Genomic DNA, 110,000 nt, shown 5'->3' with positions numbered 1-110,000 from the left:
CCACATACGTTTCAGCTTTCCTGGCCCAGTGGTTCTTGAGAAGAAGATTTTTAAAGATTTGTTCTATATATTTCTATGTAAAACTTGGATTCCCTATTGTGGCCCCGCCCTACCCACGGGGGTCATGATTTTTACAATTTAATATCTACACTTCCCAAGGATGCTTCCAAATAAGTTTCAGCTTTCCTGGCCCAGTGGTTCTTGAGAAGAAGATTTTTTAGTGACTCCACCCTATTTTTGTCTTTTCTTGATTATCTCCCCTTGTAAGGGGACTTGGCCCTTCATTTTAACGATTTAAACTCCCCTTCACCCAAGGATGCTTTGTACCAAGTTTGGTTAAAATTGGCCCATTGGTTCTTGAGAAGAAGTCGAAAATGTGAAAAGTTTACAGACGGACGGAACAGACGGACAGCTAGACAGACAGACGGATGACGGACAAAATGTGATCAGAAAAGCTCACTTGAGCCTTCGGCTCAGGTGAGCTAAAAACTGATACTGGTAAATAAAATTATATATTAGTGTAATCTTAGCTGCAATAATGTAATGTTGGTTGAAATACTTGGAAGGCCCAAGATGCATCAAATAGTTAAAGTAAGAGTTATAATTCTAAGTCTCTTATTAACTGAAATATTTAGATACTGCCATTAAATATCAAAAGTAAATCACTACCGGGGGTATTACCTACATTTTGGCAACACAATCGGAAGATATATGATACACCAACTGAGAAAGTTTGATGATTCTAAGCCACTTTGAATCCCAATAAACATAGCCATCATATTCTAAAAGCATATCAGTGTGAGTAACTTTTTGACTGATATATTTCAAAGGCTTAGGGTGCCTCAACTGACAAGGTTGGATTACCATAGACTTCACAGTGTTCAAAATACATGTACATGCATCACATACCTACAAAATTCAAACAATAGGCCAATTGGGCATAAAACTGATCCGAGTCACTTTGGCCCTATTGTTCTTCATCAGATTAATCCCAATGTAACACTTTTATTCCCTATTGTGGCCCCACCCTACCCCTAAGGATAAGCCTTAATAATCCATCATAAGGATAAGCTTCCACATAAAGTTTCATCTTTTCTGGTCTAGTGGTTCTTGAGTAAAAGATTGTGAAAGATTTGTCTTATTCATGTATATAATGTACGTATTTCAAATGTAAAAACCAGAGTCCTTATTGAGATCCCAGGGGGACATGATTTGGACAATTTGAAATCTACACTACATCAGGAATCTTTCAAGTTTTAGCTTTTCTGGCCCAGTGGTTATTGAGATCTTTAATGATCCCACCCTATTTTAGCCTTTTCTTCATTATCTCCCCTTTGAAAGAGGCTTGGCACTTCATTTCAACAATTTAAACTCTTAATTAACAGGGATACTTTTTGTAAGCTTAAAATTGGCCTAGTGGTTCTCGAGAAGAAGCTAAAAATGTGAAAAGTTTACAAAAGGCTGGACATATGAATGATAGACAATTTTTGATCAGAAAAGCTCACTTAAAAGCTCAGGTGAGCTAAAACAAATGATTTTAATTAAGCTCTTGAAAATAAGATAGATGCAAAATCTGGAAAATTATTAAATACTTGGGTGAAAGGCAAATAATTCTATTAAAATCATTGGTGGATTAACCCCTAGTTATCAAGCCTCCTGCCTTATCCTTACCCTAACTTGTACTCTTCATACTTCATAGGATTTATTTCAGTTTCCAGCAGGCATGTACACACCTTAATTTTTTGTCTTTGTGTAGACACTAATCAAAAACATCCAGATATCAACACACTGAGCACTAATTGGTTCTTCAGACTATCAATTTAGAGTAAACATAAAATCTGAAAATATCTCTACTAAAATCTTCACCGTCTACAAGAGAGCTAAAATAATGTACACTTGAATATAAAACCTATTTACAACAAATAATGTTCATTGGTTTAATCATAATCATACAAGTATTTTAATTACAGGATGTTCAAAAAATTAATGATCGAAAACACTGAACTTCAATCAGAAGTATGAAATATACATGTAATTAAAGACAGAATCAAAAACTAAAAAAAGAACCTTATCAAAAAATAATCACCCAGATCATTTTGGTCTCCGAAACAAATGAATCTAAAAGCACCAGAAAAAGTATTTGATCAGTTGCCCTTATAATTAATTGATTTTTATCAATAAATGTTTGAACCAACCTAACTGGTTAAAAAATCTGAAAAAGTTTTAGAAGACAATATTCATGGCCAGACACACTTTCATTTTTTTTCAACAGCAATATTGGCCCAAAAATTTTATATTATTCTCTTCATGCAATAGTTTTATAGGAGATTTTTTTTTTCAATGAAATAATGACAAAAGGTTCTCAGGACAACATTAAACCCTAGAATTACTTCTGAGTTCACTATCTTGTTCTTATTTTGATATAAAATGACTTTAAAATAGCTGTGTAGTGAACTGTTTACATGATAAACTTTTCTATAATTTTTTTAATTATCTTAGTGTACAGGAGAGGACTATATGCTAGCCCCCTCTCTAAAGTACATATACAAATACCTCTTTTGCTAAGTATAAGTGTCTTTCAGTACAAGTTAAGCTAAATAAAACCTTGTTCTTGAGATCTTAAGGACTCTCTCTACACCAGTGCAAAATGTGTTTGGAACTTTCAGAAAATTATATAGAATAAAGGTGTAAATATTGAGCTTATCTAATTAATTTTCTATATATATTGTAAGTGACATTTACCCCTCAGGAAAAATGCTTAAACACAACACAGTACCAGTGAACAGAAATCACTGTTATTTACTTCTTTGGAGAAAATACATGTAAATAACATGTTCAATCAATTTATCTTGGCCTTTTAAAATGTTAAAAATACTTGAATTGACTACAAATTGAGTAATATACAGTTCTATTTTTTATAATTATATAATATATTTTTTTTTTAGAATTAATATCTAAGGGCAGATCACTCTAACTGCAGAAAAATACCATAGAACTAGTGCTAATTGTAACGGGGACCGTTACAGATGTTCCCCAAACGCTCCCCAAGTCCCTTTTGGTGCCATATTCCCTGTAAGCTTCATTAAATAGGACAAAATCTATGAATTTGAGACTTTAACAACGCCAAGTTCATTCAAATTTTAGCATTGCAAGCGTGCGCATGTGAATGCATGTGCGTAATGACCATGTCATCTTGTCTACACAATCTTAATATTTTTTATATACTAAATATTAAAGTATTTTATCCAAAAGTATTGAAAAATACGCTCATTCAAGTGTATTTTTGATTTATCTCATTTCATGTGCACGCACGTGCATACATGAGCATGGTGACAATATCTTCTTGTAGAAGTCCTTTGCATCTATATATGTTCTAAATCCCGGCCATCCCGTTTGGTTGAAAACCAAGGGAAATATAGCTGTTTAAAGTTTCAGCCAATCAGATTACAGCGCACGTATACGCACGTGTATGCATGTGCATGGTGATCATACCGTCTTGCAGAAGTGCATTATATCTATCTATGTTCCAAATTCCATCCTGTTTGGTTGAAAACCAAGGGAGTTATAGCTATTTAAAGTTTAAGCCAATCAGATTGCAGCACACGTGCATGCACGTGTTTGCATGATAATTGCTATATATCATATTGTAGGATATCCTAATGCATGGCAATGTTCAAAATTTCATAGGATTTTGTCGAAAAACAAGAAAGATATAGAGACTTTAGTTTCAGCCAATCAGAGCGAAGCGCACGTGCATGCGCGTGAGATCTTGCTTTTTTGATCATGTCATCTTGTCTACGCTATTAATATATCCTTACATTATAAATTTCAAAAGATTTCATCAAAAAATATAAAAGTTACGGCTATATCCATTATATCGGTCATTTCACGTGTTGCACGTGCGCGCTGTTGCAAGCACGTGCGCCATACATGTTAACTCTCCCGATTTAGGCGGGAGTCTACCGCTTTTTCACTCCATCTCCCGCCTGCCGATTTAATTCAGAAATCTACCGCTTTTCTACAAAAGCTGCGTCTAAAGTATTTTTGGTTCGCTTGGGTTTCCATTTTTGAAGCCACTCTCATAACATCTCGCTAGATATCGCGTGATTTGACTCGGAATCATACAAACGCTTTTTTTGTACATAGATTTCAAGCACGGATTTGACAACGACAACAACACAAGACTACCAGTGATTACATTGGTTACAATAAAATTAATCAACATCCCTGCCATGAAAAAGGAGATACAGCTTTAAAGAATTAGATGAAAAAATTTGACATCGTCTTTAAAAGCACAGAAGCTCACAACTTTATCTATAAAGTCAACAGAAATCACTCGATTGACCAAGCCATGTGGCACATTTCTACTTTCGTTTTCGATCATCGCAGGAAATCTGATTTATAGAACGAAAGATACGAACTTGTTTTAGATCTAGATTAAACCATGCCATCATTTGTTTTGTTTAAAAACTGAATGAACATTCAGAATTATTGCTTCTAGGCTATTTCAGCAAAGATCACTCTTCAAAAGGCTTTTAAGTAGACCAAGCAAAATGATGAGCATGAAAAATATTTGAATTTGTACAATTTATGTCAAACCTAAGTTGTTTCTGCCTTCTTCTTTGCTGTTGATATTTAAGATTAATTAGTGTAGGTACCTGATTTCATATAATATACATGTATATTACAAGAAAGATATCGATAATCCAAGCGTTAAACAACACGCGCGCAATGCTACCGCTTTTGAGATCTGAATCTCCCTCTTTTTCATCACAGTAGGTTAACATGTATGACGTGCGCGCAAAATGGCATGTTGACAATGTCATCTTATCTACATTTATAATATGTCTATTTATTCTAAATATCAAAGCATTACGTCAAAAAATGTAAAAGTTACGGCAATTTCAAGTATATTGGTCATTTCACGTGTTGCACGTGCGCGCTCTTGCAAGCACGTACGCGCAAAATGACCTTCGTTCCGCAAATCTACATAACATGCCTACTTATCCTAAAAAGGTTTCCCCTTAATCGGATGTGTACTTTACAAGATCATTCGCGGACAAAATTTTCCCAAGAAGAAAAATAATAATAACTAGAAAGAAACTCGTTGCGAGCAACGAGAGGTCTTCCGTCTGATTCTGAAAAAAAACTCCGCAAAATCGAGCTGAAAAAAAGTGATCAAACTTCTTATGGAAACAAATGGGATTAAACCCGAATTGCCAGCGTGGAAATGCAATGCGCTTACTTTTACGCTATTGGGACCACAGCTCTAAATGTAATTGTATATGTATACTTCTGCAACAGTACATATGTCTTAGAATAATGAAAGGCGAATCACTGTTCTTAATTTTGCGTCAAACGCCATGAGTAAATCTTTGCACCTTTTCTTTGAAATGTTCCATTTAATAGGTGGGATAGCTTCAATGGAAAGAAAAAAAAGAACGTTCTTATATCTAAAATATCAAGGTGAAGACAGTATAATTAACACATTTTACAAAGAACTATATGCGGTATTAACCAACATTTGCCCCCCAAAATCAAACTTTGATGGAGTAATATTTAATTAAGTCCTTAAACAGGGGAGTATATGCTGACTTCAAAGCACAGAATAATTTCATAAATAATGACGTCATATGTACGTAATGACGTAAATTTAAGTTTTTTTTTATGAATTTTGCAGAAAAATGTACATATTTCGTCGATATTTTAAATAAAAGTCACCGAGCACATGTGTGTTCAGGATAAATATTTTGATATAATGTGTAGAATGATAATATCAATGAAATATGTCAATATTGTTCCTGAACACACATGCACTCTATAAATTTTAAAGCTTAAATTGTTGAAATTTTGTCCATTTTGTCCTCTTTCTGGAAAAGGATATAAAATCGGACTAGTTTGTGACGTCATAAAAACAGAAATTGTGAATACACTGTTTTGGAACTATAATATTTTCTGTTGACTTATATTTCTGATACAATTTATTGAATTCAGCACATTTCAGGAAGTTTTCAAAATTTGACTTTTGTGGGGGCAAACATATGCAATATACCGCATATAGTTCTTTCATGTTATTGCAAGTAACACTAAAGCAGTGAAACAGTATATGCATTTTTAACTTTTTAAAATTTCCTGTTTTTCCCCTATATGAACTATCCCGATTAGCTAAGCTTTCATGAAAAGGTTGTAATGCTTTGCCGAAAAACGTGTGTCGCCCGAAGACAGTCAATGAATCGGATACCATTTATGCTCAATAACTTGAATCAGATCTTTGAGACAAGAATGTTAATATAAACTTCATTTAGCGATCTTTTTAAAAAACTGTTATCTTATTTTGTCTTTTTTATTATTGTCATATGACACAAGTGTGCATGGGAAAAACAGATTGTAATTTTTATACATACTATATTCATTGATATTGTTTCTAGAAAAACTATCACTCATAACTATGATTTAAGATCTGTTTTTACGTGTTGCAAATCGGAAGGTACCGGTATTAGGTATCGAATTTCATTTTCACATTTAGTCTTTTCTTTTTCTACTTTGAGAACCAGCCAAAACCAATTATAGAAGACATTTAAGAAGAACTTAATAGCAACGTAAATACGACGTGACAATCCAAGTATTCCTTTACATTTTATTTTTCCTTGTCTTACTTTCGTTCAAGCAAACGCTCGTCTGACTCCGTATACCCCTATTGCGAAATGTCGGAGTTGACAGAGAAAGCCGCCATCTTGGACCCGCTTCAAATTTTTAAATGCTAATATCTAGAGATTCGATTTATCAATATTCAAACAAATTATATAGTGATTATTATAAGAAAGATTTCTATTAACATACCAAAAATGAATGAAAAATATGGAAAAACAAAAAAGTTAGAAAATACGATTTTTTAAATTTGCATATTGTAACGAGCGGAAGTATTGAAGACGCACGAAAAGGTGATTCTGTAAACCAGAAAGTCACAAACTATCGTCTCCAATAAGTCTCCACTTCATATCTTTAGTCATTTTCGATAAAAAGGGGCGACAAAATTGCATTTTAAAATCAGGAAATTGTCCATAACTTGGCACCCGAAGCGAATTTTCCAAAAAGCGGAATTTTATATAAAATTCATATAATGACGCATAATTCCTGAAAATTTCATTGAAAACGGCTGAATAGTTCTCGAGAAATCGCCTGCACAAAATTTTGGTCAAAAAAAGAATAATAATAAGAAACAGTAGAATCACTATAAGGTCTTCCGTGAAGATGGAAGACCTTAATAAGAAACAGAGTAAAAACAATATGTTCCCCAACTTCGTTTGGGGAACATAATTAGAACTCTTTAGTGTGCAGTGTAGAGAGGGTTCTTAAGGAATATACACTTTCAGCAATTTCTACTTTCCTCATGAAGACCTTATGTGTCACTTTCCTTTCAACCAAAAAAATAAAAAATAAAATTGGCAATCTTGTTTTCTCCATGAAAACAGATTCTGTCAATAAAGTACATCTAATATTAAAACTTTTTTTATGTATATATTAAAACTGATGTCTATATCTGTCTACAAATGATCCATCATCCATTTAATACTTGTACAAAACACCAATTAATTCTAATGGCATTAACCCCCACACATCCACCTACATCCCTTTGCTGGATGGAAATGAATCTCAGTCTTCTAGCATTCTATTCTTGACAAAATACAAAAAAGAATGAATTATTTCAAACAGCTTGTCATCATTTTAATCATTTTAATGAGGTTTTTAATGAATGGATGCAGTGGATGAATACATGAAATTTTTTTTAGGTTTATGATTTTTTGATATACAACATCAAGAAGTGTCTATGTACAGAACTCAGCATAAACATGATTCAAATACGAATACAGTTCTAAACAAAGCTCCCAGTATCTATCTGGTTATGTCTCTGTACTCCATGATTTACAATCAAAAAGATAACATGTATATAATACATATCTCAGGGTTTTTCTACAAACTGCAATCACACAAACATTTTTTTTTTAAATTCTACATTATTCAAACCACACATTCACTATTTTGTTCAACATGATACACTAAACAAAGCAAATAAAATACTGACAGTTCCTTGTCAGATAAGTTCCAATGTACTGCCCATTACAATTAATTTTGGTCGCTCATTTGATGAAATTCTACCAGCTGATGAAAACAAATATAGAAACCAACACAGCACATTAGATTCAAGCCCATAGCTGCCATAAATTTAGATCTGGATGAAAAAATGCCACATACAAAGGGAGAAATGTAGGAAAATACAACTAAAATAAACTGACTTTAACATTGATGACAAAAATTTAACATAATTTCTGCATCAAATATCTTATCATGAATGCATGCAGATGGCACCTCATATATTACACAAACTTTCTATGCTTTCTTAAGACAAATATCTTTAAAACAGAAGAAAAGATCTCATCATACTCTATAAAATGAACTTTTTATATAAAATGAACTAATAATGATTATTACTCAACAGAAGTATCTAATTAAAAGTTTACTACACAACTTTGTAAAACTGTCTAAAACATCACTGTATCTGTGGCGAGATCACATGGTCCCCCTCGGCGCGTTAACGTCCAGTAAAATGATGTGAATCTCAGTGTAATGACATTGGTAGTGATTAAGTTTCTTCATAGAAGAATAAATTTTTTGCACTTTTCACCTATTCTCAATACTGTTATTGGTGCGTCTAGAGGTTTAATCACCAGGGTCATTGCACAGTTAAGTCACACGTGTTACAGTCATGCCCAGCGAATCACTTTCACAAGTCTCTCTCTCTCTACACTCAGTTACTGGAGGCGCGGTAAACAGCAGAAATATCACTCTCCCCATACCCAAGTCTTCGAGCCTTCTTGTATAGCTGAAGAATACAAGAAAATTCATGAAAATAAAATTATTCATAAACTAATGCACTATGCAGTAAAACAGAGTTACACTGAAGTCCTGGGAACCTGTGAAATTATATTTTGCAGAATTCATAACTTTTTACATTCATATAATGAATTTGTTAAAGTATATACATGTATATTAAATCGGCTTTCAACCATTGTCGTTTAAGTATAATAACTAATAAAAATGTTCAGAAAAGTATTAAAAACAAAATCTTAATTTGGAGAAATAAAGTTTCTTATGATCAAAAATTTCCAATATAATAAGAACAAGAATCCCATGCACCATATTGCTCACCTGAGTATATTGAGCATTACAGTTCTTCACCAGATTTTCCTGATTTTTGTGGCCACCCCCTACTCACAGGAGTCAAGATTTCAACAATTTAGAATCTATACTACCCCATGATGCTTTCATACAAGTTTCATTTTAAAAGTGACGTTTTACAAATAAAAGTTTCAACAAAATAAAATCTTGAGGCGAGGGATCGTGTCGAAATCGGAAGTGCTATTGATAAAGCATCTACCCGTTGATAAAGCATAAGTTTATCCAACGGCCTGTATCACCAACACGTATGAGATAAATAAAGTTTCTTATGATCAAAAATTTCAAATATAATAAGAACAAGAATCCCATGCGCCATATTCCTCACATGAATACATTGAGCATTACAGTTCTTCATCAGATTTTTCTGATTTTTGTGGCCACCCCCTTCTCGCGGGATTCAAGATTTCAACAATTTAGAATCTATACTACCCCACGATGCTTTCATACAAGTTTTATACTTTCTGGCTCAGTGGTTCTTGAGAAGATTTTTTAATAACACCACCATATTTTTGCATTTTCTGGATTATCTCCCCCTTGGAAGGGAGCTTGGCCTTCTTAAACAATTTCATCTCCCCTTCACCCAAGAATGCTTTGTACCAATTTTGGTTAAAATTGTCCAAGTGGTTCTTAAGAAGTTGATAATGTCAAAAGTTTAGAGACAGACGCTAGACAACAGGTGATCAGAAAAGTTCACTTTAGCTTTCAGCTCAGGTGAGCTAAACATGTCAGTTCATTAATAACTGACATTTTCTTATAGTATTTGAAATTTTTAGATCTTAAAAATTTTGTCATGAAAGTTGTAAATGTTGTCAATTTTTAGCGTTTTACTGAACATGAAATCAATTTGCTTTTAGTGTTTTACTGAACACGAAATCAATTTGCTATCTCTTTATTATTTTACCTCGTTAGCTGAGGAAGCCACATACAGTGGCTGTTCTACTTTATCTCCTAACAGCAGTGCTAGTCTCAGATCTTTCTGTTGGTGTTGTAGTGGGAAATGAGGATCATATCGTTGGCTAAGGATGGCTGAAAACAGAGAAATCAACAAATTTTTAAACACTCATATGCCTCCATTTAGCAATTTTAACAAGAGGCTCATGAACCACAATGCTAAAATGTACATTGTTTAAGTGATCAATCATGCAACATATAATCTGTGTGAGAATCAACTTCTTGGGCTTAAAAAATACACATAACATTTCATAAAGTATCCCTTTAGATACATGAATAAACGGGCAAATATTTTAGTAGAATAGCCATTTTAAATATCAATGAAGAATCATCCCAATCCCTATTATATAACAGTTTTTTACTGATGACTGGGTATTGCTGACCTTGACTTTTGTGAATGACGGTGGGACAGGACAGGGCCCCCACAGACAGGACCTCCGCCACGTCCTCCTGATCCAGACCCACTTTCTCCGCCATCGCCATCGCCTCCGCTAGTCCCGCTACCACCGTCCCCATCACCATGTTAACAATCAGCTTCATCCTGGTGGCAGCTCCAATGTCCGCCCCTGTTTACAGACAATACCAAATTCAAAACATCAGGGATAACACACAAAGAAAGATAACTCTTATTTCTTTGTATAAGAAAACATTTATTTGGTGAATGAATGGAAAGAAAGGTAACTCTTACTTTATTTATATCTTTATAGATTTCTAACATTTTATCAGATGCATGACATTTTTTAACAGACCTAAATAAAGAGATTTCTTTCCAATGGCTTCAAAACAGGAGTAGCATTCATCGTATAGCTTTCTTTCTCCCGCTGCTAAGATTATGAGCTGTCCCTCTAAAGCAGGAACTCGACTTCCAACTACAGGGGACTCCAAAAACACTCCACCTCGTGCTGTTATTGCCTAAAATATGTCATAATATTAATTACAGGTGATTCTAAAATCACATTACCTTGCGCTGTTATTGCCTACAATACATCATTTGCCTACGTTTGTCATTATTACTAGTAACCATAAAGTCATAACATAATGAAGATGCATAACATTGGTGACCATGTCTTATAAATTCTGTTGATTAACCAGCTTCCCTTTTTGTTATGTCATCAGATGCCGAAGGCAGAGGGTGGCATACATGTAACACTCCAGGGCTTTCCTGTCACTGAGGGGCAAATATTCTGGTATAGTTGCCGAGAAGCCATGTGGTATATGTTATATAACATTTTTGGAATTAATTTTTTTTTTTTTACATCATTTAAAATTGTTAAAATTTACACAAATAATCCAAAAAATGCTTTCTTGATTCTTTTGCTTAATAAAATCTCGAACCCGAACTAAAATGTGTACAGTAACATGTGAATGTGAAAATCATAAAATTTTTGATGCAACAGAACATAACACTCCAGGGCTTTCCTGTCACCGAGGGGCAAATACTGCTGCCCGAAAGTTATATATATATAACATTTTTAAACATTGAACTATTTCTTTATCAACATTGTACACATGTACGTTGATCAAAATGTAGTGTTTTCATATGTTGTGTTGATAACCTTTGTTGTATTTGAGAATTTTTTCTCCTCAATTAAATATCTAATTCCTCTGAATTCAAATAAACAAATCGCAGACATTGTCCCGACTTTTCAATTTTTGCGGAACTGTTTAACGTTTGCTTAGCAACTGTATGTTCCCCGACGTTTTAATATGCATGATTGCACGGGAGGGAACATAACTGTATAACTGTTTCCGGTAAAATATAACAGGTAGTGGATAAAAATATTATATTTGTGATATAATGGGTAACCTTTTTCAAAAATGTTATATAACTGTTTCAGGTGTGATTAAGCATTTCAGGGTTTATAGCGAAACTTATTACATTTGTGACATAATAGGAAACTTATCTAAAAATGTTATATAAATAAATATTAATTACAGGTGATTCTAAGAACACATCACCATGTGCTGTTATTGCCTATGTTTAACATTATAAACCATAAAATCAAGAGTTAAAACATAATGGCAATGTGACCAGCTGTTAATATAATTTCCATTTTTATTTATCACATTCACTTCATCAATGCAATGTCATGTTTACATAATTCCCATAAAATACCCCTATCTCTATTCAAAGGTTCATCAAATTATTCCTTACATGTAAACTCATGGTAAGTTTAACAACAGGTAACTTGTTCTTGCACTACATTAAAATGACCATGACAACAAATGCTAAGTCTGATAAAATATGCACTTCTAAATCATTGGAGCATTCCCATATCCTGCTAAAAATAATTAGAAATGTGAAGGCAACGTAAGCAATATAATTTCCACTTTTATTACAAAGAAATGACGTATGATCATAAATTACTTTTCACTGTCTCAGTTTCTCATTATTTTCTGGTCTGAAATAATAGATACACAAGACAATAAGATGATACAATATATAAAGGAAAGTTGATATACGATATTAAGAAAATGGATACCAGCAAAATTGGATTGGTATAAGCGAAAATTTATTTAGTATATACAGTTGAACTTCTGAATCTTGAATATTGATATATCAAACAGAGGTATACCATGGATGTATAGAAGAAAATTTTTCATCTCAATGTAAATACAGCTCTGCACCAGGAAATATGAGATAATGAGGTTGAACTGAACATGTTAAAGGAACATCGCTTATTGAGTGTGTAGAAGATAATGCTTAGTCTACAGTAATTATCTTTGCTGTTCATTGAAATTATCAAATTTTTCTAAGGACATTATATCATAAAAGAAGAAAAAATTGGCATTCATTCCCAACATAAACCCTTTTTGTATGATATGTGTAAGGGAGGTAAAGGTTATGTGTCTGATTAACGTAAAGCTCGGTATAACTTACCTCTGCCACGTCTTGCATGGTTTCCTCATCTATGGTTGAATCTTAATTTCCTTTGGACAATTACCAAACACCAACTAAAAAAAATATTACTCTAGAACATTAATTGGTATTCACTATAAATATACATAATACCGGTAGCTAAATATCATCATACATATTTTCTTCACATTCATATAAGAATATGCAACTATGCTTATTTCCTTTGATAAACTAACAAGAGATGTTTGTAAAACACTTATGCCCCCCTCTCATCAAATTGGAATTTTTACAAGTCCAAAGGGCATAACTCTGTCAAAAATACGATCTTTATTTATCTGATAAATCTGTATACTAAATTTCATTTCAGTATGTGCAACCTCTGCAAAGAAAATGAAAGGAAACTGCAAATAATTTGAAATTTTTTCAAAGTCCAAGGGGCATAACTCTGTCAAAAATGGTGCACAAAACAGAACTTGACCAAAATATTTATCTGATACACTTGTATACCAAATTTCATTTCAGTATGTGCAACGGTGCATTGAAAATGAACAGAAACTGCAAATAACATTTTTCTAAGTCTAAGGAACATAACTCTTTTCTCAAAAAACAGAAGTTGATCTAGATTTTCATGTCATATATCTGTATATCAAATTTCATTTCAGTTTTTGTGACTGATATGCAAAAGGACAGCAGCAGAGCAATATGCCCTCCCTCCTTCAAAGGAGGGCAGTTATATGTGTAATAATTTAGTTTGAATCATACACTAAAACATCAATTTGTTTTAATTACACTACACCAGTTGAAAGATCTTTATCTGAACTATAGCCATCAAGAACTCTTAATTAACACATGCAACTATGAGGCCATTTCTTTTTACCCAACTCCCAAGAGATAAATTAAGATTAGATCTAGAGATGCTCTTGCTTTAGACTACCAATTAGCTCCTGACAATAAACTCATTAATTTCTCTCTAATTTGACCTGCAAATTTCTGCTATCAAAATTCTTCTTGACCAGTGCTTGATAATTATGCCCATGGGACAAACTGAATTCCTCTCAAAACATTAACATTTGTTACAGATTGCTGTAAAGTATATGAATATGAAAAAATAAGTTTTTACTTAATGTAACATTTTTTGAATAAGGATACAACTATATTTTTACATTTTTTAGGATTATGAAATTCAAAATTTAAAAGACTTAGTTTTTTTTTTAATTTAATTAAATGGACCAACAGACAGCAGCAAAGCACTATCCTACCTTCTTTGAAATTCATAAAAAGGCTGGTAAATACATGTAAATGTTTTGACAAGCAATAAATTACAATTAAGAGAATTACAGAGATCTTTCCTTCTGTTAACTAAACAAACACATAGAGATTACCAACTTCCCACACTTAATTGGTTAATTATCTTTAACTATATATGTCCACTCATATCTCCTAAGGACAAATGCTTAGATTATAATTGGATTTTTTCTAAGTCCAAAGGGCATAACTCTGTAAAAAATGGCATACATAACAGAACTTGGCCTTCTTCATCTGATAAATCTATATACCAAATTTCATTTCAGTATGTGCAACGGTTGTGAAGAAAATGCTTATTTCCTTTGATAAACTAAAAAGAATGTAGTGCACACTTCAGCTAAAGACCATACTATCAAATCTTTTTTATTCACCCCCCCCAATAAAATTAATGTCTATTGAACAAAAATTATATGGAGTACATGTATATACAATGTTCATTTTTTTTCTTGGACAGCCCTCAGGCCTGGTATTTTCCCTTCAAACACATGCACTTACACATATCACATGACATTACAAACTTTTGCTACACTGTAAGTTTATTTTTATTTTGTTGACAGATCTTAACTTTTGTGTGTTTTCCTGGTTTCAATTTCCCTGTTTATCATTCAAATGCAGCTCATATAGTGTAAACATTAGCAATGGACATGATACAAATGGTTCAAATTATGTATTAAAAATTCCTAATTTATTTTCTACAACATAACATCTCTCTCTCTCTCTCTCTCTCTCTCTATTAATCTTAAAGATGAAATCTGTTCGACAATTTTTGAGACAAAATAAAATGTTTCAACCATTCATGCTTGACTACAGTATTAAATGTACTCTTATCTAAAGAAAATCTTAACACTTCTATCAAATCCTCTTTAGGTACTCAGCTGATATGTAGTGTTTTGAAGCTGCTGGAGTGAAAATTAAACTTCTGGGAAATCTTACATCTTTGACAGCCGTGGAGTCGGCAACACAGGAGAAGGTGATGTCACATGACTGGACGACCTCAGCAGGATTATTCCCCTTGAATGCCCCCGACTTCACAAAATCTCTGCACTAAAAGAAAACAAATTTTTAACTATCCATATTTTTATATTTGAAGTGCAATTTCTCAAAGAGAAAGGACCCTGCATTTGCCGTCTTCCATTTGATTCTTTTCCTTAATAAAGTCACGGCTTAATAACCCCTGCATCCAGGTCCTGTAAAAGGACCCTGTCTAAATTGAGCCCCCCCTTAAAATTCAGGTAAATATTTCCAAATGACAATCAAATAAAATTTTCAGTGCTTTTTATATTAAGAAAAACTTGAATTTTGAGGTTTTAATGATTCACAGAGATGTGAATAGGGACAAAACCTCTAAAGTATCTCTTTTTCACAGTAATACTTCATATGGGACATTATTATGTACATGTTTTTCGCTCAAAAATTCCCCTTAAAAAGGACCCTGTACCATAAAGGGTCTATTGAGCTCTGTATATACAATGTCATGGAAAATTCATACCCCCTCCCCATATTTAAAGACTGATGATATCTTAAGCATAATATAAGTTGTTAAATTCAACATTAAGCATTTAGCATTAGATGAATTTTAAACAAATATATACCACAAAATTAAACAATATATTTTTTATTATAATGAAATATTTTTTAAATTTCCTGTTTGCATAAAAAGTGCATTCTCCAGTGAAAAAAAAATGTAAATGTCTTGTTTCTTAATTACAGCATTAGACAGATATTATGTACATATATCTAAGAAGTGTGATTTTGTCAGCTAAAAACAGAATATCCCCCTGGGGCTATAATCTGTCATTAGAAGGTACAACACAGATCACTGAATACAATCCTGTACCTCCCTCCGAGCTAAGTGGACTCATCCACTTCCCATCAGCAGCTGACAGCATGCAAGTGCAAGGTCGATGTTCTGTGGAGAGATGGCTGCTATAAATCAATAAGGAGTAAACTAGGAGTCCTTCATTAAGTTCATTTGTAAGTATGGGTACTGTTTGCTTCCCTGCAACTTTAAGTCAACAGTGGGTAACAGTTAGTAACTATTGTATTATTGGTAAGTGAGACATATGTTTACCCTAGTTCACCAGGAAATGAAACGTGAGAGCATATCACACACACTGGATTTTCATTGTAGGACAAACTACTGTGTATGAAAGGTAAGGAAATCATTAAAGCATTGTTCTGGAGAAATAAATGAATATTCAACAGCTTGTCTGGCTTGACAAGCTAGCCTGATTCCATATCATTTCAATGATGTTCTATAGGTCATGTGAACTAAGAAAGGTGATGTATATATTCGCTTTATCTACTCTATAAACAATGCACTGTCTGAATCATCAATGGTATTTATGGCAAGGATTAAAATCTACAAGGACCTCGTAAAAAAACAGTAAGTACAGATATTTCTCACTATTTTCCTCAAGGCAAGTCGTTAATGAGCAAGCCCTGTACAACCATGCAGCTCTTCATGGAAACCATATGTTTAAACAATTGACTATGGGGAGAGCTCAAAGACCATTATAGGTACAAAGGAAAGAAGCTCAATTACCTCAGCTCTCTAGCAGGCTTATTTTACATAAAACCTTGTAAATCACTGCCAAGTGATGATCTTGACATTACAAGGAGAATTGTTTCTGAAGCTTTAACTTATCCAAACAAGAGTATTGATTCTCTGTCAATAGTATTAGTCTATGAGCATTGCATCCTCATACATAATTGAAGCAGGCAAAATGGAAAAATTCCCTGACCATGATGAGCTTACATAATTAATGGTGGCTGTCTGCTCATAATTTTATCATGGAGAAACTTATATATTATTAGTATAATATGCTAAGGAGAATGAATGGTTGACATCAATGTCCACACAGATGTCAGTCTAAGCCACTGTGGACACTAACCGCATCCTCTTATGGTTATGAATAGCAAAAGGTCAACAGCTGCTCTCAAAACCACATCAAAATTTTATGGTTACTTCTTGCACAGATTAAAACTTTTATGAGAACTTACATCTGTAAGATGGAGGCCATTGTTATAAATATTTCAAGTATAAGAGCAGTGGGTTTACTGCGATGTATATCAGTTAATGGTAAATGGGTCATTAACTTGAGACTCAGATAAGTGTGTGTCTATCAGTGACAGTTAGAGATGAACACAATGCTTATACAAGGTCAAATTTCACTTTGTGATCAACTTCCTCCCTTTGTTTGCTTCTGTCCAACAAAGCAACCTCAGAAGGCACCCCTCCAGTTCATCCCTTAATTCCCACTACTACAAAGGGATCTTCTGGTGTTTCAAAATTACTGCATTGTCAAGTTAGTTTTGTCTCCATGGCATTTATATTATTTCATTAACACCAAATTTGTTTTCTTTTTGATATGTGATATTTTGTTGTTGTCAGACACTTATCAGTAAGTCCAACTGTGAACTTGTGTGTCACTCGGTATTGTTTATCTGTCAGTCAATATTGTACTGATAATTGGTTGATCAATGTACACTGGGTGTGTTATACAATTTATATGATGGTACATAAAAACAAAAAAATAACACTTTACCAACAAACTCATTGTAGATGTCACCAATAAGGATTTAACATTGTCCATTTCCTGTGGTTAGCAAGCATTTATAGCTCTGAGGTGCCAGAACTTCACTATTTTGTTCTTGTCAGACAAATTTTTTTCTTTTAAAACAGATTCATGGAAACCGATGTTTTTGTACTATTTTTATCAGGACATTGTAATTGACATTTTTTTTTGTATTTTTCAGATTTGAATCATGAAACTGATCACGCCAAAGGGATCGTAGAAATGTATTTTTCTGCTCTCCCGAGTATGAGAATTTAACCCCCCACCTTCCCCAAGGTGTCTACCAAGGATGGTAACAAGAAAATTCCTTATTTTGCTCACTATTGCCATTTTCCAAATTAGCGGCCAGGAGATTTGTCCAACCGTATGTGACTGTGATTATACATATCATGTAACAGTAAACTGTTCTAACAGGGGACTGTCAATAATACCACCGAATCTACCACATAATGTCTCGGTTCTACTTCTCCAAGGTAACGACCTCACTGACCTTAGAGGGTTGCCCCTGTTTCCAGGTCTACAAGTGCTGGATGTTAGTGACAATGACATCACAGACACTATCAGTGACTTCACTTCCCTGCCAAATCTACAACGGCTAAACTTACACAGCAACAAATTAACAAATTTTCCAGACTTCCGCAATTTGGTATTAACATGGCTGGATATCTCAGGAAATAGTATTCAGGATCTCAATGCTAGTCACTTTCATTTATCCAAATTAACTTACTTCAATGTGAGCAACAATCCTTTTCAAAATGTGTCAACTCAAGTTTTTGAAAATTTGACAGACTTGGAGATACTTGATTTGAGTAACACTTCGGCACCCTGGGACAGCCCACTCTCACTGGAAAGTCTCTCCAAGCTAAGAAAAATCTACCTTAAAAAGAACGTGTTTAAAAACTGTTACGACCTTAGGTTGTCTGTTAACTCTAGTCAGCTAGATATTATAGATCTCAGTGAAAATAATATTGCCTCTCTGGAAAACTGTACATTCCACATATTGCCAAATTTGAAAGAGCTTTACTTGGATGGAAATAACATAAGTGATCTATCTGAAAAAAGTTTTCAATCATTGCCAATGTTACACGTGCTTTCACTAGATAAAAACAACATAGCAACAATTCAAGACCCCGTCTTTCACTCCTTGCCTCACTTACATACATTATCCTTGAGCAATATGCCCCACTTGTACCATCTCAGTAGAAGGGCCTTCAGTGGACTTCAGGACCTACAGAATTTAGAGATGAAGAATAACCCACGCCTATCATACATCTCTGAAGAACTCTTCAGTGGCATGAAAAGCTTGGTGAACCTTGACCTGAGTCACAACAACATATCAACCCTCGCAGAACCTGCATTCCCGCCAAAGTCAAACATCCTAACTGTAGATATCTCCGGCAACTCACTCGTCTGCGACTGCCACATTGAATGGATCAGTAAAATACTTCAGGCCAATGACTCTTCTATCACTTTTACCAATTCAAGTGACTTGACATGTACTCTTAATGGATCAAGTGTCTCCAAGCCTCTCATACAACAGGATAGTCTCTATTGTCCAGAAACAAGTCTACAACATGTTAACTCGAGGGTGGACTCCCTTATTGGATCTTCAGCAAGGTTAGTCTGCCCGCATCAAGGAGATCCTCCCCCTAGAATAACCTGGATCACCCCAAGAAACGTTCAGCTCGTATTCTACAACTCCCACCCACTGGCCAAGTGGAATTATCCAACTCTAACTGATGTACAACAGAACGGGTCATTTCACAAGGACCACTACTGGCACTACACAAATGAATATTTTTCAGAACTTGAAGAACACCCTGACAGAGTTGTTGTCCTTGAGGATGGATCCCTGTACATTGACTATGTCTTGCGCATTGATTCAGGTCCCTATAAGTGCATTGTGGAGTCCCCCCAGAACAGAAGTACATCACAAATTCTACTGAGGCTGGACTATCAAGTGCTCATGGAAGTTAAAATATTTAGTTTATTTGTTGGACTAGGTTGTTCTGCCTCATTCTTCATGCTCAACTTAATTTATGTGTTTATTGCCGCTGCTGCAAGAAAATGCATCAGTCAACGCAGAAGGGAGGCCATAATGCAGTTTCTGGAGAATTTTGACCAATACAAGACAAACAAACTATCATCTCTCCGAGACAATTACTATGCTCAAGTCGCAAGGATAAGAGAAACATATCATAATCGCATGACTAAGCTTCGCGAAAATTACAATACTCAAATGACCAGATTTCGTGAAGGAGCATCTCACATCAGAGAGGGAACAACACATCGCGTGGACATTATACGAGACAAATATCAGATCAAGCAACGCAAACTCCGTGAATACAGCTCTCAACAACTGCATCAATTACGCGATACCTACAACACTCAGTTACTAAAGGTGAGAGAATACGGGTCTCTTCGACTAGGTAAACTGCATAAGAAGTACAAACTCAAACAAAAACACATGATCAACCTGCTGGACACACTGAACATTGATAACTGTCGAACAATCATCGACAGCGAGTGTGTGAGAACCGAGTCTATGCTGTTTGAGCCAGAAGATATTCTCTGCACGCCCGAGTCCAGGTCATTAAGCTCAGGCGAGTATGTCACTGCAAGTTCAAACAATACATCAACTCACGCTAGCCAAGAAAGCTTACACGGCTCTGACCCAAGTGAGCAGCATATGAACACAGACAACAGGGTCTTCATTGTCCATGATGCCATTGCCAATGATACTCCAGATGGGCTCTCCATAACAATATCTGTAACTGAGGAGGACCCTGAAGACAGCCTCTCAGTAACACTGCCAGACAGTAATTCAGGTGGAGGACTCTCCTTAATACGGCCCTCAGTTGATTCAGGTCAGACATTGAATCACACTCAAGATATAATTCAACTTGGTGCTGATATTGACAATGATGAAGAAAGTCAAGATTTAGCTCAAAGTTCAGTGTAAAGTCAATGACTGTTATATGTGTTTTTCTCTACAAAATATCAAAACATGTTTTTTTTCTCACTAATATCATTGAAATAGTTTTAATTGTCATTCATCTTGTTTATCATATGGGGAATTCCAAATCTTGTTCACATCCTTAAGAGTTCTGGAATCCAAATGATGGTGAAAATCTTCCTGATTATCAGAAAATATTTAAATATAAATAAAATATTATGTCAGGACAGTAGACTTTGAAACTTCGAGCTTAAGTTATACGAGCATATTTGAGTAACTATTGTATTTATTATAACCTATTGTTTTTATTACAAGTGTTCATACATGTACTGAGATTCTTCTAGTCGGGTCTGGAGTGTTTGTGGATCATAAATCACCCATTTTTGTTGTATTCAGAGAAATAAATATGTTACAAAAAATAATAAATCTTGTTATCAGTAAATACTCAGGTTTACTTCCACTGTTAATCATTTTAAATTTAGCATTATCCAGAGTATACCAGACCTCTTTTGATTTAGTTTACCCTTTAGGTTATTTCTCAGTATTTTAGATGACAACTGTTGGTAAACTTTATCTTTTACCTTAGGGTTTGTATTTTTGCCATTTTTCAATAAGACTTGACTTATGACAATTAATAGATTTACCATTGTCCATTAAAGTGAGAAAATCAAGATCATTTCATAAACCATCAACTGTCTCAGACCTCAGTATAACTTGGTTAGCCATTAAATTCATTCCTGAATTAAACAATCTCTCTTGTACTTTATAACTATAATCAAAATGATGAAGAAAATGAAGATTTTCATGTATTTCTATTTGAAATAATGTGCATAATTTCAATACCTATGTTCAGTTGAAGGGGACTCTACATTGTTGAGACATGGTGTACTTTAAAACACCATTCTGGTCCAAAATAATCAGATTCTGCCCTGGTTTTACCACTAATTATTCACCAGTATACCATAACATGAGAGATGTTTATTCTATTGAGAACAGAATGTAGTATTCCCTCAAAGCAACAAGTGTAGCCAAGGTACCTTTATCTATTTCACATGAATGTTTTGTTATTATATTTCCAAATATATAATTTATTTTTTAAAGTTTATTTATGTCCAGTAATACAGCAGGAATGAAGCTGGTCTGGTCAACATTTGTCAAATACCTTTAGCAGATTAACAACAGGATACTCATTTTCAAAGAATATTCTCTGCCTTCAAAATTTAACTCTTCATGAATACTAACTTGTTAGTTATTAGTTTCAAATTCAAGTCCAAGTCTCATTTAATTTTGATGACACTGGATTCAAATTTCCTTGATTTTGAACTCAGATTTATGCTCATTAAGCTGGATCTAACTTTTCTTAATTCTCATAAAACCAGTAATTGATTTGCTCACGTCAGACAAGTTTTGTTAATATTTTTTTTAAGAAAGCTAATACTAATTGTACATGTACTTTTGTTAGAAATAAACGTACTCTCAAGTCTTTAAATACAGCCTGAATTATATAAGAATTCTAGAAGGAATTACACATAATTTTTATTTAAATGATGGTTACTCTTTTTTATAAATCATATTTAAATTAAGCAGTTTATAAGCTTGCTGTACCAGTAGCTTACTTCCTATACAAGGTATCATTATAGAGATAGTTTCCTTCCTCCATCAAAATTATGCAAATGGATTAATAAATATCAGTTCTTCCCCATTATATAATTTCTTCACTGATTAAGATATATAGAGTTATATCCCTTACATATTGATGTTAAATTAAAATACATTTAACAGGTAGTATATGATATCAATGGCTAAATTCCTTTCTTCCAATTTGTTTTCTTAGCTGACTTAAACAGAATAAAAAGGGAATGAATCATAAAAGAATCACTATGATCACGGTTTAAAATAAAAATATAAGTTTTTTTTTCATTTTACCAGTACATGTACTTGTAATTCCATAACCCCCCCCCCCCCCCCCCCCAAATCATTAAAAAAAAAAATGATACCTACCTTAAGTGCTGTCCGATTCCACACTGTGACCTCATGACCTGACCTAAGAAGGTTCATGACCATGCCCTGACCCATGATTCCCAGTCCCAGAAATCCAATACGCATGGGCGTTGGTATGACTGAGGGTTTGGCGACTGGTTTGACCTTGAGGAGGGTTTCTTCGATCTGTGTGGAGGCTGTGGCGTTGCCTGGTGATAAGGAGGCCTGAATGTAACTGTTGCTCGGTGGTGACATTGGAAGATTGTGCTCAGGCTGATAAAAGAAGAAATCATGTCATTTTCAATCCATTTCGCCATCTATTGCACACAGAACAAAGATATTTGTACTATACAGAATGTAGATATTTTCCCCCATAGGTATGTGGGAGATTGATCATAATGATCAATATAATTATGGCACTATTGGCTTTAGTATATAAATGTATATAACTTGAATATGAAACAGTTTAATAAAGTCATAGAGAAATAGAATTCCGGGAACTGTTTTACAAAAGAACCCATTAATATGACTGTGACCAAAAATTTTTGTTGATTTTTGCAAAATTAATCATTCTGTTTTAGTTTAAAATTGCGAGCATTGAAATATCTTCCTAAATTCCGTTTAAAACGATTAAATCCATTTTCAATTTAACAAAAATTAGAAAGTAACAAGCAGAATTAATTTTTGGTTTTAGTCATGTTATTTTGTAAAACAAGCTCCAAGACTTAAAGTAAGTTGTTTTGACAGATTACTAATTCAACAGAAATGGTCCACCCCTGAAGTAACTGTTAGCCTTTTTTTATTTTCTTATGGACATGAAAAGATATGTCTACTTAAAGAAACAATAAGGGCAAGTGGAGAGTGTCACTTGTCTCTTGCAGACATGATTTTAAAGTCAAATGAAAAAAGCAGACTTATAGATAACCCAATTAGTCAGGAGCCTGAGGGCCCCCTAGGCCCCCAGAGGCTCTGAAGTAAATGGTGCAAAATACTGCATTCTGAGCATTTCATGGCAGTTAGTTTTCATTCTGAATTTTTTTTTATTTTAGGGAAAAAATAATGTTACTTATTACCAACATTTTATCATAATCTTTGAAATTTTCATTTATCAATTGATACAAGAAATTAAACATGATCAATTAAAATTCACAATTCATGGAAATGATTTTGCTACTTTACAAATATATGGTCCAACAAAACTCAGAAATTCCATGAGACATGTAAGTATGGGTGAACATAATAGAGCTGTAGCAAATTGATTTTCATGTTCTTAAGCATGCATAAAAAAATTTATTCAGATGAACTCTACAATGAAGCAAAAATTAAGTAAAAACTCCTACCCTTGGAGATGGTAGCTCTGCTCTGATTTTGGGTTTCAGTTTGTGATCGGGGGACAGGGTGATTTTGCTGGGGGAACCTGTCACTTTGGCGATGACTTTTGCTTTCTTTGGTTTAGGGTGTTCTTCTGACCCTGAGGCTCTCTTCCTCTTTGTCTGTGTCTCTGTAGACTATAAAATGAAATTTCTTCTTCAACCATGTGGAGGTCTCAATATTCAATTTGCCCATGGCCTAAGTAGCAGAAATCTAAACTCTTTCTACTTTGATATACTTAATTCCTTTTAAAAAACTGTAACATCACTTTTTTTTTAGTGAATATAGGTGCTTTTACATTTGTAGGAAAAAAATTCTGGAAACCTCAAAGCAAATGAGGTTTGCTTTCAAAAATTGAGAGAGTATATTGAATGTTAATGGCTCAATATCAAAATTGTGGTATCTATCATGAAAAGAATAAATGCTTTAAATTTATAAACTTGTTTCCTTTGTGATCCAAAACCCATGGGTTCACACTTTTTTGTTTAAAAGAAATGTATCTACGTTTTTGAAATTTTATTATACTTTAAACTTGAATACAGTCTCAGTAGTTTAATATATATAAATGATTTCTACCTACCTTATTGGTTTCTTTTCCCTCTTCTGTTTTCTTTTTCTAGTAAAATAAGAAATAATTAAATGAAAGAAAACATCCAACCTTTATACACCATTCAGCAGCTTCTGCCAGGGTATCCAAAAAAGTGTTAAGTGACCACTTGTCCAAGTCGATAAGCATTACATCATCCCCTCCTTCCCATAACAGTTTAACTCTACTTATGTAGGTAAGCCAAGTAATTTGAAATAAAAAGAGCAAAGCACATTTCTGATCATACTGTGTGTCGGGTACACATACAGTGCACATACAGTATTCATTAACTCTTTACCCCTTAATGCCACGATTTGATGCACTGGCCATATCCTTGAGTGTTTGCCTGGCTGCCCCTTAGAGCATTTTATATGAATTATAGTGCAGTTTAAAACTGAACTAATAAGGGTTAAAATATTTCATCTATGCTATGCATTAATATACAGTCAAACTTGTCATAGCGGTCACCTCCATCCAGCGGTCACTTGTCCTATGCAGTATTTTAAATTTTGTTGTTTTTATGGTCACCTGTTCAACCTAATTTCCAACGAAATCGCCACTTTTCCCTGTCTTTAGCGGCCATTTTGTCCAATCACGTGACCTGATCTGGAGTCAGCTGATTCCCAATTTTTGTTACTAATGTAAATAATCAGTCAAGTGTTGGGGAGGTAATAAAAATTAATAAATGGAGCAATTATTTTACTTGATAAGCATATTCAAGAATCATTTTACAAACTAGCAACTGCTTCTATATTTTACAAAACTCGAACTATGCTTATGACGAAAAAATTACATGAGAAAAACGAATACTAGTCATGCTAGTATTATCGATAACTGATTATCAGGGTCTTATAATTAAGTTTAAAAAAGAACAACATATGAACTACATTAATCTATTAATGACTATGATATTTTTGTTTACCATTTACAGTGTCGATATCGCGCCCAACTCTGCATGATCAGAAAGTTGTAAATGTAATACGCTTGATAGGCATTTTAAAATTTTCACACCTAGGAAATTTGCATCATTTGTTGAAGACATAATTGCAGTTTATATACACTTTGTGGCTTGGGTATGTTGTGAATTTCACAATTGAAACGATGGTCAGGGATTAGTGACAAAATGTTCAGGACACCTGTGCACCTGTTGATCCTTACGTCTGAGAGTTTATTATACAACAAATCATGTACAGTTGTGTACATGTATTTAAAAAAATACATATACAAGGTTAATTTTATGAATTAGATAAAATAATTTTTAACTAATTTTATTCATTCCTTACACAAAGAAAAAAAATTGTTTTGATGGGGGATAATTTATGCAACACCCTGTAAGTGTGAGATTCAGTATACAGGTATTTTATTATTAATTTTCTTGGATTCATTAAATTTAGTTTGAATTCATCCATAAAAGTAATGCATCTCCTAAATTAAAAAAAATAATAAACTAAGTGAGATCAATAATGTCCAATACCTAACTTTCTTGTATATTTTGAGGTGAAAAACATAATATAAACACAAAACTGACACATTAAATTTGTAAATAAATTCTTTTTTTAAAAAGATGAACCTATTTTCAAAGGTCACCTCTCTATAAAGGTCACTTTTGATGGATCCCGTAGGTGACTGCTTAATACAAGTTTCACTGTATATCACTGGATTCATAATAAATTAAATTTTTCAAATCTATTTACATAATTTCGATTGGAATTTTCTATAAAAAAATAATTCAGGTGAAAGCAGGTGTAAATAGCAAAACAGATATTTTCATAATGTAAACGGCTTTAATAAGCCAAAATTGTCTGTATAAATAATAAAAAATATGTCTGATGATATAATTGATGGTTAAATTATTATTTATTATCAATTTTATAAGTTCAATGTCAATCTCGCAGACAAATTTTCAGACTTGCGTGCTAAAACTTGATTCCTGGACGTTTTTAGATACTTTAATGATCCAATTCTATTAAAATAATTATTTTCTACACCTTAACATTCATAAATATGTGTAAAATGGAAGGTGTCTTCTGAATTTATGAGAAACAGGTAACGAAGTTGGCACTGTGCGGTCCCGAACTTCACAAAATTTTCGTATCTTAACTTGGAGTATATTACACATATAGATCATTATAATTTTCAAACCTTTCAACAAATAGGTAGTTTATAGCTTGAATTTCATGTAATACTTTACTGGATAAGAAAATAATGTGTATTGACTGAGTTATACGAGGGGCGTTCAATAAGTAATGTCATTAGCTCGATTACAGACAACATAGTAGTCATATGACATAAAGTTTGACTTTTTCTCATTATTGAATCTTTGATGAATTTATAACAGTTTATGTGACCACTTTCCATCACATAGTTTTATCGTGAGAAGCTGGAATTTTGCATTATAAATGAAAAAGAGTAATAAACTAGAGTGAAAATAAAAGCAACATTAAAGGTGCTGTAAAACTTGTTAAAAATCCCAAAGAAATATTCACTGAAATATGTGACATTTACAGCAACCGATGCCTGTTTTATAGACAAATTAGCAGGTGGTATTCAAAGATAAAAAATTATATAATGGGCATCAAAATTGTCTGTATAAAAATTATAACAACTTATGTACTGTTTTCCAAATTTCAACAAATAATATTTGATGATGTAGAATTGACTTTCAGACACATATCAAATTTGATAGACATCATATCGGGAGTAGTTTACACTGTTTTTTAAAAAAGTTTGACAATAATTAAGCTTGGTACTCTAAGGCCATCCTGTATTTTGAAAAAATAGTGAAAACGACAGCGTGTACAAAAGTCTTAACAATTATTTTAAAATATCAGTAATTGTAATAATCCACGTTTGTTTTATATTCAAACAGATATTGGAACATGGATCTATTGCTTAAAACCATTAAAACAAAATTTACCATAAAAATAAAATCGGCGATATTTATGCAAGAGCACAAAAACAATTTTATATACAATTTTCTTAAATATTAGTGGTATTATTGTTCAAATTCGCATTCGGAGAGACAGTTTAATATCTGGAGGTGTCTAGAAAGCAGTTTTTTTTTGCAAAGAAATCGAAAAGTTTATTAGAGAAAGGACCCAGAATCAGGAATCCACTACATTGAATTTTTTCACGACAGCGTTTAAATCCGCATGTCCTAAAGAATAAAGGGGTTTACGGGATAAACAGACAGTTAATATTTTTCACATTAACAATTTTTGCCAGATCTTTGACCTTTTGACTTGTTTCTATTTCCTATTACACATATCCAGGAAATCATTGGATCTGCCATTTTCCATGAAGGGTTACCCAAAAACTTTTAAAAACAACAAAAATGGATAAAAAATGTTATATGTGTTTGAATTTCAATAGATTAATAAGTAAAATCATGGAGACTAAATCAAAAAAGCGTGTGTATTGACCCCAATGACATTATTTATTGAACGCCCCTCGTATGCTTAAAAAACATCGTATGTAACAGTCTGCCATTTTGAATTTTGGTGGGACTTTCCAAGATTGTATTGTTTGTTTACTTAGGTAAATCACGTGATTTCTAACTGAAGTATGATGCAATCATCTATTGTTAACCTGCAGGTGGCCACCTGTGCTCTGATAATTTGTAAACAAGCAGTAATTTCAAATCAAATCAACAATGAAATACACGTGCGTCAAAAGTCGTTATTAAGGTTTGGGGGCTAGGCGTCAAAAGTCGTCATTAAGGGGTAAAGGAGGGAAAGGTCTAAGGGGAAAAGAGTTAATTTTGTTGAGTCTGGGTCTCAATTCAGGATTATTAATTTATTATTATTAATTATTAAGGACATGAAAAAAGAGAAAGTTTCTGAAATGTTCATGATTATATGTGTCTTCTCATGGAATAATCAACCATGTTTAAAATAGTTTCTATGCAAAAAATATTAAATAATTTGAATGGGAAATCCATTTGTAGGATTATTTTGGAAATGAAGTTTGCGTTTTACTTTTTATTGAATCCAGAGTTTCAAATGAAAACTTGACAGGTAAATTTGAAGTGAGAAAAAACTGTAAAGAAAATTATTTGAATTTTGGTCTTTATATAGATTTTTTTTTTTAGAATAAAAGGCATATACAATCTCAGAAAAAGTTTGTTTTGGTTAATTTGGTAGTTATTTTCAGAGCAACTCCTTTTCTTTCTTCAAAATCATTTCAGATCAGATCCGCTTCAATTTGCTACATGGCAAGTATATGGGACGTATTCTAACTGGCTTGTCCTGAGATACAGTTAGATTATTCTAACTAAGATATATTATGCCACTGAAAATGGAATAAAAATACTTGAGACCATGTGATACCTTTTTGCCTTTCAATGGTTCTCTTGTGTAATCTTTCTGAGGACCTGCTGATGGTTTTCCTGGGAAGATCTGGGCCAATTCTTCATCAATGGATGGCAATTCTTGTGTCTTAAATGTTTTCTGAAGATCACAAAATATAAATATGATAAATAAAAATACTATAAACGAAATCAAGAGAAGAATAAATGAATATTTTCAGCTCTAGTTGAACTACCAGAATTTGAAGAAACACTTGGTCTTTTATATGTTTTAAAAGCATATGTCATCGTTTCTCTCATTTGATTGATTTTTTATTTCACTCTAACCTTTTTTCACTTAATAAACCTAAATATAACAAAAATTGTGGACAAACAAAAGTTGAGAATCAAAAACATGCTGTCCACAAAAAACAAAAAAATCAAAGGCCTGAAGGGCCACAATGGCGCCGCGCTTTAGATATGGCATTGATACTGTGAAATTACTGGATTTCAAAGCTTGTTTAAAAGTATGCATATATCTATAGAATTATATAGCTTAGTTGTAGATAAAATACCCCGATTTGAGCATTTATGAAATAAAAACATTCAACTCATTAATCCGAGATTCTTCGGACTCTAACCCCTGCTTTTATAGTGTTACTTGTGCAGGGGTTAGTATATAGGTCCCTGGTGCTAAACTTGAAATTCCAATTTTAGGGGGTTTGAAATTACTTTTCCTCTCTCTTAGGCCTAATTAATTTAATTAACTTGTGCAATGTGTACTAAATTTACAGTAAGATCTACACTGCCTTCGATCACTTTATTTTATGTAATGAAAGTTGTTTTCCGAGATTCCTTGACATATACATAACTATCGTTTCTTTTTCTCTTTGTTCAATTTGTTCCTGCTGGTCCTGATAACAATCTTGCTCTATCAGAAGCCATTTAAATTTTGATTTGTCAGAACAATCCCAGTTGTTTGCACCTGCACTGATAATTTACTGGCCTACTGCACATAGCCATCGGCATTGTTTACGCTGATCAAGCTTGGGTTGTAACTGGAAGTTAAAAGTACAACCTAATTTACAAACCAAATCCGGAAATCAGGCGATAAGCATGACCCGCCATGTCATAAAAATAATCAGGTTACGGGTCAAAAAGTAACCCGACGAAAGTGGGTGAGTTGGCAACTATCTACAGAACTGTTGAAACTGTATGATTTTCAAGCAATTTATGGAATAAACACAAAAATTGGCATGTATATTCCTACGCCGGATACATGAAGGTCTTGGTTCGAGTACATATTATTTGGCGCATGAAGAAAGCAGTGAGCAGTCAGAGATTTCCTCATAGCTAGATGTGCATCGAGCTAAAGCTCGACGCCATAAAAATTAATTAAAATTTCTATTTTTAGTAACCACAACAACACCGATCATTGAAATCAAAATTCAATAAACAGAATTATGTATCTTATTGCAATCAACTTATGTGCCAAATTATACTGAAATCAGACCAAAATTGTTGGAGGAGTAGCTTTGGAAAATATTTCAGGGAAATTTTTATTTTTTGTAACCATGGCAACACCATTTGGCAAAATCAAAATCCGATATAAAGAATTATGTATTTTAGTGTAGTCAACTTGTGTGCCATGTTATACTCAAATCAGACCAAAACTGTAGGAGGAATAGCATTTTAAAACCAGATGACGATTGAGCTCTGCTCGACATCATAAAAATTGTTTATGAACAGAAGGACAGACGACGGACAACTTTACTGTCACATAAGCTCTTCTGGTCTTGGACCAGTAGAGCTAAAAATAAACAGTACAGTCTGCTTACAATAAATGGTTTTTCCTTTAATTCATCTTCTATTGCTTCCAGGGCTTCCTTGAATCCTTTAGGAATTCTTTTTGAGAGCTTGAACTTGTCTCTGTGGTCACTATACAAGTAGACATTTTCTTCTGGAATCCAAGCACTAAAAGAAAATAGCTATATATTAAACTAAGGCCAGATGAAATATCGAACTTCCTATTTTATGATGATTGTTTAATGTCAAAGTATATCATTATGAAAAGTGAATCCAATAACATAGGGTCTCTGGAGTTTCCTTTTGTGTTAATCAAAACATGGGACAAATTAATACACTTGGTATATTCTTTAAGTAAACATAATTTTTCAATATCTGATAAAATCGGTTGATTTCCATTTTTCAAGAATAAAATTTAAGGAAGGTTTAATATATATCTTGACTTGCAAAATTCTTCACAAATCAAACTTAAAAAAAAAAGAAAACAAAAACAGGGAGGTTCAAAGGCTGGATGATAATTTGGGAAAAAATCAGGCCTAGTGCCCAACTTCGACATAGCCATAAAATTGATACTAAAATCAGAGTTTGAGCCATCAAGCATGCACTTTATAAAATGTTGACTTTGAGTACATTACTTATACAAACAAAATTATGCTACATATTTGCTATTTGAAAAAGTTACGTTATCCAATTTTTTCCCCCCTTTATTTATAGGAATTGTAGTGTTTTTCCTTATACATGTAGTGTAGTATGAAACACTGGTTCATCTGTATATCACTATATGTGAAAATTTATAGGTATGGGGTAATTTACACTAATTTACACTGCAATCTGAGAGATTTTGCATAAATATACCCCCCTAGTGTTCCAAATCCTTTATTATGTTTTTATTTAGTTATCTATAAAATAGCTTTGTGGAAATACCCCTCACGTGTAATAAGTTTGAAACTAAATTGCCCAATTAACATGTGTTAATATCCACATTTAGCCAATAGTGCATCAATTTTTCTTCCACATAACCTGATAAAGAGCATAGTTGGTACAGTGTTTAAGGCAATACTTTTACCATATGGAACTGAAGACACACCAGAGATTTTAAGAAGCCAAATGACAATGTTATACTATGGCCATACTCACTAGTTTTCAGACCCGAAGAAAAAGACAAAGTGGTGCACTTTCTTGTTATTAGCAGGCTTCTTCACTTCAGGTTTTGGCTCTATAATCTATAAAGGTAAATATCATTATTTTAAAATATGATTATATTTTGTTAATGATACTTCAATTATTATAAATTTTAAGAGGATTTTTATAAAGTTAAACTGAACTTAACTCCACAATGATTTTAACAGTGCTAAGCAAATTTTAAAATTATATGATCATTTACAATTCTATAAAATAATTTCATTTAATGCATACTGACTACTCAAAATATTACAAAATAAAACCAATAAACATATTTGTTATACCCTTATAAATATCATTCTATTTATTTATTACTGATAAAAAGTCCAACAAAAGAACTGTTTATTACGTCGGTCTAACAATTTCACTATTGACCGGTCTTACATAAGAATTGTTAGACCGCAACGTCACTCGTCTGTTACGTCATAATTAATTAATCATCGTGAAATATCGGCAACGCGAAAATAGCCGAAGTTAAGAGCTTCAAGAGTTGTCTAACAGCTAGGTAAGGAAGAAGGGAAGAGTATATTTTGTGATAAATAATTTTTGCAATACAATAGATATAAAATGGATTTTTTTCTTTCTCAGCTTGATGTGTTACATTTACTGAAGAAGCCATAATTATCCATACAAAATAATTGATAATATAGCATGCATTGATTAAATTGATCACTCTTAAGTGAGCAGTGAAGGGTATAACAAAACAGTTATAGACTGGGATTCGGGCAACATATGATTTGTTGGACCTGAAGGTGAAAATGTTGCCCTTGGCCTGCGGCCTCGGGCAACATTTTCACCTTCAGGTCCAACAAATCATATGTTGCCCTCATACCCAGTCAATAACTGTATAATAATTACTACAAAGGTGCAATTTTGGTATAATTTTATTTATCTTAAGACCATGAGTAGTTTTAAAGCAGTTGACTTTTTCTTTTGAAGGGTATCAATGGAAATGATAAATGGTTATAACAACAGAGATATTTACATTGAGGAGCATTATCAAAATAGAATAGTCTTTTTTTTTTTCTTGCATCCTTAGTTTTTATGTACTTTCTTGAATATTCAGAAGATAATCTTAGTTTGATTTTCATCATAATTTGTTTTTGCAACTATACAAGAGGAATAAAGGGTTTTAATTTTTTTTTGTTTTTGGTGCAAGCATCTAATGTGTTGAAATAAAAGAATGGAGGTGAACACAGTGAGCACATTTCCTTATCTAGGATAGAATTTTTATCAAATTCAAAAGTTTGAGGAAAAGATGCATTAAAAAAAAAAGAAAACTGTTGATAGAATCACTTTTACACATTTGATTCCCCTTACTTCGTTGAATTACTTATTAACAAATAATTCACTTTTCAATTGTTTTTAATGTATTAAGATTAAGATGACATTTATCGAGAACATTTTAATGTTAAGAAATGTAAACTGTTTCTTAGCAGGGAATTTTTGTCACCTTGTATGCCCATATTTCAGTGGGATAAAGAGCTTTGGAGCTGAAGTTTTGATAAATGTTTATAATACAACCTAGTCCAAAAAATCTTATGTTTTCCAGACTCTTTTATGATTTTGATTTTAATTTAAACAGTATTTTATTATGAATAAACATAATTGGATTGGACAGCAGGCACTCCTATATAAGTCCTTTCCACAATATAAGATCAAGTCATACATGTAGAAGTAAATATTATTAATATAACATTGAAAAATATATATATATACATGCATATATTATGATTTTGATAATTTAAGTGTCAGGAAAACATCAGAATCGTAAAACTGGAAATTTCACAACTTCCAATTGCAATTGATTTTTGACACTTGTTAACCGAATTAAATGTCAAACTCACTATTTATTAATAGTACAAAAAACATCACTCAACATACTGAGAGAGCACTTGCAAGATTTTAAAATGCACGGATTCTTTATTTTAAAACCTATCCATAAAAATGATGTTGATAAGTATTTAAAGTATTGTAATGTTGATAAGTTGTGAGTTTGACATTTAATTTGGTTCTCAAGTATTGAAAATCAACCCCAGAATTTGTAATGGTGCAGGTTTTGACATTTTCCTGGCACAAAAAATAATAAAATCGTGAAAATGCCTGGAAAACGTCATATTTTTTGGACTAAATCCAACCATAAATAAAATTGACCAAAACTACTTTTACTCAATTCTCCTCAACAACAATACAAATTAAATTATGACTTTAAGATCTTACATAATCTGAATCATAACTTTTTAAAGTCCTTATTAAATGTGTGCTTTATAAAATCTTATCAAGATTTCGTGTCAACTCTTCCCAAGGCAAAGTTATATTTGTTTTGAATTACCTCCCTTACAACGCTGATACACTAAAAATATTCTTACTTTCTCAAAACAGACGTTTCTCTGTTGATTTACTGTTGTCAAATGGAAGATCAGTAGTGGTTCAACTTAATTTTCATGCAATTATTATCAAAAATTGGACTAAAAATATGCTGTGCCTATCAAATGGGCAGGTAACTCTGAACAAGTCAAAACGATAAACCAGAGAAGGGTCGGTGCTCGTGCTTACCTTTCCCGGCCATGCCGGAAATCCCTTCATCTTTGCCCTGCAAATATAGAAATAAAATTATCATGTTAACATTTTTGAGAAGCAAAAACATCGGTGTGGCTAAAGAAAGTGTAATCGGCACTGCTTTCTTACCACACCAAATCGTCGATTTCAAAACCAGTCGCCATGATTATTGGAATTATGGGATAGTTCATTCTAAATGGCGTGGGTAGAATTGTGGATGGTGGGAATTTAAAAATCCGGACACTTCTTTCTCTCTCGGAGTCTCTCTGGTTTCTTTATATATTTGCTTATCTTTTTCATTTTGTTTCATTTAGGCTATCGTTTTCCCCTTTTCCGGGCCCTACAAAATATACAAATACAAATATTTATTGGCAAAAAGGCAAAGACCCACTAGACATATATAATTCAATTTATTGACATCACCATGTTGGTATATAGTCAAAATAATATAAAATTTTCTGCAGGAAGGTACAAACGAAAAAGGACTTGACATTTGTATATAATTCACTTAGCTAAGTTTTAATACATAGGCGTCGGAAGCAAATTGAAAGTAGGGGGAGGGGGCTAAACCAACAAAAAAGGTAAAACCCAATATTTTCATTGGCTATATTATGTAATATATTTGCAAAAAAAGTGCCCCCCCGGTTCCGACGCCTATGTAATAGATATAAAAGTAGATTCTACATGTATATTTCTGCAAAATTATTGGTTTATTTCTTTTCTATGAATTCATATAATGATATTGATTTACTCAGGGGTTGGTCGGCGGTCTGAAAGTAATATGATAAATGTAATGACAAAATATTTCTAATTTGCACCTTTTAGCATCTGCTGTAAATAGCTTATTCCATCGTGAACATGTTTCATCTTACAATCTTTTAAATACTAAGTAAATGAAAATCTTACAGAAATCATCTTACATAAAAAAAAAAATGAGAACATTGTAAATGTTGCACATGCCGTGGCGTCGGAACGGCGGGGGGGGGGGGGGGCTTTTTTTTTTTGCAAAGATAGACATAATACAGGCATTGAAGATCAGGGCGGAGGTTGCCCCCCACCCCCACCCACCCACTTTCAGCTGGCACGTATTCAAAGAAGGTGCAGTGGTAGTATTTGGGGAAAAAAATTTGGTACTGAAAAAGTTCGAACCTAACACCCCCCCCCCCCCACACACACACACACAACACACACACACACCCTCACACGAAATAGAATTTTCAGGTTTAGACAATGGTAACTGACATTTTCCCAAATTTATCCTATCCCTATGCGGAGCAAAATAGATATATAATGATTTATTGATTTTATGTTGTTACACGTCCCATTCAAAAAGTCACTCGTATAGATACGTCTTGAGGGAAATATGGAAAATACAAGTAATACAGATTTTATAGTTTAGGCTGAAAAAGATGAAAATATTATGAACATTGATCGATGTTAAAAAATCCTTAACTGTTATGATTATGTGTTATGAGGGTTTCTAAATGACAAATTATTAATTATCAATCGGACCCCTGGCCATGGACTGTATTCCATAAGTGGGATCAGGTGTGAAGAGGGATTAAGCATCTCATATTGACCGGCGACACCCTTCGTGAGCCCTTTATAAGGATCAGGTAGAGGGAATATTGGTAGTCAAACTCATCTTTTCAAAAAAAAAAATGTCTAAGATATTAAGACAGCCGCAAAACTAGTTCTTATATTAAAGGACTCGAAATGAAGTCCTTGGCTTTCGTGGCTTTTTCTGGATTTATAGATAAGATAATTTCATTTTCCAAGGCTTAAAAGTTTTTTTTACGATAGGCCTAGAATAGATAAAGACAGAAAGTTCTGAAAGAAAAGTTACATACACACAAATTAACACACACACATGTACATGGGCATATGATAAAATATTTATGTTTTCTAATATTTACTGAATCCAACATATTTTGAATTTAATGTTTTTATTGTCAAACCTTAGTGGAACTTATAAATCGTACACACTCGCAGCTTTCCGGTGTATATTTGTAGATCGTATGCATGACGGACAGATCCGAGGAAGTACGAAAGCCTTTTTACTCCTTTTGACCTCACTCCGATGTAATAAAAATGATATGTACTTTAATTTATAAAAATTATCCGAGTAATAATAACGTTGACTTGCTCATGTTCAGTAACATATCAACAATTTTTCGAAAAACAACATATACAACTAATACTGCTCAAATATTTTCTAGGAAACTTTTTATATTTATGTTGACGTCGCGGAAGAATTTGCCTTATTTCCGAACATCTGTAAATAGGGTAATAATGGAGGAAAACTGCTGAATACTCCAGAAATTTATATTTATCTTTGTGAAAATTTTCATATCTCCGTCTACGAATGACTGATGGAACTTCCAATGTTCATACCAAAACTTGTTTGTACAAAACATCGAGTTTAAACAGATATTGTGTTGTGAAACGTACATGGAACTTGTGTCATAATGTAGACGAAATAGACATATTGGGACCACTTCTTCGTGGAATGACATGAAGTCACAAACATTATCTCAATATTCCTAAGTCTGTATATTGGAAACAGTCATAAAATTTATTGAAATCACAATGGACGCAAGGAACAGGTACGTTTATAAACAAATATATCCCTAAAAGCACTACATCCATATAAGGAGCGTCGAACTGTTTGACATCTCTGCATGGCCTTGTTCAGATATGCTAGACAACAAATCAGATCCCAAAGAAAGTGAACTATCCGACCCGACTTTTCACTTTACTGGCTTAAAGACAAAACTGATTATAAATGTTTACATGCATAATATCGTACATATATTATGTAATAATATAAACTAGTTACCAATGAAATTCAAAAAACAATTTTTTAAATTTTCAATTTGGGTGGTTCAGCACATGTAACACTGATATGTGTAATAAGTAACAGCAAATATTTTAAAATAGTCATTAAATGCTGCTTTTATGTCGAGTCACTAGGTAAGAAGTAACTCCAAAACGAATGGAGAATTTAGAGTTAAATGCCTTGGTAACACAAAATTTCAGAGTTAACTTGTAAGTGTTGAAAAGTTTGCTCTAGATAATCACAAAGGCAGATGCTATACAAAAAGTAAACAAGATGTGCTCATGAGGTCCTCTGTCCAGCTGTAGGGCCATTAAACTTATATGAGCTAACGTTTGATCTCGGCATCACTTTTCTCGGTACACATCCCCCTGTAAAAGTGTGACCAAGATAAAGAAGTGTGCACCCCCAGAGACACAGATACTGTGATGTCAGTTACTAATGCTCAAACACATGCCTCGGACACATTCTTCTGGACTAATGAATTATCAGGTAGATTGAATATTACACTAATGACTGAAACTCCAGTGAAAACTTTCCCATCAAAACTCCCCTATAATTCTCAAAGATACAATCCTCATTATATTTTTTTCTGGAAGAGTTGTAATGAGACCATCCTAAAGTTAAAAAAAAAATTGCCTACTATATTTGATATTTTACCATTGTTGAACCCCCTCCCTAAACATAGCCCCAAGCATTTGTTGATTTTATTATGGAACATACTTACTTACTTATTTAGGCCTGTCGTTCCGTGAGGAACATAGGCCATCAACAACAGTCCTCCAACGAACACGATTCTGAGCTGCTCTAGCTGCATCATGCCAGGTCATGTCCTGCATCTTTAGCTCCGACTCCGAATCACGCCTCCAGGTGTTTCTAGGACGTCCTCTTTTTCTTTTGCGCTGTGGGTTCCAAGTCAGGGCCTGGCGTGTGATGCTGGATGGTGACTTCCTTAATGTGTGTCCAATCCAGCCCCACTTCCTCTGTCTTATTTTTGTATGTCGATCGGTTCGATACATTTCATAAATTCCATAGTTCATTGTTGTGATCACTTTCCAAGAACTTCAGAAGGCCTCAATTTGCTTTCTGACTTCATCGATTGAAGGTTATTGTCTCAAGCCATGGTTTGGATTCTAAGTATAACTTTATCTCAGAATTGGGGAGGTTCTTACATTTGGGCAGTGGTTAGCAACATGTTATTGAAGCAAAAAGTATTTTGTCACAAGTTAATAAATGTCTTGAAATTTGCTTGCAAAACATAAGTATCTGTTTAAAACACTTTAGGCCACTAGGTGCCTCAGTAGGAGTTGGTAGTTAATAAAGTATTGTCTTGGTATCTTGGCCAGTAGTGCACTAACTCATTCATTGAAACTGAAAGGCTGTACCTTGGGAATGACAGACCTAAAGTCAATAACTAAAGATGTACATGACGCAGGCAGTAGCAACTGTTCCTTTGCCAAGTGCTTGGCACTTTAAAGAGGACATTGCAGGTTTTTTCAGATGATACCCTTAAAATATAGGTTTTGTTTCAAGGTAGGCATTGGCAGGATTAGATCCCTAACAGCAACAAAGCCTTAAGTGTCTAGTAAAGGTCTAAATTTGAGGCCTTTCTCTGGCATATGCTAGTATTTCATATGAGTAAAAAAATCTTGCAAGGATCCAAAAATTTCAATCCATCATATTTGGCATACTTCTTTGCACTTTTGTATCATGACCAACTGCAACAATATTAGGTATAATTAGATATTTAACAAGACATAAACATGAAAAATATGTGCATTATTATTGTATCCTACAAATTAAATATGCAAACCAGTTTGTTCTGGAAATAAGTGCAAGAATACTTTGATTTGAAGTACATTTCTATTAGCAATACCATATTCAGTTTTGTGAATAATTTTGTCTTAAAGTATCATGAAAATTTGATTTTTATGCTGTTTAAAGTGATGTTTTTTCTATTTTGTTCCTCTAACTGGGAATACATGTAATTTATGTGTAGCTAAAATGCTTTATGCAATAGAATTCCATGCAGTCAAAACACTATGGTTCAGTAAAATATTTTTGTTGCAACTTCAGGTGTTATACAATGTGTCCATACAATTTTTATTATTCATGTATAACAAGATAATTTAATTTTTTAACAACAGTTATAACATTACAGAGAAATTTGCAAAATCAAATTAGTTTACAGCAAATAATTGCAAAAATGCAATTTTACCTGTCAACCATATTAAATTGCATATATATTTAAATCAATTCATACTTCAGTGTTAATTAAGTTGAGGTCACTTGACTCTGTCTTTTAGTTTACAAAGTCTAAATTGAAAGCCTTACACACACAACTTGTGGTGTTATCCTGTAGTGGTTCTGATGTGGGACAAACTGTCAAGGTTTTATGGTGTTGTCCTGTAGTGGTCCTGATGTGGGACAAACTGTCAGGGTTTTGTGGTGTTGTCAGGTAGTGGTTCTGATGTGGGATAAACTGTCAGGGTTTTGTGGTGTTGTCCTGTAGTGGTCCTGATGTGGGACAAACTGTCAGGGTTTTGTGGTGTTGTCAGGTAGTGGTTCTGATGTGGGATAAACTGTCAGGGTTTTGTGGTGTTGTCAGGTAGTAGTTCTGATGTGGGACAAACTGTCAAGGTTTTGTGGTATTGTCCTGTAGTGGTCCTGATGTGGGACAAACTGTCAGGGTTTTGTGGTGTTGTCAGGTAGTGGTTCTGATGTGGGACAAACTGTCAGGGTTTTTTGTTGTTGTTTTGTTGTCCTGTAGTGGTCCTGATGTGGGACAAACTGTCAGGGTTTTGTGGTGTTGGCTTGTAGAATTGTCAGGGATTTGTGGCTTTGCCCTGAAGTGGTTCTGATGTGGGACAAACTGTCAGGGTTTTGTGATGTTGTCCTGTAGTGGTTCTGATGTGGGATAAACTGTCAGGGTTTTGTGGTGTTGTCAGGTAGTGGTCCTGATGTGGGATAAACTGTCAGGGTTTTGTGGTGTTGTCCTGTAGTGTTTCTGATGTGGGATAAACTGTCAGGGTTTTGTGGTGTTGTCAGGTAGTGGTTCTGATGTGGGACAAACTGTCAAGGTTTTGTGGTGTTGTCAGGTAGTGGTCCTGATGTGGGACAAACTGTCAGGGTTTTGTGGTGTTGTACTGTAGTAGTTCTGACCTGGGACAAACTGTCAGGGTTATGGGGCATTGTCTTGTAGTGGGACAAACTGTCAGGGTTTTATGATGTTGTCCTGTAGTTGTCCTGATGTGGGACAAACTGTCAAGTTTTTGCGGCATTGTTCTGTAGTGGTCCTGATGTGGGACAAACTATTAGGGTTATGGGGCATTGTCTTGAAGTGGGGACAAACTGTCAGGGTTTTGTGATGTTGTCCTGTAGTGGTTCTTATGTGGGAACTGTCAGGGTTTTGTGGCATTGTCTTGAGTGGGACAAACTGTCAGACTTTTGTGGTGTTGTTCTGTAGTGGTTCTGATGTTGGACAAACTGTCAGGGTTTTGTGTTGTTGTCCTATAGTGGTTCTGATGTGGGACAAACTGCCAGGTTTTTGTGTTGTTGTCCTGTAGTAGTTCTGATGTGGGACAAACTGTCAGGGTTTTGTGGTGTTGTCCTGTAGTGGTTCTGATGTGGGACAAACTGTCAGGGTTTTGTGGTGTTGTCCTGTACAAACTGTCAGGGTTTTGTGGTGTTGTCAAATAGTGTTTCTGATGTGGGATGTCAGGGTTTTGTGGTGTTGTCCTGTAGTGGTTCTGATGTGGGATAAACTGTCAGGGTTTTGTGGTGTTGTCAGGTAGTGGTCCTGATGTGGGACAAACTGTCAGGGTTTTGTGGTGTTGTCCTTTAGTGTTTCTGATGTGGGATAAACTGTAAATCACAGCAGCATGGTCCTATTGTACGGTTTTGTGGTGTTGTCAGATATACAATTTTAATAACTCCAAACTACCTTTTCATATAAATTATAAGTGTTTTTACTTATTACTGTTTTAGATATGTTACAGTTAAAATATTTAACATTGAAAATCTTACTTATGTACCATTGTCACTTCATGGGTTGAACGAGCAAATACAGGGTTTTGTGGTGTTGTCCTGTAGTGGTCCTGATGTGGGACAAACTGCCAGGGTTTTGTGGTGTTGTTTAGTACCCTGATATTGGTTCTGATATGGGACAAATGTCACTCATAATTGATCTTTATGAGTTACACTGATTCTAAATTAGTCCATTGGTAAAGACACAGATGTACTAAGTAGTTTTGATGTGATGCTAAAAATCATGATGTGATCTAGCTTGGTAATTGTACTGTTTTGAGCCTCACAGACACACAAACACACACAATTGATTACACTTGTGTAACTTTTCAAATAAAGTAATTTAAAAATAAATTCAATGCTCATATTTTTCATCTATGTTTTCTTCCTTGAAATATTGCATTATGGAATTTAAACAGTTAATGTTGGAGATAATGTACTCAATGTACTCAATGTTTGTTACCCCACTTTTGTGCAATGTCAATGTAGAATACATTTGAGGATCATTAATCAGAAGTAACGCAAGGTCTTTTCAGTAGTTTGATGCTTTTGTAAAATTAGGTCAGTTTATCTATTCAATGTAGGTATATTTGGTGATAAATGAATACAGGTGAGGGAAAAGCAGCAGTCACCATTCCTTTTAACTTAATTGTCGATTAATTAAAATACCAATGTAAAGCATGGCCAACATCATGAACATATGCAAACATTTCTTTGAATATTTTATGTACTTTCAGACATTACGTTGGATTCTCTTTCAGTTTTGTTTCATTTGAAGTAATTTTTTAGCATAGCAGACATATCTGAAGTCTGCTAATTCGAACTGCATACATGTTTATTTGAAATTATAAAAAAAACACCATAATACAGATGTAATACTTGAGAAAAAAGAGACTGAAGCTGAAGTTATATATTCCATAGTAGACTAACAAAATCTGTCGACGAAGGGGAAGGAAAAAGTAGCACTATTTCCCATTTATCTCTACTTGTCTGTGACACTATGGAGTGAGAAACCAATGCCAAGTCTGCATGAATTAGCCAAGATCTAGCAGATTGTTCAGTACAGGGTCATATATTTTCTCTCCTGTTACTTAGAGTTGTATCTAAACTCTCTCGGGTTTTCCCAGTTTGCAACAGTTCATAGATTTCAACAGTTTGGTGCTTATTTTGTTTTAGATTTTGAAAAATTATTCAGAATTTTTATAGTACATATATTAAATCATTGAATTTGTTACTCTAATTAAGGACAGATGATACAAACAAACTTTTGTCAAAAATTTTGAAAATAACAACTTGTGTCATGTTTCAATGAATAAAATGAATAGGTTTCACCATGTAGATTTTAAATTTTCATTCAAAGTTGCGCAAAAATAGAATTTGAAGTGAAAAATATTTGTATAGAATAATAAGGATATGGTTTCAGAAGGGTAGAATTTGAACGTCACAGAATTAAGGTTTACAATTTCTTTATATTCTAGAAATTTATTATTTGCATCATTTGCAATGAAATAAAGCCTTTTAGTTGCAGTAACATATTTTGTTTACTAGCAAATGAAATTTGAAACAAATTGCTTGACCCAGGAAATTGTACCGGTAGATTTTTTTGATAGATACAGCAGATTTTTTAGCATTATGGTTATATATTTTAGTCATATACCAACATTATGGTTTTATATTAATTTTAGTCTTTTATCTTTTATTGTTAAAGACTAAAACAAAAAATCATAACACTACAGTTCTACAGCTAAAACAGATCATACTGTTGATTAGACTTGGTGGCTTTACACTCAAGTAAACTCTACACTGTATGGTCATAAATTTCAGACATTTAATGCCCAAATGCAGGCATACCACAAGCCAATAGCCTATCCACATATTAGTCTGAGTTTATTGGTGAAATGATGGGAGTTCAATTGTGTAAATAATGTGTTTCAAAATGGCTTGGATCAAGGTCATATCTGAAATGAAAATAATCACTCTCTGTTCGAAGATTTACTTTTCATTGAAATAGAACTGTACGTTTAGGGAAAAAAAATTATAATACTCCTGCCATGAAATAGAGGGCCAGGGTATATTTTTTATACGTTTTATTCTTGTGTGTCTGTCTGCTGTAACAGATTTTTGTCACAATTTCTCAGCAACTTCTCTTAGTAGATGCATTAAATGTTAGCACACATACTTTTTGTTTTGGCATGCCATGTGGGGATCTATTTTTGTATGAATCCAATGTCAACTTCCTGTTCATCCTTTCCATACTGTTCATCCCAAATTCACATCAGTCTCAGAGCAGGAGTATACATAGCAGCATTTGCTCACAAATTTCTTAATCAAAATATTTGTTCTGACCAATGATAATTTCAGTAATGTATAATTTTTGATTAGCATGTTTTACATTAAGTTAAAATGTATTAGAATAAAATAAAGTGGTGTTGACTGCAAAAAAGACAAAAACTAGTATTTCAACTGAATGAATAATGAAAAGTTTGGGTTTTTTTAACTTTAAATTGTATTAGCAAGAGCTTTATGCAGACTTCAATTTTCATCACTATTATAACTGCATGACAAAGCATGAAACATATTATTAATCAGTTATAACTTGACATGTATGCAGTATACATAGAAAAATCCTTTTCATATATAAAGCTAGGTGGAAATATGTGGGAATTAGTGTTTTTTAAATATGCTGCCAAACAAATTAAAAATCTGTCAAAAGCATAATGATGAATTTGTAATTGGTGCAGTATAAACATATTGCTAAAGGATGAAAGTCCACCATTTTTCCTAGTCTTTTGAAGTGTATTTTATGTAACTGTATTGCTTTCCGAGTTTTGCCTTGATATTTCTGTGTAGATTGGTAAGATCTTGAACTTCTACTGATCTTACCTTATTTTCCAAGGACAGTTGTGAAAAGAATAATATACTGTCATCTGGGTCAGTAAAACTATGTTTGTTTGACATTAATCATATAATTATTGCAGAGAAGAAAAAAAAGAGGATGTTAGTACTTTGAATATATGGAGCATGATGGCAATTGTCTAGTGTAAAGACAGCTAGATAATGTTTAGTAGTGCAGGGATATCTCACATATATATTATCTGTTTGCATTTACTGAACAGCATTATTCATAAATCATCATGACTAGTGTATGTGTCATTAGAAGACATTAGAATATTCATTGCTACATTCAACATGGAAATAACATTTTTTTCTGAATTTGCCCCATGAGTCTGTTTCCTGGTGATTTTTCACTTACAGGAGAAATGCCACAGCCCCACCCCACACACACAAACACACCTCCCTTCTCCTCCCCTCCTCCCTTTTTCCTATCCTATTGTTTATAATAGAAGTAACTTTCCAATAATGTCATTGTTTTCAGTAATTATTCCACAGAATTGTGTGTCCAAAATTAACCTTAATTAATACCTATCAAATGGTTTCAAACAAATCTCTGTTACCATTAACACATCTAGCTCTGATACAAGAACACGAGAAGCACTCAATAACAAAATGATTTTTAAAATATATATATTATAGGATTAAACGTTCTTTTTGAAATTTTACTCACAAACTAAATAAAAGTGCGAAGCACTTTTATGTTAAGTTTGTGAGTAAAATGTCAAGAGTTTACACATCGATAAATTTTTCAAAAAGTACGTTTAATTCTTATAATTCCAATATCGAATTTTTAAAAATATTTAAATTATTTCTTTTTGAGGCCTCCATACAATCCGTTATTTCTGGACGGCGTAGGAATACATTTTACCTAAAGGAACGTAATCGAGATGAATTTCGATAGAGTTCAGCTTAAATTGTCAAAACAATCGATAAATAAACTTATAACAACTAATCGAATGTTGTTTAAGTCAACAAATATCGTAATTACGAGTTTACTTCAGAATAGTTCGTCTTTGACCATGGCCATGTTGACATAAACAACAACTCTCATAACGAAAGTTGCAGACCGACGACGCCTTCAATTTGCACTTGTTTATTCAAAGATTGAGGAACGATATAGAAAGTAAATATGAATTTGATGCTAATAGGGCAAGAGTTTGAGGTACGTTTCTTTTCCCTGTCAAAACGATACAGACTGAGCTTATTTTCTACGTATGAACGTTGAGACAGCGATTTTTAAAATTCACACTCGTGATCGGACAGTGACATAAACATTTTCACGGCGTCCATCAGTTAGGCAGTCTAGTATGTTGCCAGTTTTGTTTAAGCCCTAATTAAATTTCAAGTTTCTTGTATTCATTATTTAGCCAGAACAGACCCAGAAATAACTGCTTTCATTGTTTATACGATAACCTAGTAGTGTCGTCAAGAAAATAGTTCTGATTGAAAGAATTTATCGATGTGTAAAAATTTTCTGGAACGTGTTCTCGTCCAATCAAAACACAGGAAATCAATAAATAAAATGAAGATTGGAATTATACATTTATACTATGATTTAAACAGTAGTTAATGGGTTTTTAGATAACCAATAAAATTGTAAGATAGGACACAAATTAAGGTTTAAATGATTTTATTGATAAACTCTCCATTTGAATGTGATTCATCTATAGTCTGGTCAGCCCTAACTGAATGCCCCTGCATCATTTGAAGAGCATTGTTTGCAATTCAGTTTGATTATTTAACCTGAGCTGTAATTAGTAAGAGAAAAGCTCAATTAATTTGATTTTCCACAAGTTTGTCAGAAAAGAAAAACCTGAACATCTTCAGTGTGTTGCTATTGATATCTTTTTTAAATCACTTACCATCAGTTACTTATGTAACATAATCAGTAAATCTAACAAGGACTCTTTCATTATTTTTAAGTGCCCTTGGCTCTTATTGGGAGCATATTTGTTTTAGCATGTTTATGGTTTTAACACTTTAGCCCCTGTAAGCTAACTTGATCTCTTTAGAATGCAGAAATAGTTTATAAGTACTAATGATGGAGTCCCAGAAGATCCTCTTACTGTTCATTTAGTAGATTATATCTGTGAAGACAGTATTAATTTTGTTGTCATTAATAACAAAATATGGAAAGGGGAATGACTTCAAGCCATAATATTATGAATATAGTTTTACTTACTTTTATATCTTCGTATGCAAGAAGACATTATCTTTAATATCATGTACACTGTATATTTTGATGATTGATGGTTTGTGAGAAATTGAGTAGAAAATGCATTTTCTCTGCAAAGCTTCAGCATTTGGCAGATGTGGAGTTTATCCAGTAGTAGTATTGATTGGTAACCAACTCAGCAGTGTTATCATTTTGAAATAAATAAAGTTAATACACTTAACAGACAGAGGCTAAGTTAATGTATGGCGATTCATTAGAATGTTTATTTACTTGTAGTATGGAGAGGAAAAAAGAGCAGGCTCGCAGAGAGAGGGAGAATCAAGCCCGCAAATTTATGGAAGGACAGAGGAAGAATGAAATCAGCACGAACACTTGTCTCTTCTCCGAACCAGTCAAAAAGGTACCACATCATGTGTAATAAGATTTCCCTGAAACATTTTATTGCAAGCATAGGCGCTCCCCGTGTAATTCTGTAAATGGCGAAATTAAGTACCCGTATTTATATATATGTCTACCCCTCTATACCATAAAATCAACTGATTCTATAGTATAGACGAGTAGACCTATATATACTTATCTTTCATCGTTTACAGAATTATATGGGGAGTGCCTATGATTGTAAGTAGAACTTAAACAGGGTAAAGAAATTCTTGAAGAAATCAAAGTCTTAATCAAGATGTGCAAGTTGAGCTATTCTCATATATTAAATATAATATACAAATGTATAATATACAAGTTGTTTATAATACAAATGTGTGTTTGTCCATGGTCAAATAAAATTCATGTGATGTTTGATGTGGCAGACAAAATAATGAATAATTGATCCTCCCCATATTCCTTGACTGATCTGGAACATAGCATCACACAGGCTATTTAAAAAAGTTAATTTGTTATCCTTAATCACAGTAGCGAGAAAGCGTTTCAGCCAATGTATATAAAGTATTCCTAGATTGTTTACCTTTTAAGCTGTGTTAAGAAACTTGTGAGTGAGGCCAGTGTAGCACCTGTATTGTCAGTGTTTGATTGATTGCCAGTTTTGTAATAGATTATTTAAGTCATCTCTTCCTTACACCTGAGATATTCTCATGGAAATTTTCCAATTTTAATGACACAATAGTATAGAGTAAGTTTTAAGGATGTGTGGGTTATTCAGTCAGGTATTAAGTGTTGTTAGTACCTTCCTCTTCCCTTTTAAAAGAAGTTAAGTGCCATAAACCCACCAAATATAACACATTGTACCATTTACCCACCAAATATAACACACGATATCATTCTACCCGACAAATAAAATGCATTAAAAGTGTCTATTTTTATGAAAATTGTTGGTGCTACAGTCTATTTTGGTCATTGATAAAGATGAGCTGCATTATTTATAGAATGGTAGTTGATAATCTATATGATTGACCTATTAACTTGCAAGAGGAAAATAAAGCAGAGATTAAATCTATAAAATATTTCAGTCTTTTTGTCAGATTTCGCGTTTAAAATCAATTCTCTTAATTAAAAACAAATTTTATATTGACTTTGGAATTAATTTTGTTAATCATTAAAATTAATAATAATAATTAATGACAAAAATTAATGCTTAAAAGTTGTTTAGAAATAGACTGTAATCTCATTATATTAAGCATATGTTTAAAGGAGAGTAATCTATAAAATTTCAATAAAACTATATTCTTGGCAATCATTTCCTGACTTTTAACGTAAAAAGGATACCTAGATGATGTAAGTGTGGTGAAGCTGTTATGAGTGTGTGACATGGCAGCTTGTGTATTTCTATTTATATCGGTGTATGTAAGTAGTTAATTACATGGTAAACACTATTATACCCACATATACTTGTACATTCATTCATCTGTAGGTGTAACACTTGGACAAGAATTTGAAAATTTATAAAACATGAAAATAATAAGAAATCTACTTATGCAGCCAATGAAGCCATGCATTTATTAAAAGGAAGGGAATAGCAATGATGTTTTAACTCTGAACTTTTATTTGTAGAAAAATATTGATCCAATAGCCCAGAGAATTCAGGCGACATTAGGAAAATGCAACATGGAGAATTACCGAGATGCTATAGGCATTACCCAGCAGCCCGCCACACCTCTTCCTGATAAAAAGAGGATGTCATTCCCAGATAGGAAACCAGACTCTAGACCTAATCATTCAAAAGAGACAGAGGGAGCCAAAAGATCACTGGATGATAAAAATACAGCTAAAAATGCTCCTGCAAAGTCATATACATATCAGAGTTATCTTGACAAACAGCGTGGAGCTTCATCGCGTGATCCTGGCTCCTCATCAGACAAAAAAGCACACCCACCCTCCTCATCCTCCAATGGCCTGAAAGCAGATCAGCCCAAACCCCATCATCCCATAAAAAAGGAACACCGGTCCCCCAGCCCATTAAAAAAGGAACAGACCACCCCCACAAAGAACGGCCCAGTTAATGGGAAGGGCGGTGAGGAGAAAGGGGAGGGAAGTAATAAGAACAAATACCACTCTGTGAATGGCATTCCTGCTCCTCTAAAGCCAAGTAAACATCATAATCTTCCACCACTGAGGATCAACAAGGTAATTAAAAGTTATAAAAATACACTGGAATAAAAAAATAATAAATATATTTCTAAGAACTTAATCCAAAAATAGAAACCATATTCTGATAATAGAACCAAAGATTCATTTACTGGAGATAATTTCCTGAGTTTTTCTATCAGAGTTTGGGAAAATGCGTGAGTTTGTAATCAAGATTATGAATTTCTTATGAATAATTTACAGGTAATTTGAGAAAAAAAAAAATTGAGAAATGTTAGATATTTAATTATCTTTTCATGGGAAATAATTGGAATGTCAGTTGGAATTTTCTTAAAGGCATGACAATTTAAAAGAGGAGATTTTTTTTTCATCTGTGCTGGAGTCACAATTTTGAACAAAATAATTATTTTCTAAACTTTGAAATCATTCACCTTGAATGATTGTTGGAACTGATTAAAGATTTACATTTTTTTTCTTCACTTTGATTTCAGAAAATTCAGACAGTGTTATTATAGACATTATTTAATCTTAACAAAAATTACAGAGAAGATAATCTCAGATTATCTCATTGTTTGAACTTAGCTTATCAAGATTTTGATTACTTTGGTTTGACAAGGATGTTGCAGATTGACATCTTAAGCATGCATACTTCTTGTTATTTTCAGGAGGTGGACAGTGTTGAAGATATTTTAAAGGTAAAACCTTTTATGAGAAGTCCTCTGTTGAGAATGATATCAAAATCGACAAAAAAGAGAAAGATTTCTAGAATCTTTTATTTATCATGATGATTTTTATTGTCTCAAAAAACTAAAGTGACCTAAGGGTCATCAAGCCTTTGATAAGAAAGTTTACTCTCAGGGAACCTATTGTGAAGTTTCTGTCAAAGTTTGCCTGCAAACAATGCTGGAACTTCATGTATTTATATAAGCTCTACTGGTCAAAGACTATAAGAGCCTATGTGATAGTAATGTGTTTGTTGTCTTTCCATGTCTATCAGTTTGTTTGTCAATAAACAATTTTAAATTCTGATTCTTATCCCATTTAATTTGGTAATTTTTTAATTAGACCATACTTTGACATACTTCTCTAAGTCTTTTTTTTATTTACATGAAGGGTGTTGTCATAGTAACTAAAAATAGAAATTTCAAGGGAATTCTTTTTTTCTTTAAAAAGTTATGCTTCTAGTCTGATTTCAAAAAGAAAATGTACACAAGTAGACTGCACATTTAGAAACTTATAATAGCATAAAAACATAAATATCTTATTGATTTGTTTAATAAATGGGGTTGCAATGGAAATTATAAATATATAGAAAATTCTATAAAATTATTTCAAAATGCCACTCTTCTTATAATAGTATAAGCCAAAGTACAATGAAACTTGACACACAAAGGGCCCTAACCACAGACTATTACTATATCTAGCTGTATTTGTTGATGTTTCTATTGTTTAAAATTTTGTCAATTGTACAAATCAGCTGAGCTATAGTCTTACCAGAGATTTTTGCTTATGGATTTTTTTTTGATATATAGCTTAAAAGAAAATTTTATTTGAGTAACATAGGGATAAATCTTAAATCATGATCTTTATGAGGAATAGACAATAAAATGGAAATGTATGCTTTAATCCAAAAGTAATACTGTAAATAAGACTTTGAATTAAAATATAGCTTAAAAGCAAAACTTTATGTGAGTCAATAGAGGAATAAATCTTAAGTCATGATCTTCATGAGGAATAGATAATAAAATGGAAAAACAGGCTTTAATTAAAGGGCAATAACAAAATAAGACTGCACTTTGTGTTGTTGATTAACATTAACATATTTTGTTTCTTTATAACTTTTCATGATTTTAAATTAAAAAAAAAAAAGGTATGGGAATCGTTGTTTGGGAAACAGTAAAATCCCTATAATAAATTATTACATTGATTTGCAGGAGATGACCCAAATGCATCAGCCACACACTGCCATTCAAACTCCGCGCAAGGAAGAGAAGTTCCCATTTCCTACTAGTTCTCCCAGCAGCAAGGTACCACTTGTAGAATAGTACCCTGGGTATTATACATATATTACATGGCTTCAAGGGCAGCATACCAGAATATTTGCCCCAAGGTGACAGAAAAGCCCTGGAGTGTTATGTCGCCCTATGCTGAAGGCAGAGAGCGACATAACACTCCAGGGCTTTCCTGTCATCAAGGGGCAAATATTCTGGTATTTCTGCCCAAGAATTTAGCCATGTAATATATGGTATATAACATTTTTAAGCATTGAACCCAAATCGATCATCGAACATATTTATTGAACACCATGTATACAAGTACGCTGAGTATAATTCAGAAATATCCCGTCCTGTTTCATGGCAGAATGTTTTCAGTATGCTGATACATGTGTTGTTAACCTTTGTTGTAATTTAAAAAAAAATTCTCAATTAAATTATCTAATTCCTTTGAATTCAAATAAACAAATCGCCGACGTTGTCTCGACTTTTTAATTTTCGCGGAACTGTTTACGCTTGCTTAGCAACTGCATCTGTGAATTTCGAACCCGACGTATTTAATATGGAGAATGATTGCACGTGAGGGAACATAACTGTGTTCGCGAGGGCAACATAACTGTTTCAGGTGGAATATAACTATATCCGGCGTTATTCGGCAGTTTTTCAGGGCATATGGATAAAAATATTATATTTGTGATATAACGGGAAAACTTCATCAAAAATGTTATATCATGTTATATTATCATGGTATTGGTTTGAGTGGTAAAATAAACCAAATGCCTAGGTAGTAGGTCATTAAAAACAAAACATATAAATGAAATAAGGAGATGAAAATTTCATGTAGAGTACCAAGGTGTTACAAAGTAAAAAAAAGGTTGATAATATTTGTTATTGATCATCAGATAGTAAAGAATAAGTAGTATAAGAGAGGAGAATTGTTAGGGGTCACAGATGGCCATGGTTATTGCAAAGGACAAAGAGGGGTTGTGTGGAATTATGTTAAAAGGTTTTAAAATTGACTTCTTTGTACAGTTCTGCAAAGGTCATCAACCTGATAACTTCACAGTATCTGTGTAGTAGGGAAAAACTATATAGAAGCAGAAAAATCTTATTTTATGTTTAAATAAAGTTGAGTCTGATAGCAGGAACATTGTCTCTTTTATCCACTGATGCTAATATGATGTTGCCGTTTCTATTAATTTCATTGTGATATTTTTTCAAAGAAAATAAGCACATGAAAATGCCAAAATTTAGTTTTAAGAATATTTTATATAATATGTGCGTTGACAAAATTTTTTAGAGAAATTTATGGTAATGATGTATGCATAATCAACACTTGTGTATTGTGTATTCTCCTCACCTTAGATTATGGACATTTTATATTCTCCTCACCTTACATTATGGACATTTTTTCCTCTCAGGAAAAAAAAAATTGAATAAAATCATGTTTATATACAGTTGTATTAAAGTATTCATTTTTACTAAGGTATTCCTTATGAAATGCTTTTTCTTAAATATCCATAGGTTATTCAATAAGTGTAATGGTTTGAAGAGATTAAGAGATATTAAATTTACATATTTCTGTTAAACAGGTTTTGAAATAACCTGATGAAAAAAGAAAAGAATTGAAAATGAAAGTTTTATGATTTAGACATTTTTATTCAAGCGGGTACTTTGTTATATAATATATTTTGTTGACCAGATGTCATTGAGTTCATGTACATACTTATTCAGCACAAGGTTAATATGCTACAGGGATCTATGCAGCTATTATCAGTTACAAGGATTAATCAACAGGATATAGCTTTTATTGACTAAAAGTAAAAGTCAGTTTTGTATTTTGGAATGTTTTGGATTTATACTAGAGATATTAGATTGAGACCTGGTACTCTACTGTTTATGCAGGAGGTTGAGATGAAGATTGAGTTTTGTAGAAATATTTAAAGAATATAATTCATTTATATAAAAATAGAATTATGAATTAGAATTGATGTTGTAATTCATGGACATATTGAAATTCTTTTTATTTTACAGAGTGCAAGCAAAACAGCTGAATTCAAAATCCAAAGTAAGTTTGTTTAAATTATTTGATAAAATATGAAGATGGATCAATACAAATGTATAATAATCCATAACCTGAAGATGTTAAAATTCAAATTTTCAATATTTCCTTAAAAAATCAATTTCACAAAAAAAATAGATGTGTTTATGAAACACTGATGCCCCTGTATGGCAGCATTTGGCAAATTTTGAAAGTTTCTCAAATGTATCAAACTCCAAGGTCAAGATATGAAAAAAGTGTTGTTACCCCAAAAAATGGACTTGTCTTAGTGAATATACCCGTAAAATACAGAGGCAAGCACAAAAGTTATGCTGAGGGTTAAACCTTTTTAATTTGGGTCAAACTCAAGGTAAAAAAAAATCATACCCAAGGAAATGTTAAAGAGTCAAATTAAAGGGGACCTAAGGGAAGGCCTAATCATAAGAAATACTAATGTGAAATGTTAGTGCCGTAGCAAAATAGTTCAGGCTCCAAGGTCAAGGTCAAAAGGTCAATTTGTTGGTATCCAAGGGATGAACTTGTCAAAAGGAATATACCTGTGAAATGTGAAAGCCCTAGTACAAAATGTTCAAAACTTATCTTTAATGTTTAAATTTTATTTAAAAATAGGTCTGATTTTCAGGTCAAAAGGTCAAAAATATACACCTTCCTGGAAAGGTCATGTCCTAATGAGTATGAGACCCTAGCACTAGCTGTTCAAAAGTTATAGCCAAAGTTAAAGTTTGGTAAATGTTTGCAAAAGTAGATCACACTCCAAGGTCATGAGGTCAAATGAAACAGATAATGACAATGAATAAGAAAATTATGTCATTGTTTGAATTGTCTGAGAAAACTGCTATCTAAAATGGGTTTTAACCTACATGTAAAAGCATTGATTTTTACCAAGTAAAATGGCAATCATCTCTGGAAAACATGCCATCAGGTGATGTATTTTATGTCACAGAAAATCAATAGTCTCTGTTCAAAATCTAAGGTGAATTATTTATTGATGGATGTAACATTTCCGGTCTTGTAAGATGGTAACCATTCCATCTGAAGGAAACGTTTGATCTTTGAAAATTAAATACCCTAATCACAGTATCCGTGAATGCAGAGGAATAGTTAGTTAATGAGATTACTTCCTCATTTACATAAACTTTTTTGTTAAAATATGAATCGACAGACTCTAGATTGATCTAGAGTGATCCAACATCTTACCAAAGTAGTTCATACCAAAGATTGAATTGAAAATTTAAATAGATTTGAATGGAAAAATGATGTTTTTTTGTTTTGTTTTTGGCAAGAAAAATGTAATTTAATTATTGTTATGCATTGTAATGATATTAGTTTTTTCCTGTCGAGATAATTTATTGCTATTATTTTTTTTTTTTTTAGGAAATGGCATTACAGATGGATCTAAGAATTCTCCTTGTGCAAATCCATTGAATTTCAGGTAAAGAAACCTTTTTCTTGATTGCATGTTTTACTTTGTTGATTTAAAAATCCTTGTAAGGAACAAATTTATTCCCGATACTTCTGTTGATTCAAAAGAAATATTTCAAAATGTTTGCTAGATTATAAATTAATATGTCAAAGTCATAAAGAAAGGTATAAAAGCTTCAAAAGATAAATCTTAAAATAAAATTATTGCCGCATGCTTTAGGCTAGATTTTTTAAAACTCATTTTTAAAAAAAATGAATATCAATTCATTTTCCCCAAAAGAATGATGATTCAATTTAAATCATTTTTAAGCTATTTTTAAAGTGAGAAATATATTGGAGTATCATTTTGTACATTGATGATTCATAAAAAATTATGCTTTAAATCAAATACTGTCAATCATTAATTTGCGAGAACTTAATTTTCATGTAATTATGTGAGAATGTCTGCCTTTACTCTTAAATTTTGCATTTCTTCATGGATTATATTCAGCAATAACCAGAATGATTGAATTTTTTTCTTACTAATAAACAAAGGACTTGGATATTAAAATTAGGTGTCTTGAATATTTAACGATCTACATTATGTGAAATTTTGTTTACGGTGGATGTCCATTAAGTGATAGATCATTGGTCTTTGCATAGGTATGTAAAAAAACATTGAGATTTTGTCCATCTTGATAGAAAATGAGGTCCTTTGTATGTAGACATTCATTAAAAGTTAGGTATATATTTATATGTATAGAGCAGAAATTAAAACTATTTTAATATTATACCATCTGTTTAACGTCACCTTATATAAGTGTGATTGTACAGCAAATGATGATAGCTTATACCAAAACATAGCTGGAATTATTGTGTACTTGTAAGCATTTTGCTTCAAATTGCAACATTGAGAGTGTTTGATTTTGTTATTAACATTTCAGAAGTTCAGAAAGAGAGCAGGCAGCAGACTCAAGTGTGGTAAGTATGCTGTTTCTGATACTTATCTAACAGTAGTGTACAATTATTGTAACCTAGATAATGCTAGACAGGTAGAGTACAACCTCTCTGTGTACATAGCCAGCACTGAATTTACCTTTTATGTCAGCTAACTCTGGCTATATTTTTACATCACTAATTGTCAGTTAGCTAACACAATACAATGTACAATGATATCCAGTTTTAACTATCTGGTATACTAATCTCTCATTGATATCGAACCAAATATGAATTAGTTATATTCATAGATAACCAAGCTGATACTTGTTATAGTTTGCTGGAACTTATTACAGTAAATCTTGGTTAGAATGAAGTCATTGGGACCAGTGAAATTACTTCACTATTTTCGTAATTCATTATATCCATATAAGGATTTCATTAAATGTATATAGCTGGGGATCCCAGATAACTTAGCTATATCGGTGAATTCGCAATATCCATGTTCATACTAAATAAGTTTTACTGTATTTTATAATCCATTATTAACCACAGTTAGGAAAGTCTATGTTCATAGATACCCCATAGATAATCAATCTTCTGTGATACTTTGATACACATCTAATTGTGGCTTTGGATGGTAAATTAGTTAGTAGGTTAGTATGTCCATTTTTACCTACTAGTACTAGTTAAGGTTGGCATTCTATCACTAATGTATCCCAAACACTAGCAGTATTCTAGCATAGCACTGGAAACATACATGAACTAGCAGAATCAGAATTTAGTGCAATCTTCAACTGCATAGCATACTTGTATTGGAAGCAACAGAGCTTCTATGTGTAAAGGCCACTAAAATATGAATACAGCTAAAATAAGTACGTTAACAGTATCTTCATTTAAAACCTAGCTCATAACAGCAAGATTTACATGTTTATGTAGGGATTCATTGGATAAGCCTGAGTTTTGCAATGTTGATCATGTTTGTTTCTTAAACAGCTTCAACAAATCACTGAGGAAGTAAAATAATTAGATGTTTAACAGCACGCTTCATGGATTAATAGTGCAATATTAAATCCAGCATCTTCCGGTTGGTAAAACAGTAGCACTTAATACTAGAACATTAGGGTATACTTAGCTCAGGAAAGCAAAACATTTGTGCATGTTGGTTTCTCTTCATGAGCATAAATAGATGCCAGTTCTGCAGGATTATGAGGATTGTGGATGTGTATAGATATATTGTTTATATTCAACACAGATATTGCTAACTGACAACAAGATGGTGTACATGAAATAGCATGGCCCCCTTTAAGCCATCATAAAAGACTGGCAGGTGGAGTCTGAACTGATTGCCTGATCTGTATCTCCAGGTGGCCATAATCAGAGAGAAAACAAACACCAGTGTACTCTACTGTATCACTGAGAACACACTAATTTAATTTATTACATATTTTGATGTATGCAGCTGAAGAAGTAATTATTTTTGTAAACAGAAATTGATTTCCTCTTTGTAATAAGTGTATGTAAAGGAAGTTGTAGTCTTCGAAGTTTGTTAAAAGATAAATGCAGCTTTGACTCAATTTTGGGAGGAAAATGAAATATATTTGCAAAAAGAAGGGTGGGGTGGTCTTAAGATTTTAATCAACCAATTAAAATACATGAAGTTGAGATATTTTAGATACATGTATATTTAAGTTGTTGGTTTTTTCTACAGTCTATGCCTTTTTTTTTTAAATAAAAGATTTTTTTTTTACAAAAACAAGCCATTGAAATGTTAAGGATCAAAAGAAAATGAAATGTGAGCACTGGGTTTACTAACTAAACGTTCCAAGAATTCATCACTTTTGTAACATGCTCACTTTGATTAAATTTTGCATTTTGTAAAAGCATTATTAGAAGGAAAATGTATAATAAGATGTTCAAGATTAAAATTTGGGGATTTAATTTTCCTGTAGGTATTAGGTTTATTTTTCGTATGAAATAAGCATTTAAATACATGCAGCATGGTGCATGTTTTGCATTTTGTGTTTATATTAATGGAGCCTCTCATCTCCAGTGATTGGAAAGTTAGCGATAAAAATATGTGATCAAGTAAACAATTAGGTATTGATTTTCCTTACACTCGGAAAAATGTTCTGTCAAAGTACCTTTACCTGAGAAGTTTTTTAAAAGAACTCCTGTTTGTAAATGGACTTGAACATGATATATAGCAAAACATTATCATAGATATTACCAATGGAATGTCAGATAAACATAAATTTGATATTTTGTGATTGACCGACATCACCTCTTAATGGAGTGATCTGTTAGATCTACGCGCAGTGGGTCTGGATTCTACTATGGATTGGCATTCACTTTTGACAATGTAATTTTTATTGTTAGATTTGAAATCAACAGGACGACTTTTTGTTTCTTTGCAGAGAGCTCTGAATACAACTGATTCTAAACCACCCCCAGTGTCAGTCAGCGGGCCAGGCACGAACGCCCCAACAAAGGAACAGAGGTAAATATCATTACCTAATTGTATGTTGTTAAACAACAGTTTAATGAGATAACTGGAAACTTTTAGAAGGTTTCTTCAGTGTTAACTAGTGTGAGTCAGTTTACTGTTTTCACAGGTGTTGTAAACTTGCACTATGTGCAGTGTGTAAGCTAAGGATAATTTTTGAAGATCTCTGTTTTCTGTACGACGTGTTTATTGAGTAATTGTTCTGACAGATCTGTGGTAGTGCGTTGGTACAGCAAACCCTGTACTGTCTGTAACAGAACAACTAGTCCCTGCCATCTACTCGTCTTGGGCATGAAATTGTTATTAATAGAATTTCATCTTCAGAACAAAGGAATCAAATCAGTGTTTTTCCCTAATCCAAACATACAAAAAAATGTTAAAACATGACTTGCAGTTTTAGTAATGAGATAAGATTTATTTTAGAACACTTATTGAAGTTCTTACAGGTCAGAGATAAGGATGAGGGTGTTATCTAAGTTTAATGGCAGCCAGTTTGATGGTCCATTTAAAATGACTTTCAATCCTAGCAAATTGTCTGTAATTCAAGCTTTGGTGTATTGGGTGTAGTTGCTGTATTCAAGACATCAAATGATTATCTTGCACGTCTTATGATAACTACAGATATATATTTTTTTACAGGATTTTTTCATTTTAAATGTTTAATACAGAAAGTTAATGGTCATGTGAAAAAAAAGTTTTATATGATTAATACAGGAATTAATTGATCTTGATTTCATGTGCATATAGGTAACTTAAATTTTTTTTAATGATCAATTTTGAATTAAATAGGTAAATGTTTATTGCTTTATGTCATTCAAGGCCAGCTTTTTTAATGCACTTTTAAGGGTTATCACTCTCTTAAATTTTTATTTTGAATGAAGATGTATAGAGTTTATATAATGCTTGATCAACCAAGCAATTCTTTTGATTCTTATTACCACTTTGGGTAATTCACATTCCAAATTAAAATCAATCCCAGTATTTATATTTAATGCATATTTATTGAATAAGTGAATGAAGCAATTATTTTGCCAAAAATTGAACAGCTACTGGGTTATTAGATCAGAATAACAAAAGCAAATGAGAAATAATATCTACAGCTATAAAAAAAATCTATTGATTGTTCAGTCTCTCGGCATAACAGTTGTTTCATGGTTGGCAAGCTTGCTTCAGTGCATTGCAGTTTATTCTAAATTGATTGATGTTATGACCCTGTAGAAAACAACTCCCATTACAGTGTAGAAGATTTTGAGTTAAGTTTAGATCAGACCTAGTGATTCGACAGCCCAATTCAGGTGGACCCAGACTGAGGCTTTCTTTAATGTAGAAACTCTCAACAGGTAATGTTTTCATTCTTAGGTCACTAGATCTTGTTTGGGTGCTAAATGTTATCTCATTTTCTTTCTCTTTATGTGTTTTATCTTGTGCAACCTAGTACAGTGGATTCCTCACTGGTAGCATTCATTTATTGTCTTTAGAATGGCAGGCAATTGCAAGCAATTATATCTTGGTGAAAAGGGATTTAATGCATGTGATATATTTAGTCACTGAGCTAATCTAGCATAACCTTGTAAAGAAAGTACTTTGTTGATCGGAGCAGACACAGAAAAACAACATGGTTTCTATACTAATGAATGCAGACTCCGGATTGCAATGTTTTATGGCAGTAAAACTGAATAGATATCCCGTTATCTTAAGTTTCTTGTAAATAATCTTGTAAACGGAGGGTATATTTGTATTTCCACTTGCTATTGATTACCTTCATTGCCAGATTCAGACACTGGCCTGCTGCAAAAAAATAATTGTAGCAGGATTGGTAAATCATCAGTAATTGATTCATTATGGCTAAAGCCTCTCAGAAAATCACACAATTGGAAAGAGAAATGTAGCCCACAGGTAAATGGGTAATCACTTCTGCATTCTCATCAAATGTTAAAATGACTGCATAATTAATTTTCTTACTTTGGAAGTTAACACCTTATCCATGGAAGTTGTAGGTGGATAATGCTAGACAGTGTTATCTAACTTACAGGTTTTGATATTTTTGTTGTTAGAAGAAACCAAAATATTGAAACAGACATGATGACAATCATAACACATATATCATGAATGTGTTTATGTATGTATGGGGTGTTTTTTAATTAGTAATTATATATTCCACCTTATTTAGGTCATATCAGATCTCTAAACCCATCTTAAGTACATGTAAATTGTAACTGTGCAGACACATTGTTAGAGAAATCAATATCTGCAGAGAAGTATTAGTTCTCTGAGCGTTATCAGACTGATATGTGATAGAGTAGATCAATCAATGGTATTGAACTGTGTTTATACTTCCTGTTTGTGTGAGAATTTGATGTGACAGGTAGGGATCAATAAGAAACAGTCATTCAGAAACAGGGATAAGGATATTTGATTTATATTAAGGTAATATTATTAATCCTATTTTCAGGATGAACTCTGGAGATTCAAGTAGTTCATCAGAGGATGAAGATGATAGTAATGAATCTGACAGCGAGAGCCAGTCTTCAGAGGAGGAGGATAAAAGTGACGACAATGAAGACGATGATGATGATGACGATGAAGATGACGAAGAAGAAGAAAAAGCAACTCCTGCCAAACAGAATTCATCAACGTCAGACAAGGGGCTTGATACATCTGTAAGTGGCAGGATATGCTCCAGGGTTCATGCTGAAAGTTACATAATAAAACCAAGTATATAGCCAACACAGCAGCAAGAATGTCATGTTTCAACTAAGTATCGACAATTTTTAGATAAGCAGAAGTTCACTAATCTGTTGAATTAAACTTGAAGTTTCATGATTGTGTTCTTGAGTTTTCACATCTTTATCATTAAAAGTATAAGATATGCATGAAGAAGATGGCAAGGTGGCATTTTTTCTCGAGTTGATTTGACTTGTAATATTTGCATTGAAGAATTGTTTAAAGTTATGGTGTTTGTGATGTATTTACTGAATTTTTTTTTTCATTGGAAAACAAACAGAAATTCATGGTTACATCTCATTAAATCTTTTGTCAATTTTTGTTCTGTTCCAGAAAAGTTCCACATGTTCCACATGGGCATTAAGTAACTTCATCAAAACAAATGTGGAATCTCCCATTTCCCAGCTTCCAAGTTCCAATGACAATTCCAAATTGTCAGATAAACCAAATACAACCACTTCAGAAAGAGACAATGAACAGGTGATCAGTGACCTGTTGGCTAATATAGACGACCATACAGGAGGACATGATTGGTCACCCGTGTTCCAGACAAAACAGAAGCATACTCAACAGAAATCACCATTCAGCATTTCTAGTGTACATCAGTCCCCTCCATCTAGAATCAGCAATCAGACTTCATCAAGTGAAAAACTCAAGACCTCCACACCTGATTCTAAGAGTCGAGTGCGGAGAAAAAGACAGAGTGAGCCAGTTTTATCTTCTGATGAATCGCAAAGTGAAAATGAGGAGGTAGATGTAGAATCAGTGACTCCTGGGAAAGAAATCATTCCCGAAATCTTGAGGAAAAGTGTGGAATCTGTGTCAGAAGTGACGAAAAAGTTAGATTTTGACAGAGGGACAGGTGGGTCTGTTAATCGAGTGACTCCAAACAATTTCACTGAAAAGAAAGTGAAGACCAAAGACAGGAGAGACCAAACAAAAATAGGGAGTAGACGACAAAGCAAAGAGAATAAGGAGAATAATGACAAGAAAAACCACAGCTTTGATGATATTAAAAATATTATAGAGCAAATCACTGTCAATCCCCCCTTGTCACCTATTCCTAATGTTCCAGAAAATTCAAATCCCAAACCTTCAATTCCAGGTTTAACTTACAATAGTAATGGTAAACCCAGCATCATTGTTCATCTTAACCTGTCTTTAGCAAAACCAAGTGTCAAATGCAATACTTCCCCTAGTACAGTGTGTTCAGAATATAAGGAGAAAGAGTTGTGTTCAGACATTAAACATGAGGAGAATGTTAGCGATAGTGATATGGATATAGATGACGATATCGTAGACTCCAAAGTTCTCATCGAATGCCCTAAACCAGTATCCCCACAACATAATACCATACCAGTGCCATTTTCATCGCATTACTCGCCTCTGACAATGAATGGTGATATTACCACTGCAAAACGCAAATCAGACTTGGACTTCATTGAGAATGATAAAAAACGTGCTAGAAGTGATAAAAGAAGTAGCAAAAGAAACAGTTTAGGAAGTTCTCGAGAGTAAGTGCTAACGTATCTCTAACGCATTCATGTTTCTTAGTTTTCATAATCTTCATGTCATAGTGCCATTAATTACATTGATGTGCATATTAATTGGATATAATTACATTTTTTTTTTATTAAAAAGAATTATGCACAGTGTCATATTTGGCAATGTGAAATGAAAAATTATGCAGGCTATATTTAAATTATTTGTACAACTTGAAACTTTGAAGTGTTTTACTTCAATCATCAGTTTAAAAAAAAACCTGCTATTATATTTTTAAATTATATGAACATACGGTTGAAATTTTGTCATTGACAGAAATGTTTTAAAAAAAATTAAATCAAAGTTTTTTTCAAGAATAATTAAAAAGCAATAATTTAGTTATGTTTATTGATTATTTATAGTACAAATCTGAAGCTTCAATATAGATTCTTAATCACATATTTAGTAGATATTGGATGACACCATAGCTATTCATAGAACTGCATGTTATCTTACGTTTTAAATAGATTAAAGAACACAATTGTCATTTACAAAAAACAATTGCTGATTGGTCGAGAGTTTATAAACACCATATGCAAGGGTTCAAAGAGTACTTAAAACCCTGAGATGTCAATTTTGCAATCATATTGAACACAAGTAGTTTTAAATAGGAAAACTATTGAACATTAAGAGTTTATAAATGCAATTCAAAGATGAAACTGTTATCATTTTGTATAATATTTCACAAAGATGGTTATCATTTCAAAATCCTCAAGCCAAATTTTAGAGTGAACATGTACTATAATATCTTGATAGAGATTGAATTATTGAAGGTGTTTGCTTCTATAAAGGCCCCATATCAATTTGCTGTGGTTCTCAACATTTTTATGACAATATTTTGAGTGCTTTTCAACCTGCATCTGCTCATATTATAGGCTCTTGTTTAATCTGTACACCTGTATATTTAATTTTGTAAATTTTATATTTTGTGAAATGTAAACAAAAAAGAACTCTGGCTCTAGATATTGAGGTTCTTTTAGCACTGTAACAAGTCCAGAGTTCCTGTCCCAATTGTGGATAAGAAATTTATTCCATTCACGTAGGAAAGATTTTAGGGCCTTTTGTTTGGGTTTAATTAAATAAGTTTGTGTTTTATCAATGCATCAGGTATACATGTACCATGATCTCACAAAAAAAATCATCATTGCTGTAAAATTTTTATTAAGCTAAAATTATTATCTTATGTGCTATTTAAGGTATTCCATCCTTAAAACTCTCAGTTCAATGAATTTATACACACATAATTGTTGATCTGAAGGAGTTGAATACTGGGGTACTTAGTATATTTCATGTATTTAGACACAATTCTCAATTATTACCTGATACTATCTGTATTCAACTTGATACAAGAGTGGAAATCCTAATTTCTTACCTTGACCTCTCCTTGAAGAGCTTTCTCCCTCTGTTTTTAATTATTATGAAACATTTGAAAAAAATAATATGGTAAAAAAATCACTTCTCTTGATTAAATCCTTTAAAATTGAAATCAGGATTATTATATACAGTGGATATGTAGGAATATAAAATTGGGTCTGATTACAGGGGTTTGTATTTTCCTTAAACATTCAATTGCCCAAGGACAACTAAACTTGTGAAATCCACCAGTCTATAATATTAATTCAATAATCCATAACAATTTATTAATCCATTGCTTAAATTCACTACATTGGTTAAGTAAAAATAAGTGTTTGTCAAAGTGTGTGTTTTTACTCAAATTACTTCTTGTAAGGCTCATTTTGTAACACCCTGTCAAACCTTTACCTGTTTGACAAACACATTTCTTCAAATTTTGAGGAATTTCATTTTGATATTTTTGTAAAAACTAATGTTACATATTCATTAAATTATATAATAGATATCATTGTACTTTTAAGCTCTAGGTTTCTAAAATTTACCTGCATAATGACTGTTTTGACATTTTATGTAAAGAATATGCAAAAAATACAAAACACAGCATTCCTGGGGTTGAATTTTAATAAGTGATACAGCTAAGATGACTATTATATGTACCTGTCAAAAAGTAATCAATATTTTATACACTATTATACATGTATTATCTTTCATATTTAGGTATTTTTTTCAGTGAAACAGAATGTTATTTTATCAGTATGCAATATTTTATCGAGCATGTTGTAAATGTACTGTGTGATCACACTTTGTGAACCAGCTTTTAAAAGTACAGGCTACAAAATGTTTTTAGTTTTAAATATTCTTGTGTATTTTTTCTTTCCAACACCTTTGGTCTGACAGGCTTTAAGAGGTTGATAATTACATAGTCTCCTCATAAACTTGACGTCCCAGACCCATGGGCCACTTTTTTTTAAAATCTCTATATAAACTGTAAGGATGGAATACCTTAAAACACTAGTCTAAAAATGCATACTTCAAGTTTTATGATTACATTGATGTTCCAAGTCTTAAAAATATTTAAATATAATTTAAAATAGTTAGATTTCAATATTTTGATTAAAAAATATTATTTCTGTTTCTCCCAAGTTCCTTTTTAAGCTCAAAATGATAATGTTAATCTTTTGATATTGTGTACAAATGTTGATCATTTGTATAATATAATCATTATGATGATAAACAAATTTTGTGTTGAAAATTTGTTGTTATCAAATGTGAATTTAGTGTGTGAAATCTGTGTTTTTTTAACTGTAGATTGTTTTTCTGTATTTAAGCTTTAATTTTTAAATGCATATTAAAGACCAATAAGCAATGTATGGAGTATATTTCTGATTTAATTCATTTTATTAATTTTTAGGAGAATAAGTCACACCAATGACCATGAATGGGATATGAAACACCCACAGAGGTCAGAGGGCAAGGAGAGAAGAAGCAGTTCTAGTAGTAATTCTAGTCAGTTCAGTAGCACCAGTAAACAGTCAAAGAAAACCAAAAACCAGAGCACAGAACCAGACATGACAGGCCACCAGTTAGATGACAAGGTCAGGGATTGACAAGCTCATTTTATATCACTGTTAAATCCAGTGCTAATATTGAAGTACTTTTAAGAAAGCAAAATGTCAAAAACAAATTTAATACAAATCTAGTATCAAGAGACACCTCATAATGAAATCTTCTGCAGAATTTATTTTTCATCAATAAATGGAAAAAATAAGCTTAGAATTGATGCATCAAGGGTATATGAGTTATTTAGGACGCCTCAGGATGTATGCAATACAATATATATTTTATCGTTTAATTAAATTTTAAATTTTGAAAGTTCTTTAATTTGTCAAAGGTTTTTAAATCTCTGTGAACAAATACAAAATCAAACCAAGAAATAAGCATGATTTTTCCCCAGCAGATTTATCAGAAGTTGATTTTGAATACAGTGTATTTATGACTCCATAAACAAATTACATTTACAATACCCTAGAAATCATATACAATTTGTATTGTATAACAAGACTGGATGTGCACTGAACTGTTATGCATGTTTTTAAAAAGAAGGATTTAAAGAAATATTTCTCTCTTTGTGTCACAGGAGGAATTGGAGGTTCCAGGAAATGGTCCAGAGAACAGTGGTCAGTATCCTTCCTCAGTGGAAATGACCAGTTATTCTCGAGGGGGAGAGGGAGATGTGGCCCATGTACCTAGTCCCCAGACCCGCAAGTCAGCTAAAACCATGGATGACTGGTGAGTGCTAACTATTAAAGCTTACACATTTAAATTTAAACAAACTTCTGTAAGAGTGATAGTAAAAAATCATTTTCATATACATGAACAACATCATAGATGTCTGAAATTTGTTATTTTGAAAGTTAAAGCCAATACAGTAAATCTCAATTATGAAGAAGTCACTTTTAAGAAAATTTTGGTTTTAAGGAAATTTTTACAAACTTTGTAAATTATGTTTATGGCTATAAAGAATCTCAGATATAAGGGAGCAACATTTAGATCCCAGAGACTTCTGTATAATTGAGTTTTATGGTATGTATTTGAAGTTTTTATAAACAATTTGTCTCTGATTATGCATTTGTCTTTAAGGAAGCCTTTTTTTGCATTTGATCAATAAAGCATCTTTACAAAATAAACTGGTAATCTAGCAATGATTGGGAGTCAGTGGATACAGGCAGTTAGTGCTCAGACAGTCAACCTGTCAGGGGAAATCTGTAAAGTAGTAGAGAGCAATCAGGGCAGGAAAATCAATTGTGTGATCAGAATTAAAGGAAGCCTGATAGTATGACACCTCAGTAGCTTGCCTGATAGATGGCTTATGTTTGTCTTGTCAATACATTCTATTACTTGATAATTAAGGCTTCTTTATTGATTCAGCGGCCAGACAGTCCTTCTACACCTCATAAGCTCTGTAAAATGTCATTTTTTTCAACACATTACTGGAAAAGTACAGCTATGACCTCACTAGCTCTGGTTGCGATCCTGTGTTTGGCTTTATAGCTTATAATCCTAAAAGTGATCAATTTTGTCCTTATAACAACATAAAATATTTCTCACTTGAATATTAATAGAATCATGGATGCTGAAAATTATTTTTAAAAAAAAACCTAACATCAAAGCAGAGAGAAATCTTATTTTAGTGTCATTTCATACATTGATTGTGTTTTGTAGGTGTAATCTTTCACCAGATACCTACCTCCGCCATGCTAAAGAACTCAAGCACCAGGCAGACAACATGAATAGCTCAGTAAGTTTGTACCTCAGAGCAACTTCAACCTTAAAGTCAATTTATTTCTGGATAAAAAGTACAATTCCAGTACATTTTTGCCCAAAATATCTTTAATGTTCACTCTTCCCAAACTTGATTTGTGTAATCATGGTTTTATTTCCTCAAAATTTGCCTTAGGCATGAAAATGAGAAATAACAATCTGTTTTATTGTAGAGTGATAAGCTGCAAAGAGCCATGAAATACTTAGAGTCATTTATAGCATTTATACAGTGTGGGTATGCCATGGAACGAACCAATGTGGAGCAGGGCAGAATTTTCACCATGTACAGGGACACAAACAAGCTAGTCTCGTAAGTCTGATAAATAATAGAACACAAACAAATTAATCTTATAAATCTGACAAATAATAGAAAATAAATAAACTAGTCTTGTAAGTCTGACAAATAATAGAACACAAACAAGCTAGTCTTATAAGTCTGACAAATAATAGAACACAAACAAGCTAGTCTCAAAAGTCTGACAAATGAAAGAAGAAGAACAAATTAATCGTATAAATCTGACAAATAATAGAAAATAAATAAACTAGTCTTGTAAGTCTGACAAATAATAGAACACAAACAAGCTAGTCTCGTAAGTCTGACAAATTATAGAAGACAAACAAATTAATCTTATAAATCTGACAAATAATAGAAAATAAATAAACTAGTCTTGTAAGTCTGACAAATTATAGAACACAAACAAGCTAGTCTTATAAGTCTGACAAATAATAGAACACAAACAAGCTAGTCTTATAAGTCTGACAAATAATAGAACACAAACAAGCTAGTCTCGTAAGTCTGATAAATAATAGAAGACAAACAAATTAATCTTATAAATCTGACAAATAATAGAAAATAAATAAACTAGTCTTGTAAGTCTGACAAATAAAAGAACATAAACAAGCTAGTCTTATAAGTCTGACAAATACTAGAGCACAAACAAGCTAGTCTCAAAAGTCTGACAAATAATTAATCGAACACAAATAATAGAACACAAACAAGCTAGTCTTATAAGTCTGACAAATATTAGAACACAAACAAGCTGTTCTTATAAGTCTGACAAATATTAGAACACAAACAAGCTTGTTTTTAAGTCTGACAATTGATAGAACACAAACAAGCTAGTTTTATAAGTCTGACAAACACAAGAACAAAGAAGCTTGATTTGTAAGTCTAACAAAAATGGACAGAAAACAAGCAAGTTCAATATTTCTAACAAACAAGGCTATAAATCTGACAGGTAACAGAGAATGAAAAACAATGAATGAAAAAAACAAACATTTTTAATAGAGATAGTGTTAAATGGTGGTAATAGAAAGTCAGAAATTAAAGTGTGAGAGAAAAAAAAAAAACTTTATAAGTGAAATTTTTAGCGAGCCCCAAATTAAGTGAATTGTCCTAAAAAAAACAGTAATTTTAGTGAGCATTGATTTAGCAATTTTATTTATGGTGTTTAGAAGATAATGATAACATCTATTGCAGAATAAATTTTTAAAGATATTTGATTTTAGCAATTTCAATATCCTTGCTAAAAATGCCAAAATTGAATCCTTGCCAAAATTTCTGCTTACATGGTAGAAGGACAAAAAGGTGATATCCAGTTCATTTGAATTCTATTGTACAGAATGTTGGTATAAAGTTGTGTAATTTATCATTTGAGGTTTCTGTGGTTATCATGATAGAACATGAGAGCTCCAGTTGTAGAGCAGTCAGAGATAGAGATACCCCCAGATAATCAATAACTGAGGTTTTATGATACTTTGTCATAATAACTTGTTGTCATGTGATTTATTTGTGCTCCTCTCTTTGCAGACATATAAGCCGATTGAGAGGAAGCCATGAGTCAAACAATAACTTGTCCACCAAGGAGAAAATCATATCCGTGTTGAGGTATCCATTACTTCATCTCTACCTGAAATTAGTATTGATTGAAAAGTTGGACAAAATAAAAACAAATTTGATGAGAAATGTCATCCAAGTTTACCAAATTAATCCCTGTGAATAACAAAGATTACTAAACAGAAGCCTGATAAAACTGTATGCTTGAAGAATTAAAAAAAAGGCTATTACTGAAGATAAATAAATAACATGTATCTCAATTCAGAAACCTATTTGATTAATATTGATTTGAGATGTCATCATATTTTTGAGGAGACATTATTTAAAGTGTACATGAACTTCAAATTGTTAAAGTCTTCAATCATTACCTTAAACTGCTACAAAAACAAACAAGAATTTAATGAAAAAACATTCCTTAAAGAATATGAAGAGTATGTTGAGGCTTGAAACATTTATGAGAATTGCTTTTGCAGCTACTACTTCTCTCTAATTTTTCCTTTACAAGTTGCATTTTGTATTACAGCTTGAGAATCCAGTCATTGTTGAATCTGAAATTGTACAAGCTGAAAAAGAACGATACTTTGAAGCTTAAAAGAGCAATCGAGGATTACAATAAGGTATGTAAATCAGTACTCAGGGAGGGATGTTACCTAAGTTAATTAGGTACAAATTCATGATAACCTTACTGAAATGGTTAGAATCCAGAATTATGAAGGTGCCTAATAATAAATCTATTCTTATATTCTTCTCTGAGCACTTTTATGTGTCAATAGCTCAAGTATTTTTTTAATTAAGTCTATCAAGTTTTTTTCTTGATCTAAAGACATTTACAAAACAGTTAGATGAGGTTAAAGGAAGACAGCCAATGTATTTAGGTCCCTCTTCATTGAATGTCAAAGTTTAAAGGTCTGAGCCCACTCTGGGACTCTGTATAATTTAGAAAGTCTTCCTGTCACTCTTGTTTGATAAGTATTAAAACCTCTGCTACAATCAGTAAGTGTTTCATACATGTAATTGATATTGTAGACTACAGCAAGCAAGCCACCCCCTCAAGGCCTCCCTATTAGTCATGCCCCGTCACCTCATCAGAACAGCTGGAGCACCCGCTCTAACAGAACCCCCTCCCCCATGTCTCCCACCCCCTCCCCAGCTGGCAGCACAGGGTCACTGGAATCCAGGGTAAGATTTATAAGCAAAATACAGTATTTCCACACATATTTAAGATACTTTTGTTATTATTGTTAAAGTTTACTATTAATATGTGAAAAGTTCTATTGTTTGAAATACTGTAACTTAATTTTATTTAAAAAGGAGTCTTAGAATAGGCTATTCATATACCATGCATATTATTTAAAATGAACCATACAATATACATTGTCTCACTATCAAAAGTTTGAGCAATTCTTTAATTTTTTTCTGAACTTTACAGGGCAGTAGTACTGATCTCACACCCTCTAAACTTCCCAATGGTAATGTCCATATGTCCCCGGCCACCATTGCATACCCACAGCGCATACATTCCATCACACAACAATACATCACATCTACCGGCTACCTTGTACAGTCTCATGACCTCTGGGATCAAGCTGACATTATCATGCAGGAAGTCAGAGGTAAGGTCAAAGTTTAAATGACAAAAATGTAAATTTTAGAGTTAGTGAAGTTTTAATTGTGTTTACTCCAATTGTTGAAGAATAAGATTGAATTTTATATTCTTACAGGGTTCTTTGATGATTTAGAGGAACACTCAGAAACACTGACTATTCAAAGCAGTATGCAAGACTTAATCACCTATCTCCAGAAAGTTGTAGAGAAGTTAAAAGACACTTAACAAGAATGAAGGAAGGAGTTTTATACAGACTGGTGCTCACCTGTGGTTGTCATCATTCTTGATGGGTGTTCAGCAATTCTCAGTGTTCTCTTTAAGGGGCCAGCCACAGGGTGGAAGGATGGCATGACATAATATTTGGTGCTCAAAGTCGAAAGGTCAAAAGTGGATTTGAATTCATCCAAGTGAAGGCAGCTATAACATGACAAAATATATATCACAATTGTGCTTTCAATCAATTTGCGAATAGTCGCCTTTCTCCAAATGTGATACAGAAAATACGAAGGAGTTTCAAATCTTATCTAGTGCAAATAAGTTGTGTGTGAAACAACACCTAAAACTTCATAGTATAAATGGTAGATTATGTAGTAATTTGACATTTGACAGAGGCAATTTACAACATTTGTTCATCTAAGCATTTCCACTTGTTTTGGTCTTCCAAGGAAGTTTCTACTAAGGATTGAGCTTAACGCAAAGGGGACATTAGTTCATTATTCACTTCGGATTGTTGAAACTTTTTTTTTTCCTTTTTTATGTATCCAGTTTGTTTACGTTTGTGATACTGCATTGATCATGAAGCTGATTCAGATTTATACTGTGAGAATTGTTGAGATTTTGAGGTCACCAGAATCACTTGAATGGCCCATTGCAATCTCTCTGTGTGCTCTGTCACCTATATGTAATCAATGAAGAGTTCTTAAATCTTCTGAAACCACCAAACCTGTTCCAACTGAACTTGGTCTGCATCTATTTATGATTTGTGAATTTTAGGCACATCTACAAAACATTGTATCTTTACATTTAGCTTAGAACTCTCTGGTAACTTTAAGAACGTTAAGACTATGAGGCTTCATGCAGAGGTTAAGTAATTTGTAAATATACCTATATAGCCCTTTTACGAGGGTTGACCGGTAGCTAGGTATATCAACTACACAGAAAAGTAAGCAATCAAGCATGAAGTGCAAGGTCAGGATGCTTTTCTGTGAAGTCAATATACAGTGGACCCTCATTTATCCGGACGCTTTGGTTCCTAGTAATTTGTCCGGATATGTGAAGCGTCCAGATATCTGAATTACCAGTTAAACAAAACAATATAACATTTAAAAATTCTGTTCCCATGAAAAGTCGTCCGGATACTGAAGCATCCGGATATCTGAAGGTCCACTGTATCTATGGATTGACCTTATGAAAAGGCTATATTTGTATAGTATATGTCAGACAAGATATGTATAATAAGCAATAATATCTCCACCTTGATTATAAAGTCATTTAGTGGGGCCTAAAGTGGGGTTATATATGATTTCTATGAATCTTCCTCCTCAGTTCTGATAGAAGGCTTGTAGTGTTAATGTACTTCACAAAAGAAGCATGTTTACTTTAAGGCTGTAGTTATTTTGTATTGAGTTGCTGCTGATACTCAGGTGACCTCTATGGCCTATGGGCCTTTAGTTCGAATTTTGATAATGTTGATTAAATCAAATTGAAAGTATTTATTTTTAAGTTGTAAGATGCGTAAAGTATTCATTTTATATACCGTAAACTAGTCAAAAGAGTCCTACACCAAACCACTGTTAAACTCTTGATATAAGATTATTGCACCATGAATTCTACATATGTCTTAAAGGAATTGTTTACTTTTGCCATAAAATGATGACTTCCAGTACCAAATTACAATTTGGAAAACTGCCAAAAATGCCAGTAAACTCAACTTAGTATTAGAACTCTAGAGTGATTAATATTTCAATTACAAGTTTTAAATGCTAGTTTCAAAATACAGTATTTTGATTAGTTACATGACATACAAAGGCTAATATTCTTTTGTGCAAATAATGATCTCATGAAGAATAGCAAACTGAGTACTTAAAGTAGATAACACAAAATAAAGCTATACTCATCTTTAAAAATCTCTCTACATGTTATATAGCTGATTGGCCTTCTCAACAAGAATTTCAGTAATCTTCATTGTTTCTTGTAATAGGTTTCTGATGGAGAACAATGCTGACAGAAGCTATCTAAATCAGCAAAAAGTATTCATAAGACTGTGTAAACGCATGAAATTCACTTTTAACTTACACCTTAGAAAATTTTTGTCATTTTTTCACACAAATTCTTAACAATGAATCTTTAAAACATAATAAGTAGAATCCAAACTCTCTTGGCAAAAGCCTGATAATGTTCTTTTATAAAAACATGAAAACCTTCCAAATTTCTTGGCATTTTCAAAAGAATGCTAAAATATTTAAAAAAGGGGTGGGGGGTTGCACACAGGAAATTCAATTTGTCTTGGGTGCGATTTTGGAAGAGTGCTATATGCATCAATGGTATACAGAAAAGTGCTAAGTCAACCACTATACTATTTTTCTAATTTATTTGAGTGATAAAAATATGATGCTATTTATATGCTATAAATTAATGGTGACATATCAATGAGTCAGATGAACATTGGTATTGTCACAAAGATGTAGTCATGGTAGTTGCATTGTCAGACAAATTTTTTTTTCTTGGAGAGAGTTTGTAAAATACAAACAGCTAGAACACTTATGAAGAAATTTTGAAGTTCAGAAAGAAACTAAACCCTTGCTGCTCTGTGATATATAATAAAATGTTTTAATGTTAAGAAACAAGATATTCTTTTCTGTTTGCAATATGGTAGAGAGGATATTTATTAAAGAGCTAATATGTTGACATTGAGACTATGACAAGATTTTATTGATATATAGATCATGTGATACTGCGGAGAGCCCGAGATCTGGGGATTCCCCGCAGTACATGACCTTTGATCCCGTGTCTGTGACCTGGGCTTGACTGCTATATATATATATTATATATTTGTTATGAAGCTGAGATGTTCTCTATCAATTTTAAATTTGTTGTTTGTATGGAATGTGGAAGCATTTTTAAAAACTTTTTGCATGTACAATATGTATGTTCAGTGATTGTTCTCTGTTTTTGATGGCAATATGATGACATTGAATGCATTCCCAAAGCACTGATTGAGTCAGTGGCCTTAATTTTGTAGGATAGAGAGATTGAATCAACAGATTTAATTATTATTTTTCATAAAATTCTGGGTCAATGCCTACATCAAATTCATTCCATTAGATGCAATTAAATGATTATATAGCTAGGTGAAATGTCAGGAATGACATCAAAATTTGTCTACCCTGTTATTAATTGGATGATTCTAAAATTATATGCATTCCAGGCTCTGAACATTATGTAAATTATGGTCACAAATAGAAAATCAAGCAGAAAAAGCATTAATTATTTTTTAAATTTATGAACAGTTAAAATTTCGCTTTCATTTTGGAGGTATGTAATACCATTCAGTATTGCCATGATGTTTTAATTAAGTGTAAAAAAAACCTTCACTAGTTGCACTATAAATTTTATGAATTAAGTATGTACTTTATTGTATGTTAAAATCTTCATGCCATATCATTTTTTTTTTTGTCAATTTCAGATTATTTATTTATTTAAATTTGTAATGTGAAGTGATAAGTGCTTAATTTCTTTTATGTTCTGATAACTTGGGAAGTACATAAAATTATGTATTCTATACATGGAATGTCTCGTGAAGAATATGAAAAAAAATCTCTCAGGTCATGTTTAATTTTTTTCTCAATATCCATGTACCTGAATCTCTAGTTAGTGGAAAGATCTGTTCCACCAAGGTTGTACCATGTTTTATATGTTGCCCTGTCTGCTTCAGTGTTGGCAGGCCAGCCCGCTCTGTGACTGGTTGTGTCTGTGGATAGCTTACTGTTACCACATGTGTATGTCATCACTTATCATTAGGCCAAATTATAAATATAAGAATATTTATTGTTTATTATTAAAATGACACAAATGATGAAATCAGTTTTGTTCTTGTTTTTTCTTTCAATTGGTGCTGCACCCTCAAGGTTTCTTTATCAAATGCATCAAGTCATTTGACAACAATACAATATTTTGGTTTTAAAATCAAAATGTAAAAAGTATCATCCATACAATTTATATGAGTGCAAGGTAAGGAGTGCGAGAAGAGCAGTTTTAGATGTCCCTTGGAAACTCATTTTCAACTCTTTTTTAAATAATTAAAATACTTGCATTGAAAAGATGTACATATAAACCATCATTATCTTTAACTCTATGGTACTGAGAAAGAAGGTACTTACAGATATCTGAGGAATCAAGATATGAAATTGTTGAAGAGTTTTAGTAAGTGTTCTTCCAATTCACATTTGATATACATGTATTCATGGTATTCCAGATAACAGGGTTCAAGATACAGTACTGTAAAATCACAAATTCCTGTAGGGTCAAGTAGGGTCAAATTTTCAAGGTTTGAGGAAAAAATATCGGTTTGTGGGGATAAGATTTCATTTTTAGCTCACCTCGACGAAGTCGAGATGAGCTTATGCTATACCCCCGGCGTTGGCGTCGGCGTCGGTGTCGGCGTTAGCGTCGGCGTCCCAGGTTAAAGTTTTAAGAGCAAGTCCATTACCAAGTAACTATAAGCCCTACCTGAACCAAACTTGCATGGATGATGCATCTAGGGGTGTACACTACCAGACTTGCTTCGGATGCTGGATCTGATCTACATTTTCTAGATTAGTGACCTGGTTAAAAAGGTTAAAGTTTTTGGAGCAGGTCCATTTCCAAGAAACTATAAGCCCTACCGGGACCAAATTTGCATGGATGATGCATCAAGGAATGTACACTACAGACTTGCTTCAGAAGCTTACACATTTTCCAGAGTGACCAGGTTAAAGTTTTTGGAGCAGGTTAAAGTTTTTGGAGCAGGTCCACTCCCAAGGAATTATAAGCCCTACCCAGACCAAACTTGCATGGATGATGCATCTAGGTATGTACACTACCAGACTTGCTTCGGATGCTGGATCTGACCTACATTTTCCAGATGAGTGACCAGGTTAAAGTATTTGGAGCAGGTCCATTCCCAAGGAACTATAAGCCCTACCCAGACCAAACTTGCATGGATGATGCATCTAGGGATGAACACTACCAGACTTGCTTCGGATGCTGGATCTGACCTACATTTTCCAGATGAGAGACCAGGTTAAAGTTTTTGGAGCAGGTCCATTCCACAGGAACTATAAGCCCTATTTGGACCAAACTTGCATGGATGATGCATCAAGGGATGTACACTACCAGACTTGCTTGGGATGCTGGATCTGACCTACATTTTTATTCCCAAGTAACTATAAGCCCTACCTGAACCAAACTTGCATGGCTGATGCATCTAGGGATGGACACTTCCAGACTTGCTTCGGATGCTGGATCTGACCTATATTTTCATTCCCAAGTATCTATAAGCCCTAGCGAAACTAAACTTGCATGGATGATGTATCTATGGACACTGTGTGCTATCTGACCTACATTTTCATTCCCAAGTAACTATAAGCCCTAGCTAAAGCAAACTTGCATGGATGATGCATCTTAGGATGGACATATATTGCTTCGGATGTTTAAATATTTTCCATACAAGAGACTTGGTTAAAGTTTTGGGAATGATCAATCCGAATAACTTGAAGACCTTGATATCTGCATTATTAACAGATATGAATATTTGTTTACACTATACATATGCATATTTTTCATGCTACAGGCTTAGAAATGTGTATATGCCACACACAACTTGCAAGAATATTGTTGTTGGGATGAATACTAAATATTAAGAAAATATGATGTGAGATTTGCATTCGCTGATAACATTCGTCGAGGTGAGTTTCGTAATCTTTGATTACCTATGTTTGAAGAATGTTTAGTGTAGTAATGCGTAAAAATTTTTACATTTCATGGTAGACATAAGTTTGTGGGTCTCTCCATATCTAGAAAACAATGAAAATTAACCACCACCCACCAACCCCGACCCCCGCACAAAAATTAGTGATTTCACAGCACCCAAGTTGGACTATGTAAACTTTCATTTCTATGCTCAAATTCATGAATTCTAATATCAACCCGTAATACAAAGGCATGAACTATTTTTCAAAGACGTGCTATTGTGTTATAAAAGTAATGAGTATTTTTTCATGTAATACAGTGTATATGTAGTTTAAAACAGCAAATAATGAAAATACAAATTGACAGAATATACTTTGAAGTATCATTAATCAACACACAACCTAATGTGAACCTTTTTTTCCTTTTAAATAGTATTCTGTATATTCTTTCATACACCGTTTCAGATATGGCGCTCATTAGTGACTAAAATCGCTTTCAGTTTATTTCCATATTCGAACATACAAGCTGCCAGATACATTTTAGTCTTTGAATGCGTTATGTCTTATTCATGTATCTCGAAGACATTTGTCTTTGATCTAAACATCTGGACCAATTGAGCAACTTCTGATTATGATCAACACGACTGTATTTAATTTACATGCATTCATCGAAGCAACTGGAAAGTACAGTAAAATTCGGTTATAACGAAGTCACTGGGACCTATGAAATTACTTCATTATATCCGTAATTCGTTATAACCATGTAAGAATTTGTTAAATTTATATAACTGGGGATCCAAGATAACTTCGCTATATCTGTGAATTCGCAATATCCGTGTTCGTACTAACCGAGTTTTACTGTATTTGAAGCCACTGCTGTTCATCTAAAACAATGCCAATATTTAATATGAGTATGAAACAATGTTCTGGGTATATGATTTTTCTATTTTGGCCTTGTAGAGTGGAAAAGAAGCTGTGTAAGTTTTTTCTGTGACCAAGTAAACAGTAAAAACCACATGTCGCTGCTGAATTCTGAAAACATTTCTAATAGAATGTCATGCTTTGCAAAGTGTTTGGTTGATTGCAGAATGGATTTGACGAAAGGATCGTCAACTGTTGAAGAGTGCCTTCCATAAAAACTACTTAAAAAGTCAATTAGAGTGGGTGTTTCAAATCCCAAATCCTTATTCATGCAATATTTAAATATGTTCTATTCAAACAGAGGTCAGATAAGCTCATCTGAGCTAATAATTTATGCATTATTTTGAACTTTTAAGCCTATTCAAAACACCTCATTCAAAAACATCGCAGCTAGACTAGATATAAAGAATTTATAAGAATTAAATCTGCTATTATAGCATCATAGCAGCTATGTAGATGCAAGATTGTGAACACAGCATACTACTAGTACAAGTTAAGAAACACTTGGTCACAAACTACATTTATACTTTCGTATCGAGTATGAAACTAGGTGCAGAACTGTAGCTCTCTGAAAAAAAAAATGACAGACTGGAGAGCTACAGTGCCACCAATTGAAAAAAAAACTGTATATTTATTGCACACCAAAAAGTGCGCTGTTTCTCGATTTATTTCTCCATGTTTTTAAAACTGTTATCTAAAAATATTACTAACCGTGTGTTCCTAACATATTCTTCCACTGTTTCCACAACAAAACATTCCTTATAATTGTTGTCAATAACCCTGCTGGCCCCGAAATTGAGGTCATTGAACATTTCGTCTATTTGTACTGCCATTTTGGTTTGCAAGATAATTCGGTCCAACAAGCTTCAGATGTCAAGTACAAGAGTACTTGATAGAGAAGTAAGGAAATTTTAGAAATCTAGTTTTTTGGCAATTGAGGTAAGAATTTTGGAGAAAAAAATCCACAAAAAAAACACAACTTTTTGTGCACAATAAATATAGTTTTTTCAATGGGTGGCAGTGTAGCTCTCCGGTCTGTCATATTTTTTTTTCGGAGAGCTACAGTTCTGCAGCTAGTATGAAACTTGAAAGTTTTCAAATTTCCAAAATTTCTAGACAAATTCAAAATTTAGAAATTCTGTGATGGTATATTTTTTTCCCTTCCCTCGTCCTGTTGGCTCTGCTAAATTGTGACAAAAACATGACTAACATACTGAATTTTAATTGTTTATTTTCATGTACATTTTAACTGCAACTTGAACATGGTAGAAAATATCAATTTGATAAAATATGCTCATTAAAAAGAAGTACAAATCACAAGTGTAACTGAAATATGAACTCTTGCCATCAGAATTTTACAAACTTATTCAATCCATGACTAGATGATCTCCTCATTTCACAACACTCTTGAATACAAAAAAAAAATCAGCTCATGATTTGATACCTTGCATTCTAATTAAATTGTTTGCTGGCCATAGTGTAAATATAATATATAATACATACTAATGAAGAGAATGCCCTGGCTTTCTTACAACACACATTCACAAAGGGACATCAGGTTTTACGTTGGGTATGAGTAATCATAGATCTCCACACAACAACAACATGAACAGATTTTGGTAATGTTGCACTATACAATAATGTGATGATGAACTTGCACCTCAGTCAACAGCGTGAAACAAGAGTTTACCATTATGCCCAAAATAGTTCATTAGTGTGCAGAAGCACTGTTGACCCGTGATGAGAAATTGCATTAACTGGACACACCACATGCTTTAAGCACTGAGGTTATCACAAATAAACACAAGCACATGCACAATACATCATGTCTTTTTGTCCTCTACATCAAAGTCCAGCACCAGAAGTTTGGTCTCTTCTGTGCCATTCCGACTTCCCACAGCACACACAAGTTTGGTATTACTGCAGCGGACGCGCCATACCACACCCCCACTCCCCCCACTGTCCAAGGAGACCAGATTTCTCAGAAAGTCTCCCGATCTTAAATCCCAGATTTTCACAGTTCCATCATCTGATGATGTGATGACAAACTTTTTATTAAACTGGAGACAAGTCACAGCACTCTGATGTTTGTTTGGCCCTGAAAGAAAACATAAACATGAACAGCTTTACCAGAAAATTGTGTTACACTATTCTTTAGTCCTAGCTTCAAAACACTGAGATTAAATAGACCCTGAAGATGTTTGGTACCTTGTAAAATTTGTAAGCACTGTCATGTAGTAATGTATCACACTTTGACGGCGGAATTGACTTACCTTGTAAAGTTTGTAAGCACTGTCTTGCAGAGATGTCCCACACTTTGACAGTGGAATGGACTTACCTTGTCAAGTTTGTAAGCACTGTCTTGTAGTGATGTCCCACACTTTGACTATGGAATGGACTTACCTTGTCAAGTTTGTAAGTGCTGTCCTGTAGTGATGTCCCACACTTTGACGATGGAATGGACTTACCTTGTCAAGTTTGTAAGCACTGTCCTGGAGTGATGTCCCACACTTTGACTATGGAATGGACTTACCTTGTCAAGTTTGTAAGCACTGTCCTGTAGTGATGTCCCACACTTTGACAGTGGAATGGACTTACCTTGTCAAGTTTGTAAGCACTGTCCTGTAGTTATGTCCCACACTTTCACGATTGAATGGACTTACCTTGTCAAGTTTGTAAGCACTGTCCTGGAGTGATGTCCCACACTTTGACAACGGAATGGACTTACCTTGTAAAGTTTGTAAGCACTGTCTTGTAGTGATGTCCCACACTTTGATGGTGGAATCGGCTTACCTTGTAAAGTTTGTAAGCACTGTCCTGTAGTGATGTCCCACACTTTGACGGTGGAATCGGCATTCCCTGAGACCAGTATGTTGTCCTTTAACTCGAGGCCACTTGTCAATGACTGGTGACCAATCAGTGTATGTAGACAGTTCCCCGACTCCACGTCCCACACTCTGATAGACGTATCCAATGATCCACTCACAATGTGAACACCATCAAACTGAAACATAATAATAGTACTGTATACAGGGTTATTTTTGCCCCGTGTTATTTTTCGCCCTCTCACACTCACAAACAATTTAGCCCCGTTTTAAATTCGCCCAGTCATAGTTTTGTTTAAGAAATTATATTGTATTCTTTGAATTCACCCGTTTTAAATTCACCCAAATGAGGATAGGGCAAAAGGGGCGAAAATAAAACGGGGCGAAAATGTTCCTGTATACAGTATTACAAAAAATCTCTCGTTTTTTATTGCAAAATGCACTAAAATGGTGAAGTTTAATTCCAAAATAAAGAAAAAAAAAACTACCCTGTCTTAATTGATAATTTCTACTACAATTTTGTTGATTTTTTTTTTTAAACCTAAATATGACATCCTAAAACATGCAAAAAAAATGAACTACAATTGAATAGACCCTGTTAGTGTGTCCCTGTAAAATGTGTATACAGGTGTATCTTACCTGTAATGAATAGACCCTATTAGTGTGTCCTGTAGTGTGTGTATACAGGTATATCTTACCTGTAATGAATAGACCCTGTAAGTGTGTCCCTGTAAAGTGTGTATACATGTGTATCTTACCTGTAATGAATACACCCTGTTAGTGTGTCCCTGTAAAGTGTGTAAACAGGTGTATCTTACCTGTAATGAATAGACCCTGTAAGTGTGTCCCTGTAGTGTGTATACAGGTGTATTATCTTACCTGTAATGAATAGACCTTGTTAGTGAGTCCCTGTAGTGTGTCTTACCTGTAATGAATAGACCCTGTTAGTGTGTCCCTGTAGTGTGTCTTACCTGTAATGAATAGACCCTGTTAGTGTGTCCCTGTAGTGTGTGTATACTTACCTGTAATGAATAGACCCTGTTAGTGTGTCCCTGTAGTGTGTGTATACAGGTGTATCTTACTTGTGATGAATAGACCCTGTTAGTGTGTTCCTGTGAAGTGGGTATACAGATGTATCTTACCTGTAATGAATAGACCCTGTTAGTGAGTCCCTGTAGTGTGTCTTACCTGTAATGAATAGACCCTGTTAGTGTGTCCCTGTAGTGTGTCTTACCTGTAATGAATAGACCCTGTTAGTGTGTCCCTGTAGTGTGTCTTACCTGTAATGAATAGACCCTGTTAGTGTGTCCCTGTAGTGTGTGTATACAGGTGTATCTTACCTGTAATGAATAGACCCTGTTAGTGTGTCCCTGTAGTGTGTCTTACCTGTAATGAATAGACCCTGTTAGTGTGTCCCTGTAGTGTGTCCCATGAATAGACCCTGTTAGTGTGTCCCTGTAGTGTGTGTTTACAGGTGTATCTTACCTGTAAAGAATAGACCCTGTTAGTGTGTACATGCAGTACGTGTATACAGGTGTATCTTACCTGTAATGAATAGACCCTGTTAGTGTGTCCGTGTGGTGTATGTGTACAGGTGTACCTTACCTGTAATGAATAGACCCTGTTAGTGTGTCCCTGTGAAGTGTGTATACAGGAGTATCTTACCTGTAATGAATAGACCCTGTTAGTGTGTCCCTGTAGTGTGTCTTACCTGTAATGAATAGACCCTGTTAGTGTGTCCCTGTAAAGTGTGTATACAGGTTTCTGTTTCAGGATCCCAGACTTTCACCATGTAATCGTAAGCACCACTGACCACCCGTTTCCCATCGTATTGCACACACCGCACTGCCGCCACATGGCCCATTAATACATGTTTACACACACCACTATGGATATCCCACACTCTAAGTGTGGCATCTCGGGATCCACTCACAACTCTGAAAAAGATAACCAGTGGTTGAAATAACTGACTTTTGTCTAAAACTGTAGATCACAAACTTTATTTATGCAAGATAACTATTATTTATTTACATGTGAGACAAAATTTGTTTGAGCTCTGTGGTTATTGTGATACACAAAAAGTTGTGTTACAAATTTAAACCATAAGAATAAAATATTTGCAAGAGATAGAAAAGTTTAATTATGTGAAAATAAAGTTCTCACTGCCATAATTAAGCTGTTTTCTCAACCAAAGACCTACAGTTTTGCAGCTATAACCCACTATTACATGTGTATCATAATGAGTGTTGACACTATACATGTTACTTACATGTTTTTGTGAAGGTGCATACACCTGACTGTAGACGTGTGTCCATACAAGGTGTTGATGCACTGTCCTGATTCAGCGTTCCACACTTTGAGGGTTCTGTCTGTGGAGCCACTGATAATGATGTTATCCTCCATCTGGGAAGACCACACCCCTCCAGTGTGACCCACTAAAGTCCTCAAGCACTGAAAAATATACCGGTAGTTAATCAAACTTAAATCTGTTTGTATGTCAGTTCTGTAAACTGTTAAATATTTACACTGTCACTTTATAAAAGATGTTACAATTTAGAAAGAGTAATCCTTTAAAATACTTGAGGGATTCAAAGTAAAACAGATATTGTTGCCTCAACCTAGACCAATCAAAACAACATGAAGATGATTACGTATTAAGAATTTTTGTGGGCCTGCTGTTCTGTAGAAACTTTTTATAAATATTTCTATGTATATATGTGAATGCAAGCATCACCAAGGCATGAGCTTAATTAAAAAATACATCAGTAGCAGACAGAGGAGAGAATTATTGATTTGGCTCTGACCTATATCTTCTGCAGCAGGCAAGATAATTACTCAGATGAGACTAAATAGAACTACTTTTTTCCTACTTAAGGACAGATGATACAAACAAAAAATGGATGCCTGGATTGGTATATATTTTTGGACCTAATTTCATTGCAAATGATGCAAATAATAAATTTCTAAAATACAAAGAAATTGTAAACCTTCTGTGTCATTAAAATTCTTTCCTTCTGAAACCATCCTTATTATTCTATATAAATATTTTTCACTTCAAATTCCATTTTTGTGCAACTTTGAATAAAAATTTAAAAACTATGTGGTGAAACCTATTCATTTTATTCATTAAAATATGACCCAAGTTGTTATTTTCAAAATTTTGAAAAAAGTTTGTTTGTATCATCTGTCCTTAATTTATATCAGGAAAATTTTTTGAGGTTAATCATTCATACAAAGTTACAAATCTACCCCACCATTAAAAACCCCATCCGTATGATATTCAGAGTCAGACATGATAAAAAAAAGTCCTATTGTTGCCTTCTAAAATAAAATACAAAGTATAAATATTATTGGATTTTATGAAAAATAAAATGCATAGCTCCGGTACATCATATCTGAAATGGTACTGAAATGATTTGATTATGTATAACCCATAAATACCCAAAAGGAGATCAGGTCTTCCCCCCGCCCCCTTCAACTTATGATCCATAAGATTGATGACCCTAGGTCACCCTAGGTCATACGACGTGCAAATTGATTTGATTGTGTGTATAAAGTCCAAAAGGAGCCCTTCACGACCTACTTTAGAGTTGGCACACCTTTCCCTTAAGATGCATCTGACAAGGATTTTTGATTGTCTTAGGAATTCAAACTATGACCTGGACACAAATGAGCAAACTAACAAATAATAAAACCTACAACATAATACAGTCCATCAAAGACTGGCATTTAAAAATTATCTAAACAAAAGTTGTAGACATATAAACACTATTAAGCAGATTAATTTTAACAGATCCCTCCTAAATTCTTGACGGTCCATTTTAATTTATACATGACTCACTGTATTCATCCTGACAATAAGTTAAACAGTTGCCTACCTTTCCTGTGATGACAGACCAGACTTTGAGTGTGTTGTCATCTGAACCGCTGACCACACGAGAGCCACAGAACTCTAAACACGTAATCACATGATCATCATGTCCTCTCAGCAGCTGGGGAAAAAAATAAAAGATCAATGGCATTGTGTAAAACATTTAGCAATGATCCTTAGTATAAGGGGGAGGATTTGAGGGAGAAATCATTTTATTAAAACAGTGATAAACAAAAATCTACCAATACAATGATAAAACTGAAATGTGAAGAGGAGCATTAATTGCATCACATTGCTTCTTTTACGGTATAGGCCTGCCACGGTGAGTATACCTTAGGACTCCTGAGTTCAGCTGCCCTCCAGTTTTGTTCTATCTGATGCTGCCTCATGTACAGGGCCTTCCATGGACTTCTACATCCTGTCCTGCGTCGTAGCCGGTTAGAGCCGTACACCAGGGTCTCCGTGATCCCCTCCTCCTTACACTTCTCCCGCCACAGGAGGTTGTCCTCAGCTAGGACACGCCAGTATCGACAAGTCTGAGCTGCCTTCAACAGCGATTTTGGCTCAAGGAATGATAAAACATACAATGCCAACTGAAAAGTAGTAACAATAAAATAAGACAATTTAATTGCTTTCACCAATTTATATCAATGAACATTACATTCACGACAGGAATAAAAATACATGTACAATAAGTATAATTATTAACAATAATTTCAGAGTAATACATTGCCCTACATCAAATAAAAATTTTAGTGAAAGACCTTTCATTACACCGGTGGTTTTACCTCTTTTGGCAGTAGTGAGATGAAGTCCCTCTGAAACTGAGGTTCAATGACCTGCATCATATGTCGCACTTGAGTGGGTTCACAAATTTGAATGAGTTCATCGACAGCCATAAGACGTTCTGCATTACTCCATCTCTACAATTAAAAGGCATTACAAATCACTGATCAACTCAAAATTGTTTTGATTCTTGAAAATTTTGCCTAGCTAATCAAGAGTAAATGACTATCTCACTAAAATAAGGTGTCTCAAAAATTTAGTGATCTACAATTTAGGACTTTGATTTTCTAACACTTATACGACTTTTTTTTTTTAACATCTACAAATTTTTCTACATTCTCTGACAGCTTTAGACAGCATTATGACCTATCAGTATTACCTGGAAGGTCTGTAACCACTCCATCAGGCGGGGCGGGGGGTTCTCTTTGGAGGGAATTCTGGGACGATGTCCTCCAGCATAGGATGGAATGATTGTGGTCTTCTTCAAGTTTCCAAATGTACTTTGACTGTGCAATGAAATAAGAAGTTATTTATACAAAATACATAATAAATTCATATAAATTAATAATAAATAGATATCTATTTAATATATTACCTATCAAAGTCATCTGCACGACAGGGCCTTTTGAAGGGTGGTTTCCAGACTTCCTCTCCATATCCATAACTTTTTCTTTTCATCTGAGAATTGAGAATATCAGGACTTAAGAAATATGTTTATTTAATTATAAAGGTAAGAATGTTTCTCATAATTTTTTTTTAAAGAATATAAATTTATCCTTATTACTCTGATACAAATATCTAAAGAAAATTTCTATGTACATATACAAGCTTTACATAATGAACAATAAATATTTTAATTTAAATGGTTTTAAATTGATTTATTTTTCAATTATCTTCATATAATACTGGTTTTACAAATTTTTTTATGAACAAGATAAGCATTGTACCTTTCCCACAAGAACAGGTATCCTTGAGCGCTGGGTGTTAAGTCGTTGTATGGGTCTGTGGTTTTGTGGAGAGGGAGGAGCCGAGTCTATCTCTGTGGGACTACTCACCTCCTCATCTGATACCTTAAAAAGAAAAAATAAATGTCACTTCAAATGTTCATGAAAATTTATTTATATTTCAAAAATTATTAAGACCTTTTCTGAAAACAAAGATTGACCTCTAATCACACACATTATGTCTGACCGTCAGAGTTCTCTGCCCTTGACTCACCTGAGGCCCATCCTCCCCTGGGCTCCACTGCCCCTCCTCTTCCTCCTCCTCCTCCCCTACATCGTCCTCCTCTGCCGCCCCCACTCCCTCTGGTGGTGCACCCTCTGCCTTACCCTGGGTAGAGTTGAGGCTATCATCTGACACTGATGTACTGGGGGTCTCTATCAGGCGGGACCGCAGTGACCGACAGGTGCTTGTGGAGGGCTGAGGAGACTCTATAGGGACTTCACTCTCCGCTGGCTCTACATCACTTCTGGATTTCCTCCCCCTTAAATCAGCATATTTTTTTGGTTAAAGTCAATGCAAGATTCATTGAAGAAATACATTTTTCTTATTTATCATGTTTTGGGCAAATTGAATTATGAAAGCAGCTCTCAACATTCAGATTTCATATTACATAAGCAAGCCTATTTGGCTTTGCCTCGGGAAATAATCTTGCTAGAATCTTGCTGACTCACTTATTCATATACTTTATCTGTAAAATTATTAGTTTTATTTTGAACAAACTAAGTAATTCCAAGAGGCGCTGCTTCTTGAAAAATCTTTCTTTGGTACTGTCTTTGTGTTTTTACCTTGCAGCACGGTGCCTGGACTTGGACGCCACTGTACACTCCAGACAAAGTCTGCTCTGTTCTATGATTCCATAACCCAGTCCTGGGACTTCACTCAGGTCCGATATACTGGTAAACCCGCCCACAGCCTGAAAGGTGTAACGATATTGTACCAACAAAATCACAAGCAAACTCTAGCTTTTACCTTTTCTTAGATGCCAACACACACTTTCATGTGTTGCATGATTGGGTTTACCTATATTACAAATTCTTTTTTATTTTTAAGCAATAACCATCTTTTTTTTTCATCAAACATTCTGAAGCTGTAGCAAAGATTAACATGGTTAATGTTTTTACAAATTTAGGTCAAAGTTAAAGGTTAAGCCAGGAGGTCAAAAATGTGGATTTGTCACAAGGAACACTCAATATATGAAAGCCCTAGCACTAACTGTTCAAAGGTTATGGCCAAGATTTAATTCTTTCAAACACTACGATGTTCTATCAAATACACAAACACAAAAGAATTACATTTACTTTACATTAAATATCTTTTAACCACTCCTTCTGAATTGGTTACATAAAATTCCACTTTCATCTGTTCTTATGTTTCAATGTAAGCAAGTAGAATAATGTGTGTAATGTACAGTAAAAAAAAAATGTATTCTTACTTACCAAACTACAATGTGTCAAAAGGTATTCCATCACTAGATATTTAAATGCAATGAAAAAGTAAAGATCTTCTACAATGTATTTGACCTTTAATATAATGTACAGGCCGGAATCTAGATTGCTTCATGTAAATACAATTAGCACTTCACTAGATAATTAGAAAACATCCTTTGTATGTAACATGCCTTGTCTGCAGGATTAAAACTTAATTTCTCAAGGAAAAATGTCACAATGATTTTATGGAAACATAAAGTGCAAAACATTCTGACACCATGGGAAAAAGACACTGTTATGATGATGTTAGCAATTCCCAATGATTCAGAAAATCCATCAAGTGAATCGTAAGTGTATTTTTTAGTGATGTACTGATTGATACACTTTCTAATCAAAATGGCCCTCAATTATAAGAAATTGATTACCGGGTATAATCTTGATAATCAGTTAATCAAAATATTAGTTACAAGCAAATTATTCCTATAATTTTTCTTGATTCATTCTTCTCTGATTGTAACTAAATCATACAAAATAATTTCATAAATGAGACAGTCACAAAATACATGTACCGGTACATCAAAAGAACATTTACGAAAACACTCTGATTTCCCATCATTAGTATTCTCTTCTAGTTATCATAAGAGGAATAAGAACCTAAAATGGTTCTACCAATAAATTGTTAAACTTTATCACTTCTTCTCTAAGCCTCTTTGTTTTGTTATTAATAAGAAAAAAACTTTTAAATTTCTCAAAGTAGGTAACCATGACCTACTTTTTGGATAAACATATTTTGAGAACCCAAGATGCATCTACTGACAAGAATAGATGATTGCAAACTTCTTATTCCAAATAATTAGATAAAACCCTATTCAAAATGACCTACTTTTAAGTACATATACTAAGGACTCAAATGAACTGACTGAAAAATTTTATTATTTAAAGTGCAAAATTCTTAAAATAGGTCATGGTGACACTACAAGGACTCGGAATGCAACAACTGTCAAAGTTTGATAATTCTTAGTATTCTTTTATCTGAAATATTTAGATATAGCATTGAAATATTAAATGAGGGCCACCCTGACCTACTTCTTGATTGACATACTTCAATAACCCAAGATGCATCAACTGAAAAAGTCAAATCAGAAAGTGTTGTGCTCAAATCATGACAGCAACTGACCCAAGTCAATAAAAAAAAAAATTGGAAGCAACTGTTCCCTTTACCAAGCCCTCGGCACTTAAAAGTGAAAATTGGGATCTTTTGGATGAGACCTTAAAAATTGTGGCCCTGTGTCACACTAGGGCAGAAGGGGGAGGGTTAGATACATCATTAACACCTTTTGTATTATTGACCAAGGATTTGCCTTTTGTTCTATGCACTTATAGAATGTGTATATAGATTACATTGAAGATACATCATAAACAATATACATGCATTTGTTTATACACTAGGCAAAACCATTGCTTGCTATCTTGAGTGAATAAATTAATTGAACACACTAATATCACACATGTAATATTAAATCATAGTTCAATATTTAATGATTTTCAAATTCATAACAAGTCAGTTAAAAAGAAGAGTCATACCTTTCTATATTTGATAATAGCCTGTGCCTTCCTTACTCCAATTCCAGAGAGCTGAGCAAAGTCCTGTAGATTTGCTGTGTTAATATCTACCTTCTTACTGGCCATGGTTTCCAGGGCAGCCAGATTCTAACTCTAAAATAATGAGGTCTGTATTATTAAAAAGAAAATAAGTTTACATCCATCAATAATATTCAGAATGTATCAAGATTTACCGGGTACATATACATATCACCTTAGCTTTGTAACAATATAAACAAAGGATAGCGAAATAATTTATATAAAAGTTTTAACAAACTCTAAAAATAATTAAATAACTTGAAACTTTAAAAATGTCAAACAATAAAATTTCTTATTCTTATGTACATGACAATTTACTAGGCTACACTTCATATATAGGAGGGGACGTTTCAAAAGTAGAGGGTGTCTTGGGTACAATAGTGGAGGTTGAGAGGCAAAGTCAGAATGTGTCATTATATAGACAGGGAAATTCCCCGTCTTTTGCAAAACACTATGTACAGAAAATACAACTTTTAAAAATGAAAAAAATCCTTTCATTTTTGCTAGACAAGGGTTTCTAGTTTGCTCTGCTCTCCATAGGGATGGAAAACCCTTCCATACTTGTGATATATAGCTGTTGTCCATAAAATCTTTGTCACATATTTTCTATCCCACTCATGAGATCACAGAGGCCTAAGGGGCATCAAAATTCAAGAAAAATAAAAAATTGCCTTGTATTTTGAATTGTTCACCAGAGGGTACAGTTTATTTTTTTAATTCTCTAGTCGCCTCTGTGGCGCAGTGGGTGTCTGTTCTAGAGTGGTACAGAAAGGAGTTGATCTTTATGTCACAGGTTTGAATCCTACTTCATGACATGGAAACAGATCCTTTGGATGACAGCATATAAACTGAGGTTCCATGTCACAGTAGGTACTTGCACAAAAAAGATCCCTCACAATAAGTATGTGCTACTGTACATATCTGCTGATTTGAAATCTCTCTCATCTTTTCTATTGGATATTGTCACAAAGACAGTTGTGTCAAGAATTGCAGTTGACCGTACAGTTCTGAAAACCTTCGTAGGATTTTACCTATAACAGTGAACATATGTTGACAATGAATTTTCTCCTTTTCCAACAGGACCCAACACCAACAAGACACAAACTCATAAATTAGACATATATGAATATAGTATGTTAGATAGAACGTTCTATCGTTAAAATGATATTGTCCTACGAACTCGGTTTAACGATAGAATTCGTTCCGTGTATTCATAATGTGGCAAAAGAAACACGGGCGATAACTCGTACTAGTGCACTTACTAGGAACAATCTAGAGAGTTCCGAATGCAAACATGGCAGGTAAATTTGAAGCGAGAGAAAAACGTTGAGAAAATTAATTGGATTTTCGTATTTCTGTGGATTATTTTTTAGGATAAAAGGCATAAGCAATCTCAAAAAGGTTTGTTTTGATTATTTTGGTAGTTATTTCCAGTGCAAATTATTTTATATTCTTCAAAATCGTTTCGGAGCGGATCCGCTCCGATTTGCTACATTGCAAGTATATGGGACGTATTCTTACTTATCGGACACAGTTAGATTATTCTAACTAATAGTATGTATGCATTGAATACTAGCTGTCAAGGGGAACAACACACAACTGTGTGGGCATGCCATGTGGGGATTCATTATAAGTTACATATAATATATAAGCTAGGATTCTGATAAGACGGATAAATATTATGGAACTTTCTATCACAGTATCAGGTGGCAGGGCACAAAAACTTAAAGAACACTACACTCAAGGAAAACAGCAATGTTTCTTACAGTGTCTTAAAATACATTAGAGAAATTTATATTAGTGAATAAAATATCCATCAAATAATGATGTTCCTAATCACAGGGATGTGCATAAAACGTCATTTTAACATTGATACTTTTCATTCATTGATTTATCAGTCGATTGCCGTTACAACAAAGAATGCGCTAATCCTAGTCTGTTTTTGCTGTCTTTGACCTGAAATAATGTGCAGTTGTCTTGCTAAAACTTAAAACATAATAATACAAATGTTGAATTTTAGATTGCTTTGATATTAACCTGAAAACCATCATTTCTGGTTTACCAAACTCTTTCACAGGTCCGCCATATTGCCAGATCAAACAACATTGAAGGGGCAGGTAACTCTACGCAAGACCTGACCAAAAAGGTGTGAAAGCGAAAAAGAGAAGAGAGAAAGAAAATAATGGAAGGAAAGTTTCTGCCAATTATCGTTTTGTCAAGACTCCGTCTCGATGTGAAAAAATTAAGTGTCTTCAATAATGGAATGAGTATTCAAACTTTGAAAAGTTTGTAAACTCTTTTTTTTTTTAATTACCGTTCTTAATCTGAAAACTGAAAAATTATCCAAATCTGATTTAATTTTAAATTCAAAATATGCATATGCATGGTTATTTTGAAATTCGATTATATCATTTTATATTTTAAAACTTTTAATTAAAACAACGAAACCCTTTTCTCAGAAAAAAAATCCATATAATTAGGAAGCATATTATTTGTAAGAATATGTTTCAAGATCTTTGGAAGCCAAAGGTTTTTCGGTCCACTATGTAGATTTCCATATTAAGAACGCTTTTATAATACAGGGCCTAAACAATCTTTGGTTAATTCTTTGAGACATACTACATTGTCCTTATTTGACCCTACTGTAACATAAAGTGTAAGGGAAAAAATGGTGACACACCCCCCCCCCCCCCCACCGATACCCCATGCCTGCTTTGATTAACCCATGATAGAGATTTTGTTGCTTGCGTCAAAGCCCAAATTTCTCATCATTTGGGTGTAAACAGCTGCAGAACTGTAGCTCTCTGAAAAAATATAGACCGGAGATCTGGGCCCAAGACCATAAACTGAGAACAAACTTTTAAAGTCAAAATTTCAAATCAATATAACTCTTGAAATATTTTTTTTATCTCAAAAACAAAATTTTTACCATGTGTTTAAATTAGAATATTAGCCAAACCTACAATTTCTTGATAACATATAGATTATAGATGACAAACTATTCAAAATCAAAATTTTGACTTTATAAGTCTGTTCTCAATTTCTGGTCTCCAGGCCTGGTCATATTCCCATTCTTTTCAGACCAGCGAGCTTCAGATCTGCAGCTAGGGTATAAATTATGAGAGGATTCGGTTTCCAGTTGGTTGAGTAGATTTTTTGTACATGTGTACGTAGCGGGCGAGACCCTAATAGATGGGGGGGGGGGTGCAAAATAATTCAATAAAGACTATATACTTAATTAAAAATGAATAAAACTTCTACCTCTCACCATCGTATTTTTTTTTTACAATTCTGACTTTAAAATGGATTCGCATAACTTTATGCTAAATTAGATCAGTCTCAATTTTCTTGAAGTTTGCAAAAATACACACATCTTCAACATTGGCGTCGGAAGCAAATTGAAAGGGGGGGGGGCTAAGTGTAAAAAAAAATTGTATCTTAAAAAAAAAACACGTACCACGAAAGCCCATTGAGCTCATTTTGGTAGGTTAAAAAAATAAATTTTTCGCGTTATATCGCGAAACTTTCGCGAATAAACGCGTAACTTTCGCGATATAGAGCAAAACTTTCGCGATATAACGCGAAACTTTCGCGAATAAACGCGTAACTTTCGCGATATAACGCGTAACTTTCGCGAATAAACGCGTAACGTTCGCGTTATAACGCGAAACTTTCGCGATATAACGCGAAACATTCGCAATATAACGCGGAACTTTTTCTGTTTAACCAAGACATTTGCTTAAGTATTGACTTTCTTTTTATTTTGTGATCAAGTTTATTTATTAATGAAAAGGAAAAGGCTATTTTAAACTTGGACTACTGTATAGGGGGAAAATAACTCGCGGTATTAATATTCGCTATATTCACGGTGTAAATAAATCCGTGAATTCAAGAAACAGTGAATAAATTTTCAATAATCTCCATGTTTTATTTGGAAATTTGAGAATAGACCACGATAGGTTGACTACGACAGGTTGATATACATGTACATGCAGTACATTGTCGTTTCAGTAATTACGAGTAGTACTCGTCATTCAATTATTTTAAATATCACGCTTTACTTTAAATCAAATCGGCAGATAATAACTCTTGTTTGTTCAAAAGCTGTTTTAATAGCCAGCGCTACATGTTTCATCAATCAAAACACGTGGGCTAGCTATGGGTTTTGATTACCCGTGCGTAATTTTACCACTTGTATTTGTTACCTGCATTATCATGCATATTAGTTTTTATCAACATTTTGGTTTTAAAAAATCATTCAAATAAATATCGAACTTACTGAAGATGTGGAAGATATTATTTCGGCGAACTTAATAAACACATTTATTACCGTCCAGTGGTTTTTCGCCGCGTTGTATTGAAGATCTTGGGTGCACATGCACTAATACAATGTAGCATATAGGAAAGTCATTTGACGTTTAGAGTGTAGGACTTTTAATAACTGCACTTGTTTAAATTAATTATCAATTAAATATATCAATTTTATATAAACCTATCCTGTTGTTCTTGAAATAAAAACAACGCTGAAGAATGTCATTTACATGTAGCTATTCCGCGAATTCAAGAAACCGCGATCGTGTCAGATGAGAGAAAAACGTGAAAATTACAACCCGTGAAATTAATCCCCTATACAGTATCACAAGCTACAATTTTAAGTTTTCTTCCTATTAAATCCATCTTTACCGTCATAGATGGTCTTTCTCAGCACTGTTCAAACAATTCAAAGATTATGCGAGTTTTCCAAAAGTTAAACTTCAATCCCTATTATTATAATTAAGATTATGAATTTCGGGGAAAATCATCCCTTTCCGGCGTCTTTTTTACGCACTCTCTGAGAATTTTAAATAATTTTATTTTATAAAGAACAAGATCTCAGAATTGTGAAAATTGGATAGTAGATTTTCATTTGTCTCCGTTGGATTCACTGTAGAAATACGATATCGGAAAAATATTGACAATTAATTCAAAGTGTACAAATTCTGCCGTGTATACCGTAAGGACAGATGATACAAACAAACTTTTGTCAAATAATTTGAAAATAACTACTTGGGTTATGTTTTAATGAATAAAATGAATAAGTTTCACCGCGTAGTTTTTAAAATTCTAATAAAAATTTTACAAAAAATAGGATTTGAAGTGAAAAATATTTGTGTACGAGGGTTGTCCCAAAATTCCGTAGACAAGCGTTGTTTTGTCGGAACCCCAAGTCATACATTAATGAAACTTTGTATATAGATTAAACCAACACTATATAATAAATCTATGGACAAATATGGAGTAACTACACAAATTATTCCAATTTAGAAGACACATTTCATTGTCTGGTGTAGGTAGGCGGCGCAATACCCAAGAGTTGCAATTAAAATTTGGTATATTATATTTAAAATCCTACGGAAAAGTAATTACTACCCTGTATTTTTTTAATGGAAATGAAAATTCTTAATACTGTTCTATTAACTACATTTCCCCAAATTTTGGTGTTTATGCCTTGATAAATATGATTTTTATAACGTAGATTAATAAGGATGGTTTCAGAGAGGTAGACTTTTGAACATCATAAAGGTTTACAATTTCTTTATACTCTAGAAATATATTATTTGCATCATTTTGAATGAAATTAGGCCACTGAGAGTTGCTGGGAGTTCCCGTCTGTTTTCATGTTCTTATCTGTCAGTCAAGATCAAGGTTCCTGAGTAACATTATTATATATGCATATTATTTCGCGAAATAACGCGAATGTTTCGCGTTATACCGCGAAAGTTACGCGTTTATTCGCGAAAGTTTCGAGTTATTTCGCGAAAGTTACGCGTTAATTCGCGAAAGTTACGCGTTATATCGCGAAAGTTTCGCGTTATAACGCGAAAGTTTCGTGTTTATTCGCGAAAGTTACGCGTTATATCGCGAAAGTTACGCGTTTATTCGCGAAAGTTTCGTGTTATTTCGGGAAAGTTACGCGTTATATCGCGAAAGTTTTGCGTTATAACGCGAAAGTTACGCGTTTATTCGCGAACGTTACGCGAATGTTACGCGTTTATTCGCGAAAGTTTCGCGTTATAATGCGAAAAATCTATTTTTTTAACGTACCAAAATGAGCTCAATGGGCTTTCGTAAAAACCTGACAAGCAAAAAAAAAAAAAAGAAAAAAAAGGAAATGTCCATTTCCCAAACACGAAAATCCTATTTCGTGGAGGGGGGGATAAGTGGTAGGTCCGAACTTCAGTACCAAAATTTTTTTTCCTAACACCATCACTTTCCCCATTTTTAACCTATACTAAGACGTATCTGTGGAAAGTGGGGGGGGGGGCTAAACCTATGAAGATATGTTCAATGTCTATACTAAGTATATATTTGGGGGCTAAGCCCCCCTAGCCCCCCCCCCCCCTGTTTCCGACGCCTATGTTCAAAAAAAAAAGAAGAGGATAATTTTCGTTTAGATAAACTGGTGAACATTATTATCTAAGAAATGAAAATCATTTTTGAAGATTTATTAGGACATGAACTACGACGCTTCACGCCGGCATATTTCATGAAGACTTCTCCATTTTTCTTATTTCTGACGGGAGGGACACGTTAACGTAGTTTCCTTGTGTTTGTATTTACCTCTTCCAGATAATTATGTCTCCATTGCTCTCTCTCTCTTCTCCCTCCCTCTCTCTCTCTGTCTCTTTTTCTCTCCCCCCCTCTCCCTCTCCCTCTCTCTGGTGGGGTGGGGTGGGGGTAAATTTCCAGTATCCTCGTCTCTGCTTCCCGTGCCTGCCATATGTCCTGTGGGTCCAAATTACTGGCATTGCCATGGAATGTATTACTTTTTGCTAATTAAAAAATACTGTTTAGTGATTTCTGGTCACTCCTCTGTCAATTTTTAATATTGCAAATATATAGAACGTTTTTTGTTCCATGCCTGAAGTTCTACATATGCTGTTGCCCTTATGTAGTATCAAAGCTTTGGTAGTTGGTTTGTGCGTTGCAAATTTTTTGTTCAACCGTTAAATTTACTGTCCCCAGACCCGTACCCAATATGTTATCCCAGGAATTAAGGGAGGAGGTGTCTGATTTTCTTTTGTAAAGGTAACAAAAAATCCTTTCCTAAACATGAAATATATATGGGTAGAGGGGAATTTTCTGGATATAAGCCGCTTTCCTTCAATTCTTAAAATTCCTATGTATGCATGATGCGGTTCTTTTATACGTTGTACTATATTCAGTACACTCCGTATGAAGATTCTTGGGGCCTACCATACCCCATTCTAGATCCGCGCATGGTCTTACATTGTATCAGTACAAATGTTCGGGTTGGGAAATGACAATGGTGTGATACTAACTTATATGAACCTTGGTTTGTTATTGAGAAGATCAAATTGAGTAGACCTAAACCAAATACTATGCAATCAGATAATATTATCCCGTATCAAACAGTCAAACGCGCGCCTCTCCCACTAAGTCAGTTAAAATTTTTGAAGCGCGCACCTGTCAACAAGAGATAGGTTGAAAAAGGAGGGACAATTCAATGTTTAGGGAGGATAGCCTCTGTCAGCCTTATCATCGCATGAATTCACAAGCCTGCTTTTACGCTCGATCGCGTAAGTCCACAAGCACCCTAGTCTCGATGGAGCGCACTGAAGCGTGGTAGGTTGTCCGGAGATTTTCGCTGTCTTGTCACTCGACACACAGGCTACTGTGTAAATGTAGATGGGTAGACATGGCTGCAAATTCTGAGAGAGAAAATGATGGTGAGGAAAATTTGGACATAAGACTTAGACAAGATGAAGAAATGGAATTTTTCACGGAGCTTGCACTGCATGAAGCAGAACGATGGATTTCGGTGAGTGAAAACCATGTCAACATATAATTGCCTCAGTCTGTTTTTGTGTAGTGACACTATAAAAAAGATCATATACCCTCAGGTAACATAGACTGATTAAAACAAATGTTATCAAGGTACACTACAAACGCATGCATGTTTATATCTGAAGGTGAATATAATAAAATAGTATTCTGATTTTGGGGAAAAAGTGGCATTGCTAGCATTTCTTATTTTAATGTATTTGTTTTAAAGATGTTGAATAATAAACCATGTGTAATGTGAACAAACAATGAGGATTTGATGGTTGTTGTGAAAAATTATAAGCCATGATAAACTGTCAGCTAGATCTCGTAGGTTTAGTTTGGGCAAACGCACCTGATTAGAAAGGTACACAAAATATTTACTATTCTTATATACACACTGGTCAAAACTAGGTCATGATTCAAGTCAATGGGGCTAGTTAATTATTTGAGGCTATTTTATACCTTTTTCCAAAAATTACACCTTCTCATAACCATTGAAAAACTGTCAGTTAAGAAGTTTAAGAAATAGATCCTGTCCTTGATACTGCCTTTTCCACAAAGGGGACTGTGATTTTGTTATTTCTTAAATGACAGTTTCTTTTAAAGAAAAAGAGTTGTTTACAAAGGGGATCAACGATCAAGATGTAAGGTTTACCTATTTAGGACAGGGGCGTATTAAAACCGTGTTTGAAAGGCCAAAATCCGTAGTGGTAGCAGATTTCCAATAATCTTTAGGTTACGTTATCACTTAAGTCCGTAATTGTCAATAATATATCATTGAAAAGACGAAGTGCACGAAGTCCATTGGATTGATTATTGAGTCGACATCTGTGTTGATCGGAGGGGAATTCTGGGGTCTTCATTGAAGAAAAATACATGAATACGTACACCTCATTTTCATTTCTGTTCACTAACATTTATAGTAATTAATATATTGATTGACTGAAGTGCACTTCATGTCCCTTTATAATAAGAATTAAAGAAAAAAGCAACTTCTAGCATTTTCAGAAATTTACAAAAGAAGGTTAAAACATAAACTGAGAGAAAATCACTTAATTTTGAACCATTGACTTATTTCTAAAGATCTAAAGGTTGTTTTAATAACATTGCAATCTTACAGTCTAAAATCTGTCTATTTTCAATTGGGTCTTGATGATTAGTTATTGCCATAACTGCAGTATTTCATACATAAGAAAGAAATACATGGTTTTAAAGTGGCCCTTTTCTATGGAGGTGTGTGTTTTGATTTTGTTGGCATTTAATGTATTCAGAAAGGTATGTCAGTGTTTTAATTAATTTGATAACACTGGGAGTTGATCCCAGTTAAATTTCCCTGCCCTCCGCATTTGACCTTGATAATGCTACAAATATAACCCTCTGACAAATGACCCCTACGACAAAGTATTGGATTGCAGACTCCTAATCAGATAACTTAGAAACAAGTCTACAGCGATATTTTGTTGCAGGCCCAGCATACAATGTAGTGGTTGTAGGTATGAATGGTGGTGAAACCTGTTGACATGACATACCATTCATACCGGACACACTTCGCTGAGTCCGCAATGTTTTCTCAGCCCAATGGATATCACCTGGTGGTCTCAAATAAAAAATTATGAAGTGCGGTGTCCATATAAAGAAAATAATGACATGACTTTTTATATGACCTAAAATCATCACATATTATTTTTAGATTTTAAAATTAATTTTAGGGATGTAAATCACCTTTAAATTGTTACATGCACAGGCTGTGCAGAATTATACCTATAGAAAAAAGACTGTATATTGAGGCTTACAACCTTCATATAAACTATACAGTTGCTGTTGCATTCCATATCCCTCAATATTACATGTTACGTTAGGATGCCAATGATATTAAATGTTGTTCATAATAGTTGAGGTGTTTTTAGACCATACAGGAAAAGTCAAGGCCACTGAAATTTGTAGGCTGCAGGCTATCAGATTATTTAAGGAGATTATCCATTATTCATTTTTTTGCAGTCTTCTAATGCTTTATATCACAGTATTCCACAATTATAGAAACCTCTGGTTAATTACTTTTTTGCTGAAACCTTAAAAGTATTAACAAAGTATACTCGCCAAAAAATAAATGTATAATCTTCAATATTTTTTTCTTTATGGTACTCTTAAGATATATTTCATTTTCACATCAACCTAAATTCTATTAAAAAAGAATATAGCTTTGAACAAACAAGAACAGACACATGTTCCTAGATATCTGTAATCAATGTAAAATAGGCTTGTGTTGCTTCCTGCAAGTTTAATGATCAGTATGTATAGAATATAGCAGAGTTAATCACCAATAATCTGAGAATTTAGTGTGTTTACGGGGAATAATTCAAAGTCTAGAGTTATTGTCATGTAAATTTTGATCACAGTTGTAAACTACCGATATGTAGGTATTAATATAGCTAAAGGGACGTATTAAACTCCTATAATGTCAAATGTTGAATTAATTCAAAATGTTGCACTGGTAAACCCTATCTTATTATAGATTTTTACTGATACTTCAATACTAGTTTCTATGGAATCCAACAGATGAGTTAAAGAATGCCTATATCTGGATAGATGTTTAAATACCACAGATATATTAAAATTTCATGCAGCCATAATTTATTTCATTAACAAAGCAAATTAAATACATGTCATGTTTTTTGGAAAATTTATCTCAAGGTTAGTGCAGATAAACAGTGTACTTATACTGTACGTGTACATAAAATTTTGCATATTCAAAATTTAGCACAACCAATGATGACCAGAGTTGTTAGCATAATCTTGAAGAAGTGCTACACATTTTCGTGCCATATATTCTATTTAAAAAAGATTTGTTAGGGGTATCCATGAATTTGCGAGTTGTCGTCAGCACCAAAGCCACTAAAATATGAAGCCTGCTATTTTAAATACACATACAGTAATCTAGAAAGATGGCAGATGCTGCACCAAAATATATTGTAATCAGATATTTGCACCAAAGACTAAATGGACAGGATGTAAAAATATTGATGAGTTCATGTCACATTTATTATGTTCCCCAAACGAAGTTGGGGAACATATTGTTTTTACTCTGTTTCTTATTATTATTATGTTCCCCAAACGAAGTTGGGGAACATATTGTTTTTACTCGGTTTATTATTATTATTATTATTATGTCGCCCCGAACGAAGTCGGGGATGACATATTGATATTGTACGCATGTTTTTTTTATCCAGGCTGTTTCTCGGAGATGGCTGGGACAATCTTCCTGAAACTTTCCTCAAAGGACGATCACTGGTTGTAGTTGTGCAGTGAGGTCGTTCAGTTCCAATATGTCTACCGTTGCCATGGAAACCTGTAAAAAGCGACAAATTTTGTCCGTGAGTGTTCTCTCTGGTCCCTTAAACGTTCGTCATGAAACTATTCTTATTTTAATGATTAGTATCTGTAGTTGTGCGCCTCACATTTAAAATTTTCAAATAATCGATTATTGCCATGGAAACCAGGTGAGAGTTAAAATTCTTTAATTTCGATTTTCTCAATAACTACTCGGGCAATCGTTTTGAAACTTTCAATGTTTATTCCTTGCAATGTGTCAAAGTGATTTCTACTTTCAAAATAATTGTAATGAGTCGCTCACAGTTGCCATAGAAACGAAACAGAAAAAAAGATTCAGATGTACACATGTGTTCTCCAAGGTCTAGGTCAAAGGGTCAAAGTTCGTCGTATCCAATAAAAGTTCTTTTCACAAGGATTACATATTTGAAATACGAAAGCCCTAGTACTTACCGTTCAAACGTTATGGCTATTTACTATGTTCAAGACGACCCCCCCCTTTTGAAGCACACAGCCATGTAGAATACACAGATATAACATATACAACTTACAAGTAACTTTTTAAAATCTTCATTCATAAAATTCAGTTCCCGTCATGTGATATTTTGCCATCATTCATTCTCCTTCTGTTTTGTCTCTTGAATTTATAAATATTTTATTTTATCTATATAAAAAAAAATAACGATTGTCAGCTGCATTTATTATCATTTTGCGTTTTCTGGTATATCTATCACTTGTATATTATTCATTTCATTAGATAGTGCAAGTATAAATTAAAAAATTGGTACGTCATTTTCATAGTTTTTATTCATTCAAAAATCTTTTGATCCGCTCCTGAAGGTTCGCGAAGCCTTGATCACCACTGTATACAAAACATTCATCTCGCCGAAAATGTTCATGATTCCGCTAAACTGAGAAAGTTTACACATGATTTATCATCTCATAACATACATCAGCTCTCTGCAATGCACAAATACTCGAATTGAAGGGGAAAATTCAGGAGTTATTGATGAGTAAAATTCAGGAGTTATTATGTCGCCCCGAACGAAGTCGGGGACGACATATTGATATTGTACGCATGTTTTTTTTATCCAGGCTGTTTCTCGGAGATGGCTGGGACAATCTTCCTGAAACTTTCCTCAAAGGACGATCACTGGTTGTAGTTGTGCAGTGAGGTCGTTCAGTTCCAATATGTCTACCGTTGCCATGGAAACCTGTAAAAAGCGACAAATTTTGTCCGTGAGTGTTCTCTCTGGTCCCTTAAACGTTCGTCATGAAACTATTCTTATTTTAATGATTAGTATCTGTAGTTGTGCGCCTCACATTTAAAAATTTCAAATAATCGATTATTGCCATGGAAACCAGGTGAGAGTTAAAATTCTTTAATTTCGATTTTCTCAATAACTACTCGGGCAATCGTTTTGAAACTTTCAATGTTTATTCCTTGCAATGTGTCAAAGTGATTTCTACTTTCAAAATAATTGTAATGAGTCGCTCACAGTTGCCATAGAAACGAAACAGAAAAAAAGATTCAGATGTACACATGTGTTCTCCAAGGTCTAGGTCAAAGGGTCAAAGTTCGTCGTATCCAATAAAAGTTCTTTTCACAAGGATTACATATTTGAAATACGAAAGCCCTAGTACTTACCGTTCAAACGTTATGGCTATTTACTATGTTCAAGACGACCCCCCCCTTTTGAAGCACACAGCCATGTAGAATACACAGATATAACATATACAACTTACAAGTAACTTTTTAAAATCTTCATTCATAAAATTCAGTTCCCGTCATGTGATATTTTGCCATCATTCATTCTCCTTCTGTTTTGTCTCTTGAATTTATAAATATTTTATTTTATCTATATAAAAAAAAATAACGATTGTCAGCTGCATTTATTATCATTTTGCGTTTTCTGGTATATCTATCACTTGTATATTATTCATTTCATTAGATAGTGCAAGTATAAATTAAAAAATTGGTACGTCATTTTCATAGTTTTTATTCATTCAAAAATCTTTTGATCCGCTCCTGAAGGTTCGCGAAGCCTTGATCACCACTGTATACAAAACATTCATCTCGCCGAAAATGTTCATGATTCCGCTAAACTGAGAAAGTTTACACATGATTTATCATCTCATAACATACATCAGCTCTCTGCAATGCACAAATACTCGAATTGATGGTGGCATGTCAGATTCGTTTTTCGGTAGAACCTCTAAAATGAAAGTGAAAGAGGGAAATTTCAGAGTTCTCACTGGCGTTACTATACACAAAATAATTCGGCTGATCTTCTTCATAGATTACATTTCGCAACCTTTTATCATAGGAAAGATACTGCCAATTAACAAGTATGAGGCTAAGTTCAGTACATCTGCCCAATTTCTTTTATGCAATTCTGCAAATTTAGGAACTTGTAATTTTCCTGCACTACTTTCTTCTCCTACCGATTCTAAAAATAAAATGGGATGTACCCAATTAAGGTCTTCCGTTTCCAACGGAAAGTACTAATACGACTCGATGGTTGTCCAAGCTTAGCTAATGGACCATTGTTTTAGTGATGATAAAAATGAAAGTCTTGTCCAGTACGGGGCGACATATGCTATTGCTTGCAATAGCAGACTTTCTAGTTATTTTTCTTCTTCTTCCTGGGTACTTTTTTGTCCGGGAATGATCTTGTAAACTGTTCGTCCGATGTAGGTAAAACCTTTTTAGGGTCAGTAGACATGTTATGTAGATTTGCGGAATCAAGGTCATTTTGCGCGCACGTGCTTGCAAGAGCGCGCACGTGCAACACGTGAAATGACCAATATAATGGATATTGCCGTAACTTTTCTATTTTTTGATGAAATTTTTTGAAACTCATAATGTAAGGATACATTAGTAGTACAGACAAGCTGGCATGGTCAAAATAGCAAGAACTTACGCGCATGCACGTGCGCTTCGCTCTGATTGGCTGAAACTAAAGTCTCAATATCTTTCTTGTTTCTTGTCATAATCCTTTGAAATTTTGAACATAGTCCTACATTATGAAGATCTACAGCTTGATATATAAGAATGTTCATGAAAGCATGCGCATGCGCGTGTGCTGCAATCTGATTGGCTGAAACTTTAAATGGCTATATCTCCTTTGTATTTTGACGAAATGCTTTGAAATTTAAAATATAGTCATGCATTAGGATATCCTACAATATGATATAGAAAAAAATTCATGAAATTACGCGCATGCACGTGTGCTGCAATCTGATTGGCTGAAACTTGAAATGGCTAAAACTCCCTTGTTTTTCAACCAAACAGGATGGGATTTAGAATATAGATAGATATAGAGGACTCCTACAGGAAGGTATGGTGATCATGCTCGTGCACGCACGTGCGTGCATTTCGAACGAGTGAAATTTAAAAAACCTTGAATGAGTGATTTTTAATACTTTTGGACTGAATGCTTTAAAATATAGTATATTAAAATGTATAGATAGTGTAGACAAGATGATATGGTTATATCGCACATGTATTCGCATGCGCACAGGTGCAAAGCTAAAATTTAAATATAATTGGTATCCTTCTGGGAAAACGTTGTTAAAGTCATAAATGCACAGAGGTTGTCTTATTTAATGAAGCTTACAGGGAATATGGCACCAAAAGGGAGTTGGGGAGCGTTTGGGGAACATCTGTAACAGTTCCCGTTACAATTAGCACTAGTTATTATTATTTTTCTTCTTCTTCTTCCTGGAACTTTTTTGTCCGGGAATGATCTTGTAAACTGTTCTTCCGATGTAGGTAAAACCTTTTTAGGGTTAGTAGACATGTTATGTAGATTTGCGGAATCAAGGTCATTTTGCGCGCACGTGCTTGCAAGAGCGTGCACGTGCAACGCGTGAAATGACCAATATAATAGATATAGCCACAACTGTTCCATTTTTAGATGAAATGCTTTGAAACTCATAATGTGAGGATATATTAGTAGTATAGACATGACGACATGGTGAAAATAGCAAGATCTCACACGCATGCACGTGAACTTCGCTCTGATTGGCTGCAACTAAAGTCTCAATATCTTTCTTGTTTTTTGACGAAATCCTTTAAAATTTTGAAGATAGCCATGCATTAGGATATCCTACAACATAAAATAAAGCAATTATCATGAAAACACGTGCATGCACGTGCGCTGCAATCTGATTGGCTGAAACTTTAAACAGCTATAACTCCCTTGGTTTTCAACCAAACAGGATGGGGTTTGGAACATAGATAGATATAATGGACTTCTACAAGTAGGTATGGTCACCATGCACATGCATACACGTGCGTGTACATGGGCTGCAATCTGATTGGCTGAAACTTTAAACAGCTATAACTCCCTTAGTTTTCACCCAAACGGGGTGGAATTTAGAACATAGATAGATGTAATGGACTTCTACATGAAGGTATGAGTAAAATCAAATATACACTTGAATGAGCGTATTTTCTAAATAATTTTGGATTAAATACTTTAATATTCAGTGTAATTAAAAATGAAGATTGTGTGAACAAGATGATATGGTCATGACGCACATGCATTCACATGTGCACGCGTGCAATGCTTACGTTTAAATGATTTTTGTACATTTCTTTGTAAATGTTGTTAAAATCTCAGATGCATAGAGTTTGTCTTATTTAATGAAGCTTACAGGGAATATGGCACCAAAAGGGAGTTGGGGAGCGTTTGGGGAACATCTGTAACGGTCCCCGTTACAATTAGCACTAGTTATGTTCCCCAAACGAAGTTGGGGAACATATTGTTTTTACTCTGTTTCTTATTATTATTATTATTATTATTATTATTATTATTATTTTTCTTCTTCCTGGGAAAATTTTGTCCACGAGTGATCTTGTAAACTATACATCCGACTTAGGTGAAACCTTTTTAGGGTCAGTAGGCATGTTATGTAGAGTTGCCAAACGAAGGTCATTTTGCGCGCACGTGCTTGCAAGAGCGCGCACGTGCAACACGTGAAATGACCAATATAATGTATACTGCCGTAACTTTTCTATTTTTTGATGAAATGTTTTGAAACTCATAATGTAAGGATATATTAGTAGTATAAACAAGATGACTCGGTCAATATGGCAAGATCTCACGCGCATGCACGTGCACTTCGCTCTGATTGGCTGAAACTAAAGTCTCAATATCTTTCTTGTTTCTTGTCAAAATCATTTGAAATTTTGAACTTAGTCACAAATTATGAAGATCTACAGCATGATTAACAAGAATTTTCATAAAAGCACGTACATGCATGTGTGTTTGCAAGAGCACGCGCGTGCAACACGTGAAATAACCGGTTTAAGTGATATAGGCGTAACTTTTTACATTTGTAATGAAATGCTTTGAAATTCAAAATATAAGGATATATTTGTAGCATAGACAGTATGACATGGCCAAAATACCAAGATCTTACGCGCATGCACGTGCGCTTCGCTCTGATTGGCTGAAACTAAAGTCTCTATATCTTTCTTGTTTTTCAAAGAAATCTTATGGAATTTTGAACATAGCCATGCATAAAGATATCCTACAACATGATATATAACAATTATCATGAAAACACGTGCATGCACGTGCGCTGCAATCTGATTGGCTTAAACTTTAAATAGCTATAACTCCCTTAGTTTTCAACAAAAGAGGATGGGATTTGGAACATAGATAGATTTAATAAACCTCTACAAGAAGGTATGGCCACAATGCACATGCATACATGTGGGTGTACATGCGCTGTAATCGGATTGGCTGAAACTTTAAACAGCTATAACTCCCTTGGTTTTCAACCAAACGGGGTGGGATTTAGAACATAGATAGATGTAATGGACTTCTACAAGTAGATATGGTCACCATGCTCATGTATGCACGTGCGTGCACGTGAAATGAGTTAAATCAAAAATACACTTGAATGAGCGTATGTTTTAATACTTTTGGTTTAAATACTTTAATATTTAGTATATTAAAATTTATAAATTATGTAGACAAGATGATATGGTCATTACGCACATGCATTCACATGCGCACGCGTGCAATGCTAAAATTTAAATGAACTTGGCGTTGATAATTAAAGTCTCAAATGCATAAATTTTGTCCTATTTAATGAAGCTTACATGGAATATGGCACCAAAAGGGAGTTGGGGAGTGTTTGGGGAACATCTGTAACGGTCCCCGTTACAATTAGCACTAGTTATTATTATTTTTCTTCTTCCTGAGAAAATTTTGTCCACGAGTGATCTTGTAAACTACACATCCGACTAAGGTAAAATGTTTTTAGGGTCAGTAGACATGTTATGTAGATTTGCCGAACGAAGGTCATTTTGCGCGCACGTGCTTGCAAGAGCGCGCACGTGCAACACATGAAATGACCAATATAATGGATATTGCTGTAACTTTTCTTTTTCTTGATGAATTTTGTTGAAACTCATAATGTAAGGATACATTAGTAGTATAGACAAGATGGCATGGTCAAAATAGCAAGATCTCACGCGCATGCACGTGGGCTTCGCTCTGATTGGCTGAAACTAAAGTCTCAATATCTTTCTTGTTTCTTATCATAATCTTTTGAAATTTTGGACATAGTCCTACATTATAAAGATCTACAGCATGATATATAAAAATTTTCATGAAAGCATGTGCATGCGATCGTGCTGCAATCTGATTGGCTGAAACTTTAAATGGCTATATCTCCTTTGTTTTTTGACGAAATGCTTTGAAAATTAAAACATAGTCATGCATTAGGATATCCTAAAATATGATATAGAAAAAAATCATGAAATCACGCGCATGCACGTGTGCTGCAATCTGATTGGCTGAAACTTTATATGGCTATATCTCCTTTGTTTTTTGACGAAATGTTTGGAATTTTAAAATATAGTCATTTATTTAGATATTCTTCAATACGATAAAGATAAAAATTTATGAAATCACGCGCATGCATGTGTGCTGTAATCTGATTGGCTGAAACTTAAAATGGCTCTAACTCCCTTGTTTTTATACTAAAGAGGATGGGATTTAGAACATAAATAAATATAAGGGACTTCTACAAAAAGGTGAAGTCATTATGCACGTGCTTCCACGTGCATGCACGTTAAATGAGTAAAATTAAAAATACACTCGAATTAGTGAATTTTTTAATACTTTTGGATTAAATGCTTTAATATTAAGTATATTAAAATTTGAGATATTGTAGACAAGATAATATGGTCGTTACGCACATGAACACGCGTGCAATGCCTATTTTTTAAATATATTTTGTATTTTCCTGGGAAGATCTTGATTAAGTCTAAATTCCATAAAGTATTTCTTATCTAATAGAGATTACAGGGAATATGGCACCAAAAGGGAGTTGGGGAGCATTTGGGGAACATCTGTAACGGTCCCCGTTACAATTAGCACTAGTTATTAGTGTTCTTACTTACTGAAGCATAAGTTGACGTTAATTTGTAAGGAACTTGAAGTTATGATAAAATCTCTATGCTCTGATGAAAGTTAAACATGCTGCATTATGGTTTAAAAAGTAAAATAGCAAAGTAGGTAATATTTACATGGTGTTAATATACAGTGGAGTGGAACAGTGATTTAAATTCATAAGTGACTTAAGATACAGAAAAATGCCTTGTCTATACGATTTGCTTCTAACTATAATCTGACTCTTAGACATTGATGGCATCAGCGTCATTTTTCAGAAATGCTTGTGCACATGTTTGCGGACAGAGCTTTGCAAAGTTACAAAAATATAATATATATTTAGACCTAATATGTAAGAAATTTCCATTTAAATTTTATCTGTTTGCGATCTTCACCTTTTTAAAAATGGACGGTTATTATAATATTATCCTGTCAAGTGAATGATGTCCCTTAAAAGAGTTGCATTTCCTAACAGGAATGAAATTTTCTGTGAGAAAGAGAATTGTAAGATTTCACCATTATTGTCCCCTGCTTTCGCAAAAGCGAGGGGACATTAAATCTCATTCGTCTGTTCTTCTGTCAGTCTATCCCTTTGTCAGTCTATCCGTCCATCACAAAAACTTTAACCTTGATCATATCTTTTGAATGAGAAGATATAGGACTTTCATATTACACTTGTATATTACCTGTGACAAGACCTTTCCAAATATACACTATGATTTTTGACCCCATGACCTTGACCTTGAAATTTGACCTATTTTTAAAAAGATTTAAACATTATTTGAATTGGCCATAACTTTTGAACAAGAAGAGATAAGGTTTTCATATTAGAGATGTTTATTACCTGTGACAAGACCTTCCATAATACACTATGATTTTTGACCTCGTGACCTTGAAGTTTGACCTACTTTTAAAAAACTTGAACCTTGGTCATGAATTCTGAGTGAGAAGAGATAGGGCTTTCATATTAAACCTATATATTGCTTTTAACATGACCTTTCTAAATACATTTTGATTTTTGATCTTGTGACCTTGACCTTGAAGTTTGACCTCCTTTTTAAAATTGTTAATTTTTCCTTATAACTTTTGATTGAGAAGAGATAGGGCTTTCATAATTGACATGTGGATTATCTGTGAAAAGATATTTTCGAGCATGCTATGATTTCAGACCCCTTGACCTCGACCTTCACGAATGACCTTCTTTTCCTATTTTCAAAAAAATTCAACTTCGATGATAATTTCTTAAATGACATATGATAGGGTGTTCATATTTGACACAATATGTCGTAAAAAAAATTACATCTTACCACAAAGACACCAAAAGTGGGGAAACACAAATTCTTTAAATTGCTTGTTGGTTTTTGCAAGGGATTGTGGTAATTAATGGCTTATATAAAAATTGAGGGTTCTCTGCCAAGCAAATTTACTTGACCAATGTGCAAATTCATCTCCAAATTTTCTGTTCTCTTAGTCCTATGAGCTCCAGCCCTAATTCATTGTCTTGCTTATGTGTTGGCGTCAGACAGTACTAGATTTAGTCAAGGCTTATTGGACACATTGAATAGAATTCTTGTGATGACGTGATCCTGAAAACTTCCTACTTATCTAACTATCAATTGAAGAGCAAGAGGATTAAGGAAAATATCCTTAACACCAATCAAGATCAGAGCACTGGACATCAAAATAATCAAAGTACTGATAGAGTACTGAAAGACAGGGTCAAATTAGATTTTGAGGACACATTAGTAACTCTGAGGTGATCTTCCCTTTGCTATATCTTTTTGTCCATCATTGTATAAATCTTGAAGTAAAATTGAATCCCCCCCCCCAAAGAAAAAACTTCCCTGTTTATTTCAAACAGAAAAAAACTCATGAAGTGCATTTATTTGATAAGCAAGGGTTCCACTTTAAAAATGGCTAAATTCATGGCCCTCTGGTCAGGAGGTTCTATTGTTTGGCTCTATTGGTCTGGTATTGAAAGTGCATAAATTCTGTGAAAATAATTTTTCTCTGCTCCTGGTTATTTAGAAAACTGCAAACTAAGTGCAATGATCAAGAGTGCATCTTCAGTGGCTCTGGGTACTAGGTAGACATGGCAAGCAATGGTGCTTTTATTAATGCAGTCAACATAAAATGAATACAATGAAAACAGAGTTCAGTATATCTTATAGACTTAATAATTATTCAAGTATATTAATTTTAAAGCATATGATAGAATGGAGGCAATGGATGAAACAGGTGCCTGTTACAGTGTAAATATTGGTGAGGATTTGAGTGGCCACTTGTTGCATTACACAAGTGGCCATTTATTCCAGTTATTATACATGTATATAGGAAAAAATTGTGAGAGAAATTGAGAATGCTGTGGTCATTAATGGCTCCTAAGATGGTTTCAATGTATTCAACTTCTTCTCAATAACTATTGGTCCAGTTCTAACCAAATAAGGTGATACAATGTACAAAGCATTCCACGACAAAGGTGATTCTAAATTCTTGTACTGAAAGGCCAAGCCCTCTTCCAAGGAGAGGTCATCAAGAAAAGGCAAATTAAACTAAGTTAGAGGCATTAAAATAATGAAAAAAAAGTTCAAGAGATACTCC

General features: G+C 33.7%; 4 protein-coding genes across 6 annotated transcripts; 2 read left to right on the top strand and 2 right to left on the bottom strand.

Annotated features, from left to right (window-relative positions):
• Window positions 1-7,700: 7,700 nt before the first annotated feature.
• LOC134228944 (uncharacterized) lies at window positions 7,701-34,868 on the bottom strand. The gene is given in 14 exon segments (XM_062710638.1): window positions 7,701-8,881; window positions 10,139-10,263; window positions 10,572-10,754; window positions 10,938-11,100; window positions 13,070-13,143; window positions 15,271-15,397; window positions 22,889-23,140; window positions 24,208-24,375; window positions 24,819-24,854; window positions 29,153-29,272; window positions 30,948-31,083; window positions 32,053-32,138; window positions 34,654-34,690; window positions 34,786-34,868. Coding segments are annotated over 14 exon segments (1,644 nt in total). The 5' UTR covers window positions 34,848-34,868; the 3' UTR covers window positions 7,701-8,806.
• On the top strand, window positions 16,200-21,310 carry LOC134228942 (leucine-rich repeat neuronal protein 1-like). Of its 3 annotated transcripts, none has more exons than XM_062710635.1 (2): window positions 16,200-16,327; window positions 18,113-21,310. In XM_062710635.1, exon 2 carries the CDS (start codon window positions 18,221-18,223, stop codon window positions 20,891-20,893), a length of 2,673 nt encoding a protein of 890 aa, XP_062566619.1. In that variant the 5' UTR covers window positions 16,200-16,327; window positions 18,113-18,220; the 3' UTR covers window positions 20,894-21,310. The 3 variants fall into 3 exon arrangements, with proteins under 3 accessions (XP_062566619.1, XP_062566620.1, XP_062566621.1); XM_062710636.1 differs by lacking the exon at window positions 16,200-16,327 and adding an exon at window positions 16,615-16,633; XM_062710637.1 differs by lacking the exon at window positions 16,200-16,327 and adding an exon at window positions 17,964-17,982.
• A 2,049-nt stretch (window positions 34,869-36,917) lies between the features above and the next one.
• LOC134228941 (AF4/FMR2 family member 4-like) lies at window positions 36,918-74,486 on the top strand. The gene is made up of 20 exons (XM_062710634.1): window positions 36,918-37,262; window positions 46,866-46,989; window positions 48,591-49,163; window positions 49,790-49,819; window positions 51,059-51,151; window positions 53,153-53,186; window positions 54,555-54,612; window positions 55,526-55,562; window positions 57,935-58,017; window positions 60,476-60,683; window positions 61,081-62,261; window positions 65,054-65,237; window positions 65,780-65,931; window positions 66,865-66,940; window positions 67,137-67,273; window positions 68,774-68,851; window positions 69,324-69,417; window positions 69,827-69,979; window positions 70,230-70,413; window positions 70,522-74,486. The coding sequence occupies exons 1-20, from the start codon at window positions 37,246-37,248 to the stop codon at window positions 70,629-70,631; spliced, it is 3,606 nt and encodes a 1,201-aa protein (XP_062566618.1). The 5' UTR covers window positions 36,918-37,245; the 3' UTR covers window positions 70,632-74,486.
• A 4,003-nt stretch (window positions 74,487-78,489) lies between these two features.
• LOC134228940 (F-box/WD repeat-containing protein 7-like) lies at window positions 78,490-90,956 on the bottom strand. The gene is made up of 14 exons (XM_062710633.1): window positions 90,868-90,956; window positions 88,774-88,905; window positions 86,548-86,675; window positions 85,976-86,243; window positions 85,705-85,827; window positions 85,353-85,435; window positions 85,137-85,263; window positions 84,760-84,894; window positions 84,304-84,564; window positions 83,979-84,092; window positions 82,370-82,551; window positions 81,812-82,037; window positions 80,069-80,279; window positions 78,490-79,373 (listed from the first exon to the last, which is right to left on the bottom strand). The coding sequence occupies exons 2-14, from the start codon at window positions 88,876-88,878 to the stop codon at window positions 79,099-79,101; spliced, it is 2,238 nt and encodes a 745-aa protein (XP_062566617.1). The 5' UTR covers window positions 88,879-88,905; window positions 90,868-90,956; the 3' UTR covers window positions 78,490-79,098.
• Between the last annotated feature and the right edge of the window lie 19,044 nt (window positions 90,957-110,000).

The sequence above is a fragment of the Saccostrea cucullata genome, unplaced genomic scaffold, assembly GCF_032062105.1.
Source record: "Saccostrea cucullata isolate Sc308-1 unplaced genomic scaffold, CSIRO_AGI_Scuc_v1 ctg341, whole genome shotgun sequence".
Classification (NCBI taxonomy): domain Eukaryota; kingdom Metazoa; phylum Mollusca; class Bivalvia; order Ostreida; family Ostreidae; genus Saccostrea; species Saccostrea cuccullata.
The sequence above is the reverse complement of the archived record's forward strand: the minus strand, read 5'-3'. Positions and strand labels throughout refer to the sequence as shown.

What these genes read in the sequence shown, in the direction of transcription:
- LOC134228940 (XM_062710633.1), bottom strand. Translation starts at nt 88,878, where the DNA reads ATGGCCAGTAAGAAGGTAGATATTAACACAGCAAATCTACAGGACTTT. An exon ending in TCCAGGCACCGTGCTGCAAG is followed by an intron (nt 86,244 to 86,547) that starts GTAAAAACACAA and finishes TGCTGATTTAAG; the next exon opens with GGGGAGGAAATCCAGAAGTG. An exon ending in ACAGGGTCTATTCATTACAG is followed by an intron (nt 80,280 to 81,811) that starts GTAAGACACACT and finishes ATTATGTTTCAG; the next exon opens with TTTGATGGTGTTCACATTGT.
- LOC134228942 (XM_062710635.1), top strand. Translation starts at nt 18,221, where the DNA reads ATGGTAACAAGAAAATTCCTTATTTTGCTCACTATTGCCATTTTCCAA.
- LOC134228941 (XM_062710634.1), top strand. An exon ending in GCAAATCCATTGAATTTCAG is followed by an intron (nt 54,613 to 55,525) that starts GTAAAGAAACCT and finishes TTAACATTTCAG; the next exon opens with AAGTTCAGAAAGAGAGCAGG. An exon ending in GCCACCAGTTAGATGACAAG is followed by an intron (nt 65,238 to 65,779) that starts GTCAGGGATTGA and finishes TTTGTGTCACAG; the next exon opens with GAGGAATTGGAGGTTCCAGG.